Genomic DNA, 134,492 nt, shown 5'->3' with positions numbered 1-134,492 from the left:
AAGAGTGAAAGTTAAATGAAATTTTGGAAAGAAAGTATCTCAGAAAGTAAGGTGTCTAGTAGAAAGGACCAATCTGATAAAGTTTGCATGTTTGCAACTTGGATTTATTGTATTTGAAAGACAGAGTAGTTTCATCTAGGTCATACTGCCCCTGGGTAAGCAGACAGAAACAGAGACAGAGAAAGGTATATTTCACTAATTTCACTGTGTAGGCCAATACTGTAACTGACCACCCACAGTTAGGTAGGGGGGAATTACTGTTTCTCCTGTAAAATACAGTTCTACATATATAAAAAGAGAGAGGCAGTCCACTGTGGATTGCATGATTTTTAGCTTTTTTTTTTTTAGTCTGCATTTTATCTGTATAAGGTATTTATTCTTCCGCACAATGATACTCTTAAGGGCTCCTCTGTAAGACCTTGGGGATGCATTAACAGACATTGTGTATAGTATGAGTTTTTTCATTGCTAGTTCCTAGGCTTTGGGTGCTTATCAGTGGGATTGAAATGGTAATTTTCCATAGCTGGCATTACCATATCCTTAAAAATGCAGCATCTTCCAACATCATTGTTTTTTCTGTGCAATTTTGATATATTCGGGGGATGCTGTTAACCACTTTGTTTGAAAATGTACATTCTTAATGTGCATAGTACATGTGAATAGTCTCATTGAAGTTATTTCTGTGTGCAGGATTTGGGCCTGGCTGAACAAATCACATTACTGTTGAATTTAATTTTGGAGGGGGAAACATAATCACAATGTTCTGTTGTTGTTCCAATTGCAGGATTTGGAGGGTGTATTAAAAAAATGGACAAAGCTACGCAGAATAGATCTTACAGGAAACCCCATCTGCCAAAAACCAAAGTACAAGGATAGGATTATAGTACAGTCACTGACTTTAGGTAAAAAATTAAATCGATAGCCCACCCATAACCCCCCGTCTTTTAGGAAACAACTGAAAAAGTAATTGTTCTTGAGTAGCACTCTGCATGTAAACACAGTTACTGCTATAGATAGTTATGTCAAATCATGAGCTTTTAATTTATGTAGAAAGCTAAAATAGCTTATGTAATCAGCTTCACAAGCCATCTTGCTTGGCTTTTGATATTAGTCATAGTAATAATTTGTTTTATAATAGATGATTGGTGAGATTGCTACAAGACAGTTTTTTGTGTTCATATTCCAGATGTTGTGAAATTGATTTTCAAAGATCAGTTATATCTATTCCCCTATCAATTTGTAGTAGTTGCTAAAGTGTTTTTGTTGTACAGTGCCAGTTATGCATATCCCACCTTGCTGTGTTTGAATTTGTCATATAACATTCATCCTTAAACTCATAAGCAGTTCACACTTATGTTGTGAGTATATTTGTTAATCTTAACACTTATGGTGCAGTTTTTATTATTATTTTGCATAAAATCTTAGCATGAAAGGAAGAAACTGATTCTTCTATATCTAAATATTTATACTGTAGAAATAAGTAAAAAAAATCGGCTATTTTTTCCCTTTTTTTGGATAAAGATGGCAATTACTTTTAAAGTTATACTGACAGAACTTGGTTTTTCTCAGAGCACAAAATATTGGCCATTAAGAAAAAGAAAAAGCCTATCTGTACAATGAAAATAATAGTGCTTTAGGACAGTTCTAATGCAACCTAAATTTGTGGCCACATGAGGTATTTCATTTGGGCTGACTCAAACGTGCAGATGCAACAAATGAATCATAGAGCATAAGGTTTATGGCACCTGAGTGAGCAAAGTTAACCTTAGAGAGGCAAATCTGTGTGACTGTCTCCATGATCAGTAGAATTCCTTGATTGCTAAGATATGCAGTTTCCCTTTCCACCTGGATTTCTGCATCTATCTATACCCTGTGTAAGAGCTTAACTTTCCTGTAGAATATTATAGAAAGTCTTGCATTTTTACAAAATGTGAAATATGTATATTTCCCTTGAAATTTATAAAACTGTAGATTTTTTTTTTTGTAATTAAGACATGTTAACTCTCTCTTGCAGCTTGAATACGAATATCAGTCTTTATTGGATATTCTTTTCTTTACCAAAATACTAGAAAAAGGAAAAAAGACTTGAAGAGAATTAATATAGAGCCAATACACATTACCTACAACTTTGTATAATACTTTAGTTCACTTTGTATCACAGAAAATGTTCTCTTGCAGAATCCCTGGATGGGAAAGAAATTCAAGAAATGGAAAGACGTTTCTTAATGAATTGGAAAGCCTCCAGAGCTGCCAGAAAAAAAAGCAATGAAAGAAAGACTGATGAACAGGCAGCCAATGTAGAATTTTGTAAGCAAACTAATCAATTACTTCATGCTTATTTAAAACTTACAGAAATCATAAAATTACAGCTAAAAATAAATATACTAAGAATTGTTTATAAGACACTTCTACCAGTGATGAGTCCAAAAGACTTGAGTAGAAATGGGGCTTTTAAATATAAAATTTAATTTTAGCCCTAGTTCATATATAGTTTTTTTTTCCTCACATCCCAATCACCCAGAATTATGGAAAGGGGTAGCTAGTGCATTTTGATTGTGTAAATATTCACATTTACATCCATATTTTTAAAATGTTGGGCATTCTAGAATGCATGAAACGCATAAAATATATCAGACTTTTAAAATCTATTTGCTTATACTTATGGGATTTCTGTATATTGTCAGTCCTTTAAAGGCCTTTGCAAGATACATGTCTAGCAAAAGTCCAAGTTTTTAACTTTGAAAGAAAAAAAAATGTCTGGGAGGTAAAAAAGCCTTAAACCCTTTTTGAGGTTTAAAGCAACCTGTTCTTCAAGTGGGAAAACAAATTAGTTTTGAAACTCAAGCAAAACCTGAAATAAACTTGGAGTTTTTTTAAGAAGAGTGGGAAGGTGGTGGTTGTTACAGTTGGTTGCAGGTTAAAACATAAATGACTTAATAGCATGTCTTGCTGTCTTGGATACAGATATTAAACTTGAAATTATTCGAAATTGTTTAAATTACCACATTTATAAAATAAAACTGGGGACATTTACACTGTTGCTTTCAGAAAATAATATGTTATTTTTGAAGACATGAAGGCTGATGCTCTGCATGCCAGCACCAGCCCTAAAATAGTTGGAGTCTGCTCATTGTTTGGAAGCCATATGTAAAAGGCAATGGTTCTGAAATTGTCTTTTGAATAACTACTGATATAAGGAGGTGCTATGCAATTGAATTTACTTCCTTTCAAATAACTACCTGAATAGGAATACCTGTTTTAACATTCACCTTCATCAGTGTTTGCAGCACCTTCTATAACTCCATTCAAAGTTTTCTGTTTTCAGTTATCAAATTTGAGGTATTATACCTTAAGGTTCATTGCATTGTTTTCTATAACGAGATGTATTGGAACCTGTGATCAATCACACTGAATATATATCATTTGAGTTGGGATATTGAATTGATCCTTTTTTTTTGTTTGTTTTCTGCAGCTGTCTTTGAAGCACCTTATTTCACAATTCCTCTTCGCCCCAGTCCCTCTGTGAAAGAAAAAAAAGAAAAACTAGATTTTTTAGATTTGGCTCACAAGCAGAAAGGTGAAAGAAAACCTCTGCCAAGAATCCGTGAAAGAAGAAGTCAGATGAAAACTCAGGTGCGTTTCTCAAACAACTTCCTTTTAGTTATGTTGGTTATTGCTTGTCTGAAATAATTTTTTTAACCATGTTATATTTATTGTCTTTATTTCTTTGAAAGACAGGATAAGAGATTTCAGTTTCTGGTTACAAATCAGTGGACTAGCTAATAGCAGTAACTCTAATGTTACTAGTTTCTGTCATATGCATTTAATTGTAATAATTTTCCACAAGGGTAAAATAATGTTGAAGTTAATTCTCAGAAGTAAGTTGAGGTGTGAGAACCATTGGTGAAGGGTGATGCTGTGGGCAGAATTATCTGGAGAAGGAGAAACAATCAATTTTCATCATTACAGCTTACTTCTAACAGCCATGCTCCAGTTTCACCTGTGGCAATAGTATAGTTAATAGTATTTGGGACCTAATATCACTCCTTCCAGATTTTCAATGCTATTTTTAACCTAACAGTTTTATTACTTATCAGCTGAACTAGCCAACAAAAAAACCCCACATCATTTATACAATGCTGTTGATAAAATAAATAAATGCATGCAACTACATAGGCATTTTTTTGTAATTAAATTAGTAAATGTAGTATTCTATTTTACATTCAAGTTAGAATTTATTTGTATGTTTGACAATTTAACTGAGCAATGTTTAATGCTATTTTATTTTTGACACCTTACCACTTTCCATTCCATGAGTTTTGTTTATTCTGATTATTTGGTCTGATTAAAAATAGCTGCCTTTCTGTTGAGAAGGGAAGAAGAATTGCAAATCACAAAGCTCCTCTCTTTCAAATAATAATTTTTATTCATCACAGGCAATGGATATATTCTGGCCTAAAGGAGAAATTGAATTTGTCAAATATGTACCCGTTATTGAACTTTTTTTCTTTCTCAGAAAGCACAAAGCAGTGGAGCAGTTAAAAACAAGAAGTGCAGAAACAATGTACTCATTATTATAAAAAATAATATTGTTAGTACTTCTATAGTAGTGCACTATTATTTTCTAGTGAATAGTACAGGCTTCTGAATTTTGGAGGATACAGACTAATACTCATGCCATATAAATGTTGGGATTTTTTAAATTCTATTGTAAGATGGGTTTGTCCACATGCTCAGTGTTGTGTCAGCTTGCATGTCATCTCTATTAGCATCCTGTCTTTTGGGCCAGGCTGAGTAAAACTGTGCTTTGCATTTACCATTCCCCTTAGTCTTAAAAAAGAATGGAACATGTGTGTACAATATCTTTTCTCCTGTAAGACCTTCTGCTATTCCCTTTGAGACAAAGCATTCTGATTCTGCTTCACAATGGCAAAAAGCTGAGCTTTGCTTGGCAAATATTTTCCCAGTATTAAAAATCTGGAATACAATCACAGCTCTGTTGAAATCCCTTTTGACCCTAGAAAGGCAAAGAGAGCACCTTCCATACTTGATTGAAATAAAATGTCTATATTTTTATTAATTAACATTTGTAAATTAAACAATTTAAGTGATTTTTTACTGGTAATCTAGAAGATTTTAGCCTGATTTCACAGAAAGGTTAGAAGAAACTGCAGTCACAGGACATGCATTCAATATTTTCTAAAAACTTCACAATGGGACTTTTATCTTAGATGCTGAAGGTTACTGTGCCTCACAATTTCACATGTAATCACTGATCCTGAGATGTATTCTAATCTTGTTAGTAGAGGAATTCCATAGAAACAAAAGTTTTAAAGTTTTGTGAATTCTTAGAACAAATATTGGGGAAAAACCCCAAAACCTCAAAAAATAGAAATATTCGTTCTCAGAGCTTATGCAGATATGAAAAAATGACAAATCATAGTATTCCCTTGTCAGATCCACTAATTAGGGATATACATGAATGTGCTCACAAGTAAAGGAAGGAATTTTTTTCAAACTGAACAAATACCTGTATTGTTTAATTGAAATTTAGTATCAGACCAAAGAAATTAGTGGGTCTTAATCCTAACCTCTGTGTTAGTCAAATAAATTATTCCAACAGATGTTTCCTCTTTCCCTATACATACTAGGTGATGTTTGACCTTGGCAACTGAAAAATAGCCATCAAATACCTTTCTAACGTACATCTAAGTTCCACTGAGGATTGCATGTAGCTTGAACAATGAAAAAGCCACTTAGATTACTAAAATATGTCATTAATCTTTCCTTTTTGATGATATAAAAACAATAGCAATTTTATATTGAATTTTAAGTTAGTTTTGAACAGTCAGAGAAAATTATGGATATTGGCAGGAAGTAATTAAAAGAAACCAAATCACTTAACTATTTTAAAGATACCTAATACCTTCCAATGGGATACACCATTATTAATGTTCCCTGAGTAGAGAAGTTGTTGACATTTTGATGTTGTAAACTTAATCTGTAACCAGCAGTTTCTGCCCACATTGCCTTACTCATGGAATTAAATATTGTGGTAGGTATTTGTAGCAATTCAGAATGTGGTGGGAAAGTCACCTTTTGTCCCTCCATTGCATGTAATGGGATTAGCAATGCGGAAATATCTTTAAATTATACAGTCAGCGTGTAATAAATACGGTGGATTGTGCCAATTAATTATAAACCACTCTGCTGCCACCATGCACATCATGAATATTTCAAGTTCTAGTCCAAAAGGAAGGAACTTGCAGTGAACAGTGTTAGTTGTCCCTCTTCTTAGGCAGATGCTTGTATGAACATTGTATTTAATTAATTAAATATTTATCAATGCCCTGAGTTGCAGTGATGTGTGTGGTCTGAAATCTACACAGGATAGTGTATATTTGATAACAGGTAGGAATGTGCATGTTCTGCATGTATACTGGGCTTTTGCTTATATGCATCTAACTAACATTATAATAAATAGAATTATTACAGCCTATTTTATGACAGGTTTTTGGGGTGAAATGATACTGAGACTATAATGATGTACACCCAAAACATAAGCTTTGCAATCATACACTTTGCATTACAGAATGGAGCTCTCCTATTTGAGAGGAGGGTGGGGAACTACGTTACCTCTGAGCGACATAATTCTTGTTTGCTTACTGAATATCAATTTCAGCAAACATCTGAAAATTCAAAAATAAAAAAATATCCTCAGTCTTAGCTGCAGGAGAAGGAGAAATACAGATTTAAGATATAAACCAGGGCAGTTTTAGCTGTGCACCCTCGAGTTGGTTTTAGCAGCAAAGAGCTTACAAGCGCTCCAAATGTATTCAGAATTAGGTGCATTAAATACTTAGAGATAACAGCTGGAGCACTTTGCCAGTGCTGAGAGCATGCAGGGAGTGCATAGAACAGACAGGGAGTGCCTTTTCTCTCTGCCCTCTCACTGCCTTTCCTTGGTGATGGTGTTGAAGGAAAAATGTAAACATCTTCTTAGTGAGGTCTACAAAGTACCAATCAGCATTTAGTGCTGAGGGCTGTGGAGGAGAAATGTAAGGAATTTACTTGTCGTTGAATTATTCAGCCATGACATAGGACGTGAAAGGAGTCACCACAATGCTAGATAAAGTGTAAGGATAATGAGATAAAGTGATGTTCTGAAATTAAATAGGATTGCTGAAGCAGAGACATTTGAATGAAGGTCAGGTATTAGAAGTTTCTGGTTACTGTGGCCCGTGTAAGGTCTCAGCAGGCGATTCAGCCAGTTTTAGTGGTTGGTTCCCCCTTTTTTTTTTTTTTTTTTTTTTTTTTTTTTTTTTTTTTTTTTTTTGTGGAGAATATGCACTACCTGTAGAAGTGAGTGTAAATACTTTTGCAGAGACATAATTGGTATTACAGTAATCTACAGCCTAGTGGTATTTTTGCTATCCATATTTACAGCCTTGCTGAATATGGTGCTGGATGATTCTCCCCATGATCATTCATACTCTGTTCAGAAGCAAAAATATAACTGTCTTCACAAACATACAAGACACAAACAATGGCATTATCTTCTGTCTAAACTTCTTTCAGTAGTGATAATTTTAAAAAACCAACAAAAAGTAGGTCTACTATATGCTACAATTGTAGTACTTAACACTGCCATGTCATCCAGTGTCCTAAAGGCAGTGATAAAAGGCATCCCTTTTTGTTGTGCCCTGCCTCCCCACTCCAGTTGTCTGTGCTGTGCCTGTGCCCAAAGCTGAGGAGGAGTAAGGATCTAAACTGTGCTGGCAGAACACGTGCACAGACCCCCTGTGCCCTTGAGAAGAGTACATTCTTTCAAGCAGACTGAGAGCACATTTGCTGGTGAGCAGATTGCCAGCTAGACTGTGCATACTCCTACATGTCTGGCTGACCAGATAGAGCATAGACATGTCCTTGCTGGGCAATCTGGCAGCAGCACATTTGCTAGCAATAGTCTGCTCCCTCTGCCAGGAGATAGGGGCCGTTTCCTGGATGTTTAGAAGACCAAATGGCACATGTGACTTGTCAGCAGCTTTCCAGGGCACATCTGGGGCTGCAGGCTGTCAGATGCTCTCAAGAACATTGAAACCCAGACTGTCTGAAGCCTTCTACATAAACTACATGAATATTTAGAATGCTTTAGGTTGGAAGATCATTGAGTCCAACCATAAGTCAGTAACACTTTAAACAGAATGCAGAATAAGAGGGGACTACTTAGTGATGTTACTGTGAGTTGTGTCTTGTAACTGGGTCCATCAAGACTGTATCAGGAATTAAATACTATTCTAGGATGGTAAACAAAAAGCAAACTCAGATCTTTGCCTATCTATTTTTCAGGTGTTACATGCTCACCCTAATAGTTCCTAGATAAATGAAACATTCAGTATGCAGTATTTATTTTTTTCCTGTCCTTAGATCTTTGTTGTCAGTACTTTTAGAGTACTGTTAAGACCTCAAAACTTCATAAAATTTTTGGTCTGCTGTATTAGCATTGCTCATTTTTTATTGTGTAACTGACAAAATTATAAATATCACTTTAATAACAAAAATATGAATCTAATTAGAAAACTGTTAAAGAAGTAATGCTGTGTTTTTAGGTTTTTAAAATACTGCAAGGGAGTTTGAAAAAGTAATTTGAGGTTAAAATAAAGACTGCTGCTTGAATAGGAATACACAAATAAATTCTGTCATTTCAGTATAATTCTGTTGAAGTCAGTTCCAATAATCTAATTTACTGCAATAATATAAACACTCTTTCAGTATTTGCCTTCCTGTATCCTGTCACACATTATGTAGGCACAATCCCCTCTCTGAAAAGTTGAAAGCAGCCGCTTTAACAAAGCTGAGGTGAAAACACAGTCACTGTGCCCTCATCTAGCAAGATGAGCTGCTACATTTTGGAGGACAGCACTGCAACCAGTAATTCCTTAGTAGCAGCTATACCTCCTCAAATTCACTTCCAGCACCTTGGGATGTATCCCATCCAGTGGCAAAGACTTGGATATGTCAGATTTACCTTATTGGTTCCTAAATCAGTCATCATCTACTGTTGGTAGAATTTCCCCCACCAGAAACTGTTCCTAGAACCTAAGAGGTGTGAGACCAGGCCTTACCAGTAAAGATTCTGATGCTTTTAGAGCTTCCACAGTACCATTGGTGTGTTAGAAGTACCAAAAGGAAAAAAATTAGACATCACTGCCCAAATACCTTCCCCCTTGATAATGCTGTTACCATAATCAGAATATATGTAAACACACAGTGCTTGAGTTACTGATCTAAAGCTCATATTTGAACTTCTAACCCATAGCCAATGAAAAAATCCTCTTTTTTCTAATGCTGTATTATTTGTTTCTATATGCAGGTATAAAGCAGTACACAGCACTGCCTGTGATACAGTTTAAAAGCCATACAGTTCCAAAGTCCTGAGATAGACAGGGGAAAAAATAGCCAGAAAGCAGTCAGTGTTCAAGATGTGCCCATTGATTTTTCAGGATGAGGATTCAGACATGATCTATTAATATGGGATAGTTATGTGATTGTATGCAGAGTGTAATTGGTAAAAGTTAAGTGCAGCTGAAAGGCTCTCCTCCCTGTTTTTATTATTTTTTATCTCAGTGTGGTGTGCAAAGTAGCTATCCTGACTAACAGAGCTCTGAGGCAAAATGATTAATTATGTGAACCTGATTATTTACAGTCACAAAATTATAAATGCTATATATTGTAACTGGAAGCAATACTTTTTACTTTGCTAGGGGAAAAAAACCAGTGATTTTTTTAAAGTCACTTGGCCTTGAAGAATTCTAGGAATTCACTGCTAAAAAAGTTGTATTTAAGCCTTACCTCTTCAATCAAACTACACTGTAACCAGACACTACAGAAATGACTGACTACATCTTTCTGTTCTCTTAATTCTGAGCAGAATTAATTGCTGCATCAAAACCAAGATAAATCCAAGCCAGCTGTGAAATGATCCATGTAATAGACTACAACTTTAAATCAAAAAGAGTTTTTAATCAATAAGCTCTTCCTTTCTTGGAGTGTTATGATGTTATACTGCTATAGTAAACACTGATTACATGTCCAGTAAAGTTGGGTATAATCAGTTACACATAGTTTGTAGGAAAATGTTTTGGAATAAAAGACTGACTCTTATCTGATTTTATTTATATGATAAATTGCTTTGATTATTAATAAGATTTTTTTTTCTTATAAGACTTGGAAATTAAAAGTATTTGATACACATCTGTGTAGGGAAAAATGTTAATACCCTTTTTGTCCATGGAAAAAGTCATTTTTGTAATAAAGGGATGTACAATACCCCAAATAGGCAGATTCTGTCAATTCAGAATATTCTGGTTTCAGGTTTGACATTGGGAAGAAAAACAAAAGGGCTTTCACTGCAGCAGCCAATAATCTTACAATAGTTAAAGATCTCTTTTTCTAATCAGCAGCATTTGATAACATTGCTTATCATTTTTATAGAAATGTTGAGTGCTCCCAGGAAGTGTTAATGACAACGGGAGCAATAGGTGCTTTCATTGGATTGTGACATGAAGATCTCACCTGTCTCCTCTGATCTCTCTGATGTAGGTTGAGGAGGAATCTGAAGCAACAACATAATTGTTTGAATTTTAAAAGCCAGAAGTTACAGGATGTGAAGATTTGGCCATTATTGATTTTCTTTTTCCTTTTTCTCCCTCAAAGCTTACAAAGAAAGATACTGGTGTCCCTTTGGATATGTTGCCTGTGTCTTTTTAATCTCAAAACCAGACAAAATTAAGTATGTTGAACTTAATATTGCTTTCTAAGAACATTGGGAAAAATAAGGGGACTGCCTATTTATTTAGAAGCAATGCTTTGTCTCAAAAACATACAAAAACATCAGCACATGCTAGGTTAAACTGGTTGCCTAATTCTTAAGCTTCCTCAAGAGATGAACTGGTTTTAGCCAGTCTTACCTGGCAGATGCTTCTTTCCCTACATGGTACTCAGCAGTTGTGCAGAGACGTGTTCACAGCAGAGTCATGGAGTCATTAAGGTTGAAAAAGACCTCTAAGATCATGCAGTCCAACTGTAAACCTAAAACTGCCATATTCACCACTAAACCATGGTGTGGTGAACACCAAACCACACATCTACACCTTTTTTAACATTTCCAGGGATGGTAATTCCACCATTTCCCTGGACAGCCTGCTCCAATGCTTGACCACCCTTCCAAAAAGAATTTTTTCTCAACAGCCCTAAACCCTCCCTGGTGCAACTTCAGGCCATTTCCTCTTGTCCTGTTACTTGTTACTTCAGAGAAAAAAACAGCCCCCACCTGTCTACAACCTCCTTTCAAGCAGAAAAAAAAGCTATTAGCACATGATTTTTGAGAAGATCTGTAATCCTAAAAACTAATTTACATCATTTGGATTTTTCCAAGTTCTTGTGAATATTTTGGAGCACTTAGCAGAGGAGGCACGAGAAGATTAATGATGTCTGTGCTGAATACTGATTTGGAGTATCGTTCATTAATTTAACTTCAAATTCTGCTTGTTTGGCTGCTTTGCACTAGTTTGAATAATTAAATAAATGCTTGAGACTTCTGATACAGGAAAATTCCAATCCTACAGGTAAGGAAAGGAAAGCCCAGATTACAAGTTGCCTCTGGGAAAAGACCTTTCCTAATGCAGTTTCTCTGTGGGAATGGCAGCTCTTGTGCTTACAGCCCTCTCTGAAATAAGAAAGGAATTTATCCTGAATAAGGAAATCAGGATCTGTCTTTTTGCATGGAATGTTTTGAGTATTTTGTGAACATTTATAAAGATAATTTGGTAGAGATTATTAAAATATGCATGCATTCTCCCCTTGAATAACAAGATCTTCATTATAAAGAAAAAGATTTCCAAAGCTAAGACAGTAAATGAGTAGTACTGTAACTCTGAGGTGCCAGTGTTTCTGTTAAAGTGTCGTGGTTTAACCCCAGCCAGCAGCCAAGCCCCACACAGCCACTCACTCACTCCCCCATTGGGATTGGGAAAAGAATAGGAAGGGTAGAACCTGAAAAACTCATGGGTTGATATAAGGACAGTTTAATAGGGAAAGCAAAAGCCACACATGTAAGCAGAGCAAACCAAGGAATTTAGTCACCACTTCCCATGGGCAGGCAGGTGTTCAGCCATTGCCAGGAAACCAGGGACTCATCACATGCTATACTTGGGAAGGCAAACACCAAACATCCAAACATCCCCCTGCTTCCTGTTCTTCCCCTAGTTCAGATACTGAACATGATGCCATATGGAATGGAATATTCCTTTGGTCAGTTGGGGTCACCTGTCCCAACTGCCACATTGTCAGTTCCCATGTCCCCAGTCTCTTCACCAGCATGGCAGTATGAAAAGCAGAAAAGGCCTCATCTCTGTGTTAGCCCTGCTCAGCAATAACAAAAACATCTCTAGATTATCAACCCTCTGTTCAGTACTAATCCAAAATACAGCCCCATACCAGCCACTGTGAAGAAAATTAACTCTACTCCAGCCCAAAGCAGCATATAAGGCTGGTGAGTCATTTGCCTACAAAATTAGAACATTCCAAACACAAAATAAAGCTCAGATGTGTAGCTGTTAGTCCCTTACTGAAATCAGTACTAACCAAGCATGATACTTCTTGTTCTAGCTGTGATATTCAGGTTGAGAAGGACAGAAAAGCATACATTAAAAAAGTTGATTCTTTAAGCAATTTCCAAAGAAGAATGTCAATAGTGTTGATGAGCACGTTCACAGTGTCAGCTACTGATTGCTGACTCAAAGCAGCACATGAGGAAGTCACTGCCTGATCTCTATATCATGGTGTTACCTTTGCATCTTACACTTCCCTCTGCCTTAAACACACCCATTTAAAACTATTTAATGGTTTGTGACTATTTGTTAATGTGGGTTATGCTGTGTAAGCCACCTGGAGCATTGCATACTTTTCATAGGTTCTGAGTATTTCTGGATTAAAGATTTTAACTTCTTGTATGATAAATAAAACATTGAAGACCTGAATTAATTACTCCCAATGCAACATGTGCCATGGGGTTTCACAGAGAGAATCCCACAGCCAAGCAACTCAAGTCAAAATACACATAGCAAAGCCCTAAGAAAGTCTCAATACCCTGGTCTAACACTTAAGTACACACACACACACACACACCAATGGACCCCTTCTGATACTACATATTTTAAATATATTTTTAAAGTAATTACTATTGAGAAAATGCTATAAGAAGTGTATTGACACACTGTAATATGGCATATTTAACAGAACTGTGGAATATGCTATGGTTCTACAGTACATTATCAACATGGCATTTGAAACAAGGCGGGGGAAGTATTTAATTGGAAATCTTCAAAATATTTGTTTGGATTTGGAATCCATTAAGCTGAGATTTCCCCAAGAAGTCAAAGTTGTGAACTGCAACTTATTTTTATTCTCCTGTGGCTGTGTCCTGCCTTTGATTTGCTCCCAGGCTACAGCTGGAATCTGTGGGACCTGACCAGATACAACCTGTGTGTGGCTTCCTGCCGGAGCTGTTTTACTCAGACAAGCAATGCTTCTCTTAGTTTCTGTCAGAAGCACCAATAGCTGCTGCACCATACCAGCAGGCAAGCACACTTGAGAAATCCTTATACAGAAATGGGAATGGGAGAAAATTAACAAATTGGAAGGAAATACCCTGAATGTTTGTGCTGAATTGTAGCCATAAAACCAGAAACTAATTTGACATAAAGGGAGCAGAGTGTACCTGGAAAAACATCGTTCTGTCTGTGGTAGAACTTCTTACCTAAATCACACTGGAAATCTGTGACTCTGGCAGTTTCAGATTTGAGATATGCTGTGGAAGGTAAGGCAGGAGAAGTAATTCTCTGTCATTTGTCTGGGAAAGAAGAAGAAGAAACAGCTGCAGCCATTTGTTACAGCTTTAGATTTAAAGAGTGGGTTGATACAAGAAAATAATCACTGGATGTCTTTGTGCTTATAACAGAGGAGGTGTCATCTGATGGGAGAAAGTCATGGAGCAAAGAACAACTATTTCTACATTTCTATCTCTTTGGGTTTTTAAAATGTTTTTAAAGCACCCCTTTTTTGGTAACAAGGCTAGCAGCCAGAGTGGTGTCTTCAAGCACTGCTCAATGTCTTACTTGCAATCTCCCTAATAACACTCCGCACTAAGGTGGATTTGGTGCTGTCTAAAGATGGTAATGAGTGTTCCACCACCACTTCTCTTCCAATGCCTTCCAGTGGATTTCCTGCACTGAGGCAGAACTCTGTGTACAGTGGGAAACTCAAAAAAATACTGTGTCATTAATCCAATCAGAGCAGAGAAGAGCACAGCACTCACAATCTGCTAATTTAGGGTGGCTGGGATGTCTCAGGGTGTTGGGACACCTGCTGTTAAGTTCTCTGTCAGTGACATAATTGAGCATCCCATGGCCTAGTGAGAAGAAGTCCCCCTTGAGTAGGCATTTCTTAGGTGGGCAGCAGACCTAGAAACCTCCTTGGGGTGTGGGAGAGCTGATCCCCAGAGTAGTGTGCTGGTCTCAGTCAGTGCGTGCCTGGCACTTACAAGATGACAAAGGAGCCCCAGTGGAACTGAGGCTGGAAGGCAAATCTCCCTGCTCCCCAGGAAGTCTGGGATCAGTTCTTCCACATCACACCACAGAGTCAGAGTGTTTTCAGTGCAAGCTTAAGGATACGTTCAAGAACTGCTTGTTTGACCCCCAGAGGCTGATTGAGCAGAGGGATGTCTGTCGAGTGCATTTTTTAAGAGGTTTTGACTGCAGAAAGGATTCAGCAATGCTCACTTGGGCTGGAGGCAGCCCTGGAAACCTTGGGGCCAAAAAACCCCATGGCTTATCAGGGCTGCTTGGAGGCTCCTCCACTGTCCTCCGGAGAAGCAATGTCTTCATTCCTTTGCATCCTGGAGGCCAAAGGATGATCTGTGGTGCCAGTGAAGTCCATCATCGTGCCCCTGTACATACTGACAAGAGTAGCTTTTGTCAGACTAGCTCCTCATATCTGAAGGGAAATCCCCACCGAGGCTGCCAGCACCAGGCAAAGGTAAACGTTGAGGCACAGTTTCAGTACTTAGATTTACAGATGAATTTAAGTACTTCACTTAGAATTTAGTGCTTAAATTCAGAACCGACCGCATTCCTTGCCATCCAGCCCTCTCCGACCAGCGGAGGCAGCTCCTCAGGGCTATGGATGTCAGCCAGCGGGCAGAAATCGCGGCGGGGCCGGGCGGGGCAGGGTCCCGCCCGCGGGCAGCCCCCGCCCGTTCCCCCAGCGCGGCGCTGGTGGAATTCTCGGGCCGGGGAGTTTGGCTGGGACGCGCGGGCGGCTGCGGCGGGAGCTGTGCGGGGGCTGCCGGGCCGGGCCGGGCCGGGCCGGGGCTGAAGGCAGGTGTCCGGCTCCCTCTGCGCCGCTCCCGCCCCGCCGGGTCCTCACTGGGCTCCTACCTTCCCGGGACTTCCAGTTATCGCTAAACTTTAAGCCCTTAATTTTCTTGGCTGCAAACCCGGTAACGAATCGCTCAGACTTTGTTTTTCCACTGCTCCCGAGGCTTGATTTATTGTGTCTCTCTTATCGCACAATCGGACTTCGTTCAAAATGTTATTCTGGGCTAATTCCATACCCCGGTATTTATTTTGACTGTCCCTTCTCATTAGCGTTACTGATTTTTAATCGCTCCCCATTCCCGGTTAAATCCACTCTCTCTGCCCGCCCGGGCTCGCCTCCTCCATCCCGTTCGTGTTTCCATCCCGTGTGGGTCGGTGCCCGGAGCGGTCCCCGGGCAGCCACGACCCGCTGCCCCCGCGGCTGCGGACGGAGCCTCGCCCGGGGGAACCCGCTCCGCCCGGGAACATCCGCGAGCCGGAGATGCGGCGGCGGAGCGAAGAGAAAGGGCTCGCTTTTAACAGGGCATCGCCTGAGCTCCCAGCCCAGCGATTAAATTTCTCTCCTCCAGCAAAACCGTTACTTTATCCTAAGAAAAACAGCGCGAGCGGGGCGAGCGGCGGCGCGGGGCGGCAGGACCCGCACGGAGCCGGGGCCGGGCGCGGTGGAGGGCGAGGGTCGAGGGGAGCGGGAGGCGATGCCGCCCCGACAGCTCCGTGATTGATGACCCACCCGCCCGGGAAGGGGCGGTCGCTGTCGCCCAGGCTGGAGGGGGGAGCCCGGAGACCAGGTGCGACACAGCCCCGCCGCACCCACCGGTCGCGACGGCTTAAAAACACCGCGGCCGGACGGGACGGGACGGGACGAAGGCGCCGGAACCTCGGCAGCGGGTGGGAGCGGTAAGTTCATCCCCAGGCGGGCACCGCGGGGTCCTGCCGGGCAGCCGGGATGCGGGACCGGGACGCAGCAGCCGGCGGGGCCGTGAGCGCCGGTGCTGCCCCCGCACAGCGACAGGCAAGTTCCTATTTCTCTGCTCCGGAGAAAGGGCTTTCGGTACTCTTTCCCGGAGTTACACGCAGGGCAAGACCTTTTTAAAAGCGATGCAAAATAATTCAGATTCACCGTGTTTTGCACCCTAAGGAGCAACGGAAAAGTTTATCTAAGGTTTCCACCTGTTTGTTTTCAGTTTGTGCGCTCTGCTCTGGCGTTTTCCATCTTTTCCTTGTCTGTGTGGGCAGGTTGCCTTCATCACCATTTCATTCACACAGAATATAAGACTAAAATAAATGTTGTGCTGGGGTTTTTTTGGTAAAAGATGTCAAACCAATCATGTCTTTGTGGTGTCATGTAAAAACATAAATGCATCTGCATGCATTAGAAATACTGCACTAGAAGTGCTTTAGAAGCAACATAAATACTTTAACTTACTTTCATAGCCTTGTCCTCAACTCTCTCAGCATACCAGGTGGCAAGTGGGTGCTTGCAAAAATTACTGCGATTATTTTAAAACCAAACTTTTTCTTGTAAAATTTAAAAGGGAAAATGACTGTTGCCCAGAGGCTTTTCATTTACTTTAATTTTTAGCGGCATTTTTTGGACCATGAGGTTTTGGCAATGCCTGAGTTTGAAGCACCTGGAATGGATGTCCTGATTACTCCGGGGAGAAGAGTGATGCTGCTCAGTCCCAGTGTGCATCAGAAGTGATCCTGGCTGTGGATCCAGGAACCACCATGATTTGGCTACACATATGTACATACCTACAGCAGATCCTTTGTTTGGTGTAACAGATTTTCCCAGGCCATTTGCTGTTTGTGTTTGATGGGAAGTCTGACAGCAGAGGAATTTAATTCAGAGTGAAATCTCTCATTTCCACAGCTGAAAGTTTGTACTTTTTTTCCACAGGCCCAGGATTTTATTTCATATAGATGTGAAGCTCCTAAACCAGAAACTCCTATTTCTAAGGGCACCCAAGGAGATGAGGTTTTTAGGTACGTGCATTACTATGTACTGTATGTCACTCAAAGTAATTTCAGTTCTAAATGTGGTTATACACCAGCACAGCAAAATCAAAGTGTGTGTAAACCAGCCCTAGCCCTGTATTTCAGTAGAGGTGCAGGTATTTTTGCTAACCCAGTCTGTCCCTCTCCTCCTGTTAAACCTAAATTGTTAGATTCTTTTTCTTAGTGCCAGTGAAGATCACTGTAATTATCTTAAATGAATGTCTTGATGTCCATTTCCACAATGATGATTTTTTTTAAACTAAAATGCATCCAGATCTGACTATGCCTTAACACAAACACCAACGAAAAAGCATATAATGACTTTTTTTTAAAGTTAGAAACAATAGCCAATGTAAAAAAGACCATTTTTCAGCCCTCACTCAAGATGAGCTCATGGAGGCTTAAAGTAAGATTTATTTTATACTGATCATAAATGCCACAATAAAAAGAATATTGAGGTTTTTTTCCCTTTGGTTTAGAGTTATAATGTGCATAGAATATTGCACAAATAATTTCAGTCTAAACTGTACTGCTACTGAAGAGATCATTACATGATAATACTCTGTGAGTCACATCAATAGCAAATTAATCACAATTAATTACCCAAAGTAATAACAATAAAAAAATCATATTCTAAATACCATCAAATTATAGCATTGCAAAAATATTTATTTAGAAACCTTTCCTTGTCTTTCATAGAAATCTTTGACCTCAGTGTGTGCTTGAAATGCTCTACAAAATCAAGAGCTAATTCTTGTAAATGTATATATTCAGTCATTTATATGCATCGATGTTATTTAAACTTTTAATTACACGGTATTTGGATGAAATTAAAAGGTTTAATAACCTGTTTCTGCCCTTGTCTAGCCAGGCTGTCACAGGAACAGATACTCCTAACACGTGAAAACCAGGATCTGGGACACCCACGAGGGCTGCTTGGCTGAGGACAACAGGATCAGGTATTATTCCAGCTAAGAAGTGCTGCACTTTGGGGAATATTGATTGAATTGCATTTTTCTGTGGAACTGAATGAATTAAAGGACTGTGAGTTGTATTGCAGGCAGAGCTGACTGACCAGCCTCACAAAAAACTGAGAAAACACTTTAAGGTCACTGTTTTCAGCTTTTCTTCACATAATTTTTTTTATGTTTTCAAAAGGTTATTTTGCCCCCCCCAATGGCCAAAATACATCTTACAAAATTCTTTTGAAGTTTGAAAATGTAGATAAGAAAGGATAAGCATGCAATTTCTTTAGTAAGGTTAGGGGTGGGAGGACAGGAGAAGTCAGTTCCTGATCCTTTAAAATTATGGGCCAAATTTTGCCTTTCAAAAACTGAGTCCATGCTCTGTCTTCACTTACTGATGCATTTGAAAATTATATTTTTCTTTCCATAGTCCATGGAGCACTGATCACCTATAAGACTGTTCATAAAACTATTGCACTGAAAATAGAAAATATACTAACAATTCCACATCCCAAATCATAGAGTTTTAAAAATTGCCTCTAGCCTGACTTTTAATTCATTATAAATGGAAACCACTGTGGCAGTGCCTCTGGGTGGTGCCTGTTGGGTTTTCTCAGAAGTCATCTCTGGGCTATGAGTGACTCAAAAAAGTTTTTCTGTGTAATACTGCCAAAAAAATCAAATACTGATCGTTGTGAGGATTTCAACTTCTGTTCTGTACCCCTGTGTGATGCTGAATTCGCAAGCAGCGTGTAGAAAAGCGGCTCACAGAGCTGCATTCCAGCTTTTCCTAGCACAGGCAGTGCCTGCCTTTCTGACCATCCTTATTTTCAGAACGTGCTGGCTCCAGCTCACCGCAGCATCTTACTTTGGAGATGCTCTTGTTGCTTGCAGGACCCTCCCTGCCGGGGATGGACTGTGGACACTTAGCAGAGAGCAGCGAGGAGATCTCCAGCCCGGGGGCAGAGCCCGATTCCTCTGCCGGCAGCAGCACTTGCTGCCCGCCGCTGGCGGCCGGGCCGCGGGCCGGGCCCGCTCCCGCCCCGGGCCGCCCCGCCGCCGCCAACGCGGCCCGGGAGCGCAGCCGGGTGCAGACCCTGCGGCACGCCTTCCTCCAGCTGCAGAAAACCCTGCCCTCAGTGCCGCCCGACACCAAGCTCTCCAAGCTGGATGTGCTCCTCCTGGCCACCACCTACATCGCGCACCTCACCCGCAGCCTGCAGGATGAGGAGGAGACACCGGGAGAGGGCCCGGGCACCCTGCGCGGGAATGGGTACCTGCACCCTGTCAAGGTAGGGAGCTGAGGGGCAGCCACCACCTTGTGTCAGTGAGTGAGTACACTGGCCACAGACACATCATTGAAATGACGTATTACATGGAAATACATCCATGGTGTTACGTGGAAGTTCTGCCTGGACTAACTGCTGTGTCCAGGTCTTTGGGGTTTGATGGAAATATCTTGGAGCTCTGTTCCTCCAGCTTCAGGAACTTTGCACCAAAATATCAAATCTCGTGTAGATCCAAACCTGGTTTTTGGAAGTGAAGGTCATCACCACTGGAGTCCTTGCATCTTCCTGGTCCCTGTGTGAAAACCTTGGCGATCCTGACGGACCCAGTGGATCCTGCTGTGAGGGGTGTATGTGGTGAGGTGACATTGTCCCAACACTGTCCCACAGCTGTGAGGGGTGTATGAGGTGAGGTGACACTGTCCCACAGTGGTGACCCAGCCATGGCTGGGCCTGCCTTGGTTCTGCTGCCCCAGCAGCACAGTGCCGACAGCAGCGTTAATTACCAGCCACGTGTTAATTACTCCATGAAAGTGCTCTACTGAAGCATTTCTCTGGTTGGTATATGCTCTTCCCTTTGTCAGAAAAAAATCACAGCGATGCAGAAGGGATGGGAAAGGGGAACTGCTCTTGGAGAGGAGCGGGCTGGAAACTGTTTCCAAATGCAGCACTCACTGGCTGATGGGGCTCAGACACTGCTGCAGGGTGTTTTCTTTGGCTCTGCTCACAGGGAGTGAGTTAGAGCACTGGGGTGTTTGCTTTTCTTTTTAAGCGTCTGAATTCAGAATGATTTAATTAAGATTAATTTGTGAAGTAATCTCTAATTTCTAAAAAGTGCCTAATTCACAGAGAGTTCCTTGTTCACAATGTTGGTTGCTATATTTTACAGTATGATGTGAACGTAGGCTTCTGAGGCCATTTAAATGATTAGCAGACTCATAAAGAAAGCAAAACCTCTATATCAATTTGAAGATGGCTATAATTTAAGTAAAAAAATACATGTATTTCAAAATAAGTTCAAAACAGCTTCTGTTAGTTTCCTCAGTCAGAGTGAAAGGACGCAGGTCTCTCATGGTACTTTTTATCCAGCTGCCAATTACTACTGGCAGAAAAATACTTTTGAATAGTTATTACAGCAGTTAAATGATCCAGATGCCTATTTCCCAGGCTACTGGAAGAGAGTAATACTGGATTCACTAAAGCAATTATTTTTTTATGAATATATTTGATGAATGTGTCACAGTCAAATGCTAGTATGTGCTTCAAAAACCCCAAAACGCAGGATATGAGACAACCTTTAAAGTCTTTAACTAAGCTGATAGATTAAGCATAGTAAATGCAAATAGTGAGGAAAGTTAAATATTCAAGTACAGTTGTGTGTACACTGAATGAAAAAATGTGGTTAGTAACTTTGAACTTGGATGGTTTATTGGTGACAAACTCTTAACATCACACTTGAAATGAAATTGCTGAATGAGATCACACAGTCTTTCTAAGTCAGAATATGCCGCTGCTTTAGGTCTTTGAACAGAAGAGCTGAGATTTATCTGCAGTATTAAGTGCCCTTTACCCACAGGAAAGATGCCAGTCTGTACCCAAAAGAGTCTTTAAAAAACTGCATTCTTTTGGAACAACGCGCTGGCTGCATTTTAGGTATTTTTGCATCCAAGTTGTCTCTTCAAGCATCCACCTCTGATAAGAACAAGATGCTGAGAGTGCTGAAGACTGCCAAGGTGCAATTACATTAAATTTCCTTAGGCTTACAGCCTTCAGCAGCAGCCCCTGTGGTGTTCTCGGGCCCAGCCAGCAGGGATGGGTGTGCACATGGGGCTGCAATCTCTGCAGGTGCAGGTGGATCCCTGTAGCATCCCTGATGCCTTGAGAAGGAATTCTTTGTTTTATTCTACTAACAGAACATCTATGACACAAACTGAGCTTGGCTGACTGGCAAGGCAGGGTTGGGAGTTGTGCCTCACAATTAATTACCAAAGCAAATACCCAGGCTGAGCTCCAAACAAGCTCCAAACATTTTTCCATCGAATGACAAAACAGGAACTGTTTGGTGATAGCAAGAGTTTCCTATTTCCTTGTACTGTGATTCCATCAAATCTCCGCTGAGAACTGCAGTTGGAGTGCAGAGATCCCGGGTGTCTCAGTGCTGTGCTTGTCTCCTCTCTTGCAGAAGTGGCCCATGCGTTCCAGGCTGTACATTGGAGCCACGGGACAGTTTCTGACTCACTCGGCACAAGGAGACAGCGCAAACCATGGGGAAACATCAACATCTTCACAGATCTAACCTCCCTTGAAAAAAATGGTTATTTATTACACCTTATATAAATATATATTTAAGTTAAAAAAACTGTATCTACAGACAAACTGTAATTCCTGAAATGCTGTTTGTAGAGGAGAAGGAATTGATTCTTAAATGTAATTAATACCTCATTAAGTTGACGTGACACATCATTGGTTTCTGTCACTGCTGGATTTGAATGAGGGGGAGCCGGTGGTGACTCCAGCAGCACCAATCCGAGCAGCAGCAGCAAAGAGCTGCCAGCAGAGTCAAGTATCCTTGTCCTCTCTAGGACAAGCGCTGTGAGAAAAGAGAGGAGGAGTTACGTGCTAATGGCCAAGTACAGGGCAAAACAGGCTCGGGTGAAAAGAGAAGGGCAAGGCTAAAAATAGCAACTGTAATCCCACACAGACTTTCTCCACTGCTTAAAGCCGATGGCAGAAATCCCCTGACGGCAGCTGTCAGGTCAGGGCTCCAGCCATCGGAGAGTCCTACACGTTTGTAGCTATTGCTGGGAGTATGGATGCATGTTCATGGAGTAAAAATGTGCTGAGAGACCTGTCCCTCCTGCTCAGAGTGCTGCAATTTGGGCACTGCTTGTACCCACCCCAGGACTGTGCTGCATGTTACACAGGGCTCAGGCTGTGCTTGCTCCCCCGGCACAGCCACCTGCCTGCTCACCACACCACGGCTCATTTCTTTTAAGGGGTTCACATGTTGGAGCAGGTGAACCCAAAGTGTTGGCTTGTTCACTTAAACATCGGTATTTAGGCAAGAAAAAAGGTGAAAGTACATGCACAAATGTCATCTGTTATATCTGTTCTGTAAAACACTGTACTTCTCATATGGTTTGTTATTGCTGAGGTAAATGTTCTATTAAATATTATTCAGTGAATATTATATACTTTGAGTTGCAAAATCTGTTATCAGTTTCTCATTGTACATGATAATATTCTAAATTTATAGATGCTGTCTTCTTTCTGAAAGCTTCATGGTTTAAATTTAAAAATTGTATTTAGAAAAACAAAATTATTAGCCAGAACAACTTTCATAAAAACAGTATGGTAAAATCTGAAGCTCTCAACTGCCCCTGCAGCATTCTGAGCTTTTAACAAGATAATATACCTGGAAAGGACAGTATTCAAGAACAGGAAAAAAAATTTAAAAGATTCCTCAGTGTTTTTAAAAGGCTTATTCCTTTAAATGGCATTGAAAGATTCTGACTGTGTAACCAAGAAGCAGGGGGTCAGCTGGACATCAGGAAGAATTTCTTCAAAGAAAGGGCTGCTAAGCATTGGAATGGGCTGCCCAGGGAGGTGGTGGAGTCACCATTCCTGGAGCTGCTCAAGGAAAGTCAGGAAATGCCACTTAGTATGTTTATCAAATTGACAAGGTGGTGATCATTCAAAGGAAGTCAGTAGTCTTTTCCAACCTAGTCGAATTTGTAAAAATGAAAAATGCTTTAGCAATAAGAGTTAAAAACATGGAAAGTTATGAATGGATGGCACAGAGAATACATCTCAGACTCAAGCAAGCTGCAAGACCTGTATCAGTTTCTCATTGTACATGATAATATTGTGAATTTATAGATATTGTCTCCTTTCTGAAGACTTTAAACTTTAAAATTACATTTAGGAAAAAGGGAAAACAAAAATAGTACCAAGAACAACTTTTGTTTAAAAAGTATGGTAAAATCTGGAGCTCTACACAAGCCCTGCAGTATTTACAACTAAATATTGACAATGCTCTGCAGGCAGCTAGAGAATCAGAGCAGCAAGCATTTTAGCTACTTACTGTAGCTGTATCCCCAAGACTTTTTCAGCATTTTATGGAATTATTACAGGCCTGTAAGAACATGCAAAATTACAACAGCAGTTTTTCAGTTAAGAAGTGTGGTTGTGTTCGCAGGGGTCCCAGGACGAGGGAAGAGACAAGAATCTTGACTCTGTGTTTCAGAAGGCTGATTTATTATTTTATTATATATATTATGTTAAAATTATAACTATACTAAAGAATAGAAGAAAGGATTTCATCAGAAGGCTAGCAAGGAAAGGAATGGAATAATAATAAAATCTTGTGACTGACCAGAGTCCGAGACAGCTGGACTGTGATTGGCCACTAATTAAAAACAACCACACGAGACCAATCAAAGATGCACCTGTTGCATTCCACAGCAGCAGATAATTATCGTTAACATTTCGTTTCTGAGGCCTCTCAGCTTCTCAGGAGAAAAGATCCTAGCAAAAGGATTCTTCATAAAATATGTCTGTGATAAAGAAGTTACCCATATTTATGAATGAGGATTTTTTTTCCTTGAGATAGCTTATTCTGCCTCAGAATTATGCCTTTCCTTCCAGAAGACACCAGCTTAGGCAACACGCTCCCTTCAACCAGGGCAAGAGCTTTTTATCTTCTAGAAACTTACACAGCAGGATAACAACAGATCCTCTGAACCTGCTTGCTTCAAACCTGATGTTTGGGTCCAGTGCTACATTTCCTAGGAGCAGTTCATATCCTCATGTGCTGAAACACAAGAGTTTGGCATTTAACACGAGGAATATGCACGTGCTGTAAAATGTTTATACACTGCTATCAAAAGTTGGCATTCTTCGTGGAGGAAGCTAAAAGATCTCGGCAAACTTAGGTCATTCTCATAACAGTTTTTCCCTCTGAGGGATGGGACAGGTGAATTTCCCGCGGCCACAGCAGAGGCAGGAACCAGCAGATGCAGGGACCTCCCCTCCGGGCGGCTCGCAGCCGGAACTCCAGCAGCGCCGGCACACTCGCATCGTTTTGTTTTGTATTGTTTGTATTGTGTTGTGTTGTGTTGTTTTCTTTTCCCTTCCCATGCCAACCCCGCCCCCCGAGCTCTCCCCGTGTCCCTCTGCGCGCGCAGCCGGAAGGCGCCGTGCCCGCCCCGCCCCGGCGCGCTGCGTATTTAGCGGGATCCCGGCGGGAATCGGCCTTTCCCTTTCCGAGGGAGCCGGAGCTGGATCGGCCGCGCCTGCCCGCCTCCAGCCGGGGTGCGTGCCTCGGTAGGTGCGTGGATGGATGTGGCGGGGCCCGGCCGTGTCTGCGGGGCTCCCTTTGGCGGAGGAGCCCCAGGCGGTGGCTGGGAAGGGGAATGCCCGGGCGTGGGACGTGCCCGTGCTGATCCGTGGCTTGGGAGCCGTCCCGCCGTGCCCCGGCCTCGGGCGTGGGAGCGGCCGCCGAGTCTGATGAGTACAAATTGAAAGACGGGAAATTTGGGTTGGGTATTGGAGGAAATTCCTTACTGTGAGGGTGGTGAGGCCTCTGGAACAGGAAGGTTGTGAGTGCCCCAAGCCATGGTGGCGTGTAGAGCCGGGCTGGATAAGGCCTTGAGCAGTCCGGTCTAGTGGGCGGTGTCCCTGCCCGTGGCGGGAAAGGGTTGGGACTGGATGATCGCTGAGGTCCGTTCCACACCTTTAACGTTCTGTGGTTCTGTGATCCCGCCGTGTGGATCCGCAGCGATCCGTGTGATTCCTCAGCCGCTCGACCCCCGCCGTGCTCCTTGGAGCAAGTTCTGCTCGGCACTCCAGACATGTGCTCGTCTGAACAGTCGAGTGATTTCTGCCCTTCTCAGAGGAATTAGAATTGCTCCCGGGTGGTTAATGTGAGAAATCGGGATTTTTTGACATGGCAGGTCAAAGCAATGGCTGTAATCTCAGGAACTGCGGGGATGGTTTCAGGTGCTATTTTAAACAGCCAAAGCTGTCGCTTGAAAGAGGAGTGATCGTCACGCTGCTGTGGCTGTGCCTGTGTTCCCCTGGGCACTGGGGTGGCGCGGTTCAGGCTGACACTCCAGCCACAGGATGCCCAGGAGAGCCGGTGTCGTGGGAAACCAAGATGGACCTAATTACTGAGTGCCACGTGGTGGTTACTTGGAGCTGTCTCTTGGCTCATCAAGTCTTCAAAGGAATGACAGATTGGACATTCAGAGACACTTGGTTTTGCTGACAGATCGTTTTCATCAGCAAATGCCTGTCATAATTCAAAAGATAAATTACCTTTTTTTATCCTTTAGGGAATTGGGCAAGGGCTGTGAGGTGACCCAGACTATGCCCTTGTTTAGGTTATAGGCACGGATCCAGACTGGTGGGGTCTGGCAGGGACAGGGCCCCAGGAGTATCAGCAGCCTCTGGGATAATGTTCTGCTGCATTACAGACTGTGGTGTGAGTGCTGACCTCAGTTCAACTGGTGGTAAAACATCAGCGAGTTCCCCAGCATGGCTGGTCATTAGGAGCACTGTACTTGTCCTGCAATTAGTCATTCCTCACACTGGAGCTTTTTAGGAAAATGGTCATGCCTCTGCTTAACCTTGATCTCAGCTTATGCTCTGTCCCAGGTAATTACAAGGAGAGCATGGGGTTCCTGTTTTTTGGACTGGCTTACTCTTCTCAAAGAAGTGTTAATGCTTTCTGCTGCTGGCTCAGCAGTGGAGCTCTGAATCAAACATCTTTTCATTGTTTTAGGCAGAAAGTGAAGCTCAAGATGAGTTTGTTGCTGGCTTTGGGAATCCTCAGTCTGGACTCTGCCATGCCTTGCAAGCAGAAAGATGCCACGTGAATTCTGGAGCTACAGAAGTAAGTATTTCTAACTGTACTTAAAGATGTTGAGGGAAGCATAATGAAATCCAGATCAAGAGTTCTGAAGCTGCTTAATGGCTTGCAAAGTCCCTTACAGATGGAAAAAAGAGAAATTTGATTGTATGTAGGGTTAAGAGATTGAAACCTTAACAAAAGGTATTATGGCAGCTATAAAATCTCCTAAGACTTGCTCCCCAGAACAAAGCAGGTGCAATCCCAGAATCCCAGAGGAGTCAAAAGGGAGAGGCTTGTATCACAGAAGCTAGTTTTTAACTGGGGAAACATGACTTCTGATTAGAAGAATTCATGGGTGTTAGCTGATACAGAGAGAATTAAGCGAACAACCGTATGTTCAGATCACAATCCATGCTGGCACTTCAACTGTGTCAATCTTGGATTATATTCCAAAGGGAAAGGTGGTTGTGGTAGTGAGATTTACCTGTAGAAAGATACTTGGCATCTGGGGCTTGAATGTAAGGAAAGGGGCCTGCATTTTGTGCCCAAACAGAGCTGTTTTTCTCTTGGTTGTACTCAATCTGTTCTGTTCTTAGCAGTTAAAATCAAGGCTCTGCTTCAGTTTATGGAAGTATAACTCTTGAGACAAACTTAACCAATTCCCTTGTAGTTAGTACCTGGAAAAAGCAGCCTTACATAGGCAGGAAACTGCTGGCATAGTGATGATGACCCTTTGCCGTTTACCCAACTGAATGTTGTGATGAGCAGTGTTGTATATCTGATGTGCCAGCTAATCAGTAGGGTTTTCCACTTTGATTTGCTCCTGTCATTTCTGATTTTATATCTTTTTTTCCAAGGTTCTGTGACATCAGATGACCACCACCACCTCCCAGCCTTGTGTGTCCACATAGGGCCAACAGGAGAGTCCACTACCCACTTGTGGAAGTGTGGGTGTTTAAGGAGGTCAGTTGTTTTTTTACAGTCACAGTGCTTGGCTCCTGCAGGCTGTACTGCCATCCAGGGAAAGCCTGTACTGGCCATGTTGGCTACCACCCTTTCCTTGTACTGCTACAAATCTACTAATTTTCAAGAGCTCATGGGAGAAACTGGGGAGAAGCAAGGATAAAATGTTGTGCTCTTTCTGCAGAAAACCCCTTAACATTGCTTCTCAAAAATGGTGATTTATAAAGGAATTCTATTTCAGTCTACCCTTAAAGAGTAATTTTTCTGGCATAATGATGAGACTTTTGCCGTTTACCCATCTGAATGTTTTTTGATGTGTATCTTGAGATCTGAAATGCCAGTGAGTGTAATACCTTTGTGTAAGATTAATTAAGGGTACAGGAAACTAACTCATTTTTGTTATTGTTCTTAGCTTGAAAACAGCAGCCTGGAATGTGGAATTCTAATGCACTTGGAAATGCTTCCATTGTCCTTCCTGCTTGTCAGAAATCCTGCTTGGTTCCATAGTGCAGCAGGGAGTAGCTGTTCACTGAAAATGAATAATCCTGGAATGAAATGCAGGGTAGAATGTCTCTCTAGAAAGAGAAGCAGCCTGCTGGGCAGTCTGAGATCTTAGTATCAATTTTGAGTGTATCAAATAAATGGATCAAAAGTGAATAAGGCAAAGACTAAAATGTGAGAAAACTTGTGTTGTCTAAATGAGCGTTTACAGTGTCAATAGTGGGTATGAATAAAATCTTGGATTTCTGTTTTCAGTAGCTTATTTTTTTGTTGAGGCTGTGGGAGCAATAGCACTCTGATCCTGCTGGATGGTATCCTGGGTATGAGTAACACAAGCCTTAATTATTCAGCTTGTCCAGATTTGACAGAAGTCTGGACAATTTTACTGCAGCTTTTTGTTTACGGTGTATCTCTTGGATGCAAGGCTTGCTGAGGATTATGCCTAGTGCTATATCCTTACTAGGAAGATGAAACACAGGAAAGCCCGTAGCTGGGGAAACATAGGATGCTCCAAACACCACCTGCTACCACGCATTCTTTATTTGTTTTTACAGTGAGGTAGAGCTGAACTCATTGAGCTACCTGCCTACCAGGTTGTCTAATATTCTTTTACCTAACTGTACCACTACTATCCCCTGCAGTCTATAAAATAATATAGAAACATTGGGTTTTGCAGATTGGGGTGGTTTGTTTTTGGTTTTTTTGTAGGCTTTTGTTTTGTTTGGGTTTTGCTGCAGGAGCATCTGGCATCCTTGTCTAATCTCATGTTGCTGTAGTCTGAAAAAAGACACGGAACATGAAGCAGTATGATAATACTTTTATATATTTTAAAATCTATACACCATGAATAAGTAAAGACTGACTTAAGGAGTTTTAAGAACATTAAAAATCTTCTTTTCATAGTTTAACCATGTGGGTGATACATTTGAAAGGAAGCAACAAGAAAAACTGCAGAATTCAGGTGGCTGAAATGAAACACTAAAATCTGAACTGGTGGTTTAATTTATAGTTGTAGTCTTATTAAAAATCCTGAATCCTAAACTACTCCTTGCTTAGCTGTAAATGGAGAGTGGTAGCTAGGAAAAGAAGTTCTGGTTGGGACTGTATTCTGAAGCCATGGCTTTCCAGGATGAAGACATCCCTCCTGCCTTCAAATAACTCACAAAACTTTTAATTCAAGTCCTGTCTGCTATGCTTTATTCCTTCGTAAAACATCACTGAACTATCTTCTAAGTTTTTAGTAATTTTGGATTTCTAACTGCAGCCTCTCAAAAAACCAAAGCCTCAGGCTTTACTTAGAGTGGAGTTTTTACTCTTCATTAGTGTTAATGTGAATTCCTGGGCTATAGGCAGAAATAAACTTCAGCAGTTGATGGTGGCACTGCATGAGGTAAATATCTCTCTGTTGCAGGGAGTTTTCATCGCTGAGATCAAATGGAAATACAGGATTTGGTGCCACACATAGTGGAGATGTGCCTAGGCAAAGAAGAAATTAAGCTGTAAGACTTGGTATTTGCCAGTACTTTGGGGGAAAAAAGAGCTGTGATGCAAATTACATAGCAATGCAATCCTAGATCATAATTCTTACCTTGCTTCCAAATCTGTGTGTGAAAAATAATGACTGATGCTTAATACAACAATGTTTTTGCTTTCCCCAGGGAGGGAAATCTGTCCTTAGTTTAACCTGAGCCAGTGTTAGAAGAGCAATGCCTTAAATAAACCAGTATGAAGGACAGACTTGGTGCTGGCCTGTGGCCTCGTTATGTACAGCACTGAGACAAACTGACAGACTTCTCCAGTACCAGTCCTCAGCAGTGGAAGTTCTGGGTTTTGATTTGAAATTACCTGCTATTGCAGTCAATGGATGTAGAATTTGTTCAGACTGACAAATGTGACAGTGATGCACCCAAGCCTAAGGAACTGTTGTGCATTATTTACCATGTTTTAGGGTCAGCGATGACTCCAGTAACAAGATGGCAATCACTGCATCTTCCTCAAGTACTCTCTGCCTTAAACTGAGCTTGGCATGAGCCTTAGCCAGGGAAATCCTAAGAGATCAATACAGGCGTGTCAGAAATAAAAAAGTAACTGCAAGCATGAATGCAATGTGTACTGCCCTGTATCAAGCACTTGTATAAATTAAAAGTTAACACTGGGGTGGTTTTTTTCATACTTCAGCTGTGCAGTTACACTTACCACTGACAAAATACATATGCATGAACTTCTTGTGCTAAAAAGTGAAACTTGGCATGTTATCCATGAATACTATTTTTTTGCTCCCATAATAAAGCTCTACATATTTAAATTTTTTTTTTCCTAGATAGCTTCAATAATGATACATGTTTTGTAAATAGCTGGTTTTTGTTTTTTGGTTTTTTGTTTTGCATGGCAAAGTTGTTTGAACTTGGGTTTCTTTTAACAGTGTCAATATATAAAATAAATTGTATTCATAAATAGGAAGATTTATGCTTGAACTTTTCAAAACATGAATCGTTTGCAGCTTTTTATTAAACAAGCTCCTGAGCAGATTAGCACAATTTCCCTTTGAAAATGGAAAGTAGGACATACAGAATTTTTAGAGCAGAGGCTGATAATGTTGATCCATGAATGGAATCTGTTCTCACCCTGCGACTTGCAAGATAATAGCCCTGAATGAGACTTTCTGCTTCTGAACTCAGTTCAACTTGAAGATTCCTAGCAAACAAAATAAACTAGAGAGAGGGCATGAACTTTAAATATTTAACAGGAAAATAAGGAATTGACCTTTTTTTCCCACTTTTTAATATACCACTGGCATAGTAATACAGGCTGGACAATATTCTACAAATAGCTTTACTAGTAAAGACAGTTGTCACCATTTGGCTATACTGAATAAGAAAAACATGAAGGATAATAATGACACATCTTGGACAGTAAACAAAATTATAGAATGGTTTGGGTCGGAAGGGACCTTAAAGGTTGTCCCATTCCAACTTTACTCCAATGGACTCCCATACTCTGTTGGAACCCTCCAACTTTACTTTCCACTAGACCAGGTGGCTCAGAGCCCCATTCAGCCTAGCCTTGAACACTTCCATAGGGGAATCATCTGTTAGTTATGCTGCAGATATTGACAATTTAATTAGAATGGAATATTAACTTCTACGACTGCTTGTAAACTTTTTGGTCAAAAACAGATACTGGAGATCTGTTGTCATATGAATGTTAACTTAGTATGTTTTCCAGAAACAAGCTCAAACTGTATTATACTGACCCTTTTCAAGATCTGAAGCTGCTTTTGTCAATGATCCTAAGAGTGCTAGTGTAAATATGGTGGGGGAAAGGGCAGAAAGTGAGTATTAAAAGTAAGCAGACAGCAGAGAGAACTTTCTGATGCCAAACCCAGTATGATATTCACAAATATAATGCAATTCTAAATTATTGTGTATAATTTGTTACCTCCTCGTAGTCCTGTGTTCTGAACTGCTGTGAAACTTTGTACAGCATAGCTTCAGGATTAATGGCTTTTTTCAAGGTGTGATGTACAACAGGAGAAGACAGGCGACAGGAAGGAAACTCATTGTAGATCAAGAGCCCAAAACCATCTACAAGGTTAACTGGAATCAAACTCACATCCTAAAGAAAAGATCCACAGAAAGAAAACATCTACATCTTTATTTTGGGCTTTTGACTTGTAGAAGCATCACAATGTTTTATATCTGAAATATCCTACATCCACTTATACTGCAAGATTATCTAATGAATTACCTGTACTATTTGGTAAAATGTTGTTTGAATGACGCCTACTTTTTTGGGAAAGCTATCTCATTTTAGAAGATACTTGATTTAAAGTTACTTAAATTGTGACTTTCTGGGAATTACTAACAAGTTTTAATGCTTTCATTATTTTATTGGTGGAGATAAACACCAGTGACAGCTATAGCACAGTTCCTCTCAGAACAAGGCATGTGCTTTACCATCTGTCCTATTAGAAAGTTCTCCTTTTGTATATGTTTCTTTGAGGAAGAGTCCACATCTACAAAGGACCAAAAGTTGGTCTGAACTGAAACAGTGACTTGTTGGTCAGCCTCTTCTCCATACTTCTTCCCAGGAATAAATACTGTTGTTGTTCTGCTCTCTAGCACTAGGATAAGACAAAATTCATCAGTTACGTGATGGATTTAGCTTAGCTATAAATTCTAGTCCCACACACATCTGAAATCAGTCATGATTATGATTTTGCTGAATTATGATTAATGAATGTCTGTAGTGTAGCAGATTTAAGTTTACAGGACCTTGGCTTTTTTGTCCTTGTGTCCTACACAGACCCATTAAAAACAGTGTACAGATTTTTGCAGCATTTGACGGCCATAAGCTGGGGAACAAACCTAGCCTTAAATCTAAATCTGCATATTGTTTAGTTCTGTCCCCTCATTTGTTAGGAGTGGGAGATTACCAGACTGTAGAAGTTCAAGTTTATCCTTTTTATATGAACTTAAGTCTCCGATGTAACAGATGCCACCCTTGGCCAGCACAGTGCTGCAGGCTTGAATACTGGCACTTCCAGTTCCATATTTATCTTTGGACACAGAAGGGAAAATGTCACTGGAAGGTGGGTGTCGTATGCCACGGGGCAGAAGACATAAGCTGTAATTCAGAAGCCTGGAGGATTAAATAATTGTGTCAGTCATAAATTGTTAAATTATTAACTTCTAAAAAAACTTGATAAGCATTAAGACTCACTTAGAAGCAACAACAACAACAAAAAATCCTTAACATGAAACCAGCATCAAAAACTAACTGTTTAACTTTAAATACAAAAGGTTCATGCCTGTTTTCTAACAGCTGTCATCAAGACGCTGTTTCTTATGGATTAAACATAAGGCAAATCATGGGTTCCAGAAGTAAATCCTAGGAAATCAAAGACGTCTTGTAATTTAACCCCACATTGTTAACTTCCCTTTCTATTCTACAGAAACTTTTCCAGTGATTTAAAATTTTAGAGGATTAGTAATTCTGGCCATCTGGGAAAAATGAAAAGGCTGGAACCTGTAAGCTCTGCCTTTCTGAGTTACACGCTCCCCTCCAATTCTTTTGGAGGAAGAGGGTATGAAAAACCTTTTTCATCCCCTGTACTATGTTCTTTGGCACAGAGAAGTTGCAAATTGTCTGTCTGGTTCCACAATCAAAGCTTCTTAATGATTTTAAGATGTCAGAGCATGGTTTGCCCCACTATAATGACCTGAGAGAAAATTAGTAAGTAAAATTAATAAGAATTAGTAACTAGGGTATTGCAGCAATGGAAATATGTAGGAAATGCCTACTTTGACAGGCTGCTGATAGTGAATACTGTGCATATGCAGGATAGTACAAATTACAATACTGATCATGATTTACAGTGTGCAACTGTTTTAATATTAACCAGATGTTTTGATTCTCAAAACACAGAGCTGCTGTTTGTCTTAAGAAATCTTAATCTTAACCTGTGAAAAAAAGAAATCTTGCAGTTCATGTTTTAAAAAATTTGAACTAATTCCTACAACTAAATTTTTAAAAGGTCAAAGTTTTGGGATTTTTTTCACAACAAAATATATTAGTGAATTGGTTGAATAAATTCCAAATGAAAATAAAATTCATGCCCCTGTCAGAGATCTTGAGTCAGAGATCTTGACAGGAGAAAGTGATTTTGGTTAAATTAATGTAAATCTGAGCATATTGTACTTTTCTGCAGTGTATGTAAAATTGTGTTAACAGTTTATTGTGCATGAGTAGGTAAATACATAAAATGCATAGTGAAAAATATTTAAAGGCAACAACAAGCAGATTTATGATTATATGTAAAGATGCATGTGAGTTCTGATACCTTACTTGAATGGTTTTTATGAAAAAGAGATAAAAACATAAGTATCTATTTATACACTGGTTATTTATTCAAAAGGCCAATAGCTGGGAATCAGTGATGAGAGAGCTTATAGTGACACAAGGTTTGAAAAGTTGAGCCCTTTTTTTTTGTTACCAGCTTCTGGGACAGCCTTCACTTTTGATTTCAGAGGAATGAGCTTTTATTTGAACTCTGCAAAACAGTGCTGGTGTTAAATTTTTACTGTAATCTTACAAGAGTTTTAGGAGGTTTTATAATTAATGAAGTTCTGATCTAGTTACGATGTGAAAGAAAAATGTCCAAGGAATAAAAATTGAGTATTTAACTAGGTTGGAGCCTTGTTTATTCTTTTAAAATAAAGTCTGTAGCTTTTCATGTCAGACCAATCCTATTATCTTTAAAAAGACTAGACTTTAAATTCTAATTTCTGTGGAAAAAAAGGAATCTCTTTACCTGTCAATTACTAGTGGGTCACTTGTCATAATCAAGAGATCCAGATAATCTGTATTTTCTTTTTCACATGTCTGTACTAGACTCAGCAATATTGCAAGTTTAAGAGTATTGTAAGTGCCTGGTGGAACAACTTGAGAAGCAAAGATGTTGGCCAGGACAGCAGTAAACCTCCAGCATGAATTTGAAGTCAGTGAGAGCAGATACTTAAAATTCTCACTGACAAAAGAAGGACCTAATGGAAACAAAGTACAGGTGAACAAACACATTAAAGAGGCCTATGCAGGTAAGTTAGAACAAATCACCATTGGAGTCTTGATACAAAAACTTACCAAGAACAAATATACCTTTATAGTAAGCACAAATTCAGAATGTAAGCATCTGACACTGTTAATTTTACTTCTAAAAAGGTGGCAGACATGATCTGTAAGAATTGATGCAGTAAGAAAGGAAAAACAAACTGAAATATCAGGTTCATTTTATATGATTACAAAGTACTTGCCAATGGATAGGAGAAGGTGGAAAGAGAAGTTGAAGAACTACTACATAATTAGGGAATTTCTCAATGCATGGAAATCAGGCAAAAGCAGATACTCTCAAATAACAGCAACTACACATTTCAGGCTGTAAGAGGAAAGTCCCTGAGTGGTTTTGTACTCTGGACCTCTAGATAATAAAAAACTACCAATTAGCAAGATTTTTTTTCTAGGAGGTTTTCCACTGTTATAGTCAATTTTAAATGGAACTTTCTTACCATTTGGTTTATAGAGCTGTACACTATTGACTTCTATACATGCAGTCATTTGTAGGCCATTTTGTACACAAGCTGGAATTCCTATAATCCTGTAGTGGTTTCCTATTGTCATTTTATTGACCAGTTCATCTGCAAATAATAAAAAACTAACTGCAGGGGGGCAAAGCTACAGATGTATTAGGGCATAGAAACAGTTTTAAAGACATAGTCAGAAAACTTCTACACATTCTGAATATTTAATTTTATGATTTAACATTGGCACAAAACAGCTGGAGGCCAGATTGATAATGGACTGGAATAAAATGAAACATACAATTTTAATTATTTAGTGCAAAAGATAAGGAAGGCACACCAGGTTAGGGAAAATAGATTTCATGATAAAGAAGATGGACAATGCATTTAGTCCTGCATTGAAGAGAAAATGAATAGTGTTTTGCAAGTATATTTCCTATTCTGAAGTTTGTGGCATCACCATTATGAGTCACTGTCCTATAAAATGTCAGAGAAAAAACCCAACACAATAAAAAGGAGATACAAACTGCACAGATTTCAAAAAGAGCCACAAATAGCTTTGTGAACCTTTATATTTTTGTGCACCTTAGGAAACCAAATCCCATTTATTTTTTGAAAATGAGAATTAGATCGAACCAGATCTCAATTTCAGCCTGAGAAACACTGTAACCACACTGAGCACTAGAGCCAGCAGAAATTTACTGCATGCAACCCTCAGTATCTTGATCATAGATTGTTCTATAATTTTTTATTATAATTTTAGTACTACTAGTCCTTTCTATTTAGTTTTCAATAAATGAACCATATAATTCCCTAGGCTTTTGGAATGGATGAGGATTTTTGGTTGTTTGTCTCTGTGTTTGTTTGGGGTATTTTTAAGAATTAATGGAAGTAGGTTGCTGAGTTGTGATTTTAGTTGCATATTAACATTAGAAATCACTTAATGTTTGTGGTGGATGGTAGTGGTAGTAGAAGCCAAAAATCCTGATGGAATGTGGAAAATAGCTAGATTGAGTAAGGATGTTAAATATACATGAAGTTAGTACAGAACATCATGACCAAAGGAAGTAGAAAGGAAGAAAAAACAAGCAACAGTTATAATAAGACACTGCTGAGCTGGGCATGGGATTTTAACTAAATGGAGGTGTAAAAGTGACACAAGAATTTTGCTATGTACACTCTGCAATCACCTGTGCACACTGCTTTGTCACCTAGCTAATTTTATAAAATTAAGGGGGGGAGTACAGAAAGAACTGCAATATGAATTATTACTTTCACAATTTTAGCAAAAAAAAAAAAATCGAGCTACAATTGCAAGGGATTATTATAGATCAATTCTAAAATATTTTTGACAGAACTCCAAACTTCAGCTTACCTCTCAAGAACAATGTAAATGCCTGAATCCTAAAATGTGATTTATCAATGGAATATCCTTTCAAAGCATTCAGAATTTTAGCATCAATCATTTCAACTACTTGTTTATCTTTCAAAACAAAGGCAAAGAAAAAGGTTAATTCTCTTGAAAACATCTCTTTTTAAAAGACTGGTGTATTTTAAGTGGACTTTTTCCACTTAAATATTTTGTTTACTTATTATATAACAGAAGTAGGAAACTACCAGATCTAAAAGTAAGATTACATAGATCCTACCACCAAGTACTCTAAATTTCATGTCTTCCTGCAATGGTGAAGAACACAAGCTACACACAAAATCAGTCCTCACTGTAGCAGACTCTGTAGCTCCAGGACAATGCACTCTGATGCACCTAAACCCTAAAAAAAGGGTAATAATTTAATAATTTACCAACCATTTAAAAGGAGGGCATTAAATTAAAATACTGGACAGTGAAATTCTAAATTTATTATGTGCTTCTTCAGATGAGCCTCCCTTACATATGGCACTAAAATAATCCATGTGATTTATTGTGTTTGGCCACGAGATGGCAGTTTCCCACTGCACATTCCCAAGATGAACAGCCTGGCCAGGCTTTCTTGAGGACTGAGCCACTGCGGCTTCTGCCTGCCGTGGGAACGACATGGGATATGGATAGTCACTATTAGAGGTACGTGTCCTCTTTAAGATATCTGGGTGACTTAAACTGCAGTCTCCAAACTCTGGATTTTGCATCTCTTTTATAACTGTGTGGTCTCTTACAGAAGCAGCAAAAAACCAGCATTGAAAGTACTTAGGGCCTTTCTGCAATGTTGCAAGCAGTTCAGTGATACTACCCAAAGCAGTAGTTCCACACAAGTCAACTACTCATCAAAGCATCACTTGTTCTATGCTAGAAGCTTTTGCCAGCCACTTAAGCATATTGTTCTGTGGTGTTTTTTATAGACAAACAGTTTCCAAGGAAAATGGTATGTTACTAGTTTAGCTTATTTACTTTTGAGATATTTTACTGTTATTTAAGTATTAAGCTGTTTAAGATATTAAATATATTCAAGTTATACAGGTGACTTATGTTTTCTCCTATAAACTATCTTCAGCATTAGGAAAAGGGATTGCTGGCATAGCTGCTCTTTCAAAACATTTAATAATGCTGAGCAAGTCCACTCCTTTCAATTAACAAAAATCCTCCTGTGTTCATTACAAAAATCTATGCATATGCAATAAAACTATATAGGAAAATAATTCTGTTAGGCTAGGTTTTTAATGTCTTATTACCAAATTCATTTAAAAGCTTTTGAAATAGTACTGATTAATTTTTATATTTTTTACTACCTTCAGAGAATGGACAGGTTTCCTCAGTACAAAGAAATCTTGCTCCTTGTGTGTATTTTGTTACAGTTCCCATTGCAATCACTATCCCTTCAGACATATAAAATCTTTGAGATGTGTAATTAAAGGGATATGCAGAAAGACTCAGAACATAACTCGGTAAAGGTGGCAAATGTGTTGGTTTCAGCAATATACTGATCTAGCAAGAGACACAATAACATTAATATAAAAACATATTTTTATTTACAACTGCTTTACTTTTTATGGACAAACACACAATGTGATACATAACTTAAAAAATTTCAGAAACACATTAAGAGTAACTAGGTTTCATATTAATTAACCTCACAATTGCAATGTGGTAGGGTGAGACTTCCAGCTATTTTTAATTATTAATAATTCAAATAATACTACAACCAAAGGAAAAATGAAAATTTAATACAATGATATTTGTTAATATTTCACTATATTTAGAAGATTCAAGATCTAAATGGAGAAAACCAATGCAGACTCACCTGGGCTTCTGTCTGCAATTGTTCAATTAATGACAGTGTCTTAATAGCTACGAAGCATACCTGTGATGGAAAAATAACTTCATTTAAGAAAGGAAAATCTTGTTAAAATGCAGATGATGCACTTTTGCCTATTCATCTGTTATACACTTACTGACTGAAAAATCTGTGCAGCTTGTAGGGGATTATGAAGAATATAGTTTCCAAGAGTTGCATCCAATTCAGCAATGTCAGATGGATTAATTGAAATAATGAAACGATAAACAGCATAACTTTGTTTTGAGTCTGTAAGAACAAAAAGTATTTTAAAGTAATGGATTTGTTAACATAACCTTATGTATCAATTCAACAGACTATGTATTGAGTAATACCATTATATTTTTTACAATCATGCACAAATTTCTGAAGGCCACCACTTCTGTCAAGGTAGACAAGGACAACTTCCCTCATTTTCTGTATTTCAGGATCCATCTTCCAAGATCTGTACACTTGATCCAGCTGTGGGAATAAATCATGAAGAAATTATGATAGCAATGGCCATGCTATAACAGTAACAATAAAGGAACATACTAACAAAGCCACACAAAATTAAAATAGTCTCTTTTTCAAGCTAGGCAATTCTTGAAGGATTTTTAAAATTCAGTTCAAAGCTCTTTCCAATGACTGACACATACTGTATTTCTAGAGTAAATTTCGGAAGAATGCTCTAGTGTTTTCATTTCCTTGGTGAATTATTTCACTCTCCTCATTCCCTAAACCATGAAATTAAAGTGTCTGTTTAATTTAACCCCCCCTGCAGATTTTATAATCAGTCTATCAAAAGTAAGACTTCAAATTTTATCTCTTTTATTTGAGAAGCTGGTCATAGCTGTTAAAAGTTTAAAACTGGGCAACATCCCTTTTCTTAAAATCTGACTTTCCTACCCTGCTGTGATCTCCTGCAGCACCTACTTAAGGTGCTGATCTTGCACTTACTTCCATGCATGTACACAGACATTCAATTCTGATTCCCACTGGCAAAGCTTTTACAACTACAGTTTTGGTTTGGAGGATGACCTTGCTCTTTTGCGAGGTTTTCATTGTGTATTACCCACATCTCTTTCTATTTTTTTTAAGACTACAGTTTTGTACCATGAAGCACTACTTTGCAGAATTTGGAAGGAGAATTACTAAGGCCAAAATATGGTATTTTGTATATATGCATCTGTTTCAATGTCGTTCATATTTTCTTCTGCAAAATGTCCTTAGTTCTCTCTGTAGACAACCAATATGAAACAACACTAGACTCTTCAAAAATATGACTTAGCTACCTGGTAAAGGATAGGACATGGAATTACTGAGGTGATGAGGGATCAAAGCTCACAGCATGTGAGAGATTCCCTGTAGGAGTTTACAGAAATTACTTTGGGAGGACAAACAGATCAACATCCAAGAGGAGTAACCAGATTCCAGCACAACTTCAGTGTGGCAGCAGCGTAAACCCTGTGGCCTGAAACCTGTACACTGTGGGCTGAAATGTGTTTAATGCCTGAAGTAACAAATAAAAGGCACCAGTTAAAAGACAATTTGTAATAGGGATTCCCCCCCAGTATCTCTGGGATTACTCCTGCACAAGAACTATTCCATCCCTTTAGCAAGAAGGGCCTAAAGAAATGTACACACATAGATCCACTATCTCCCTGGATCCTGTGTTACCCTGGCTGGACACCACATATGATAGGAAGGACTGAGCTATGGCCCCGCTCATTGTGCACTGAGCAGCCAGCACCTAAGCTTCGGAAAATAAAGCCTGACCAGGGTGATGGTCTTCACCAGTGTCCCCACAGCCAGCTAACCCCACTTCAGGTGTGACTCGGCCCATCAGCAACTCCTGCCTGGCTTCAGTTTCCATGCCACCGGCACCCCTGCCTCACAGACCTCCCCACCAGCTGTTCACCAGGCTTCCCGCGCCCCGTCCTCCCCCGGCGCTGCCGGGTCTGCAGCAGCGGGCACCGCGGGGCCCGGGCCGCCCTCAGGCCCCGGGGCCGCTCCCTGTGCCCGCGGCGGAGGCAAGGCCGCCCTGTACGGCCTGGCAAGCGAGGGCCCGGCAGCGGCGGGACGGCCCTCCCGGCGCCGCTCCCTCAGCCCCTCAGCCGGCGGCGCGGGGAGAGCCACGGCCCGCAGGGCTCGGCCACGCAGGGGCAGCGCCCGTGCTCAGCGCAAGTCCTCAGGGAAGGCAATTCCCAGCCCACGCCACACCCACAGCTGCCCCAGCCCCGCGGCCACCGCCGGGACTGACGCCTCAGCCCCACACAGCTCCTGCCTTCACCCTCGGGCAGGGCACTGGGCACGGGACACGGCTCTGTCAGCGTGCAAAGCACTGCGGCAACTTACAGAACCATTGTCTCTCATCAAGACACATTGCATATTTAACTGTTGCCTTTAGCATGGCAGGCACTCCCAAACTTAGCTCTCCGGGAGAGCTCCTCTGAACTCTTATTTGTGTCGTATTTGAGTTCACATTTTTACAACCATCGTGCTTTTCAGTCAGTCCATTTTTCCTATGGTCTCTCGTTCCCCCCCTCAGGCCCAGAGATCGGAGACCACAGCAGCAGCAGCACGGCTCCCGGCCCCCACAGCACCGGGGAAAGGCCTGCTCCTCATGGGGTACTTGGGCTCCTCTCTGCAAGGGGAGCAACAATCAATCCCCTTCTGCTACAGACAGGCAGAACAAACCCCCTGCACTAGTCACAAAAAGGCAAATTTTGCCTCCCTCTATTACCAAACCAGGAAAGGAGTAGCACAGGCGGTTCCTGTGCAGGTTGGCTCTCCTCTCTAGGCTTTACCACCTGTTTCAGGTGTCACTTTTCAGAGATCAGCCCTGGGTGAGGCAGCTACAACACTCCAAACACACGAATTACTTGGAAACCATCCTCATGGGATGCACAGAGATGTGGAACAAGAGCACTGGGTACAGAAGTACTGTGAGGCTTTATTGCCTGATGTTAAACAGTCTGTTAACCTTTAGTTCAAAGAACTTAAGTACTTCATTCACCCTTTGCCAAAAAGGCAGACTCCACCAAAGGAAAAAGCTTAATAAGCAATTATGAAGCTGCTCTCCCAGAAATAACTTCAACTGCCACACTATTTTTTTAAGAACTGCTGAATTCTGACCAAAAAACAACAACAAACCCTTCATCCAGTCAGGCAGCTAGGTATGAACATCTTGGAATTCAAGGCAAAAATTAGAAAGGGTGCTAGTTCCCACAACAATTTCTGAAGTATTCCCCTCTCCTTCCCATCCCTCTACAGCACTGTACCTCCTTGCCATAAAGAGAAGGTAGTTACAGTAGCCACATAATTACACAATAATTTCAGGAGCATACAGACTAAAAATTCAGTATGAGAATGGATACTTCCTTTCATACCACCAATTTGTTTCCCAGTCCATTAGCAAGGCATGTTAAAAAAAACCCAAAACCAAAACACAAAAACCAAACAAAAGATCAACCAACCAACTAAACCAATACACAAAAACTCAAAAAACTCAAAACCCAAAACAACTGACAACTGCCTCCCCCCACCCCCAACCAAAAACCCCAGGGCTTTTACGTCCAAATTATATTAATGCCAAAGAAACTATTCACATAGTTGTTGGTTGACCTGAACAGCTTTTTTTCAACCCTTGCAGAAGAGAACTATGGAAAATAAGTGCCAAGCCACCATTCTGCTCCCACAAATGATACAGTTCCTTCCTTCCTCCCCTGCCAATGTAAATTCTTACTTTTTACCCAATCACTCCTTCCAAAACCTCATGTAGCAACTGCTAAGCATCACTTAACCACTATGTAGGAGATTGTGCTCTAGGAGATACTCCTTGAGGTAAGCAAGGAATCCTGTTTTACTTTCCACTTTTCTAATGTATTGATGCAACATTTATTTGAAAATAATTATGATTTCATACACTCTCTCCCCCTAGGTTCTCAATTCTTATCAGATCTTGACACAGTATATTCATTTTAGCTGCTTATTTTGCCAAAACCAAGGTGACTTAGATACTGAAATTTATGTAATATTCATTCAGTTTATATATCATTATGATGTATCAATATCTAACCAGACTTCTCTCAAATAAAGGCATTTAACTTAATCTATTTGTGAACAAAAAACGCTGAACATTTTTGGAGTAACAGACAAAAATAAGTTGTTATTTACAAGTAATATATATAATAAAACTACTACAATTATATGCCTTTTATACACTGTAACTGCAGTCAATTTTTGCATTGTTTGAAAAAAATTTCCTTAAACAGAAATTGTTCAGAATCATGTTTGTCCATACACGTGTATGTTATGAGAAATACAATAGCTTTTCACATTTTTAAAATTATCAGTGTAATTTACATTTTTCCCCCAATATCAAGTGAAGATTTTAAAATGGTGCAAACTGAAACACAAAGACAAGTAGCTATGAGCACTGAAATACAAAAAATTTGGAACATAAGAGTGTTTTAAACTACCAATCTGTGAGAAAAATCCCTAGTATTTGGCAAGATCAGCTCACCACCCACCCCCAAAATGCCAAAGCTAATTGACTTACTTTTAAAGTAACCATGATTATTGCATATTAGATCTTTGGAGAAGCAGAGCTTTAACCAAAAATATTTTTAATGTAGTTGAAATAGACATACTTAGCTCAGGGAAGAAAGAAAAGTAGAACACGTAATAAGTAACGTTATCAAATCAATCCAGTTAATTTTTTCTGTCCTTGCTTTGAGTAATCCCCCATATCTCAGATAATCCAGTTGAGTCAATGGATACTCCAGCAAGTACAAGAGCAACAATCCAGTTTTATGTGACCAAGTTTTCATTCTGCAGAAGTTCTTTAAGAATCTTGGTCCTTAACATGTATCATTTAAGTGCTGACAGGTAAATTAACACATATTCCAAACTGGTAACAGGGAAAACATTTACCTTTTTTTAAACCAGGATATACAAAAGACAATTTGCATAGTTACAATTCAAGCACAAAGTCACTGTAAATAAGTACAAAAGCATTTATAAATTTACTAAATTTGCTGCTGTTTGTGCCAGCCAAATTAGATAGGTATGAATGTAAACTCGAAGGGATTGAGGAGAACAGTCAGTGTTTTTGCTTAAAAAATACATAGACAATGCTTTTTAAAGGTTTTAAAAAATATTTTCTGCAGCAGGAACAAATAGTTCAAACCCCAAAGGAAGCCATCCAAAATGCCCAAATTCTTCCTATACAGCAGAGAAAGTTTGTTCATAGGTTTCAAACCTACATACAAGACGAGGCACTATTTACGCTATTTTGGAATGTGTCCATACCCTAACATTTCAGTCCAAGCCAAGACTTCCAAACCACTCTTTGCTTCTCAGTCCCTAGGAAAACCCATCTTCAGAAGGTGGTGCGTAAGAAAATCCAACAAATGCATCATCTGCCTCTAGGACACTGGCATTAACAATGCTGTAGTCAGAAGAAACACAAACGGAGTATGGGACCATTTCTTCTGTGAACACAGCATCAAAATTCCCAATATCGTCTGGTCCAACCTAGAGAACAGAAGGATCTGTCAGTCATCAAATTAATACAGTGTTTTAAACTTGAGCTTGTCCTTGAGATTCCAAATTTAACTCTCAAAGCTATGTATTTTGTTGTTATATTCTATTTAAGTAAATAAATTTAAGGAAGCACATCACTCTGTCTCTGAAAATAGGTATAAAAGGGCTGGGTTTTTTTCATTGAGGTTGGAGTTTTGACCAAACCCTATATTCTTAATGATCCGATAAACCTAAAAAAATATGGAAAAAGTCTCTCTTAGGGAGATTAGCTCAGTTGGTTAGAGCATGGTGCTAGGAGCACCAAGTTTATGGGTTCAGTTCCCATATGGGGCATTCACTTAAGAGCTGGACTTGATGATCCTTGTGGGTCCCTTTCAACTCAAAATATTCTGTGATGTGTGATCTGAAATGCAAACATTACCACCATCACCACTCCCCAGGCACCTACCACATTAGGATTAAATGGTGGCGGAATCTTCTTCTGAAGAAGATCAGTCCAGCTGAGAGATTCGAAGAACGGGTGCTTTTGAATTTCAAGCTGTAGCAAACAATAAAGATTTTAGATATTTCATAACTCCATCCTGTGCATCGTAGTAAACATTACTTCATACTACATGTACACAGGGAAGTTCTTATGTGCACGCCCTTATCAGTTTGTTTATTCACAATTTACTTTGCAATAAAAGTTGTATTCTGTAAAAGCAGCAATTAAAATTTGTGAGACTGCCCCTATAAACGGTTTTCCTTCTAAAATCATGCTTTCTGCTTTTAAGCCCTAAAATCAACAACCCTGAAGTCTACTCCAGAACAAGAATGTCTTCTGTTGATATCTGTTCCTGCCTTAAAGTTTTGTTAGTTTTTGTAAAGCATATCACTGTCTGAGAAGCAGCTGCTTCAACAGCTCTGCAATACACTTACTATTTAAGAAGCAGCAAACAGCTATGCTAAATCCTTGCATCTTGCTCAGTTACAAGGTCCACAGACTAACATAAGGACTGCAAACCAAAGGCTACAAAGATCCCACCCCTAATGGATGGAGGACATCCTCTAGATCATTCCTCATCGCACAGTTCTGAAGACACGTGTAACTTTCTCACATCAACTTTTTGCGAACAAAGGTTTTGTTGCTACAGTGGGAAATGTCTGCCGTGATTTTAAGGCTAAAAAAAGCTGCTGTTTGCATGGAACTAGTGTTCCTCTTTACCTGAAGATTGGTTTTCAAATCATTAGTATTATCACAGGACAGCCTTTTCTTTTGATTATTTCCCAGTTTCACTATGAACAGTGAAACCTACTTCTGTGCACCTTAGTGACTGCTACACCAGCAAGTGTTTTTCCTTTGCTGGCAGGTACAGCAGCAACCAAGCTCAAAATACCCCACAACAATCATTGCTCTCTTATCCCCAGCAACTTCCAGGGATAGACCCCACTGGTGTCTTTACTGAAGAAATAAAAAAGAGGAAAACAGAGACAGATGCAGCAATGCAGTTTCTATCTCCAACTATGAATCCTGTGCTGTGCACATTAATTTGGTGAGTCCCTTTAAATGAAATAAGGCTTGATAAATTAGGACGTTACTTACAAAGTCTTCCTTTGCTCCAAGTCTGCTTTGCCGATCTTTCTCCAAAAGTTCCTCCAGGATAGACCAGGCTGTAAGACTGATTCCTGGGCGCAAAACCAGGGGCTTATGAAGAATATTATCGTACATCTCAGCAACATCACGGCAGTAAAAAGGAGGCTAAAAAAATACAAGTTCTATGTGAATTTGAAGCCACATGCAACACTGTCACATATATTATGTATGATCAGTAAGTGATTCTCTAAGACATGCAAGACTGCTAGCAGTGAAGCAGAAATCTCCTTTTTATGCACTGCTAATTTCTAATTCAGTCATCACCACTGCCAGAACTTTACACTTGATAACTTCCCACCACCCTCCTCCTCTACTCCTATTAGTGTTCTCACACTAATAAGTAGCCATAGATGCCATCCAGCTTCAAAGCTCCCACTGAACTTCCCTGAAAAGAGCCTGAGAATGGGAAAACAAATCCATCTCCCTATTTAAGGTCACATGGGAAGAGACAGAACTCAAGAGAACTAGAAGAACAGATTCTTACTGGAGTAATTACAAAGGACAATCTGTTAATCCGCTTAAATGGAATATTCCAATATTATGAAAAAGTTAACATCTTTAACAACACTCAAAGGTTACTTCAAATGAAAGGGGAGAGGGGAGGAAAACAACCTTTACATATCAGGTACATACCAGCCCATAAAGCATTTCATAAAGAACTGCACCGAGGCACCACCAGTCTACTGTGTTGTCATAGGGCTGCTTTTTAATGACTTCTGGTGCAAGATACTGAAATGAATAAAAAAAAGTTCTTTAGAGAATTAGGCTAGCATGGATAAAACCTAGGGTTTAGTCACCTCACAGTAAAAGCTTTCAAGAAAAGTTGCTTCATAATAATCAAATGTTTCAGCTAAATACTACACCTCACTCATCTTTCACTGTATTCAAAGGTCTTTCCTGTAATTTAAAGTATGTTTATCAAGTTACCAAAGTTTCTAATCCTCTGTTTGGTGAATCCCTCATGCATGTTCAAACCTTTCACATACTAAGTTTTCCAGTGCAGTTTTCCCAGTAAAAAGACAACAGAGTTCAATAACTCAGTCAGGAAGTTCAAAGTTTTGTGCATATGCAATAATCTGATTGAGGCACAGATATTAATTCCCTATAAACTTACTAAGAATCAATGACAGGATATGGTAAGTAGATTCATACTGACAAATCTGTAGCAGCTGTTAGACAAGCTAATGGTCTTGTGTCTACCCAGCAGTTAGGAGACATGGGAGAAAACAGTATTTCAAAAGGGCTGGAAAAACAGAGGAAGGAAGAGATGAGTTATGGCCATGTGGGTAGCAAGCAGCAGACACTGCATATTAGTAAGAAGAACAACGAATAGATGTGTAGGGAGCTTGTCTTTGGGTTGGTTTCATCTTGTTCAAAGAATGCAGATCTCCCAGCAGTACAAAACACAGTATCTGACCTTCCAGCTACACAAATATTAATAGTGGTCAACAGTCATTAATTGCTCATAAAAAACCTATGAAAGCTGTCAACATACTTCTGGGGTCCCACAGAAAGTTGCAGTGGTATCAGAAGTTGCAATCCCTTCTTTACAAAGTCCAAAGTCTGTCAAGACAACATGACCCTGTTTAAGAAAGAGTGATAAGTTAAAAAGAGAACATGCTCAACATGTGAATACACAGAAGTGTTAATTTTGTGAGAGAACATGGAAAACATCTTGCATACTTACTAGTGAATCTAGGAGAATGTTTTCTGGTTTTAAATCCCTATTAAAAAAAAGAAAAGGTAGTAAATCAAAACAGCAGTCACAAGTGCTTCAGAGGCAAGGGGGTTTTATTATTCTTCAGCTGAAAGCTTCAAGTTTTGAAGAAAGTGTTATGTTCAGGTTTTCTGTAAGATGATTTCTTGTAGAGTTTTTTATTTGATAATTTGTCCTATTTTGAATTTCTGCAGGACAAGGATACCTCTCAGAAACTTACCTGTAGACTATATTTATGGAGTGTAAGTAGCCCAGTGCACTGGCTATTTCAGCAGCATAAAATCTGGCTCTGTGCTCAGGAAAGGAACGTTCTCTTTGTAAGTGAAAGAACAGCTGTAAATATGCAAATAGGAAGTAAGAACATTACACAGACAAAACAAGTCAGGTTAATAAAACGTAATTTTACAGTGAAGAGTAATTTATTTTGCTGTCCACTTTTTTTGGTTTTTTTAAGCACAATGAAATAGAATTGGTTTTTCTGCATGACGTAGTCATTACTTCACTCTCTTCCCTGCTTCTCTTTTGTGGCTTAGATGGATAGCTAACTCAAACACATTCCCTTAAAACCAGTACTAGTCAAAAGGAGCTAGAGTAAATCACTAAGCTGTGAATAGAAGCTGGTAAGACTAAATTCATGCAAGATTGCCTCCAAGCAGAATATATAACCTGGTGTCAAGTAAGTCATCTTTCATTTCTGAAAATGTGTGTATTCAAAGATTTGCATAATTATTTATAGAATTGTATTCTGAAATAACCCTGATGTAGATCACTGTGTGAGATGTATATTCCAAGCTGATCCACCAGTTCTCTCTACTACAGAGAATTGTCTGGCTGCAAATAATTTGAGCAGATACAGAGTCTAGACAAAGATTAAATCATAAACATACAGATTCAACTATAGGACACACTCAACTCTTAAAGATTTTAAGAAAAATGAAGTTTTCTGGTTTCTGCCTACTAAGTTCAGGAAAAATAAAAAGCCACCCCAGCTTTCCAAGCTTTCCATTCCAATTTGAAAGCTGCTTTGAAGTGTATTTTAGTTTCCCCGAAACAATACAAAACTAAGTTCTCATCACAATTCAGAGCAAACCAGGATTTTCATAATACAGTCTAAGTAAGGTACATTAGACAAGAGAAATGCCCATCTTGTTCCCACTCTGACACAATATAATAAATTCAGCTGTCAGTTTCCTTTCTTCCCCTTTTGAAATATCAGCATCTCAGTTAATGCACATGCAAGAGGAAGCCAGTGTTACATGGTGGAAAATGTAAACATAAGATTAATTTGTAATTAATTTTATGTAACTGTAAAATACAGTATTTGTATCTGACAAGCATGGATAAATTTGGATTGAAATTGTCAATAAGAACAGGAAGAGGGTCCAAATAGCTACAGAAGTCAGTAGCAACAGCAGATAATAACAGAATTTTCAAAACTGGGAGAATGTGGACCACAGCCCATTGTAAAGGATCACTTCACTCTTCCCACCTAGAATTAGCAAAATAGAAAGACTACAATGCAAACAAAACCACCACATACCTCTCCTCCATTAACAAAATCCAGGACAAAGTAAAGCTTTTCTGTTGTTTGGAATGAGTAATGTAGTCCAACCAAAAATGGATGTTTCACGTTTTTCAAAAGCACATTACGTTCAGCCATAATATGTTTTTGCTGCAAGAAGTAAGAGATCAGTAAGTAAACAGGAATGATTTTGTAATTAAGGGAAAAAACAAGGGAGGTGGCTGGTAAAAAGACTATTTCTCTTAACCTCTTTCCTATTGAGAACAATTTTTTTCTGCAACACTTTGACAGCATAGTATTTCCCATCCAGTTTTCGTTTTGCAAGAAGAACCTGTGAAATTCAAAAGAAAAGGAAAATTTTTGATTGTTGCAGTTCCCATACTGGGAACTGGGTAATATTTTATCATTTTGGCCTAACTGGAAGAGGTTCATGCTATTTTTTCACAATACAGTTTCTTTGCTTTTAATATAGTCAGTCAGCAATGTAATTGCCAATAGAGTGAGTTTACAGTTCAGTAAAAACTGATCACAACAGTGGTATCATGAAAGACTGAATTATAACATTTGTTTTCCATGACCTGCTAAATCTCTATCAAGATTAATTCCAGCTTTTTGGGGATAAATTGCAAAGATAATTGAATGAAAAACAACAACATGAAAAATAATTTGGAAATGGAGATGTCAAAAGGGATTTTCCTTCGCATCTTTGTAAAATATCAATACGTCACTTTTCAATGTGCTGCTGCTCACATTGCTCCATAGTATCAGAGGTTTCACAAACAGTCCCTGACAACAAGAGGAAAAGCACAATTTGTATTCCAGCTGCTGCATAAGCATAGGGGTACCTCCCTTCCTCCCTAGGGGAAACAGAGGATCCCAACTGCCCGTAATGAGAAAGGGAAGATCTCCCTTTTGTGAGTCCCAACAAGTGGCTGAGGCAGCAGGGAAAAAATGGCAGGGCCACAAATCAGCAGCAATGAGGATCCAACAGAACAGTTTATGGGCCACCCTAGAGCAACACCACTTCTGGAACCTCTGGCCAAGTCACTGAACACAAGAAACCAGAGAGCATCCTTGCACCGCCATAAGACACAGGAATAAAAGCTCACCTTGCCGAAGCTGCCTTTCCCAATAACTTTCAGGAAATCAAAGTCTGTTGGTTTAGCACTAAAAGATATTTAGGAAGGAGACAGGTCATCTGGGTAGAAATGACAAGCCTTATAGCTGTACAGCAGTGTAGTGTAGCACCCTCCTTTGCTTTGTTCCACTCAGCACTGCTTCTGCAGACCTGTCCTCAGACACAACTCTTCTTCATTTTGCAATTCCATTTTCCTCTAGGGGAAGTGTTCAAGTTGCATCCCCTGAGTTTATTTTATTTACTAAGTTTAACCTTATGATGTGAAGGAGAGGCAAGACCATTTTTTCATTCTCCATGGTCTAGTTTTTTGTAATTTTTAAGTCTCCATTTCCCCATGACATCTCCTGGAGCTTATTTTCAGCAGTCCAAATGGATTCTAAAGTTTACATGAGGAACGGAAGGACCAAGTTTGTTATCTATTCCCTCTTACTTGTTCCATTCCTCCCTCCATCCAACCCTCCCTCATTTTAAATTTCAGTAAGAGGAGGGAGGTCCTAACACCTGCCTCTTCTTGCTGTTGGTATGAATTCACTCTCAGTTTTTCCATTTCCCACATCACCACTCCTTTCAGTTTTTCCCAGGATTCCCTTACTCTTTCCTGAATACAATTCTGTCAGCAAAACTATTATCTGTGTTTTCAAATTGCAAAACAAGTTACATCACCATACACCTCTCTATTTATTGCCCCCGAAGGGAAGGACTCTTGTATTTCATTTCTTACTGCAATCTATTAACCACTTCCTCCTGCTAGCCCAGAACAAATCTGTGAGGAAAGCAAAACCAAAATAGCAGTCATCTCCTAGAGGAGAAAAGCAGATTCACACAGAACTGAGAACAGAAACTCTGCAGAAAACACCAAACAGAGACATGAGTTACCACTGCAGTAACTGGGTCATAGCACCAACAAGGCAAGCTGCCCCTTTGCATGCAATAAACCAAGCTTGTTTTCAGAAGCTGTGGAACCACTCCCAAGGTCAGTCTAACTTTTCAGGTTTTCAAATTAATTTTAATCCCATTTAATTAAGTTTTAAATTTACATTAAATGGAGTTACATTAAATTCAATTGAATTGAAACCTACTGAGGATTTCCAGATGGTCCCAGGTTGATATTCTGTGAGGTAGAGTTTAACTGTTGGGAGAAACAAAGAAGTTTACTTGTAATACTTTTTCTTCTCTCTTACCTTTCAACCAATCCTAATTTCAAAATACTCTACTGATCTGCTCAATCCATACCTTTACACTTGTTACATTAGAATTTTAAAGAGATCTAACATCTAGAGTGGGAACTGAAACACCTGGCCATCATCACCTTGTCACAAATTCTTTCTACACACATCCTGTTCCAAGATGAAGGTAATAAAATATCTGTGTTCATTCAGAGAGGAAAAGATCAGAAATAAAAATTGAAGAGTATTTCAATAAACAACTTGTTCTTCATTCAGAATTTAACCCTTTCTGTACTTGCTTCATGAACATATTCCCTACCTTTTATTCCAAAATCTTCAAGATTTTACTAATACAATAATTTTAAGCCCACACTGTTTATATAAGAGTAATTAATGAAAGACACAGTGCTTTTAAAAACATGGAAATGAACATTCTTTCAACCCCAAGAAAAACATTACCAACCTTTTCTATCCTGACATTAAAGGTTAAATAACTCAATTCCTGGAATTCCATGAATCTTACTGGTACACACCCAGGCAGAATTTGTAAATTATGGGGAGCAGAGGAAGCCACTGTCATTTAGGTGATTTTATCAATTTTGTTTTTGATTTAGAAAAGTGGTATTTGTACTCTCATTGTGATTCTGGAATTTATTAGAGAAGAATAAACTGCACTCAAATACAAGTTACCTGGGGCAGGTGCCAGCCAGCATAAACCAGTACTCCAGAAGTGGAAAATGGTCTGACAGCAGCACTGGATGCCACTACTCACTGAAATGAGCCAGTGGTGCTGGACAGTTTTGAAAGAAGAACTACTGTAAAAACCACTTTTTTTTTTGAAGGCTATTTTTTTGTTTCTTGTTGTTTGGCTTCATCATTTACAGTAACCATAAGGGGAATTTTCCACCAAAAATATGGGGTCCAGGCCATTATGCAGTAGCTCTCTTTTTGGAATTTGTTGTGGCATGACACATCATTAATTTTCCAGAGATGGTTTATATCATTCCACATTACTTAAAATACCTTTCATAGGATGAGGAAACCTCTATCTTAAACTAGTGACTTTAAAATGAAACTTTCAGAACATACTAAATCTCCCATGGATCACACACAAACTGAAACAAATCTTACATCTTTAACAGGGGCTGAGTAAGAAAAGAAGTACTAATATCACATCTTTATGCCAAGCAGTAAGTAATAGAGAGGACAAGCTTAAATATGGCACTTCTGCCTTCCTAGAAATACTCCTTTTTTCAAACAGCACTGTTTCTGGAGGCTGCAAACTAATTTTCAGAGAATACATCCAGCTATATAGTGGCTTTCTTGACAAAAGAAACAAAAAAGACCTCACACAATGTTATACGTGAAATGAAATTAAATCCATCCTTCCTCCTAAGTGAATTTTAGAAAGATTGCATTTTTTCCCCTGAGAGAATTCTATTTCTCCCCATCTTTAAAAAAGAAGAACGCACAAGCAAACAAAAAGACAATTAAACATTCAATCTCCCCTGCTCCTTGCCAGATGTTCTTAGCAAGAGCTTTTGAACAGACTGCAAAAACTCTGACAGCTAAGCTATGACTAAAGTCGTGTTTCTTTAACCCCTATAGCAAGGGGGGAATAAGCAAGACAAAGCCAGCAATCACTTTTACTCCTCTCTGCAGTTCACACCTGACAGAAAAATAGCTTACAGCCCACAGTGGAACTGAGTGTTTAAAAGAACAGGGATGAGATTCATTGCAAAATACACCAGTAGTTTTCAGTAAATAATATACCTAAGATGATTGCCCTCAAGTAGCTAAAATTTAGAAGACTGTTCTACTTCTGTTTTATTACCTTCCGACTGCTCCTTTCATCTTCATCTTCAGATGGATCTGACTGGTGTTTTGGGTTATCCATCTGAAGAAATGCTCTGACATCTGGGCTAGAAACACAGTTAACTTCATTAGCACACCAATAATCTGCAAGATTTTCAGCCATAAACACGGAGCATAGGACTGAACAGCAGCATACAGAGGAGTTACTCATCACTAAGTTTTATATTTAAGTTCTGGTAATTAAGAACTGTGTACAAGCAATACTTTCTTTTACAACAATATAATTCAACTGTCAAGTGTGTTATAGAGCACAAACCTTTTCACTTGCAAAACCTGACATGTTAAAGTATACGTATATGAAGACTTCAGAAGGATACCCTGCAGAACTGCATTTAAAGATAATTATCAGAAGAAAGCATGAGTTCTAACTGGCTAGTAGCCACCAAGAAACCAACTTTCTTCCCAAAAACTGAAGAGTTTAAATTTTTGTTTTCTAAAATGAACTGAATTGTCCAATACAATAGAGAATGAAATACATCATCTGTATCCCAAGGAAGACGTGTTCCAAGAGATACACAGCAGTAACATTCCTCTCCCCATTCACTTTAAAGCAGAAGATGGTGATCCTGTGTTCAGAATTCCTTCTGGCTGGACACTGTAAAAACAGTGTTCAGAAATCCTTTCAGTCAGCTGCAGGACACAAATGCTTCAGGAATTAGCAACAGGCCTCCCACAGTACCTAAGGAGATGCATTTTATCTTCAGCACCGGTTTCAAGTTCTGTCTTGGTGGGGCTGGGAGACAAGGACAGAGAAAGATGGGAAAGCAAGAGAATTCCAAGAATTTCTTCTTCCAGGAAGAAAGGCTTGTCCAACAGATCAAAAGAATGAAACATCTTTCTGAACCACAGCACAGTGCAAGTAAAGAATAATGCAATACAACTGAGGAAAAATCAATTCCTAAAAAGATGGGTATTGTGTATAGCCTGTATAAACCACTTCAAGAGACTATTTGAATCTTTCAAGTTCCTTCAGTTCACTAAAAGGCAACCTTCTTATCAAGGAAGAAATCTTTCCTGCATTTCAGAGACGAAGTTGTTTGAGAAGGACTCAGGACAGTCACTGATAGGAAACTCCACACAAGCCATGCAGTACAAGAAAGGCACTAGCTTACTATGGAGCTGCTCTTTTAATCTGTTCCTAGAATATATAAAATAGGGTAATTTTAAGAAAGAAACAAATGCACTCCCTATTTTCAATCCATTTACCCTCCACATCTCTGATCAGTGAGGATCAGAAGTAAGAGATGAGCTGTTTCTGACACTTCTCCAGCTCCTGTAATTTCCTGTCAGCACTACTGAACCTACCTCGTATCCCAGGCTATCTGAGGCTCCCAGTTTTCATCACCTACATTCTGTATTCCTAAGTCCTATTTGAAATATGTCTCAGTTACCTTCAGCCTTTCAGTTTTAAAGCACAGCAACAAGACTATTCACATAATTTCCCACCATTATTTCAGTTTAATACTTCCCATTTTATATGAATTCCAAATTCTAATCTATTTCAGCATCTGTCTTATATCCTGAGGCCAGGAAGACAAAAATCACAGTGGTTTGAACACTGTAGTAATACTGGGTCATGATGCAACAATTTAAGTTTCAGAACATTTGGATATCATAAAATCAAGAATAAAAAGTTATGGTTAATGCTTTTCACTAGACAGAAAAACAGAAACAGACCTTTATTACCTTTCAGTATTAATTATTCTGAACAACTGGCTGATTAAATAGAGCATGTTGTCATACATCCAAATAGTTACTGAAGTTACTTTGTTCACTACTGAATTCACAGCAGGAAAAACATAAAAATATCAATTCACAGGAAAAGGCTGCTGTACAGTTGCAGGGTATCCCACAACTCCACAACAGCCGGCATTGTAACTGATGTTACAGTGTTCACATTTGCAATTCTAAAAGCACTGCAAAGAACTACTGATTAAAAAAAAAAAAATTATGTACAAATTTCTTAGGCAAGATTGCAGCATGTTATGCAAAATGCTATACAGATTGATATGACTTTTATGCTATTAACTCACACAGATTAAGTCAATATATTAAGAATACATGGAAACTATTCCTAAAATAACCTCACCTATGGAATCAAAAGGGTTGAGAAAACCACTTCAAAAGGGATACTCAGTATACATTGTACATATACTACCAGCAAAAGTTGGTTTTGTCTGGATTTTTATGACTGACTGAATAAATTTATTTTGTGGATTATCTCTGAAACACACAAAAGAATGTCAAGCTCTGCTTAATACCATTGCTTATGTAACAGTCATTCTGCATTAGTTTTCCTGCAAAAACAGTATAATACCACACAAAAATTTTGGATGCACACAGAAATATGAACAAACCCAAAAGGTCACACAAATTTTGAAGCAAAACGGTAAAATTAATAGCCACTGACAGAAACTTAACATTTAAGACACATTTTATTTAAGTAACAGTGTCCAACTCCTCCCTCCTCTTACCACATTTTCTTAAAAAGTAAACCACTTTTATCTTTCTTTCAGAAAGCAAGGTTCAAAAAGCCCTAATGCAATAAAGCACAGTAACACTTTAAAAGAGGACAATAATATAGTGCAAGGTGTTCTTTCCCCAGCACAGACTGCAAGATTCTACAATTCAGGGGTTTCACATTTACTTTTATATTCATCAGATTTTGAAATCAGAGAAAAACTGTGACTGATTCTCTTCTAAGGAACACATTCAGACCCTGCTTCTCACTTACAGAACTGATAACTTGTTTCCCCACAGGTTGCAGAGTATTGTCATCCTTGAGTTCTTCAAGTGTTATGCAAATGTTCTCATTCTCATTAAGGAGCTACTTTGGACTATTTAAAAATAACTGCATTACATCTTTAATGCATCCTCTATTATACAGTTTTTCAAACAGGTTTTCTTTGGACATGTTCTGATAGACAGCAATTAAATGCATTAATACTTCAGTGAAGGCCTACATTTGAGGGGGTGAGCAGCCCACTTGCAGGAGCTGTGCAGTGTTTTAGGGAGGCTCCCAGTGCTCACTAGGAACAAACTCCCAGCTCCTATTAAGGACAGCAGTCAGCAAGGGAGACACATTGTCAGACCTCTATCCTTTCTGCCCTTTCTATCCCTACCTTTTCTTGGAACACCTGCATTCCATCTGTGAGAACAAGCTGTCTATCACAGTAAGTCTGAGGAAATGCAGCTTGAAGCTCATCCACGTAATTCCCAATTTGGACCAAGCCAGTGATCCCACCCTGTATTCCACCTGGCAGGGACTGCAGGAAAAACTGTCACAGGGTCTCTCTCTAAGCACTCCAATACACCTTAGGCTTTTTTTGGATTTTTTTATTGAGCAAAAAGGTCTGGCTTTGATACAATATTCAAGAAATGTGCCAGACCCAAGAAAAAAATCCACTGATGGAAAATAAGAACACAGTGCTGCGTGTTTCAAAGAATAATGTAAATATTACCACCTTGGACACATTGAATCTGACATTTGTGCTTTTCACTTCAGATGTTCAGGTGCCTTCCCATCCAGAAATGAGAACACCTTGAAACATCCTTAAGCTTTTAGTGAAACAATTCTCCTAATCAGGACTGAAAATATATGACATGCTGATATTGGTTTTAATGCTTAGAAGATGCCGTGGAAGGTGGATTTCCTAATGGTTTTGTGAGAATGCACAACCCACTAAGTCTTGCTTGCACATCACTAACTTTACATAAGATTTTGACCTTGTTTCAAATTTAATTAGCACATTAAAGCAAAAATAAGAATGCAAGGATGGACTATCTGTGAGGACTCAGTCACCACCTACCCCTTGAGTAGCTTAAATCAGATTTTATAAAAAATTCCAAGCACCAAGATCAAATATTTGGTATTTCTTCTATAACAACATTCACTGGCACAACAGAAAAGGTGAAAGATTACATAATTATTAATATGATTTTTTACAGTGCAATACTGCAAAAAGTAAAAGCTAACTTCAGAAAAACAATCATCTTGCAGTTATTAAAAGAGAAACAACACAGAAATTACAAAATTAAATGCTTTTGCACTAAACTGTGGATTAAAAGCTGTGGACAGCTTTTTCTCCTGCTTAATTCAGTATTTCTTTAAGGGTGGGGTAGAGGAGAATAGTAAAAAACAAACTTTGGTCTCTATTTGTTTTATTGTAGCAATCTGTTTAATAAGCTTATCATTGAACACATTTTCATCAGCACCAAACACTATCAGGCCTATGTCTTAACCCTGGTTTAAGTCATTTTAATGGATCAGGTAAGCTAAGTGCCATATTAAAGAACATTGGTTCTTCATAGTTACATTCCAGCATAAAACAATTTTAAAAGCTCACAAAAATTTAGGTAGGGAGGTGGATTTGAGGTTTGATGACTTTTTTTTTTAAGCACACCACTTTATGCTGTCCATAACAAAACAAAACAAAAAAAAGCACCATTTTACCTCTGGAGAACAAATATTTTATGTTTTGAAACAAAAATATTTGGTAATTGGATATACTGAGAACCAGAGGAGGAGACTGGCCTAAATAAACCAGTATCCTTTCCCAATGAAACAAAGTAGATTGGTTTCCAGTAATTTGTTGTATTAAAGTGCTTTTTATTATTTCCCAAAGAATAGTACCATGAACACAAACCTCATAGTGCTTGTTCTGGTAGAAAGGTATCCTTCCTATCTATCCAAATTAGACTTTGTTACTAATTTTTTTTTTCACTCATCAAAAGAAGTATATATAAAATGCTCCTATTTTTATTTTTCTAGAAAGGAAAGGAAGTACATATTTCAGGTTGATAGGACATTAAATAGTTCATTTGTTGTGAAAAAAGAAAATCTGACTGCATGCTGCGAACTGCAGTGATATTCTGTTAGAGTTACTTTTTTCCTGTGGGAAATGGGCAATTTCTCAGGCTGTAAAAATAGGCTAATTAAACAAAGCATATTTATTAAAGACATTTCCTCAACACTAAAGCTAAGCATAGAGCTTTACCATTTTACCAGTTCAAGCAACCTAGAAAGCAGCATGGATTTAGTTGAAACTGATTACAGCTTCGGACTGAAAGAAGGCGCCTGTTTGCCCTGCAATGAGTTCATCCACAAAGTGGGGCTCTCCAGATTTAACTGGAGCTGACTCTGTCCTAGCACCATCTCCCATTCACCACTGGTAGTGATGAACACACCTGCAGTTCCTCTGCTGGGAACAGTTTAGGTACAAGCTTATCCTGCTGGGAAGAGTTTAGGTACAAGCTTATCCATCATTTCCTTTAGGCAGCTCAGCTTGGTTGTCCCAAACCATCTCAGGAAGCCAATTAAGCCCCTTGGTTACCGTGCTTTAAACAGGTTCTGGAGCACACATGAACTGCTCTTAACAGAAAAAGGATGCAGGCAGTGAGTGACTGCCAGCAACACAGCAGCAAGGGACAGCAGGGCCCTCAAACAGTACAGCCACTGGCAAAGCAAACACCTGCCCAGCACAGCAGCAGTTTACAGTGGAATCTGCACCCCTGGAATTCAGATCTGTTAATTGCCTGCAAATTGATTTATAGGTTGGTTTTCAGAAAACAAAAACACTTTTATACTCTTCAGTCTGTAGATTTTTCCTGAATGGATGGCCACATAAAGTTGGTGTTTTTTATACTGAAGAGCTCTGAACAGGTAAAATACATTTTCTGGTTAAATACCTAATTTGCAATCTTGTATTTAACATATGTTTTCATCTCGTGTCTTTTCAACAGCCCTTATAAAACAGAAATGAAACTACTTACTGGTTGCATAGCTCTGGCTGTCTAACTAAATTTTGAATGAATTCATTCAGTCCTGCTCTTCTCTGTTTAATAAAATCTGAAAAAAACAGATTTATTAGAATCATCAGTCAGCTTATTAGAATCATCAGTCAGCTTATTTTCTTATTCAGGTTTTTCAGGATTTAAAACAGCAGTTAAAAGGAGACTGGCCCATGACTAATTTGGAACAGGATTGGTTCTACATATGAAAACTGCAAGCTTTAAACATTGAACTGAGCTGAGAGAATAAATTTCACTGTCTCTGTAACGCTACTTAAAAATGTTAAAAGCCAGGTGGATTAGAAGTGGCACCCTGTGCTTCAAGAACAATGTGTAACTGCAGTGAAGGCTGCAGGGGTGAGCCCTTCAGCACCTGATTCCACAGAAACAAAAACCCCAAGAAGCCACAGGCAAAACCTGCCATCAGTTGCACAAGTCAAGTTTTTACATGAACAGTCCCACCAAGCAGCATATTTCCATAATATATGTATGGCAGGGGGAAAATTGCACAATTCATCCTGCCAGCAGGCACTCAGATAAAGCCATCGAAGATAACAAAATAAAATACTTTCCTTTAGATTTTGGACATCATCTCCAACATTAAAAAAAGATAATCCACAGAATCCCTTCCCTTGTCTAAAGCTTAAGACATGTAACTATTCTGTAGTAACATGGAAAGACACACAAAGGATTTAGAATAGAATTAGAGTTCTAACATAAAATAAAGCGTAAAATGGAATAATCCTATCTTTCATTACTCATATCAACAGAAATTTGTATGGAAAAAAGAATATTTAACTCCAGCACTAACTTTTAAGGCATTTCAATGACTGTCATATCCAGATTACTGACAATTATTAAAATTTTAAATTAAAATTAAGTTTTAATTAACAGCTGTACTTAAAACATTAAGAAAAATGTCCATGTTGTTTAGGGATATAATCCCTGAACCCTTCCTAGGGTATTTAATAATCCCAAATAACTGACATCTAACAGAAAGGTAAATTTGCATACAGATATTATGGGAGTGAACAACATCAGCAGTTTCAGTGTGGCAGATGTACAGCGTCAACAGTCAATCTAAGCCTACAGGGCTATCCATGCTGGTGAAGATAAAACATCTGTAACATCTGAAATTTTCAGGTTCTATATTCTGACTGGTTTCTGTTCCATTTTTGTCAAGTTAAAACAAAATTAATTTTAAAACAACTTAAGTGCCAATAAAACTGGAGCATTTAAATGACAATTTAGATGACAGTATTTTTGGTACTTTCGGGTAAAAGGATGTAAAGGTCTCACTCTGCTGCATTTCAATGCAATAGTACAATGTTGCATACCCATGGATGGATTACAGAAGTAAAATACCTTTCCAGTATTTGTAAAATATGTAGCTTGTTTCAGGAGCCAGCAGAAACATTACATCAAAGCTTCAATAAATCAGTGTTAAGAAAAAGAATTATTTACATAAGCATCATGGCTCCATCTCCACCCTGCCTCCCAGCAAGAAACATCTTGAGAACTATTTGGTTTCTCATGCTTCAAGGATTTCAGCGTAGTTCACGGAAATTTAAAACAAGTTTGAGGACTTTGTTTTACATATATAATTTTAATAAAGTTTTAGTTGAGGTTTTTTCCCCCTTTAAAACTTCAGTTTCCTAAATTTGGCTCCAAGAAATCCACCTGCATATTTGCCTGTACAGCAAACCAGACTACATGGCATTCTCTGGTCTTCAGCCAGCTCTGAGAATCCCAAGGTCAGAGAAAAGGAACCAGAACTAAACAAAAAGTCCCTGTAGACAAAATACATGTAGAACTTTTGGCAATCATTTACATCTTTATCAGAAGAGAACATCAGAGCTTGGATACTTGTATTTGATTATTCTAATAAAAAATAGAAGAGTATTTACATCAGGATCCAGATGATTAACTGCCAAAAACTAGGTTTGTTTGTCAGAACTTTCAAAAACCCAAACATCCACATCCTAAGAGTTCAACAACTTTGGATCAATTTGTTCCTCAGCAAAGGAGAAAATGAACAATTGAAATAAATGCAGGAGGAGATGAAACTACAGTCTGACCACATCAGCAAGCAGGGGAGGGCAGGAGGGGTCCAAAGAGCTGCAGGAAAAGCCTGAAGTGAAAATGGCTTGAATGAATAGTACAAACACACTGAGCAATGGTCTGGCCTTCCCACTTGCCTTTTTATTAATTCATCTGTGGTGCCACCCAGGTTACTTCAAGGGAATTTTCAAGTGACATTCATTAGTATTTCACTGTGTACAGAGCAAGCTAAATGGCCACCTATCACTGGTATCTTGAGCACAAAACATTCATATCAGACAAGCTTCCTGTTGTTGTTCCACTTACAGAAGTTCGTTTTCACCTGAACTGTACAAGGAAGCACATTCAGATACAGAGAGGTCAAAAGTCTCAAAGATAAATCCTTGAGTTATTTCATTTTTCAGAGATGGCTGTGAGGCATGTAACACAAAGAAAGTTTAAAATGGACTACGGATAACGCTAAGGAAGAGTTTGGGGTTTGGCTTTTGTTTTTATAGGAGAGAGGTCACATGTGACAGTTCAGAATGAGAATCCTGAATATGGGAGGGCTGGGAGGAGCTATAGCCTTCAGTGCAAGAGAGGCACTGGGCGACCAAGCAATGCTTCGTTCACTATCACAAGGTAAAACACCTACCCACGCTAGTTCCTGCTCTTGACTGAAGCATGACTAAACTTTGCTTTAGTCACTGTTTTGAGGACTGCTGCAAAACTCATATAAGACAGCTTCTTGTAGGCTGGAATAGATCAATTTTCATATAAAGAAACTGACAAAATGAATAACAAGATGATGACATACCAGGATCAAAATTATCTCCAAATATTCTTTTAGCTGGAATCTTCAGGTTCATGGTGGGAAATTGCTTCTTTAGCTGAAAACAAAACACATAAAATTGGATTGTGCTTAGACGTTAAAGTACCTAGAAATAATTGCATTTTGTTTGTTTTCTGATGAACAGTTTGAACACCTGATTATTAGTAATTCTGCTCCGCTATGCCATTTCCTCTGCTTGTACACAAGGGGGAAAAAAACATACCCAGAACAATCTGTACTCAGTTTGTTTGCAATAGACATACCCTTTTAAATTCAAAGGCCATCTCATCTTCATTTTACAGACTACTAGAGCAACAGTGCAAAATTATTTGCCCCAGGTTATAAAACCAAATTTCAGTCTTCTTTTTCCTTTTCTTTTTCTTCCTTCCTCCATCAATTCTTTATCTCTTTTGGGTTTGTTTTTCTCTTATTTGCTTGCTTGCACAGGGCTGTATGAGGGAGCTTTACAGTGGGATACAGGGGATACAGGCATCTCGGTTTTACATTCTTTAAGCTTTAGAAATCACAGGTGGTCTACCCCTACATCAAAATTACAAGCAGATGAACAGTCTATTTTAGGATCCTGCACTTGATAATTCAATTATTACACTTGATAAACTGACCAGAAGATTGTACACAACAACAGTGAATTGAATATTAAAAAAACCCCAAACCTGGCACTAATCAATCCTCAACTACATTTACTTCACCTTCAAGTATTCCAGAAGAGCAATCTTACTCTCATCCTTTTTAACGGAGTAGTTTTCTAATACAGTAGCTGGCAGTTCTTCCCTTAGCAACACTAGTATTTCTTTCAGTTAGCAGCACAAGTTCTTTTTGGTGTATATACACACAAATTTCTGAACAGAAACTGGAAATGTCCTCCTGGTTATGCTTCCCCAGGACCTCACCTCTGCCCATGTCAGAGAGACCAGGGCTGAACAAACTTCAGCAGACCAAGGACAATTCTAATGCCAAGAGAACATGGCAAAGGAACAGGATCACCAACACTCCCTCTGAAAGGAGGATTTTCTGTTTTCACATCCCTTACAGGTTTATCCCTGCTACATGCAGGCAAAGCCCAGCACAGGGAATCCGGGGGCATTTCAGCTCAAACATTTCCAAGTTCACAACCTGTGTTTGAAGACCACTACCACATGCAAATCCATGCACAGGGAGGCAGAAGAGAAAGGCCTGACTACTTCCCAAAGAGACAGTGGAAGGGAAGGCACAAATAAGGAGCTGGTAATATTTTAGTATGAGAATCAGAGGGGAATTATTTCCGCTTTTGTTAAAGCAAAAATTATGGTCTCTAAACGTGAAGAACTGGAGGAAAGTATAGACACAGCACACATAACTCATACTCACAGCTAAACAAGTATTTACCCCACTTGCCCACTACACAAAAACCCTCTTCTAGCAACAAACAAAGAAATCCATACTTAGTTGCTGAAGGGGGCTATTTTTTTGGGAATACTGATCACATTTTTTTGTGCAAAAAACCATACTGGCTCTGAAACTGCAGGTATGAACTGCCATCAATGACTGACTACAAAATTTCTATTAAGAAACAAGGATTTGTTCATTGCTTTCAGTACTTCAAAGAAAAACGCTTAGGAGGAATGTATCTATCTAGATGTTTTGCAGGGTTTTTTATCATGAACAAAAGCACATTTTATATGTTTTGACAACAACCAAGCTGGAAGTTTCATTAAGCTATGATGCCAAGGAACTATAAAAAATGTGACAAATAAGTGGATTTTGAGTCTAAAATTCAAACAAACTTGAAGTTTAAAAAAACCCACTCCATCATCTTCTTTAATTAGACTCCTATGGTTATTAAATGTTGACTCAAATTCCTCAAGAGAGGATTAACTCAAACCATAACGCTGCAAGTGTTACTCTGCTATTCTGGCATGATTTCATAGCTTGCTTTTTGCTTACCGTGTTGTAGAGTTTATCAAACTCTGCATACCGTCGAAAGACAAACCACTCATTTCTGCCAACAGAGACCAACACTTTGTAAACCTGTAGGAACAAGGACAGTGTTATTGCCCACAAAGCTTGGTAAAACTTCTCAGGTTTAATCTCGTGGTGAAAGTTAAGGGCAGGTTGTTAAATTTATTGTGTAAATGCACTTATCAAACCATGTATTTCTTACAGCTAAGTCACACAGACATCAACAAAAATGACTAAAAGAACAACTAAAAGAATCTGGTACTTTGCAGAAATTTTTTAAACACCAGGTAAGCGAAAACAAACACCAAAATTGATTTAGTGGAGTTTCATTAATCAGTTAATATCCAAAAAGAGCATCTGACCATCAGATAGTAGTCTATTAAAATTTAATATGAAATTTGTTAACAACTCAATAATTCATAATAAAGACGAATACTAAGAAGCAAAGCATTTAAAAATACTGAAGACTGCCTTCACCAAAACCTAAAGAGAAAGTACATATGGAAGGTATGAAGATAACTGTTCATTTGAACACCCTGAATACAGAAGAATCCTGGCAGATGGCACAACTGTTCAGGGAGGAAGAAATGGTGCTGTGGCAGAAATACAGCCTATTTAACATAATACACAGCACTGGGATGAAGGGAGGTATAGCTGGAACCCACTGCACACTTCAGGCATTTCAAAGGCCATGTCACAGAGGACTTCAGTAACTAGACAGATTGTCAGTCGCTGGATTCATGAACCTGGCTGGCAGCTGTGTGTCCAACAGGCTTCTCCTCTCTCAGGCAACAGCTGTCTTCACTTCTCTACTTTCTTGTACCTCCAGAAGGAGCTAAGCTATTCCTTCAGGGAAGAGGATGGGCTCAGCAAGGAAATGAGTGCAGAGCACTGCTAATTCCCAAAGCAGACTACTGGACCAATGCCCCAGTCTCCCTCCTGCCCTGCAGCAGCACCTTGGCTCTGTCTCTAACTCCCACAGTGGAAGTGGCAGCCACCACCATCGGTTCCTCAGCCTGAGGGCTGCAGTCAGGCTGTGCTAACTGCTCACATAAGCTGTTCTCAGTTCCTGGCCCTGGGGGACACAGGAAGCTGAATGGAAGCATCCAGCAGAATGCTGATGAGACTTTCTAAGAAAACCCACTTTGCCTCATACTGCTAAACAAGTGTTAGCATAAAACCTACCCACTCCCCTTCTAGAGCCTCCCTACGCTGTAGGCAGCGAAAGCTTCAGCTGCAAAACTTAAGCTCTGTCCTCGTGAACTGGGTCTTACACAGCAGTCAAATCCTGCAAGCAGTGTTCAAACACAAAACACCTTTGCTCCCCACGACTGCACAGCACATCAATGCCAACACACTTGAGCAGAGGGCCAAGGTAGCTGGGCAGAAGCACAGAGAGCAGAGTGCACAGGCAAGCATAACTCAGGATACGAGATGATATCCACCTCCTTGGCAACCGCTAAATTTAAACAGTTTTGTTCTCAGAGTAGCTGCAGAACAATGACACAATCAACATTTTTTACACAAGAGAGCATAGAAAAACCTGTATGAGGTCATCCAGTTCACACAACAAAGCTCTTGCACACCCCAACCAAGGAACAGTTTCAAGTCCAACAGTTATGGGCACACTGAGTGGTAAGAAAACACAAAATACCCACTAAGAATCTGATAAAAACTAAAACCATGACATGTCAGGGCTGTCTTACTACTCTCAGCTACGGTGTAATGATTAGAGAGATGTGCAATGCTTATTTCTAGAAAGGTAGGGGGGAGGAATGTAGACTTACTTAGATAATAAGCTTTTCAAGTCTAATTATTCCTAATCCAAATTTGGTCTTAGAAAACTCCTTAAGCATAGATATGATGCATCACAACTCATAGTATGTGGGTAAAAACCACAAAGCTTTGAGAAAAATAAAAAGGAAGAAAAACAACAGAATTCCTGAAAACCATAAAATGTCTTCCTAGATACAGACAGGACAGGATCCAGCTATTTCTGGATGCAGCAGAATTTCTTCACAAAAGAAGTCACTGAAATTAAAAGCCTTCAACTCTGTTTGTAGTAGCTCATCCTCCTGGATTAAATGCTTGATTTTTATTAAACAAAGAAAAAATAAAAAGGTAGGCTGTTTTCCAATTTTGACAGAGCAATCATTGAGAAAGTAAGGAAACTATTTATTGTCAACAAATAAAAACAAAAAAAACCCCAACTCCCAATTTCCACAGGGCTGGGGATTAACATTATACATCACAGGTCTGAGACAAAGTTTTCAGATTTAATCAGACAAACAGCATTCTTGAAAGAGATTTTTTAATAAGCCTGTATATGATCAGGGTGTAAAGGGAGATGAGAACAGGTCAGAAGAGAAAATTAAGCCTCAGACATCAAACAGCATAGGGATAAAAGTGAGAAACCCAAAACAAAGCTATTTGTCAAAACAGGCAAAAGAATGACCTAATATGCAGCAAGGACAGAGAGCAATTAATATAGGCTAGATATGGTCCAAAACAAGGAAATACTTTATTCCTTTTATGGAGAAAGTGAATGCTGAATCTTCTGAAAAATGAGAGACAGCGAACTAGTGTGGATTTACAGAGGCTGGTTGCCATGCATTAAATGGGAGCAAAAAAGGTTCCCTGCCAGAACCCAAAAGATGCAAACATGTAGTCATTTGAAAAAAGACAAAAAAAAGTAGTAGTAAATATATCAAAAGTATGCTGTATTTAACAAAACCAAATCCAATATTCAATAAAAGATCATGAAAATGCTCAGGAGGTATGAGAAGTTCACTTCCAGAGACAAGACTGAAAAGCTCATTTAATTATCAGAATGATGCCTGCTCAGAGACATTATTGTTTTTAAAAATGCTTTATCAGAGAGTGAGGGCAAAAAGCAGAGCTAGCAAAAGCTAAGTTGCACATACTTGTGTTGTTTCCATGCCAGCATTAAGTGAGCCATTGAAAAGTTTGAGCTGAAAATCAGTTCCTGTTCAGACCACTAAGATTCTAGAAGAGTCTCAGAAGCAGCAGTGAAACACCCTCTGAGCAATGGTAAGGTGAAGACTACACAGTCACCTGAAATCTTTCCTAGCCTTTATCACTCTGACCTTTCTTCTCACCCCAAGTGAAAACCTCTCTTACTGCTCTTTACAGAAATGGCAATAGTGTGGCCATCAAAAGAGACAATTATACCTACCACAAATTTGCTAAGAGCTGCTTCCCCCTGTACCCCTTTCTCACTCCCTGTCAAAGTACTGATGGGATTCTGTCATTACACACAGCTACAGCACAGGGGACACAGTAACAGCACTGACACATGCTGGAATTCACAGTTTCCACCATGAAGTTTAGTATGACCCTCACTTCTGTTACCAAATCCTAAAATATATGTGATAATATTCGAAAGCTTGGTTGTGAAAGCACTTCTTGTCAAGTTGCTAATTACTCCCTGGCACAGAAAGCAGAAGGCAGCAGGACAAAGTGTACCTCTGCACAGTGTAATCTAGGCTGGATTCCTTCCCCTCTCCTCTCTCTGCCCCCCATTTCTGATGTTTCACGCTGCTTTCTCAAGGGCACGCCCAAAGAAAGTGCCTTTACACTGCCCAGGCTGTCTCACAGACCTTCAGGTAAAATGACCTGGACACCACAACATTAGTACATGCTCAATGTACCACACTGGCATATTTTAACTGCAGAACTGCCAGCACTGAGGCAACAAAACAGAACTGTTCTGCTCAAGTTTAGACTTTCACAAAGGTTTTTCTGCTCATCTGAGTTTCACATGAATGCAGAGGTTTAAGGAATTAGTAAAGTTCTCTTTTGTTTAAAGTTCCCTTTACTGGCACACTCCTTCCCCAAGCTACATCTTGACACACTTGTAGAATCAAAGAGCACTGTTCTCCAAAAAAGGGAGGTGAAGAGGAGAAGGAGACAACATAACTCCTAGTAAAATGTTGTTTTGTGGTATTCTTCAGACAGCAACTCCGTATTGTTTCCACAGTGTTTGCATTCCTCATCTGAAGAGTGACTAACTCACTCAATGAAAAAAAATCTTAGAGGAAGTTGCACAAGAGCAACGAAACAGTTTGAGCCTTCTAAAGGAAGTATTTTGATCTTGTCATTTAGGGTTATATAGAAGGCAAAAATCCATTCCACACTACTTTATTTTTCACTATGCAATGCAAAGAATTTCCCACACAATAGGAAGACTTCACAACCAGAAAGTCAAACTAGAAGGTAAAGAAAGGAAGAGGGAGAGAAATGACAAGGAAATGGGAACAGGATAGGAAAAAACTCATAAGCATTAGAATCAGAAACAGGAAGGAAGACAGAAAAAGTTTTGAAAAAATTTGATGGTTTATATTTTTTTTTCATTTTACACCAAAAAAATTACAATAGTATAATAGGATATCTCGGAAAGAATGGATGTTCAAACAAACAAACAAACCCCACAAAGAACCAAATTCACACTTTATCCTTTTACAAAATAAATGTCTTCATAAAAATCGTGTAGAATGCCAAAAATGGTACCAGAATATTTTCCCTGTACTTGGATATTTAAATATTTTATACAAGCAAATGCAGCTATTTTGGGATAAAATCAGCAGAAATTTGTAAAGGCAAGTTCTTTATGCAGAAAGCAACACAGGTAAACACTGTAAGACATTCACAACCTTTCACACTGGACTATGGCCAGTGCTCACAAGAGCAAGGAAACTGATTTCCACAAACCTATTGAAAATAATATGAAGCTCAGCAGCAGAAGAGAAGAAAGCAGCACTGCTAGGCACCAATAGTCTATGCCTTTGCCCGCAGACTTACTCTCCTACATACTTACAGTAAATCTCTTTTTCTTCTCTCTGTGTTCATCAGAGCTGGGAATGCTAACGCTTGGGCAGCTCTCTTTGAGATCCATTGTGTGTTTCTTATGACAAATTCGTTCCAGGACCCTGCTCTGGGTGTTGCAGTCAGGAGGTCTTGTCAACGGTACTGGTCCAAGATCCGCAGCTTTTCTTGAGAAAATCTGAATTCCATCATGTTATCTTAAAGTGAACACAGAAGGAAAATTTAAGTACAGGAGTTCTTAACTCACATTGCTGAAAACTTGTGTGACAAGAACTTTTGCTGACAGGAAATGCACATTAATATGTACATATAAAGCCACAATCATGGCTATTTTGTAAACTTTCCTGCTTGTAGTTCTTTGTTGTTTCACTGAAATCACTCACATTCTCCAACGACATAAGTGCATCCAAAAGCTCATTGAGCTGTGTAGACATACTGGAAACAGATTTGGGCCCACTACAGAGAATATTTTGTAGGAACAAAGGGCATGAAGAAATAATTGAAGATGACAACCTGGTATCAGACATCTGAGAAATGCCACCAACTTGTACATTCAGAACAATTTATTTCAATACCAAAGGTTTTCAACTGCATGAATCTCTACCAGAGGGCACTTCAGATTTGTCAGAACATGCTGAGTGCATTTAAATGTCACATCAGAGATGAAAGACGACATGAGGAAAACGAATTTTTCATGTGAATTTTAGAGAGGGACACAGGCAGCATCATGTGTATGTCTGAATATTTACCTTCTCTGCCCCTCCTTCCCCTTACCAGGCATACTTTGTGTTTGGCAGAACACAAGGTGTAAGGTCATCCTCTCCCTTCAGTGGAACAGTTAAGCTTCCTTGCAGAATGTGAGAAGGGCACAACACAAGAGACTGAGAATAAAACCATCAAAAAGGCAGAAAGCTTAGTGTCAACTCGATGTCTCTTTACTCACAGAAGGACAGCATTTTCCACACCTGCCCTGAGAACTAGCACATTATTTACCGGACCCCACGGATAACAACAGGAGCTTCAGCAGGGCTTAGGAGCAGCCAAAATTAATGCTGCATAGCTACACACCTCTGTTTGGGCCAGCACAGCACAGCCATCTGAACTGCTTCACTGAATGCAGCACAGCTCTAGAGCAAGATGTGTCTGATCAACTCACAAACATGAGAGAAGTGGCTTAGAAAGAGGGAGACCTCAGTTCTCGTCAAAATAGCCAGAGGAAAAAGGAGTGCCCAGTTCAACACTGACTCCCTATTTTCTTAAAACAGGGAAGAATAAAAGTAAACTCTATATTTCATATCATAAATTTCCAAAAAGCACAAACTAATCCCATGCAATTCTGCTATTAGAGAGACACCCATATTTATGTTGGCACGAAGGCCAAAGCTCCTGGAATCCAGTGAAAAGATTTGTTCTCAATACTCAACTAGTCTCAGTCAGTCAACTCACTATTTTTCTTGCTCTCAAAAGCCAGATCATCAAACTTCATGTTGTTATTTCTCTTTTTGCCATTTAAAATTAAGTTAATTTTCAAAGACCTATGTGACGACTTGAACAAAAAGGAATGTTTACAACCACTAAAATCACAGCTAAGTGATAGATCATCCCATACCTCAAGATATTCAGAAAATTGTTTTCAGCTACAACTGCATTTACTTTAAGTTGATTGTTCCCTACTTCACCAATTAGGTAATTACAGAGTTGAGCAGGGTTAAGCTTCTCCCCACCTTTATTTGACTAGAACGCAGTTCATTCAACACAGTTACACAGACCATGGGTTTCAAATTGGTTTCTCTTTTCCTTCGGAAAGCTACTGTTAAAAGCTTTGTTACAAGGCACACCTTCCACAATTTTATACCTGCATGAGATTAAGAGTGTTTTCCCATTGCCACACACTAAAACTGAGACGTAAAGGTTAACTGAGCTCTTCCCCATCATAAGAGGTCTACTAAAACAGTCAACAGGCACCACTTCCAGTAAGTGTTTCACTAAGCTTAGACTTTACTAAGCACTTGTGTCAACCTTTATCTACTTCAGGTCTAGTATCAGGAACTGAGCATAAGCCCCTGCATTTTATCTGTCTTACTGCTCATCACAGAAAAACAAGTAAAGCTTTAAAATGGATTAGGTGTTCCCTGATTAATATCACTCACTGTCCTTCTCCTCTTGTAAACCAACGTTTGTTACAAAGGTTTCCAAGATGCCTGTACTCATTTTCACAATACAGACTGTATTTCTCTCATCCCTTCAGTTTCTTATTTTTAGTGTCAGAGTTTTAAATGCCAGTACAGGAGCCATATGGATTAAAAGCTGTAGTCTTGGAAGACTAAACTTTATTTCATATCTGAAGCTGAAAGACCTCTGAAAAACAAAAGGAGGAAGTGTCAACCAGATTAATTCAGGAAGAATTTATTCATTTTACTGGGGAGATGAAGAATAAATCATCTGAGAAACCAAAACTGTAATGTTCACATTTTGTTCTTTAAGCTGCCTGGAAGATCACTGGCTGTGATTATTTTCTTTCCCTGAGGCATCTCCTCTGAGCCGTGCCTGGGTCACCAACACTAAGCTGAACTGACAAACTTGGAAGAACTGCATTTTCACTCTGCCACTAAGCTCCAGCGGATCAGAGCTTTCCTTCAATTTCTATTTGCCTTGAGCATATCAGCTCTTGAGAGCTTCTTACATCTGAACTGTAGGTCTGACTACAGAAATAGGGACACATTTGCCTTAATCTTTACCATGCTGCAGTTAGGAACATAGCTGTAGTTGAAACAGCAGGTAAAATCACAAATGCTGTGATAACTACATGAAGTAATTAATACTGGAGAGAAAACAGTAGAGACATTTTTATCCACAGCTTCTAAAGTGGAAATTGCAGAATTTTAAAGGATGCCAGGTATGAGTGAGTAACAGACACAGTCAGCAGAGAATCTCTACCTCTGGTTACAGCATTTCCTGGAACTAAAACCAAGCAGCCCCTCAGCTCAACTTTGATAACAGACCAAAGGGGAAGGGAACTTCAGAAAAACCACATATCAAAGTAAGTCCCCTCAAATCAAACTTGGCCACCAGTGAAAGATGTAGGTAATGTAGAGAACCTGCAAGACAGGTTAATGCTGAGACCAGCGCTGTCCAGAAACAGCTAAAACTTAAACAGGCTTATGGAGGCCTGGAACAGGAGAAAGCACAGAAAAAGTTAAAGTAGATCAGAAGTCACCAGTCCTCCTGGCACAGTTTCAAGCCTATCAACAGCTATACTGTCCATTCTCTCCATGGATTTATACAAGCCAGCAGCATTTTCACTGTTTCCTGCAGGAAGCCACAACAACATCAATTTTCAGGCTGACCCTTGCCTGCAGTAAAGCAAGAGCATGGCAATAGCAGAACCCTGACACCATGAGAGCATACACAAATCTACTACACCCACAAATGAATGCCTGACTATAAAATATTCAGTGCAGCTTCCTCATAGCTGCATGCAACAGGCAAATACAACATAGTTTAGCAGTCTGTGGCATCCTCCTTTTACTCTCTTCTACATAAGCAAACTGTATTAGAAAAGGTTTCTGAAGTTTAATCAGACTATTTTATTCTGGACTAGAACATTTTCTCTTATTTTTAAAATGTTAATGGCCTAAAGATGGTATCACTATAATCAAAAGATCCTTTTTCTGGGTGCTTATGCTTCAACCTCTGCCTAGAATGTCCAAGGCTAGATCAGGTAGCTGTGTACTCATCTGGTGCCTCTCCAACTGCTGCGACATTGCCTTAAATACCTCTAATGCCAGGGCAAATCACACTCACTCTTTGAGTAAGACAAGAGAAGCAGGGACAAGAACAGACAAAACCCCCCAGAGATTCTCCCTGCAAGCACATTTGGAGGCATCACCAGGATCCATATCCATTGCAACAGAGCACTGGAACAGTGTATAGGCACTTCCCTATACACCAATCATCTGCCCTGAAGGACTTAGTTTGGGACTGAGCTATCATTAAACCAGCTGCTGAAAATCTCACCTGTGATTCCAATTACAGAAGCAGCTTGCATATAAAGAAACTGAAAGCAAGGCACAGGAGGCACTCCTATTATTCACTATTAACACTACCCTATTTCTTCTGACTTTCAAGAAAGTATCAACTTTGGCATGCTTTTCATCACTTCCTCAGTCTTCTCCACAAATACACTGATAATGGCTCAACATATCACTGGGCCTTACACAATCTTGTAGAAAACCCAGAAAGTCAACTTTTTCTCAACTTCTCTGTGGAGAAATAGTGTCCCATTCTTGTTACCAGACAGCAGCTGACACACAGGAAATGGGAGACAAGATATTCAGAATCCATCGCAACAGAAATACAGGATGAGGCACTGTATGTGAAGTCAAGTGGTTCATAAAAAGTCAAAGGCAAAACACAGATTGCTAATCTCTAAAGAGAAAGGGATGGCCAGAAGCTGTTCAATAACAAGGTTCTGGAGAAAACAGGTTTCATTCACAAAACACATCCTTTTAAATATCACATTACATACAATTTTTAATACAGTAACACTAGACACCATGGTAGACCTCTAGCACGACTTCACCTGAATTAAAAAACAGAGCACTAACCAAAATACTCTAGTCAATCCCTGGCTTAACTCCACAATCCTTTCTAGAGTATAATTTGAGAGAGTTGAGAACTGAGCCACTACTATAAAGGAAAAGTTCCCTGTTTACACATCCACCCACTACCTAACAGTTTTAAAAATTTCTAGTAGCACCACTCCTCTGCAGCAACATGGGCAAAGTCCAATTCAACTGAATCTTTCTAGTTACAGGAAAAGACTGCAAATAAAGTGAAAATGCAACCAAAGGGATGAAATAAGTAATTACCCTCTTTTGTCTCTATCAAATTTACTTTGGATAAGTCAGGCAAACATTACCTTCCCATGACTGTACTGCACCCAAGAACATCCCTTCTGCCCCACCTCCCAAAAGAAGCTCCAGTAAATTACTCTTAACTGGCCTATAACGAGATTCATGGCTTGGATTAGACCTATTTGCATTCATATTTATTACATGACAGAACACAGGTTTTCTGCTGTGGTAAGCAAACCCTGAGTAATAAAACAGGTCTTAAGAACAAATACTGCCAGTAAGAGGCAGTTGTCTTTTAATCCTGAACACATCTCCATAGTAATTCCATTCTCCAGTAACTCCATTTAGCCTGTGTTCATAGTACCCACAAGGATCACTGTGTCTCAGATGGTACAACTTACACAAATAACAGAATACATTTAAAAAATCCACACTTGCTACCAGCACATTTCTTGGTGTGCTTTCTCAGTCTGCCTATACACCAGGTCCAATTAAATTTTAAATGTAGATGCCTAAGAATAGCACAGCTCAGGAGTTGCAGCAACAGCACCATAAACTACTTTGAAGAGCTCTTAGACAGCTGACAGCAGCCACCTGCAACATAGTCAGCTCTACGTAAGAGGGCAGTCAGACTTCAGTAAACACCAGGCAAACAATGCAGCCTCATTTTACCCCTCTGGATGAAAATGAAACAAGATAACACCACACTTCAATTCCAGATATACTGGACACGTTCTTAAACGACCTTTAACAGAAGTCACCAATGGCTCTCCGTCGGTTTCACTACTTAAATACAGAATTTCAATCTGTTTAAGAGGGATGTTACGACTAACACATGGAACATGGAGAGAGTTCCAGGGTTTTATGTACTGTAATCAGCAAAAGGTAAAATCCATATAGCAGAATATAGCTGGATAATTACATAATGGATATGTAAATCCAAGTTACGGGCCACAATCCAGAAATCACACTTTTGAAGTCTGGGCTTTACAGAATTGATGGCTGCCTAGAACCATAAAGCTGTTGGATAATGAAAAGGGAACAAATTAAATACTGGGATATAAAAAGCAAGCAGGAGAAAGACCCTTTAGCAATATACAAACTGCCCCTCCAGTTCACCACCATTTGATTCATTGTGTTACATCAGTGCAGCCACAGCAAGTATTCTACATCCATTCTTCAGGACAGTTTACAGACTCCCACAGGTGAGAGCATACACTGAACTCTCACATATTTCTGTGCTGCACAGAGAATGAGAAGGTTCAGTTCATAAGGATTCACAGATTAGTGGCTTATGTACAGAAAACAGAATTTGGTGCAATAGCATCAGATGTGGTGAGGCTGTAATTTACATCACAGGTGGGAATTCAAGGCTGGAAAGCAATTTTAACACATTATGTTGTTATTATTATTATGTTACATTATCATGTAATCACTAGTGCCTACTTCTTCAGCTTTGCCAAGGTTTTTAAAACAACCAGTACTTCTCACTGACATGGGCAAGTCAATTGCGCTGCACTTCTGATCTAAACAAGAATCTCAAAGTATCTTTTAAGAAACAGGTCAGTTTTCTAGCTTTATATTACAAGAAATACCATGCATGGAGACTACCTTAACAACACTGAACTTTCCAAAATGCTTTCCAAAAGCTACTAACAATTTTTCCTGAAATCTAAAGTATCATAAAGCCTTCAGAAAAATACTCCTCCATATGCAGCTTCTGTTTTTACCATTAGTTCATATTACAGTCATTGAAGAGACTGATGTGCAGGTGAAGGAAAAAAAAAAGGTCAGAACTATATTTAGACACTGAGACTGAAACAACACTAATGTTAGAAGACTCCAAAATAGAGTAACATCAAGCCTTAAAAATACAGTCACATTCTATGTGTGTCTATAAAACCACTTGGAATGTCTGAAAGAAGTTATAAACAAACCTTAGCTACAAGGACACTGCAGCAAGTGATATTCACAGAATTCTTCAGCGCAAGAAGAACCGTAAGGGCATTCAGGTGACACTGCTGTGCTGTGATGAAATGCACTACCCGCATGACAACGTATCCTAAGTGTAATGGGGAATAAGAAAGGCGCATTCCATCCTGCAAAACTACTGCACGTTCAGAAGCAGCAGTTACACCTTTGTGAGCTGCTAGAGGAGGAAAACACACATAAACACACACACACAAAAAAAAAAAAAAAAAAGGACGAGCTGTGAAAAGAGCTTTAGCCATAATACATTACAACAGCCTTTTAATTAACCTCCACAAAACTGAATTCCTCAAGGGTACCTGAATTTCGACAAAGCAGCGTTGCCTAAGACGCTTCAGCGCTGCTCTTCCGAAACAGCAGCACGTCCTGGCTGCGAACCACCCGGAGAAGGAGGAGAACGACCGCGCCGAGGCCGCCCCGGCTCCCCTCCCTGGGTACCACGGACCCGCACCTACCTCCTCTACCTCCTCCTGCTGCTCTTCCTCCCCCTGCTCCTCCTCACCGGCGCAGCCACCGGCTCCACCGCACCGCGGGGACCTCGGGAACGAAACCCAGCTTCTCTCGCCTTCACCCCAGCAACTATTTCTGGGCTCCTCTTCTAGGACTTCGAGGAAGTTCAGGCGCTGTTCCTCCGGCTCCCGGCCCAGCGCCCGCCGCCGCTGCCCCGCGCGGCCATCGCCCGCCCCCGCAGGGTAACGCGCTCGGGGCTCGGCGGCGGCGAAAGGGAAAGGGAAAGGCGGCTCCGCCTGGGCGCCGAGGCTGCGGCCGCCCTCCCTCCCTCTCCCTCTCCTCCCTCCCTCCCTCCCTCCTTCTCTCTCTCCCTCCCTCTCTCTCCCTCCCTCCCTCTTCCCTCCCTGCCTCTTTCCCTCCCTGCCTCTCTCGTTGCCTGCCTCCCGCCCCTCCCCGCCCGCGGCGCCAGGCTGCCCGCCCGCCCGCGCAGCCCTCCGCGGAGCGCGGAGCCCGCTTGCCCCGGGCTGTGGGACGGGGCCGGGAGGTGAGATCCTCTCCCCCTCCCGCCCTATGTATATCTACAGAGCCACACTAAAATAAAAAACTTTTAAAACCATGTTTTGTTTTAGGGGCAAATTTTCACTTCCCCTAATCCCAAGGCTTCAGTCCCCTCTCCCCTTCCCAGCCCCTAGGGGGATGCTCCTGCTTCTGCTGGGCGGCTCCCCACAGAAACTCAGGAAAAACAGCAACGCTCTGGTAAAAATAACTTTAAAACACCCCTGCGCACAGGAGGGGTGTCACTTTAACTCTTCAGTGTGCCCAGGGGTGCCCACAATCCACCGGCAAGGCCGTCATTAAGCCAACCAGCCGCTGTAATGACAGCTCTCCTTCTGTATGGGCAGGAGCAGTAACACAGGGGAAATGAGATAGGTTTGTATGATATCTAGCACTGTTTAGGGAACTATTTCTGCAACCTCTGAAATTTCAGGGGTAAGTTTCAACACCCCCACTAAAATTCAACCAGACGTCTTAAAATTATGTGTAACTTGCCAAGTTTTCCTGAGCAAATTGAGGCCATAAAACAGTTATAAAAATATAAATTATAGGGGGGGGGGAAATAAGGTCCTTTAATGACAGTATCACTCCTCACTTTATTTTGTTAACGAGATCTAAAAGTGTGAGACAGACAGGAGTTAGCATGGATTCTGTTTAACAGAAAAGACCACCACACCCATTAAGTTAAAGCCTCATGTTTACTGAGGATCTGCTATGCTTTCAAACATTCAGAGAAGGCTTAAGAGGCAGGGAATATCTAATGCAAATGGTAACACTCAGGATGAGTTAACAGCCTATGCCATTTTAGTTTCCTCCCTATAAATACCTGAAATGTTTCTTGGGATTTCAAAGGCCATGGAGAGAATGAACACAAGTGTGAAAATACTGCAGCCCACTCCAGTGTATTACCAATGTAACACAAGGGTGTCCCCAAAACCCCACAAGCTGTCATGAGGAACTGTTCTATTGATTAGGGAGAAGCCCCACGTTCTACAGGCCTGCCTTCACAAGACTTGTGTTTGGGCCTGACAGGACATGACGGTGCTCATTTCAACAGCCACAGGTATTGGCAAGTATCTGGCAAGCAGCAATTCAGGAGATCCTGTTTCTGAACAGTGCTGCTGCAGAAGTATTCCTGCATAATACTACACTCATGTGTCAGGCACTGACAGTCATCCAAGCATTCTCCAAAAACAAATCAGAGAAGCAGTCTGGCAGTTTTTAAAATACGTCAGTGTTTGGGTTGGTGTGTTGTAACTGTGTCCACACAAGCTACAAGTCAACTGGATCACAAGCTTCCATTTCAGTAGAGTCCACACAGGAAGAAATGAGGAATTTTACCATCCTAACCTGCCCTTTCGTGATTTTGGAGTTTTGTGGTTTTGCATAGGTACTGCTAGATATTGAGACTTGGCATTGTAGCAACAGCCTTCTCTTGCTCCTTTGGATCTGCCAAGGTATTTACCTCTGCATTCACAGAGAGGATTTAAAGAGGCTTTGTTAGGACTTCTCATGGCCCCAGACCAAAATGCTTCTGAACTTCAGTCAGTTAGAATAAGTAATTGGCAAATAATTTAGTCAGGTAATCTGTATTCGAGAGCTATTTTACTTTGCAGTTGTTCTGCTTCTGTCTGCTGGATAGTTTTCAGTTAATCATTCATTTGTCAGCAGATCAGTTAAATGGAGCTACTGGACTGATTTACAGTACAGCCTCAACCCAGGAAAGGTGAGAAGATGACCCTGGCTTGAAGATAATTTAACTCTGTCCCCCTGTCCACACAGTCTAAGCCCTAAACTTCTGACTAAAGAGTGTCTATTTGCCCTTCCTCACACTGAACATCCCTCTGAAGACTGGGCTGTCGAGCCATTTATTTTATGCAGTTCCTCTCCCTATTCTGGAGTAGGTAATTAGAGATAAGCAACACGGTACATATCCTTAAATTGTAATTTGCCTGAATGAATTCCACAGTACATTCATCTGTCTAGTGCATCATGCTATGCAAAACACTGTTAAGGTCCTAAAATTTAAATAAATTGTAATTTACAGATTTGCTTGATGAGCTTTTAAAGGCTAATATTCTAATGTCAAGGTGGATACCTGGTGGTTAACTGCATAGCACACAGAGAAATGCATGGAACTCAGCTTGCCTTTTAGTGAAGTTAAAGGTCAGCATTCACTCTGACATTTTTGTCCCCAGGAACTCCCCTGCATTCCCCATTTATGTTTTCTGGGCAGTAATACACACAAAGAACCTCATTTCCACCGCTTTCCAGTACTTTGCTTCTAAGGAATGTTACAAATCCATGTAGTGTGCTGCCATCCCAACTATTTTAAGCCTTTGCTCAAGGAATATAAGTGATTAGGTGGTGGGGGTGGAAAATATGAGAAAACAGAAGAAAAATTAAGGACCCATCTCAACCCACTGCAAATGTGAGAGGTCACAGAAATGCAGAGTACCTTTAACATGTTACTCCAAGCCCAGGAAGAGCAGGAAGCAACAATATGAACTATTCAGTTCTGGTTTTACTGAAAATGTCCTTAAATTAGTATGAAAACCTTGTCTCTGAGCAAAGATCAAGTCTCATAACATCAAGAGAACTATACAGAAAAAAACAGAGCACAAAAAAACATTGTAAGACAAAGACAAGCATGAATACAGATGACTTGTTTAATGCAGCCAGGAGTTTTGCTAGTGAATATTGTTCCATATTGAATATACCGTGAAACTTTTGTATACATTCAAATATTCACACAAAAAGCACAGCCCAAACCACTTGACAAGCGTAGTCCAAGAATTTTAGTTACTTCTGAAACACAGCAGGCCACTTGAGCAACAAAATCATTACTTCACTATCAGCTTCAAACATTAACACCACAGCTCTCCATTTCAGTTCTTGCATCTTCAAAGGAATATCTTAGCCTATCTCGGTTAACACCAAGCTTTGTATCCTCACACAAAGGAAAACACAACCTCCTTGCCCCAGAACAGACTGTTAATAGTCAAGAGGTTTGGACACTAAGATGAGATGGTGTTTGGAATTAAAGCTACTTCTGTGGCAGTATCTTGCCAACTGTTAACTCCAGTTAAACCAAATGTGTCTGTTCAAAACCCTCCAAACATGATACAGTAATAGATATGAAGCAATCTTTTAAATAATTATTGTTGGCCTTTAGCCCATCAAGCTCTGGACTTAGACTTCATCCAGGAAACAACTCATGGCCGCTGTAGTTAACATCACATGTGCCAACTGTTTTAATCAAAGAGCCCAAGTCCCAGCAGGCTGTACCCATCTGCACAGCACTGAGCAGTCTGAGGACATCACCCTTTGGAAAAGCCTCGGGCTGCAATGGATTCACCTCAGAAAGACACAGGCACAGCAACTCTGGGCAAACACTGTCTAACACCAGGGATTCTGGAGGCCACGAAGACCCCATAAATGTATGAAGACAGATAGGCACCTGCCCTGTTCTGTGGGTTGCTCTCACACTGCTCTCCAGCCTCTTGTTTGGCAGCTAATTAGGCCATGCTCATACCCCGCTGCCTGATTAGGAACAGAAGAGGTTTGGGCATGGGCCAGTGGGGACCAGGCACTCAGTCCTGCAAAGCATGGCACCTGAGAGCTGTGTACTGGAGGAAACAGTGTCTGGTTAGACTCCCTGGGTCATGAGATTACCAGAAAACACAGGCTACCAAGGACAACATCAAGTAAGAGAAGACACTGGGTGGGAAAGTGAACCAGACGAAGGCCTGAGAGTTAAAACTGTGGAAGAAATGCCAGCTGGGCAAGATTTAAAGCTCACAATGCAGGTGCAAGCAACAGTATCACCAGGTAACTGTTCTTTACTCAAGCTGGTTTTGTAACACTTAATGAATGTATGCATATTAATAGATTTCATTTAACTCACTTTCATAGTTGCACATGCATGTGCTTATTAGAGGAGTCTGAGTAATGGTTCAGATTTACATGAGCTGAGCAGAGGAAATGATTTTTTCCCTACTTTCTTTTTGTATGCTAGATCAGCTACAGAATGTCTTCACATGACAGTCTTTCAATTTGAAGGAATGAAATGAATACTTAAAAGACTGATTCATTGCAAACATATACTTCAACCCCTTCTCCCAAGCAAACTAACCAACCCACCAGAAACCACCCCAAGCCTCCTAAACACGGCTGAGAGCTTTAGTATTATCTTTTGACAAAGCACAAGAATTTGGCAAGTAAAAGGATGCTTCATTCATAGTGACATAGTGAACTGCCAGTTTTCCAGCACTCCAGAACAAAGACGATGATCCATGAGTATTACAAGAAGAATGTCCTGGAGCACAGAGGTTAATGAACATCCAAACCACGGTCTGCAACAACACTACATGGACTCTCCCTCAGCATAGCAAACACCACAAATCAAAATGATGGAAAACTATAGAAAAACCGTAATAAACTGCATCATTTCGTGAACATCATAGAGTGTGTATAACATGAACCAGAAAAATGACAGCAGCACCACATCAAAGAAATTCTTCACAGAAGCTCAAAAGAAAACTGGTTTAAATCAACTGAAGCATATTAAAGGAACACTAGTACACAAGCAAGTATTCTGCCAATAACAAAAATGAATGATGAAATTTCAAAGTAAAAATGCAATCTCGGGCAGTGAAATACCATCTCTGCAATTTCAATACACATATCTCTGTTTTCCTGATTTCATCCTCCTCAAGTACTTCCCTCATGCACACACCAAAATGCACTATTGTTACTCTATATGGAGTACTTTTTCTCAGGTTATTTTCACTGTTTTCAATGATTAGTTTCTAAAAATTACTTAACATGTTAAGGCATTTAAAGTGAATGGTGAATTCTGTGCACATGAACTGTCCCTGCTGAAACCGAAACCCTGCTGTTTACATCCTGTTCACTTATCACTCCAGGAGCTGGCAGGGTTCCACCAGGAGACATCACCCAACCATAGCTGTGTCCTCAGGAGAAGCAGAACTATCCCACGGCACATGGCCCCTATATCTCCTTTTGCCCTGCAGCTGCCCTCACTCACTGCAAGCGTGCCCAAGTGAAACGTCCACGAACCAGTTCAGCTGCCAGAAGAACAGTGTGAATGCTGAACCCCTGATAGCCTAGTTTACCTTAGTTATCAGTTATCTCAGAGCCCACAGTGTGGATGCTGCCTCAAGCCACCTCCACTTGCTCACATGGAAGCACAAAAGATTTACATGGGTTCCAAGAACACAAGGAAAAAGAGAAGCACATTGGACCTGGCTCACCACCAAGTCCTGCAAGGGTGAATATACAGATAACAAAAGGGAATATATAGATAAAAAAAGGACAAAGATACCCAGCTGCTTTATAGGCATACAGCAACACATGTGCTTGACATGTCACATATACAGCTTATTGGTACATGCTGACATGTTCTGGGACTAGTTTCAGCAGACATGCATAAAACACAGTAATAAATTACTGCACTGGTAAACACTGTGAAGCTGAAGTTATCAAACACAGCCCATAAAATATAAATTGTCAAAAACCCCTCCCAACTGACAGCACTGTATGACCTGCATTTTGCTCTCAACAAAGACTCTTTGGAATTCCATTTATAAATACAGTTCTATAAAATAGGTCAAGTCTCTGAGTTTCCAGGAGATCTGAGCGATTTGTGCAGGAAGGTATACCAAAGCTAAGTATAAAAGAAAAAAATCTCTCTAAGTGGTAATTCTGTATGGATGTTTCTTATTTCAGCCTCCTGAATCCCAGCTACAGCACGTTCTGCTAGAATTGCAAATACAGGCTGGGGTGAACAAACATGCTTTGGTAAACAAGTTCTCTGGCACACAATGTTATGTAGGTGGGGTCTACCCAGAATGTCAAGAGTTCTTCCTCAAACTGTAGAGATGAGCAAGAACACAAGGACCCCGTTTGCATTTTCAAGCTATTTACTGGTGTTCTAGTCAAAAGAAACTGAACAAGGGCTTTGGTTTGGGGTGCGTATGTCCCCTCACAAAAGGCTCACAGGCTTTTTCCAAAATAAAAGCATTTTAAAGGCAGCCTAGGATCTACAGAATCGGCCAGATTTGTTTTTGCTATTCTATTAATATTTCCAACAAACTGTTTATGGCAAAAGACGTATCAATTCCACTAAAGCATTGTTATGCACCAACTCAGAGTAGAAAAAAGGTAGCAACAATGAAAAAAACCCCAACCTACCAAAGCAGGAAGACATATCTTAAAATCCAAAAAGGACACATATTTAAGACAAATGTTTCAGGAGTTTATTATTTGCTGACCTTACTTTGCTTACTTGCTTATCTAGTAATTTCCCAGGTTTGCCAGATCTCCAATGCTATTCTTGACCCACAGAAAAGATGTACATTCATCTACTAGCCAGAGAGTCTGATTTTTGTTCTCCAAGAACATTTTCATTTGCACATTTTCTGTCCTGGGAACAATGGGTCAGTGTCTGAAGGTACATGTGACTCTGAACTTTTAAATGAGTTTCAGAAAGGATTTATATAAAGACACATCAGCAATATTTTACTTCAAAATGCATATGGTCCTCTTATACCAGGTAAAACCAATACAACAAGCAGCAGGTACAGATGATCATCTTTTGGACTCCAGTAAACTAATTTTTAAACTTCCCTTTCTTTTTATAATATGGCAATCTAGCAGAAGCCAGATAATGGAATATTGTAAATCTAAGTATGGAGCATAAGCAACAATTAAATAAATCCATCTAATCTTAATACTAATTCAAGACCACTGTTCCATTTTGCAGCTTTAAAAAGGAACATTGGCAGTATTTAATATTTGAGGTCAACAATTTTTTGATGTTAAGTGTTGTGGTGTTGCAGGGTAGGGACCACACAGAACAAGGCAAGATATTGTATATTACAGCATGGAACTTGACTACTCCTACTAGGTAGCAGAAATTACCACAAAATTGTATCTATTGACATTTAGCTTTGATGTACATACAGCCATTTAAAAAGAGACAGTAAGAACCAGATTATTTAAAAAACATGGTACTTTCTTTAAGTCATTGTTCAAATTACTCAAATGTTTCATATGAAAATGTCCCTGCACACAATCCAAGCTACTCTTGGATGTATCAAGAGCAAGACTTATTCCAACTAGTTTTCTCCAACAATGCTGTACAAATTAAAGTAGATTTTGTAGATGACAGCACAATTCTAAGTTTGCACAAGAACACAAAAGAGCAGAATGTCAGAGTTTTCTAATTACATGGCAATCTTTGTGTCAACCTGGTTCATTAAATGTTTTTATAAATCTTTGAACTGAAGAAAAAATCTTTTTCTAGAAAGAAGATAAAAGATTTTGTAAAGCCATGAGAACTCAAGACATACATCTTCTGCACTGAAGCTCTGGATAAATACATTGTTATTGCATTGGTATTACAATATGGGATATGTATGGAATCTGTATAACATTCAAGAAGCTACCAACAATCAGTCTCTGTTTGGATGCAATTGCAGCGGCAAGGAGGATCTCCTAACTGGAATGTGCACCATGCTAATAATAACAGGATAATAACAGGAGCAGTGTTGGAGGAGGGTACTAATATCTCTCACTCTTGGATGGTCTGAAACACATCCCATGCAAGCTCTCGAAAATTCACAGCAGCTCTGTTTCCCCTCAGGTCTGGGATGAGTCAGTAGCAGTTTGCTACACCAAATTGCTTCCGATTCAAATGTAACTTGCATTTATTTAAAAAGCGTTGTGGTAACAGCCCTTCAAAATACCCACTTGAGAAATAATGTTTCATTGTTCACCTTTATGTAACTGTGGTTCTCCCAGGCCTACGCTGCTCTTTTTTTTTTTATTTGTTTGTCACCAACTTACGCCTTCCTGAAAGCAGCTGTTGCCACACCAGAACCTCAGGGAACCTCAGAACCTGCCTGTGCTGCGGTCACCTCCCCTGGGGAGCGGGGAAATGTCCAGCCAAGGGGTCCTCACCACACACCTCTGTTAAAATAAAGTTGGGATAATTGTGGACATTTTCATCCTTCTCCCATCTACCTTCCCTGACTGATGTAGAAGCGAGTCCAAAGTCCGAAAATACAACCACTGTTTATTTCTCACTCTTACAGGAATGATGACTAATTTTGAGAAGAGAAATGCAGAAGTAATCAGGATTTTTTTAAAAGTCACAGTAAGGAGGTTGGCTGTTTCTACTGCTGACTCCTATTTCCAGCTTTCCTATACACATAATTGCTAAACAAAGTTTTTCATATACACTTTATTGCATACATTGTGAACTGTCCTGGTTTCAACTGGGAGAGAGTTCATTTTCTTTCTATTAGTTGGTACAGCGCTGTGTTTTGGATGCAGTATGAGAACAGTGTTGACAACACATTGATGTTTTAGTTGCTGCTAAGCAGTGTTTACCCTAAGTCAAGGGCTTTTCATGCTCCCATCCTCTTCCACTGAGCAGGTGCACAGAATCTCGGAGGGATCACAGCTGAGACAGCTGACCTGAACTGGCCATTCCATACCTTAGGACATCATACTCAGCATACAAACTGGGGGAGTTGGCCAGGAGCAACAATCCCTGATCAGGGATGGGCTGGGCATCAGGGTATGGTGAGCAATTGTATTGTCCATCACTTCTTTCTCTTGGGTTTTATTCCGCTCTTTCAATTTTCTCCACTACTACTACTACTACTACTACTACTACTATTATTATTATTATTATTATTATTATTATTATTATTATTATTATTATTATACTTTACTTAAATTCTTAAACTTTTCTCACCTGAACCCATGGGCTGTACCTTTTTCCAATTCTCCTCTGCATCCCACCAGGACAGGGGGAGTGAGCGAGGGGCTGATTGCCTCCTGGGGTTAAACCATAACATGAACCTGCACAGTTAAACTTGTACCACATTTTCAAATCTGTTTTGTTGAAAGGCTGTCACACAAGTCAGAGCAATTTATGGGATTAACAAGAGGCAGTAGAACTTCTATCAACTAACAAAAGGACCAGTGGTTGAGTGACACAAAAAGTGAACAAATAAAACATCAAACAAACACCAAAGAAAAAGACATTTTGGACATTTCACATAAAAGAAAATTTGAAAGCATTAATATGCCTACCATGGTGGACAGATAGAGCCAAATTATACTTGTATGGCGTTAGAATTGTGGAAGCATGAAAACAAGAGGTTGGGATTACTTATTTATTTATTTATACCATTTATTTAATTTACATGGGATTATGCTCAGTTTTGTTTTATTGTGTGTCCAGGAAAGTTGAGAGGGGAGACCATGACTTCCTGTAGTGTCTGGAGGGAGAGAGGAAAACATGCAGAACTCACACTCCTTTACTTTATAACTAAAATAATAATTACTATTTTGAGGTTTTCTTTTGCAAAGAAAGAAACCACCCAACAAAAAGCCCCAAACACATATGAGGGGAGGGCAACAGGGACAAATTTACTACAAAAGTAAGTAAAACAGATACTAACGAAAGGTTATTCCAGAGAATAACTGTTACTATCTTCCGAACACATAAATTGTGGAATTTGTCTTACATTTTAACCAGATCCTTTTCTTTTCCAAGTGTGGCAGCACATGTCACAGTGTTAATTCAGAGAAGTGACAAACTGATGGGCTTCCCACAGCAGGGTGGGTGCCTTTGCCACCCACCCTGGATGTGAAACAAGTCAATGGTAATCCTTTAGCATCACTGCTGTCACCAAGGGTGAACATCCAATAGTTCAGCTGTCTCTTGGGAGTGGAATGCAGCACAGCATTCCCCATTCAAAACAGCAAGGGGAGGCATTTCAGTTCATTGCTGAGGTCACCCACGTCAAGCTGCTCATTCTGATGGAGGGGTTCAGTTAAAATGTTCTACTGTCATTGCTGTAATGAGCCATGGAGAGAAATCCATGGTTGGAAGAGTCTGGATTCAGCATCTGACCTTTGTACAGTGTCAACAACTTGTGAAACAAAATCTGGACCATCCCATGAATGGGCTGAGGTTACAGACCAGAAATGAAGACCAGATGATCTTTAAGGTCCCTTCCAATCCAAACCACTCTGTTATTCTGTAAATCTGAAAGGATACACTCTCCTTAGGTTTTAAATTGATGTTTCCCACTATGGTAGATGCATTGTCACAGCACAATGGCAGACAACAAGCACAATGACAGCTGGCAGAATCTGAAGGCTTGCAAAAACAAGCCATTTGCACTGACAGGGCTAATCAGTTTAAACAACAACAAAGCCATTAAAAACCACCTACAGCACCAGAGTTATTTGTTTGATATCTCAAATCTACACATCAAACAGCTAGCAACTTGGAAGCAACACCAAAGAGCCTGAAAGGGGAATCTGCTACCATGTGGTATCTCAACAGTCACATGGCATAAGGAGCAAAGGCCTGTGAATTGACAGCACTTTAGTTTAGTTCAGACTTAAACTTCTTTTATTCAAAATCAGATTTTTTTATTTTTACATTTAAAAAAGGCAGTGGATCCTTTAGATTTGTTTCTAGACAAATGGAAAGCAACCAGTTCAGAAGAAAAGTTGACTAAATGTCATTAAATGGAAGGTGGTGGAGCCCAATGTAGCAAAGAGAACGTGAACACAAGAGACACTAAGAGGGGAGATAAGAAAGAAGCAGCAATTCCTTACAAAACAATACAACGTGATAATCTGTGCTTGTGCCCTGTGAAAATAAACAAAAGCAGCACAAGATTTATTTGTCAAGACAGGCACAGAATGTGAAAACATAGTCAAATTGCTAGCAATAAATACAAAATCTGCAGAAGTACTAGTTATGAGAATCAGCATGGTTAAGGTAGAATTATAATGCAAAAAAAAAGACTAGCAACAAATTGAAATCCTTATTATCAATATGTTTATAGCTTAAGAGCAAGAAAAACCTTCTGGCCCTACAGAGAGAAAAGCTGATGAGAGATGACACCCAGAAGACCATCATGTCTAGGACATCAGTCTTCACCAAAGGGGTCAAATGCAAGCAGTGATTGGCATAAATAATAGTAATGACAGGTAAGATTCCCGGAGGAACAGGAGAGAGACAGAGAATGTGAATGGAAGTGTGTGCACGCCTGCACAATGGAAAAAAACCCAAGTAAACAAACCAAAGCAACAAAAAGCAGGTAAGAATATTAAAGACCCAGTGAGTCAGTTTAACTTCAAATTCCTGGGGAAAACAATCCAAAACAGATCAATTAGCAGCACCTGGAAGATAATCCTAAGTAATAGACAAAAGAGATTTGTTAAATCAGATGGCTAACTTCCTCTGACAGCCTTTCAGAGAGGTAGGAGAGAAATCACAGATGTCACACCTTCCCTTTAGAAAAGCTTTGAAACTGCCTTGAGATATTTTAACAACCAGGTTACAGAAGCAGGAAGAATAAATATTAGTTCTAGATGTGAGAAACAGAGGTTAAATATATCATCATCAGGACAGGGTAGTGATCTGGAAGAATGGAGTGAAATGTAGCAGGTTATATGCAAAATATTGCCCACAGGCATGAAATGTCTAATATGGAAATACAGGATGGGAAACAAGGCCTCAGACTACAGCAGGTCACAAAGACCAAATGTCATGCTGTTCTAAGACAAATATTGCTGTGAGATATAAAATAAGAGTGGAAAGCCTGAGCATAATCTGCTGAACCCAGGAAAGTCCTTCTACTTCACTCTGTTTTTGTCTGAATACCAAGGGCATGGTGGACCTACCTGTGCGGGTCTGGGAAACAGAAATAAGAATGAAAACTGGTCTGGAAAATGTGACTTATGGGGAAGTGGGATGGACAAGTAGTGTGGGGTGGGGGGAACCCACTTGAGGGGTAGCTGTTATCTTGGAAGACTACTTCAAAGAGAAGGGAATTGTCTCTTCAGGACAAGTCCTAATGAGCTTAAAATGAGCACAGAAAAGCTTCAGGTTAATAAGCACTGGAGGAGGAGAGACAAGAACATGAAAAAACTATTGGAAGGGTAGTGAAGCAATGGAAGAGATTTCACCAGGAAAGAAGTCTAAAAACAGCTGAAGTGAACACTTCTTCATAAACACAGATTGCGTCTTTGGGGCAGAGACCACTTGAGACTGAGACCTTATGGCTGGGAGCAATGGTCGAGGAATGCCATGGGGGCAAACCAGAAGTGAGGGGAGGAAAAAGTGGTTTAGAAACACAGAGAGAAGCAGTGAGGGAAGTCAGGTGACAGGAAGGAAGCTGGGAAAAACAAAGATTAAAAACGAGACTGCCACTTGCAGGGAAAGTCATTTCAGAGGTGTGTTACGCTTTTATGAGCAATGGCTTACAAGGATGCACCTGAAGTCAAGAGAAAATACAGGCTCCGGGTGTCTGCATCTACTCTTGCTGCAGTTTTTGTTTCAATGTCTACCTCAGCAAATAGTGCAGTGCAAGAAAAGCATATCCACAGAGAGGAAGAGTTGATGCTGAAGATGCAGCACCCACGTGACCCATGTTGGCATGGCAGGCTGTGTGTTTTGCTTCAACCCAGCTTTAGCCTGGTCCTGTGCCTGGTTCAGTGCTAAGAGCACACTGGAAGAACATCTTCCAATCTTATTTCATCTGAAAGGAATCCAGCTCATGTTCCCCAGGATCCCCCAGCAGAGTGAACCACAAGGGATGTACTCCAAAAGCACGCTCCTGAACTGAGCTAATAATGTAAGAGAGACTCATCTGAAGCCAAGCCAGAGGAATCCAGGGACCAACTGTGACATCCAGGTGGCAGAGACCAAAGCAGGTCACACCAGCCATAGCAGTGCAGAACAACAGTGCTTTCCTCCACTGGTACATTGATCTAAATGCTTTGCAGCAACAAACATGACTGGAGTGACAGCGTTCACTCTCTAGACACCAGGCACTGACTGATTTGAGACAACATATTGACGATTTTAACTGACATCTGATGTGACATATGGACATCTTTGGTAGATCTGTAAATACACTGCAACAACGCAACAACTATCACAATATTTTAACTTAGCAACTGCATTTGCTTTAAAATAACATTGCTAATAATCTGTCTTATTTTTCTTTCTTTCTTTTCTTTAAATGAGGACCTATATCTAGGGAATTTCTGACTCATAAATTAAAACAGCAAGACCAAAACAAAGGGCCAAGCACCCAAGTCATCAATCTTTTCCAGCTGCCGAGCCATAGAGCAGTAACCAAGACAAAGAATGTTCTAGTTTCTCCTTGCCACTTCCTAATATCAACATATTTTCATTTCATAAACTTTCTTTTCCTAAAGAAGTGTCAAATTGTGCACATGTCTGTGTGTGTCCCCTGTCCCTGTTTAGATTCTGAGCTTCAAGGCTGTCCTCTGCTCCTCATGCTCTGTAGCTTCTGAAATATTCAGCCCCTTCAGAGTCCTTCTCAAGGACTGTTTTGTTTCTTACTCTGTGCACATCACAAATCCAACATGGTTCCCTGAATAATTATCCAGGATTTGACTGGGTGGTTGATGATAAAATTTCTTTCAGGTCATTTCAAGTGATGCGCCTATGTAAAACAGTAAACTGATTTGTGCATGCATTGACAAGTCTGCAGTTTAATTTTTGAGTAAAACCCTGTACGGGTTATGAGATTCCTCCTCTATTTCCATTCTTTATAAATAAACCCACATTTTAAAAACCCCACAAACAATCTCAGCTAACATCAACAAATACAATTAAAGCATTTGCAGAGAAATTCAAGATACCTTTTAATACATGAGAGAAGCTACAGAAATCTGGTTTTATTCCCAGATAATTAAACAAGGGGATAAATGGCTGAGGGCATAAAACATAAGAGTATCTTAACTGAGGATCTGAGCCAGCTTGTGTTGCAGAGCTGTGTTTGCGAGACAGGCATTATTTACACATTCTGGTGAAGTACTCCACAGATTTAGCATTTTAAGGCAGTTTATGAATTTCTAATGTCAATTCACATAAAATGTGCTTAAACACCCAGATGCTATGACCAAAACTAAATGAGTCATAAATCTGAAGTTCATCTGAACTGCTGAGGTTAAGTCAAGCTTCTAGTTTAAATTTATACTGCCTTGGATGTGTAAATTAACATCCAAGCAGCAAAATTTACTTTTAATTGGCTTGGACCGTAGATGAACTCTTTCCTTTTTAGTCTGCCTTCTGATTTTAATTGGGTAAAAAGCTACTGTAAATATTTTCTTCTTTCTCACCCCTTCTTCCCAAGGTTTTTCATAAACAAGTGAGGTATTGTTTAGCTGCTGTGCTTTAGACCCCACACACCCCAAAGCAAAACAGAGAAAAAGTATGTGTTCAGACTGCTACCAAGGAGGATTTTATACATTTTTTGATCACATACCAGCAAACAACTTGCCTTCCTCCAAATAAACTGATCAATGCAACTTATAATGTCTTTTTAGCTTTGCTTCTCATCATCTGTAAGGAGAGAAGAGTAGGCTTGGAAACTCGGGCAAAGGAACCTAAACAGATTTGCTCAGCAGTCTCCAAGTCTCTGGTCAACAGCTCTGTGCTGTTCAAAGCCCAAGTACAAGTGCATCACTGTTCTCTCATTTAAATGTAGAATAATTCTAGGATTCATGGCAATGCCAGCTTAAACTTAGCTCTAAAGAAACCCTTTGTTTTCAAATAAATCAGTGCCTGGTTTTAGATAATTCTATAAAGAATCCTATTCATCCACCACATAACCTATTAGTTAACATGAAAAGAGCACTAAAGAGGCAGCCAACCTCCAAAAAATTCTGAAGAAAAGTGAAGTTAAACCAATCTATCTGGCATATGCCTTTGGAGATACATATAATGTGTGTGGACACACACACAAGATGTAAAACCTCATTGCAAACAGCACTGTTCATTCTTGATACAAACACTTCACACCAAGACAGCTGAAAATTTTGTAGCACACATTCTGTCACCAGAGCAGAGTAATTGTCTGGCTTTCTGTCACTGCTCAAAGTGTCACATTATTTTCAAGGGACACTGCTAAAGGACGGTTTTGGGGTTCCCTGACAGAGAAACTCCATCTGTTTATTATCAGGGCTCTGAAAACAGAAGGATGGCAGGAAAGAATTGTTAGTCCCAAAAACTTCAAAGACAACAGATATTCTCTTACCAAAGGCTGATTTGGGAGGGTGAAATTTAGAAATAAAAATAATAAAATGCAGCTTTTTCACTACTCTGAAAAATCTGTGACCCCTGTCAAAGAGCAATTGATGAAAACAAGTTAATTATTTACAAGATATTTACCATGAGTACTGGGAGATTAAATTAACAGCATTACATTTATTGCTTAAATGAAACAGGAGGGTCTAGTAGTTGAAAAAAAAAAAAAAATCAGGAGGCTAATTGGATAATTGGATTCTAAGCTATCAGGATCCACTATGACTCCAAATAACCCCTTTCTGTTTCACTTCTTACCTCTCATAAAGCATTGCTATATAGTCCTTAATGCGACATGCTCTTTTTACTTATCTTTTTATGAAAACACAGCTTTTTTCTTTCCTTCCCTCACCCCGTTCCCCCTTCAACATATTCAAGATGCACCACTGCTATGGCAGCAAGGAAGCAGAAGTCTCCTAGTTCTTTGATGCACTTGTCTTCAAGGCATTTGACAGTCTGGGTACTTTTGCCAGGTAGTTTTTATTTCTGAATTGTCCTAAGTTTTCTCTGTTTTGTAGTTTTTGGCAGCATTCCCAACTTGTAGACTTAATGCATCTTTCTTTTGCAAAGTATGTTTGAGTCCCATCCAAAGGGAGTACAGGAGTTATTTTCTTCTTTAATTACCTCCTGTCCCTCTTCTATGCTCTTTCCAGCATTAAAGCAAAACACAGACCATAAACTGGAAATTCTACCATGGTTGACTAAAAGCATTCATTTTCTGAATGCTCAGTCCTTACTTATTTACTAAATTTAGTATAAAACAAATGTAGGGTTTGATAGTGATCCCAGTTCATAAATACCTAGCACTAGGAATTCACAAACAAACAAAAATCTAAACCTAAACTATTATAATATAAACACACAGTAGTTCAGTGTCATGCAGACCAAGTACACTTGCATTCTAATGCATCCAACATTCCTTCACTTAAGCAGGAACTACACAGGGTATGGAAGAGGCCAAAACACAGACAGTCATGGGCTGCAGCACATTCTCTACGTGAGGTGGACGCAACTGGACTTGTTTTGTGAGCCTTGAGAAGAAGCTTGAGGCGCACCTGACAGCAGCCTCCCAATGTCTTGGAGAGGATTTCTAAGTGCATTGCAAGAGAAGGAAAATCTCCACAAGGAGAACTGACCACCAGGACAGGGTGTCCAGGGGGGTTGTGGAGCCTCTGTCTTCGGAGGCTTTCAAAACCCAGGCAAACACAGCCCTGAGCAGCCCTGTCTGAACACTCAGGGTGAGGAGTTAACTCAAGCTGGTGAGGTAACTCACCACCTTCCAAGGTTCCTTCTAAATAGAGTAACAGCATGATTTAAGATGTTTAGCCATGAGCAGCTCTTACCCCTCCAGCTTATCTTCCTAGCTGAATCCAGAACTATCACTGTAATGCAATACTATGTACAATACCATGGGACAATAATCTTCACAGGTGCCCATTTTCTCACTAAAATACCAATTTGAGCACAAATTAATTATGCAAAGCTCTAAAATAGCTATCAAGATAGTTACTAAAAAATAGAGCTGTGTTTCCAACTCGTGCCTTGTTTTAACAGCAAAGTTACAAGGTCTCAATAATTGGCATAAGTTTGCATATATTCAGATATCACATTTTGCATCCTATATTCTATTGATATATATTGATATTTTTTATATATATATATATATATATATATATATATATATATATATATATATATATATATATATATATATAAATAGTTGGGATTGACTTCAGTTGCATGGCTCTTCAAAAAACTCTCAGATAGGGGGTATAACTCTGTGGGGCACCTGCTGCATTAGCAACATTGAGTCCAGGATGGGAGGCAAAGCTTTCCTTGGTCCACTATCTGTTCCAAAATACTTTGCAACTAACAATATAGTGAAGATGTTTTCAATAGTTTTGTTTCCTCGGTTATTTCACAACAGTGAGCAGGAGATGGAGAAGTACCATTGTAGGAAAACAAATCCCAAGGGCTGGAAGGGACTGCAGCAGCAAAGCAGCATGATGGTTCCTCATAAGGTAATGGAAACATGTTTGTCCTGCTTCTCTTCAGAGGCAAAGGATCAGAAGTTGGTACCTCTTTGGTTTACTCCCAGAGAAACATAACAGTCTGTAAAGCTAAGCAACTTCTGCACTGGCAGTATTTTGCAATTGTATTTGGCAAGACACTCAAAATTAGCAGCTTGCCAGTTGCCCTCACTGTTTCAAACAAGACTGCCAAGAAGCAAGATGTGACATCTCTTTGAATAAAGGAGCTGTGAAATAAATTTAGACATCAATCTTGCTTACCCACACTCCCCCAACCCCCAGGTGCTTTCCTGCCCTAAGCCACAGAAAAACTGTAGTTGCAAAGCAAAGCATTTCAAATATGAGGGAATAAGGAAGTTCCCTCTCCTCCTCAGGTGATGTTCAGAGGGTGTCTGAGAAACTGGAGTGAAAAGATCACATGAAGATACAACCTTACTTCTTCCTTTGCTAAAGAGCAGGGAGAAAGAATCCTAACACAGAACTGGGCAAGGGAATGGAGTTACAGGTCAGGACACCAACACACAAATCTGTGGCACAGAACATGTAAAACACCACCTAAAAACCTGCAAAATATAAAACTGGCAGGGCAACACCTATTGCCACACAGATACACTGTGTGAAAGTGGTGCGTCAGGATGGAGATGTCTGCACTGGAAATGGGGCTTTCTGGAAGGAAACACTGGACACTTTCCCCACTTCAGCTTGCAGGTTTGAACTGGGACTACAACCAGCTGTCACCACCCACTCCAGATCTCTGAGCCTGTTCTCCTGGGCCCAGTTCTCTCATAGAGAAATTAGTTAAATGGTGATCCTCTCTTCAAACACAGAGGATGTCATGGAAATGCTCACCTCTGATAATCATCACCAGCAAGTGACCACCAGAATCCAGCCCTCCTCCCAGTAGGACACACTGCTGTGACAGAATCACAGCTCTGCTGCTCCCTTCTGCCAGCCTTGGGCAACCTGCTGCATCTTCCAGCAGATGGCCCAGGCTGAACACAAGGAGCCAAGTCTGCCTGCCCTTCTGCTCGCCTCCTTCAGCCTCTCCAACAGCTGCAGAGGCGACAGAAGATGTGGATTTGAACCCCTCAGGCACAGGACCAGGAGCCCAGGTTTCACCTACCAGAACACAGCCTGCTGCTCAGACAAATCCCAGCAGCAGCAGCTCCCAGGGAAGGCTGAGCACTGGCTCCTCTCTGGGCAGTGCTCCCAAGAGGAAACACACAGCTGCATTTTGAGACACGGCCGATCCATCAGCGCGTGTGTTTACGATGCGCCTGCCAGGTGCCCTACTTTCTTCATCTCCTCAGGGCTTTGATGCTCAACTACAGCAGCTCTAGATAAGGTGCTTAAGAACTTTCTGCTCAAAGAGGGAGATCCAATATGTTTAAGATACTTTCAGAGTCGGGCAGACACAGTGTTAGGTGGCTTGGAAGACTTTGGGGGAATAAATTCTGTTTGAGAATTAGGAATGCAAGCAGGAACCTGATTAACATATTTTAAAATGTTCTCACAGCACGTGGAAGCCCTGCAGTTCTACTTTGGAAAGTGTGTTTTCTTTGTAGGACATTTTAGCATATGGATACTACTTAAACTAAAACAAAATGAATCCTTCAATACAAACACTCAAAGAGCTAACTTCACATAAAAACAACATATTGCTTTACTATGGCTCAGTCTATATAAGTACATACATTGTTTACAGTAGTTTCTAGTTCCTTGGTCTACAGAAAAAAAAAAATCATAGCAGAATAGCTCTTCAATGACTTAGGGATGTCCAAAAATGAAGTCACAAAACCAACCACCACTGACTTTCCTTTTGGGAAGCGCACATTCCTTCAAAATAACATTCTTCTTAATGACAACTTAGACAACCAAAACAAAAACATAATTTGGAACTGCAAATATGTGTAATCTGAGCTCTATTTCCATGCAGAAATGCAGGGTATTTGTGTATGAAATGACTTGTGGCCATGGGACAAAAAAGCCCTAGTTACTTGCATGCAAATTATAAAACTGAAACCATCTGGAGAATGATCTGGGATATAGGGAGGACAACCCAGGAGAGAACTGATGTGTGGATGTGGCTGAAGGATCACAGCTTATTAGCAGCTTATCCTGTATGGATAGGAAGGAAAATAGGATTTGACATACCCTCTTATACAGTGATGATTAACATGAACCTGCAATTAGCATGCATGGCATTTCAGACTGACAGATGATTTCCATCATAAACCCTAGATCCCAAGAGAAACAAGAGATGCTTTGCATCTAGTTTTATTTGCTAATACCTGGGTAATTTTATTTAATATACTTTATTTTTGGCCCTCAGCATACCCTACTGAAATATTTTGTTGCTGGGTCAAGTCAGCTTTGGAGGCTTGCAGCTACTCCAGCTTGGTAGGCTGAAGCAACTCTGCATATTAAAAACCACCGATCACTATTTTAAACACATGCCATTACAGTCAAATTATCCACCTACTCGTGGATTGACTTTAAACAAGTCAAAAAATGAACAGAGTAGTGATTTTAAAGTGCTCACACCTTAAAACTTGAACTATTTGCTCCCTGCAATACATTATTTTATAAGCAGAGTGGACTAGGAACCACCCAACTACTGTACCCCCATAAGTCTTTTGAAGACTTCCGTTCAATGAGACTTGAACATCCAGCTTTGTCAGGCTTCTTAGAAAGATACCTGTCCCTAGAGAATGAGAATGTACATACTGATCATAAAAAGTAACAACTCCTATGGGTTGTTGATTATCAGGATGAAGATCCCCTCAGAACAACACAACCAATGAATTACACATCTTGCAGCACTCTGGGTGCAGCCCATGTATTCACCAGTCCGCATAACTTTCCCTCAGGAAATGTTTAATCCTCTCTGAAGATTACAATAGATACTGAATTTATTAGATTAGCATGAAAGAAATTAAATGCAAGGGCTGTCAACATCTATTTTGAGTGTCCAGTATAAATGTCAGTGCTATTTCAATGCTTAGAGCACATAATAAAGAGGCTGCAGCACTTACTGGAGAGAAATACAGAGATCACTAACTGGTTTTTGCTGCCAACTAGTGCATAGTTGAAAGCTCTTCTGCTCTTCATGCAATCTCAAAAATTAAGGGAAAGAGCCTGACAGAATTCAGACCAAAAAAAAAAAACAAAAACAGGAGCATGTAAGTTTCAGCGAGGGGAAGCCAAGGAGCTCGGACCAATACTCACAAAAGCACTGAGGCAGACATCCTGAAAGTTACAGTCATGCAAGCGAATATTACTGGATACTCCTTCAAGCTCGATCACTTCTCTCCTTAATTCAAATCCCTCAAGTCTGAGTCAGAATTTTACCTTCCCATAAAACATCTGTGCAGGGAGAACTAATACTGTGCAACTTCTTCTGCACAGGAGGAAGAAGAATTATTTTAATTCTCTCCCTGCCTCCAACCTTCTCTCATGCTGAAGGTGTTTAAACGAGAAAGAGACAATTCCAGCCCTTGCCTCTCTGGCACAGAGACCACAAGACAGAGGGACTGCAGACCCAACTCGCGTTCACTGCTCTGCCTCTGCAAGGCACAGAGCAAAACTAACCAGGGTTTCCTCATCCTGCTGGGGCAAAGGCAAAGGACTCTGGAAAAGGGCTCTTTCACCTGCTCTAAATGTAAATGCCCAGCCATTCTTCTTCTCTTAAATGTCTGATTCCAGCATAGCTTTACTGTCCTTACGGAGTTAAGAAGTGGAACTGAAATGGAATTTGATGGTGCCCGTAGTTGCAAACCAGAAAGCAAACCCTCCCCCACCGAGCCAGCCATGCAAAATAAAGCATAGTGTGTAAAACTACATATACACGCACTAAAAACATTAGGGTAAGAGTACTAGCAGGAGCCAGTAATACTGCTGCAGAAGGCTGGGAATTTAAAAAAAAAAAAGAGAGAGGAGAATGTGAAACACTAAATGACTTTAAAACGTCTTTGCAAATACAATATCTCAAATTATAGCGGCGGGGGTTAGGGGGGCAGAAGTTTCTCCATGTTTGTTTGTTTGCTCGCCTGCGAGCACTTTGCCCCCTGTCCGTGAGCGGATCCCAGCCGCTGGCTGGAGCCGCCCGCCCACGCGGAGCGGCGCTTTCCTGCGGGAACGCTCGCAGCCCCGGCCCCTCCGCAGGACCCGGCCAGGGCCGCGCCGAACGCTGCTCGGGACCGCCGGCCCTGTGGGGCGGTTCGGGTGCAAGAAAAGGGAAGCGAAACGTCCCCGAGTCCCGTGTCCCTGGCTGAGTCCCGTGTCCCCGAGTGAGTCCCGTGTCCCCGAGTGAGTCCCGCGTCCCCGCGGCCGCAGAACCTCCGCGGCTCCGGACGGGCTCCCTCTGCCCCGGCCGTGGAGGGGGCATGGAGCCCCGGACGGCGGCACCCTGCGTACCTGCCTCCCTCCGACCCTCCGTCCCTCCGCCGGCCGGGGCGGGCCGGGGATGTCCGTCCGTACGTCCGTCCGTCCGCTCGTCCGCCCGCTGGAGTTGCCGCTTCCCCCTCCCTGCCGCGTCAGCCGCGCTCCTCCCGCCGCGGCCGCGGGATGACGGGCTCCCCTCACGGGGCTGCGCCCACCCCGGGGCGGCCACGGGCCACCACCGCTCCCCGCCGGCGCAGGCGGGGCCGCTGTCGCTGCCGCTGTCGGTGTCGCTGTCGGTGCCGCCCCCGCCGCCGGCCCGCCCCGAGCAGCGCCCCCCGGGCGGCGGCGGCGGCTGCCGGGGTCAGGCGGGGACGCGCAGCCGGCCCCGCTCCCGCCCGGGGCCCCGCGGCTGCCGCTGCCCGAGGGACCGCAGAGCCTGCGGCTGCCGGCGAGCGCGGGATGTGCGATCCAGGCACGGATTACCGCGATCCTCTCCTTAAATCGGGAGCTAATCCAGGGCGACGCCGTCCTCCCTACAGGCGGCACCCAGCGGGCTCCGGGAGCCGACGCTGCTGCCAAGGCCGCCGGCAGGGACTGTGCCCATCGGGACATGCACGGAGCCTGCCCAGAGCCGGACCGCTCCGTCCGCTGCAGAGCTCTCACACCCTAGCACAGGAAGCGACGATGGTTTTAGATGCCGATATTTTATCCATCTGGGCAGTAAAAGTAGATCAATCGGACTGGATGGAGGACAGGGACACAGAAGACATCAGCTAGGGTACAGAAGCATCCTCCCACTCTGTCCTGTAGGCATTATTTTGCCTTTTTTCTCAATAATCACCTTGTGCTCATTTCTTAGAGCAGGATGTGGTAAAAGTAGTTATCAGTTTGTCTCAAGCAACATTTGTTATCTCTCTTTTGGCTGCTTTTCTATGCTTCCTGGCACACTTTCTTCTCCACAAGTTACCACAGGATGCAGCACAGCAAAACTCACCTCACCCTTATTTTGTGCAATGCAGCCTCAAAACACTTCTATCAGATTCATGGTTCTGGGTATGGCCAACTGAGGTCCCCACCTGGCACACTTTAGGACATGGCACCAGCTCAGATATTTCACAAAATGATGAGAATTTCCAGGAAGGCCACAGTGAGAGGATGTGAGATGAGGGAGATTTTTCCAAGCACAACCAGGCCACAGGTGAATTTTTTTTGAGTGGTAGTAAGAGGAAAGGAAGAGACTGCTGAGGACAGCAACAGCTCTTGCATCCTGAGATGCTGGAAAGAAGACAGATAGTATAGTATGGGCAAAAGTGAATCCCAGAGAATGAGCTCAATGTGATGGTCTGGTATAGTTAATCCGTTGTCATAGTACATCTTTAAAAGAATGATCCCTAAATTACAATGTCCCTTCAATACAGCTTGGATAGTTCCTTCCTTCCCAGCTTTCAGTGAAACAAAGGAGTGAGATGAAAAAGTACACCTAAAAGCCACATCTTTGAGAAAATGTAGGTATAAGCAGTTCTTGCCAAGATGGTCATGTTTTCATGCAAATTTCCTCTCTTCATCCAGGGATTTTGCTACCATGTTTTAGTGGGAATACTGTTTTACCCATATTGTGCCCAATCACCTGACTGCACCTAAAATTCATTGCATCCCAAGGGTAGTGGTCAATGGCTCAACCTCCAGCTGAAGATCAGTGGCAAATGATGTCCCTCAGGGATCCATACTGGGACCAATGCTCTTCAGTGTCCTCACCAATGGCATGGACAAAGGGATCGAGTGCACTCTCAGCAAATTTGCAGATGACACCCAGCCAAGTGGTGCTGTGGACAGGCCTGAAGGACAGGATGCCATCCAGATGGACCTGGACATGATCCAGAAGTGGCCTATGAGAATCTCATGAGCAAATGCAAGACACTATAGCTGGGGCAATCCCTGGTATCAGAACAAGTGGGGGATGAATGGATGGAGAGCAGACCTGTGGAGAAGGACTTGGAGTGGATGAAAAGCTGGATGTGAACCAGCAATATGTGCTCGTGGTTCAGAAAGCTGACTGTATCCTGGGCTGCATCAAAAGCATCAGGGCCAACAGATTGAGGGAGGGGATTCTGCCCACTTTGCTGTGATGAGATCCCACCTGCAGTGCTGCACCCAGCTCTGGGATCCCCAATACAGGAAAGGCATGGACCTGTTGCAACAAGTCTTTGTCCAGATAAAGGAGGTCCTTAAAGATGCTCAGAGGGCTGGAGCACCTTTCCTATGAAGACAGGCTGAGAGTTGGGGTTGTTATAGGAAGGTTGACCTTATAGCACCTTCCACTCCCTAAATGGGAGCTACAAGGGAGCTGAAAAGAATACTTTTTACAAGGGCAGGAAGTGATAGGACAGGGGATAATGGCTTTAAACTGACAGAGGGTGGGTTTACATTAGATATAAGGAAGAGAAATTTTACAAAGCAGTGGTGAAACACTGGAACAGGCTGCCTGTCTGTGAGTGGTAGATTCCCCATCAGTAGAAACATTCAAATTCAATTTGGATGGGGCTTTAAGCAATCCATTTGAGCTGAACATGTCCCTGCTCATTGCAGGCAGTTTGGACTAGATGGCCTTTAGAGGTCCCTTTGAACCTGAATTATTCCATGATTCTGTGTTTCTGTGATCATCCCAACCTTATGTTTCTCATAAGGCTTGCACACATTTAATGTTAGCCCACGTGGGTGTCCTTGATCCATCTTGCATGTGTAATTATTTAGAATACAGTCACACAGAAAACTATTTTCAGGACAACTTCCAAAAGGCAAATCTCCAGACAATAAGATTATGCAGTTTGACCCATTCAAGAGACCCACCCCTGTTATGCAGAAGTAATGCTAAAAATGATGAGTGATTCCACCTATATTATTGCTTGGGAGAAGGGGTTTGATTAACAAAACTAAACATTTCCTGTGAGGCCTAGATTTTCAGGAATTAATCTGTCAGTATCAGAACCCTATTTCTGCATTGGATTAAATTAGCAGAGACAGGACTGAATAATAGATGTAACCATTCCCTCCTTCCCCTTGACTCCTGAAGAATCTGAATGAGGAAAAAGTCTTGAAAGATCTTCTTCTATATCAGGACAAAACTAAGAACAAAAAATGTTCTTTCCCCTTCCTAAGAAGGAAAAATCTATTCCACCCCAAAGTAGCCTACAACCTGATGTATAATCTCAACATATTTGAGCTTCTTAAACACTTTATAAAATGCCTACAGAATTCCTATTTCCAAAGGTCTAACTGGGCACACTTGTATTGTTTATTCCTTACCAGGAATTAAAAATTTTCAAAACCATCCATCTTGAGTGAAATCCACTTCAGTTAACTAACAATAACAAGAAACTATTTCTAGAGTTTTCCTGGCAGTTAAAAGAACACAGAGATGGCACAGAGGAACACAAAAGGTCAGCTGTAAATAGAATATTTTATCAGTTGAGGAGTCTGAAGTGCTGGAAGTCTCTTCTAGTCCTTTTTGTGTGCATGTGTGTGTAAAAATACTACAAATCCTTCTTTGGCCTGATATAATTCACATACTTTGGCACAAACTAGGCACCTGGGGAAAGACATGGTCCTCTTGCAGGTCATTGGTTGCCATGCTGACAGCCTGGGGAAAAGTTTCCAGTCTAGACCACAATGAGCAGATGCAGCCAGGGTGGTGGAGTTCCTGAGCAACTGCAAGTTCATGCTCTTTCCAAATTTATTTCTCTCCACCAGACACTTTCCTGTCACTAGTTAGGCTATTACACTCCTGCACAGACACAGCAGAAAACTTAAATATCAAAGAGAATCTTAACCATCTCCATTTCAATGTAAACAGAGTTCACATACAGTAAAAGCCTCTTAAAAAAAAAGGAAACAAAGGAAAAAGTGACTTGCCACTACAGCCAGCCTTTTCTTCAGTCTTAGTTTTCCTATAAGAATGGCTTTTTCCTCCTACTCTGGTATTCCACTGTGAGGACACGAGTACACCCTCAAGGTCCCTAATGCCATGTCCTCTATACTAGGAAGCACTAAACTTAGAAAATCTTTAAAAGATCAGTCTCAGGCCAGCTGCTGAGCAAACAAAGCTAATAGATGTGCCTCATTTGTTTCCTCATGTCTGCTCCATTGTTTGTTTTCTTCTCTTATGCATATCCTTCCAGACAGGTTCATTTGTTTAACTACACTCAGGTCAATGTCTGAACAGCACACCTAAGAGCACCACCAATACAGAAAGAGAAAACAGTGGAAAAACAGATTATGATGATGACATTCTGCTTTTAAAGCATAACAAAACTCCTGTCAATATCAACAGTCTGGTGCACAGATTGAGGTCAGAATAAACCCTTTGAATAAACTCAGTAGTTGTGGATATGATGCATTGTCATCTTATTATGAGAGGCCAAACAAAGGGGAGAAACATCTTTTGTGAGGTCACCAGGACTTCTGCCTTCTTGCTATACTTTCTTTAATTTTCCTTCTTACTTCAGCTATTTGCATGTCTCCACCTTTCATCCCTTTGCACTTCTTTCCCTGTAGCAACTCTGACTTCATACATCCTACTGCTGCCTCCTCCCACATGAAGAAGCCACATAATAGCACGGGCTGAACTTCAGAGGGGAATTGCAAAGACAAATGGTTGTTAGCTGATGTAGACTTGTAGCAAGCTGTCTAGCACTATGGGGCTATGAGCCAAAATAGGGATGAAAGAAATGGAGATTGACTAAGGACAAGTGGAATAAAAGAAGTTTAAAAGTTTTGAAGTAGAGAGCAGAGTTAAATAAGGTGACCTTTTACCTTGGCTTTCTGTTCAGCAGACCTGACAGGACATGCTCAGGCTGGGTAGATCCCCCACAACCACATACTAACCAGGCAATAAATCAATGATTACGTATCATGAGAAGGGCTTGTTGTGACATGGATTCATCTGCCACTGAATCCATGCTCATGAACAGGCTCTTATCTTCAGGCATGTAAATTCCCATCTTTTCAGAGCAAGTTCCTGAAGGAATTATAAAGTTCATCTTCGGGAGGCTAGTTAACAGTTCATATTTCTAATTAGCTTAGAGATTTACAAGGTATAGTACTGAAAATGATTTCCTCCAAGAAGGTAGTATAACACATTTTATTGAACATTTGAAACATGGACAACAGCAATTAAGATGAAAGTTTAACACAAATGTCAAATAAAAAGAGACTTAAATGCTTTATTGAGTCCCAAGAACTTAGTTACCAAATCACATCTGGGGATCCCTATCTGTCATTGTGCCTTCAAGGAAAAATCATCTTCTCCAAAATCATCTTCTCCAAAGCACTGCCATTAGGCTTTTACATCAACACCCAAGTCACAACAGGTACAGAGGAGTAAAGTCACTCTTCTCATAGCCACCGCTTTAGGTTGGTTATGTTTCCTCCACCGTGGCATGCTTTGAGTTTCATACTTTAGTTTGTACTTGTCAGTGTCATGACTAAATCTAGATTGGATTTTTGCAGAATTTGAGTTCATGGACAGACATTCAGATGAGTGTAAACAGAGACATTTCCTAGTCTTAGTTGTTCTTAAATAATGGTCATTTGCTGTTTGATCTGAGACATGATGAACATTGGTGCAAGATGTTGCCAAGTTTGTGTGTGAAATTTCAGGACATGCAAGCACTGTTGCTTTTCCCCTAACTAGGGGCAGCTTTCAAGTGAGTAAGTGCAGTTCTTTCCCTGGAATGGTGAGAGGTGTGCAATTAAGCGTCATATCCTCTGTCTAGGTAGGTAGCAATCACACTTTATTTTCTTTCCCTTCTTCCAAAACCAAAATTTGTTATTCCTCAATCATATCCTCTTACTCAACTGTTGTGACATATTGCGTTGCTATTTCATACTTTAGTGTGTTCTCTGTAAAGTTCAAATTTAGTTAGACCAGAAGTTCAGCTGCCCTTCAGCTTTTGTTGCTGGATGCACTGAAACACCCATCCCATGCACACCACAATCCTGTTAAATTTTTGCATACAGAGCAGAGCATGTTTTTTGCATTCAGGATTCCTGCTGCTGTGAACTATTTATCATATGAAACATCAGTGATGTTGGCTACAGCATCTAAGAGTCAACCTCTGCAAGCACAATTAGCTAAAATAATGGAAGACAGTATATTTTTCAAGTCTGTGAAAAGCTCTTTAAAATTATTTTAAAATTTAAAATAGTTTTTAAATTTGAAACTATTTATTTTAAATATATTAAATAACAATTCTTAAACATCCAGACAAGAATTATAAGCTATTTCTCTACAAAAAGATACAAGAAAAAAGGACAGTATGGTATGCATTGCAAAGGTGAAACATAATTGTTATATCAAGATCCCTCCAAATAGAAATCCAAATAATACAGCAAACAAAATATGAGAGGACACATAATCATCTTATCCAATAAAAAATGTAAAAATTAAGCAGATGATTAATTAGAGACCCTAAGTCTACTTTTGCTTCTTAACACAGTTGTATGAAAGGGAATTGGGATTAAATCTTAGTGGTATAGGGGGGAAACAACTGTCATGTGACAAAACAATGTAAGTTTTCAAGAAGATGAAATTGAATTAACTTAACAAAGTTTCAGTTCAAGAAAATATCCCGCTTAGAAAACAAATTCATTTAATGAAATGGTTTTTTTGTTTCTTCTCCTTTTTGCTTTCTGTCCTAGCTGTGGTTGCCATCTTGGGGAACATGGAAACCCCTGCCTCATGTGTTTCCCATGAGTTATCAGGAAGTAGCAACAATGAGTCAATAGCTTTCACAGATACAAAATCTCAAAACCTACCACAAATTCATGGAGGCGTTCCTATCTGTATTAATATAGGAGTTAGGGTCTAAAACCTTTAAAATAAGAGAATAAGCCCTTTGAGTGGGCAAGATTACAAGACTGTAAGGGAGTTGTAATCCATCTCCAAGTGAAGTGGAAGGGTTACTAAAGTTTCTATATGTGAATTCTTTTATATATGTGTCAACTGGAAGTGTTGTTACTTAATGCTTACTCATCATTAACAGGCAGTCTTTCCAGCTCTGCTGATAACAAGAGTACAACTTAAAAATGAAATAAAATATTTGTTTTCCTTCGGTTTTGTTGTTCTGCTTTCTTATCTTTACTGTCTTCTGTTCTATGAGCTTTTCTGCCCTGTAATGCGATTCAGATGCAACCAGACTAAGGAAATGAATGACATCTCTACCGTAAGGCAAAATAGGAAAGAACTGAAGTAACTAATTTATTTTTTTTTTTAATCTTGCACAAAGACATAAGCATAGTGAAATTTCGTGGGCATACGACGAAAGGGTAGTTGAACTGTGCAAGTGAGTAAAAAATATCTACTATGCCCTGGGGTCTTCAGTGGGCTGTAACTCTAGTCTAAAAGCATCCATTTTGTAATCAACTCTTGCAGAGCTCCAGCAGGAAAGACCCAGCAAGTGTCCCAGGTGTTCTTACCAACAGTCCATGGATCTGCTGTCAGTAGAGCCTATTTCAAACACCAGTAGCTTTCTGCATCTAAGGTAGCTTGTTTGTTGGTGGGAACTGCTGGAAGTTTATGAGAAATGCTTTGGTATACAATAGGAGATGGCTGCTTACAAAAAGTCTGTTTGGAAAGAGTCTGGAGTCTAGGGAGTCACCGAGGCACAATAATTAAAGTAGGGATTAGATAAACCTAAATCAATATTAAACCAGTGGTAAAATTGGTTCTCCACTTCAGAGAATTTTCAGATCCTATCTGTTCCTAAAGATCTATGTGTTTCCTACACCTAGACTTGAAAGACAATGTTTTGGGTGCAGTTACACAATCCTCTACTTTCTTCTCTGTGTTATTCTGGCAACTGTAGTAGGTTTACCTGTGGAAGGCCTTCTTTGACGGGTCTGGTATTGTGCAACAAGGAAGAGGGATTGTTGGGATTCCCTTTCTGAGGAGCTGGTGTTTTCCCACTCTGCCAGACCGCTTAGGTGCCCCCTGTATCAGAGGTTCCGCATCCATTTCTTTCTCCTTACACTACAGAGAGCCAGTGAAGTGCTTTGGAAGAGCTGAGTTGGGAATAATGATTTTATTAGGGGTGACAGCTTCAGTCAAATATTCTGTAGGTTACTATAGCACTATATAGCACTAGCTAAATCTTTCAGCTCTGCTGACCCACATATCAGAAGGTAATCTCTCAGTCTCTTTTTCTCAAACTATCATTTTGCTTTTTTTCTACTTTTCGGTGTAGCATGTTTTTGTTTGTCTTTGTCAAGGGCACTCCCCCAGATTTCACCTTGAGTGCTGGGCTGGCTGCTCCTGGTGTAAACAGGAGGTGAACAAAGCTTAGCCATCAGAGGAGTGGATTTATCAATCATATTCACAAATAGAAAGCTAGGAAAGGGCTGTGAGTAGAGCAGACTATTTTTCATGAAGCCATACTATCTCTAGCATATTTTTCTGATTTTCACTATGTCTGTATCATGATTCTTTACTGAGATCTTGACTCACAGTTTGTGCTACCTGCCTCAGTTACCTTGCTCTTGCGTGCTTACATGACAACATCTATTCTTTCTCTCAACCTATTTTTTCTAGATCATGAGTATTTTATTGTTGATTTAGCTTAGACCTTTCTCTGTTGGTTCTTGTGTTTCTTGAAATGAGGTACTAACACACACTGTGCTTTCTGCAAGTTGCCATGTTGATCCTTTTGTATCCCTGTGACACTCATTCACTGAATCCTTTAAAAAGCTTTGCTTTTTCATAACAATATGACGTGGCTGATTCACAATCAGTTTGTGATTCACTGCATGCCCTGATCCTTTCTGGAAAATGTTTCCAATAAATGTACTCCTTTATCCTGTGATTATAAGTGAGAATAAAATATTATAGATGCTGATTTCCAATCTTATTTATTTCACTAGCTTATCAAGAGAATTTTAAACTATACATTTCTCCCTCAAATTGCTTGCAACTCTTTCCAGTTGTTGTTTCCCACAGGTTTGATAAGTATAATCTTGCATGTAATTAATGAACAGACTGAGGACAGATGCCTGCATAACCTCATTTTGATATGGTTTTACAATTTGGTAGTGACCAGCTGCTCTGCATATGCTGTGGTTACGTAAGTTTGCTATAATCATGGCTTTTCTATCTAGCACAGCAGTATCGGATCAGTACATTTTCTGCCAGCTTGGTTGTAAAGGGCAATGTGAGAGGATACCAAAACTCACGAATGTGAAAATCAGACAGCTATCACTTCTTCTCCTGTATGTGCTCTGCCCTCAATGAGAGAAAATAGGTGACCTATTGGGCTGGCATTGTCAAACATTCCCAACAGAAATAATGCACTTGCAGTGTTCTCCTTATATCCCCTTTATTACATCTCTCTGCTTTGGCGTGATTGGATTTTTTCCCCCATCCTGCTTTCTATTTGGTAATTCGATTTAATGGACATTTTTGCCATGTGGGTTTTTTTGAGTTTTGGAGTCAAAGTCATTGTTTAACTGAAGTGATTTTTCCTCACTTTACTGTTCCTTGGATTGAGATGGCTTGGGCATATGTAACCTCAGATTTTTTTCTGAATGATTTTTGATTTTTACTTCCTTCACATTCAATGTTATCTAGAAATGTGGAGAGTTCCAAAGATGCTGTATCGAAGTTGTCTTTCTTTCACTCTCTTGTCATTTCATCAAGTTGTGCAGCTTGTTTGACACTTTATTTTACTCATCTAGATTTGCTCTGATTTAAATGTAGGAAGCCTTCCCCATAGGATGCCTGACATACTCTATATCGACAGAATCTCTCTCAAACTTTCTACCTGTGAATGAGCTTTCTCCTGCTCTTAATCTGAGTAGTGAGCTTGCCCTTAGTACGATTTTATTTGAAAAACCTCTCCTTAAAATTTTATCCCCTGAATCATCCTTATGCAGTGCTCTACAGTAAAGTCATACCATAGGGAGGATCTTTCCTCTGCAGTTACTTGATCCACTCGCCTGAAGAGTTCCGGACCTCAGAACAGGCACTGACGTTCTCCTTCAATGTGCAAATCACAGTGTGCTGTCATTCTCCAGCACAAAATGTTCTTCGAGACCAGCATCTGTCTTGTGAACCACCACGTTTGCTATGCAAATGAATTATCAGTGCGTAAGCAAAGCCCCACTTGCTTGTTTGCTGCGGTGTACAAGCACGTAGGATGCTCAGCAGCCGGACCCGCTGCTTTTCGTTATTTGGCTGGTCAGAAAAAAGGCAGCAGAGTGACAAAGCAGCGGTGCCTTACAGCACTGATGTCTGATCCGTGCAGCGCGGCACTTGCCGGGATGATGGGAAGGTTCCCTCGGTGAGCTTCTGCTGACACCTACTGCCAGCGCCGAACCAGCACAACAGCGCCGGGGAAGGCACCGTCCCTACAGCGAGCGGGATTCCGGGCGTGGAGCTTTGGCTTCTGACTACCAGTGTTGAATGGAAAGAGGTAAACACCATCCATGGTTTTATGGAAATAAGTTATATAGACCAGAAATGGCAAAGTCCCCAAGGGCAATTTGGTGGGATTTTTTGTTTTGGTTTGGGGTTTTTGTTTGGTTGGTTTGGTTTTTGTTTTGGTTTGGTTGTCTTTTGTTCATTTTTTGTTTTGTTTTGTTTTTTGTTTGGTTTTTTTCTGATAAAATTAGTGAAGGACAAGAGTTAATTGAAAGTCACTTTATGCATTTTCCACTATAGAAGCCAATGAGCTCATAACGGGAAAATACTTCTCAAAGATAAAAAAATCCCCCTTTTTAAACTTTTTTTTTAATAGATGGTACATCTTCATTGTTACTGTCAGTGGTTTTACATCAGATGCAAGAAAAAGCTGTTCTTCGAAGAAATTCCTGCCCAGTAGTAGGCACTTGTTTCTTTAGTTTTACAAACCTCCTTTTTACTTATTTCAATACTTAGAAATCAAGAGAAGGAAATGTAGTAGAGGATGCCACTTACCGGAAGGTTATTAGTGAACTGCAATGAATTAATGAACACGAGAGCTGTAGTTTAGACCTTTATAGGTATATAAAGGACCAAGAACCTCCTGAGCTATCAGAAAACTGGAAACTATTAGAATATTTGGCTACTGGTGGTAAGACTGTGCATGTTGGAAGGTGGGGTATTATGCTCAGCTCAGTTGCCAAAGAACAGGGCAGAAAACCAATTGGAAGGGTTCATCTGGTTTCAATTTGAAGTGTTATAATATCTAGTTTAAAAACCCTCAGGAGAAAATTTAAGGATAGAGTGGACTTGTTTTTCTTTTTTTTTTTCAGCTCGTTGATCCACTCCCACCATTTTGCCATTTTGTATTTGTGTATCAGGTTCTCTCTTCTGTCGTGAACTCAGAAAAACACAGGCTTTCAACCTGTTAAATACTTCCAAACTTGAAGCAAGCCAGGTGTCACTGCTATGTGCTCTCTGTAAGAAGCATTTATGTCTTTGTCCTCCATTTATATCCTTGACTTGGCAATTCTTCTGTACTGGAAATGCTGCTCATTCTTTAAACTGAGTATTTGCAGAGAGAATCTCACTTAGAACCACACAGTTAATCGGGATGCTTAAATACATGGGATTGTTATACAGATTTAAGTAAACGTTTAACAGCTGATGAGGTCAGTGACCGCATACACTGTGAACATACAAATCAATAGGGCAGTGAGTGTGTTAGATGCTCAACCTATTTTATTTTGAGGCATTTATCTTTTAGTGTAATGGGATTGTACCATTTGTTCAATTTGTATTTGACAGAGCACTATGGAAAGCAGATAAACATTCACAGTAATTGCCATGGAGGCTTCCATATAATCAGGTTACACATCTAAGCTAATAACACTTACATTCTCCTTTTTTATAATGGTCTACTGCCCTAAAGATTGATTTTCTATTGACAGTTCCTGAACACTGACAGTCCTGATGAATCCGTGTTTTTTTTTGCCAGTTGTGCTGACATCAATTTGCAAAGCAATATTCAGAGTAAAAAAATGTGGGGCCTTAACTTTGCAGAGGAGTTTGCATGTGAAATCAATTTGAAATGTTTTCAAGATAGGGCCTCAGAACTGGATTTTGCGCCAAGAAATAAAAGGGATGCATAGGTAAACAAACCCAAACCAGTGTTGAACAGCTTGTCTTGGATGCTGAGATTGATCCAGCATGAGAGTCAGCTGTAGAGCTGTCCTCACTGGACTAGGCTGTACCTGAGCCATCACTGGGAACACTGATTTTGCTGCAGCAAAAACTTTGAGCAGGTTATTTGGATGGTTGTAATTAGTACTGGAAGCTCTGCCCAGTATTTCACTTTTAATATTGTTTTCCTAACACATTCATGTTTTGCTAACACACATTCCACACTTTGGGCAGCTTAAATTTGGTCTCATGTAGGAATGACATTAGTGTGAACAGAGAACATCTAATAGTGTTGTGAGTTGCTGAATCTGGTTCAATGGCAGCAGTTCAAGCTCTGACTCTGTGAAAGCACTGAAGGTAAACATTTTTTAATCCTGGAGGTCATTGGAAGGCAGTAGAAGAGGGATATGGAAGTTATTCAGTTGGATGTATCCAGGACACGAGCTACCAGCCCAGGCCCCCAGGACAAGTCAGGTGCTGTTTTCTGACTGCCATTGACTAACTATTAATTAACCCAAAGGTTCATGAAAGCCAAAGCTGCTCAGTGGTCATTCCTGTCCTTCCAGAACACTGCTGGGCTGCACGCTGCCTCTGAGGACCAGGAGATGAGGAGGCCTGTGACCAACACCCCTCTGGAATTCTGCAGGTAGCATGGTGGTGAGCGCTTGGGCTTTTAACAGCTCCTGCTTGGGTGATGGGCAAAATAAGATACAGAGTTCAGCAGCAGTCAGGAACTGAGTGCCAAATTGGCTAAACGGGAGCAAGAAGTAAAGAGCCCACACAACACTCGAAGCTGCTCTGTGCAGTGGAGCACATGCTGTTGTTGTCTCCTTGTAGCTGGTACTACTAATAGTACTTACGATATCACAAGTACTATCCAGTTCTGGATCTACACATGCTTTTTGGATGCTAAGTTGTCACATCTAAATTAAAAAATGTTGCATTCACTGTGGGGTATGATGATATTGCCATCTTCCCTCTAGCTCACACTTGTTTTCTCTCTCCTTTTTTCTTGAGTGTACATGTAGAGAGCTTTCAGAGCCAGGTTAGGCTAAACTGCTAGTCTTGCAGGCTGGGCAGGATCAGCTCTGCTAGGGTTTCAATGACGAAAACATCAGATTTTAGCTATCCTTTCTGAAGAGCATGTTGAGGTGTAGCTGAAGGCTGGTAATAACATTCACTTCTTGACAACACAGACCATCTTCCAGTTTATCATGATCTGTTCTTTGGCATGCTTCACAAGCCTTTTGTTTCTGTTTAGCTGGAAACTTCTGTCATTGCTCTTCCAAAGAAACAAGTGCCTCTGAAAAATAATTGCTTTGACCTGGGAATGACCCATTTCCTGAGGGTAAATGACAAAGAAGAGACAGAATAGCACTGGGTGAAAATCAGACTGAAATTTTTACATCTTCCATCCTGGGCCTGAAATGAACGCCTGGTACTTTGACTGTCAGTGCTTGGTTCTCATCAACAAAGTGGCACAAGTTCAGGTATGCCCTGTTGCTGACAATTAATCACTCTTCTGACCCATTACAAATAGACTTAACTTTGTAATCAGTGTGATCTTCAATCCTCCTTTCTTGACTGTGATGTTGTTGTTTGCCTGTGAAAATAGCATGGCTCTTGCCATGATTTCTAGTAAGACTCATTGCTACACTCTGCAGGGTACTTACTAACCAGGCAGACACTGTATTTCCTGAATTTTCCTTTAAGACTGCTTAAAGATTTAGTTACTTGTGTAATCTGTATTCAGTGTTACAACACAGAACTTCCTTATCCTGTTTGCCAGATACAGTGTATAAAGCTTGTAAATAAAGATGCATTTAATTTCCATAAATTATTAGTTTCCCAGAGAATTGTGATTTTTATCAAAGATTCTGTAATGAAAGTTTATTGTTGCAGAAATTGCTTGGGCAATCAATCATGATCATAAGTCTGCATATAGTTGGAAAACTTATAAATGTCATTCATCAAAAACATCCATGTTAATTAGGGTCAAGCCACCATAAAAGAGAGATTCCTCTACTGAATATAATTTATCAGTGAAATTTATGTAAGGAATAGAAAGGAGAAATGATTTTGACTTTACAGTCAGAGTGCTTTCATAAAAACATCTGGTTGGGGAAGTAAACAAAGCATCATAAGTTCCATTGGCTTTGACAGTACAAGAGAATTATTTCATCAGAGTGCTCTCTATTATTGACTACAAAGTACTATTAAATGGTAACAGAAGTGTTTATTTCCCATATGTGAAAAACTGGATTGCTCCAGAGGCCAGGGAAAAATTCTTCTGACATTTCTTCAAAATGCAGGCCGGGTTAGCACAGGATTGTCACCGGCCGATGCCCTGAATGGTGCCCATTCTCAGCCATTGCCACACAGTTTCACAGAGCACAGAGCCTTCCCTATTTGCATTTTTACTGCGTTCCTGCTGCTTATGAAGGGGAGACCAAGGAATGAATGGGCACAGACTGCTGATTTATCCCCAAGTACAAGGCACATTGGCAGGATTGTGGAGCTGGTGATGCTGCTACCTTACTGTCATAGACATTAAAAAATATTAGTAGCAGGCAAGAATGAAAATCTGCCTCATAAATTTGATCTTTTCTTCTTCAAACCTGCCCCATATTTTAAAAGATCAGATAAAAAAGTACACTGTGGAATGCATACACTTGCACACACATACACACATCTTTTCTGTGCTTGACAAATTACTGAAACTGAAAGGGAATGAGCATGCACAGCTCAGCTGCTGTCACTGGAAGGTGGCAGTGCTAAGTCTGTCACAGGGCCAGGCCCGGAGCCATTTTTTTCCTTAAGCCTGTGATAAAGCACAGAAACAGATTTTTTCTGTATGTATTAATCATCTGAATCTTTATAATTTAAATGCCAGATGCATAAATTATTTTTAATGGATTAATGAAAATGAAAATTTTCAATCCCTTTGTATTGGAAAGTACAAGCACAATACTATCTCTCTGATACAACCTCTGATTTTTATTCTAATTTTAGATCACTTGAATGACTGTAGAATAGGTGAGGCCTTGGGATGTAAATTCCAGGTGTTTGTTTGGTAGAACAAGGGTGATGGAGGAGGGAGGAAGTGGTCTTTTTTTTTTTTTTTTTTTTTGCCCTTGTGAACAGGAATAGGTCACCAGTACTTGGAAACATCCTGTGAGGTTTCACCTTGTCCTCCGACATTCAGCTTTTGTTTTCCTTAATTTAAGCATAAATCTTTATCTGGAATAGCCTTCAGAGAGCTTAACTCCTGTTTGCTGACAGTATCCCTCCTTGAGTTCTCCACAGGAATACGCTGCCAGCCCTGCAATTAGGTTGGAAGTTGTGAACATTATTCCATTTCATTTTGGCAAAAGTATCGTTTCAGACGGCCACTGGAGATAACGTAAGCGCCAGCTCCGTTCCCTCATTATCTCCTTACGTAGCACCAGCTGGAGGGATCACTCGCGTTAACAGCTTGCTCTCGCGTCTCCGTGAGCCTTGTTTTGTCGCTATCAGCAGCCGGCAGCCGGGGAACACCTCCGCTCAGATAGCTCTCCCCCCGGACCAGCAGCCCGGCGCGGCTTCTCGGGAATCGAAACCCCGGCGAGGGAGTGCTGGGCTCCAGGCTCCCCGAGGGCAGGCACAGCGCGGCCGCCGCCGCCCGGGCCTGCCTGCCGAGGCTCTCGGGCAGCGGCTGGAGCAGAGCCCGTGTGCCCGCGGCTGCAGGCAATGCTGCCTGGCAGGGCACTCTGCCCGGCAGGACACTCTGCCTGCTGTGCTTTTGGAAACCTCCGTGCCCGAGGAGCCCTCGGGGGCCCTCGGACTCCCCCTCAGCGGCACTGCTGAGGGGAAGCCTGGGGCCACCCCCCGCCCTGTCCCTTCCTGTCAGCCCCTTGCCGGCAGCAGCCTGTCGGAGCTGAGCAGCCTTCCGCCCCCCGAGCCTGTCCAGGGGCACAGGTGACACGGGAGGGAGCCTCGCCCGGTGCTCCTGCGGGGCGTGAGGCGGCAGAGGAGGGATGTACACGCTGGGTGTCACCTCGGAGCCGCCCCCGAGGGGGGCAGAGGAGGCATATACGTAGTGTCGCTTCAAACCAGCACCCGAGGGGGACAGAGGGAGAATATACACGTGGGGTGTCACCTCAGACCAACATCCGAGCGAGACAGAGCAGGAATGTACATGTGGGGTGTTACCTCACACCCTACTGCCACCCCCAACGCTCCCGCAGGAAGCGCAACAAGCGCCGCCAAACGCCCTACCCGTTCCTCCCGGCCCACCCGCCCGCGGACTACGCTTCCCAGCAACCCTGCCGGGGCTCGCCCCTCCCCCGCCCTCCCACTCTCCGCCGCGTGGCATCACGGTCTCTGTAGTCTCCCCATAGCACGTAGATCCCTTCCCTACATCGGGCCTTGGCGGCGAACGAAACTATTGCTCCCATCCGCCCCTGCAGCTCCGCGCGTGCGCCGCCGTCGTGGAAGTGCGCGAGGCCGCGGCGCTGCGGGCACTGAGGCGGCCGAGGGGCGGTGAGAGCGGCGACGGCTTCCGCGTCGGGCGGGGGGCGGCGGGCGGCGCTCGGTACCTCACGGGCAGCACCGGCACCGGCGGCGTCTGAGAGGCGGCGGTCGTTGTCCGGCGCGCAGGGAATGCGCCTGTGAGGGCGGCGGAGGAGCGGGTGCGGGTGAAGCCCGGGCGGAGAGGAGCGGAGCGATGTCCCAGCCCCAGCAGCCGCCGCCGCCGTCCCCTCAGCAGCAGCCGCAGCCGCCGCCTCCGTCCGCCTCCAAGAAGCGAGACCGGCGCATCTTCTCGGGCACCTGCCCCGATCCCAAATGCCAGGCGCGGCTGTTCTTCCCGGCGCACGGGCCGCAGGGCAGCGGCAGCATCGAGTGCACGGACTGCGGGCGGCGCCACGAGCAGCGGCAGCTGCTGGCCGTGGAAGAGGTGACGGACCCCGACCTGGTGCTACACAACCTGCTGCGGAATGCGCTGCTGGGCGTCAGCGGCGCCGGCCCGCCCCGCAGGAACACCGAGCTCGTCAAAGTCCATGGCCTCTCCAACTACCACTGCAAGCTCCTGGCCCCCATCCTGGCCCGCTATGGGATGGACAAGCAGACTGGCAAAGCCAAGCTCCTCACGGAGATGAACCAGGGAGACATCTTTGACTGCTCCCTGCTGGGCGACCGCGCCTTCCTGATCGAGCCAGAGCACGTTGAAACCATGGGTTATGGGAAGGACCGCTCCGGCAGTCTCATCTACCTGCACGACACCCTGGAGGACATCAAGAAGGCCAACAACAGTCAAGAGTGCCTCATTCCTGTCCACGTGGATGGAGATGGCCACTGCCTTGTCCATGCAGTCTCACGAGCGCTTGTTGGCAGGGAGCTGTTCTGGCATGCTCTCCGAGAGAATCTAAAGAAGCATTTTGAGGAGAATCTGAGCCACTACAAGGCACTTTTCCATGACTTCATTGATGCTGCAGAGTGGGAGGATATTATCAATGAATGTGACCCTTTGTTTGTTCCTCCAGAAGGTGTGCCAATGGGCCTTAGGAATATTCACATTTTTGGTCTGGCCAACGTGCTTCACCGGCCTATCATCCTGTTAGACTCCTTGAGTGGAATGCGAAGCTCTGGAGATTATTCAGCAACATTCCTCCCTGGCCTGATACCTCTGGAAAAATGCATGGGGAAAGATGGCATGTTGAACAAGCCAATCTGTATTGCATGGAGTAGCTCAGGACGTAACCATTATATTCCTCTGGTTGGAATAAAAGGTGCTGCTTTACCTAAGCTGCCTAGGAAGCTGCTTCCTAAAGCCTGGGGAGTTCCTCAAGACCTCATCAAAAAGTACATCATGTTAGAGGAGGATGGTGGTTGTATTATTGGAGGAGACAGAAGTTTGCAGGATAAGTACTTGATGAGGCTTGTTGCTGCAATGGAGGAGGTTTTCATGAGTAAACATGGTATCCACCCCAGTCTTGTAGCTGATGTGCATCAATATTTCTACAGAAGAACTGGTGTAATAGGGGTCCAGCCTGAAGAGGTCACTGCAGCTGCCAAAAAAGCAGTGATGGACAACCGCCTTCACAGGTGCCTCATCTGTGGGGCTCTTTCAGAGCATCACGTTCCCCCAGAGTGGCTGGCTCCTGGGGGGAAGCTGTATAACCTGGCAAAAAGTACTCACGGCCAGCTAAGGCCTGACAAAAATTACAGTTTTCCTCTGAACAGTTTGGTGTGTTCTTACAACCCTGTGAAGGATGTGCTGGTACCAGACTATGGCCTGAGTAATTTGACTGTCTGTAACTGGTGCCACGGTAACTTAATGCGTCGCGTCAGAGAAGATGGGTCTGTTTTGTATATTGATGGAGACAGAACTAATACTAGGTCTTCAGGTGGCAAGTGTGGCTGTGGATTCAAGCATTACTGGGAAGGTAAAGAATATGACAATCTGCCTGAAGCTTTTCCTATAACTCTAGAGTGGGGTGGAAGAGTGGTGAGAGAGACTGTCTACTGGTTCCAGTATGAAAGTGACACCTCTTTGAACAGCAATGTGTACGATGTCGCCATGAAACTTGTTACCAAGCACTTCCCTGGTGAATTTGGTAGCGAGATTCTGGTGCAGAAAGTTGTCAACACAATACTGCACCAAACTGCCAAAAAGAACCCTGATGATTATACCCCTGTAAATATCGATGGTGCTCACGCCCAAAGAGCTGATGATGTACAGCAAGGACAAGAGTTAGAGTCACAACTTCCAACCAAAATCATTTTGACTGGACAGAAGACTAAAACTTTGCACAAGGAGGAGTTGAATATGAGCAAGGCTGAAAGAACTATTCAGCAGAACATTACGGACCAGGCTTCCGTAATGCAGAAACGGAAGAGTGAAAAATTGAAACAAGAGCATAAAGCGCAGCCCAGGACTGCTTCTCCCGGGGCTGTTCGCGAGGGGCCCTCGTCTGCACCCGCTACACCAACCAAAACCCCGTATTCTCCAACATCTGCAAAGGAAAAGAAAATTCGAATAACCACCAATGATGGGAGGCAGTCAATGCTTACCTTGAAGTGCACTACCACCTTCTTGGAGCTCCAGGAAGGCATAGCAAGAGAATTTAATATTCCCCCATATTTGCAATGTATTCGCTACGGCTTTCCTCCAAAAGAGCTTCTGCCTCCCAAAGAAGGCATGGAAAACGAGCCTGTTCCTTTGCAGCACGGTGACAGGATTGCCATAGAGATTCTGAAGGGCAAGGAGGAAGGCAGGCAGGCTGCCTCAGCTCACTCAGCCCATGCTGTGAAGCACGAAGATGTTGCTGTGACTAGTAAGATCTCATCGAAGGATCTGCAAGAGCAAGTTGACAAGGAGATGTATTCACTCTGTCTTCTGGCAACGCTCATGGGTAAGGCTAACTTCGTGTTATTCTTCAAAATTGTGTTTTTAAGTAGAAGATAACATGTTCCAAACTGTAGTTACATACACATTTCCCTTTTTCTTAAATCATGCTTAATCTTGTAGCTGAAAAAAATTCCCTTATTCTTTATTAGAAGTACATTTAATATGCTGTCAGTGACTTTTAGAAATGTATATATGAGGTATATGAGATACTTGTTCTTCTTTTGCTACAAAGTCCTCTTTCAAAAATTGCAGTTTAGAGGTGATTGCATTGCCTCTGCTGTCCTGTCTGTTTTTCCTGCCTCTCGTTAGGCACACATTGGAAGTGTATGTGTGAAAGTTACAGACTTTTTTTTCCTACATCTCCCTCGGGTTTCAGGAAATAAATTCAGAGCAGGGGTGAGAAGGGGATACTGAGTGTCTGCTCATTGGAAGTTTGAGGAACAAATTTTCACCTTTGTAGTAGGAGGAAATCCTGACATTTGGCCCCACAGGGAGTTGTCTTGGTTTAAGCATATCAACTTGGCATTTTCTCCTTAGATAATCCATTAGTTTTAAATGAAGATGTGGTCTTTTTAAAGATTTAAGAAAAGTACTATTTCAGAATGTAAACAGAGGAGAAGCTGAAAGAATCTAAACATGGATCTGAATTCCAAAGGTTGGACATAAGGTTGCAAAGCTATACTTAGAAATTATCAGTCATGTAAATCTGTGAATAATTCAAGACAAAAGGACTTTTCTCAGGTGCCTGTGTTTTTGTTTTCCTTTTTGAACTCGGGAGACTTGGACCCCTGTTTGTGTGTTTTGTTCATCAGGTTTCACAGTTCTTGCTGCTTTCTGGCAGGAAGTAGAGCTGCAATTATCATACATTCAGCTCTATGAACCAGTTGAATAGTCATGTTTACAGGTTTTTTTGTGGGAGCCTTCTCTTTTGCTGGAGGGATTTGGTGTGGCCTAAAGCATGTGATGTTTCAGAAACGAAACAATTACGTAATCACAGAGTGCTATGTCAGAAGTTCATGAAGCAGAACTTTGATTCTTTTCCAAGTGTGATTGTTTACTGCTGTGTCTTTTACAAGACAGTGTGCTGAATCACTACTCCTCTCCTCACACTAACATTTACACCCCAGTTCCAAAGTGCAGGGAAAGGTTAGGTTTAAAAGTTGTCTTAACTTTTAGATGAAGCTTAAAAGAGTGCTTTCCTGTCTGCAGGAAATACTGCTGGAAGTAGTTACTGACTTCAAAAAACTTTGGCATGCTTTAAAAATATCTTAAGCATTAAGGTGTGTTATTATTTCACAGGTGCTTATCCATAAACTGTGAGCTGATCTTGTATGCATGAATGGCTTTTTGTCTTTGCCATCACTACTGTTAGATTCTGCTTTAAGAGCACCAGTTAGAATAGAATTTATCACACACTTCTCTGGCTGCATCCGTAGTGCATTACTAATAGAAGTAAAAGCAGCAGGAAGTGATAAACCAACCAGTTTTAAAGCCTTATGCAACTAGTGAATAAGATGCTGTTATTAGATCATAATTTTTCTCATTGGGTCTTCATTTTCCTTTAAAAATTCTTGTGAGAGTCTAGTTACTAGACTGTTCACAATTGTGATTTTTCAACAGATTAACAAACTTCCTGAGTCCTTGCACTTTCTTAAGGATGGCAGTTCCTCAAGGTGGCATATTCAGCCTTTTTGGGACAAGAAGCCTTAGTTTTTCTCAACAGCATTTCTGTAGTGCTAAAAACTGCTGCAAAGGTCTGAGACCTAGCTTTGTAACTTGGTTCTGCTAAAAACATTCCTGTAATACAGTGAGATTAGAATGTCTAGAGGGGAGATGCTGTTGAGATAGATTATAGCTCATTGGGCTGGACACACTTTTCCCCAGTGTCCATAGTGGAAGTCTGTCTTCAAACATCCATAATTATTCATTCTGTGTGCTTAAAACATTTTCTTTCATACAGAGTCTCCTGTAGACTGAAGAATTTGTCTTATTTCAGCTACTAGAATTTTTCTTTTCTGGTCTCAGCTACTTATTAGAATTTTAGATCACGTTCTTAAGTTTTTCTGTATATAATTTTAAAAAAGGCCCTGGGAAATTAAATACTGGGATTTCTGGACCAATTAACATATTATGCATGATTTTTTGTAAAGCTTTCTCTTCTTGCTTTTTTTTTTAGGTCAAAATGCAGAATTCTGTGGGGAAATTACTAAAGGAATTGAAATTTTGCATTAACATATTTAAAACATTATATTTTAAACCAGATTTATTTACATCCCTGCAGAAGCACTCTGTATATGTGCAAGCCAGATATGAATTTATTTTGATTGGTTTGTTTTTCACTGATGAATTCATCCATACACAAGGAATCAAAATAGCCAGGTTTAAATTTAATGTATTATGTGGTACCAGGATTTTCATGGAATTAAACAGCTTGCTTTGAAGCCAGCTGAACTTCCCTATAGCATATGTTTATCAATTGAGTTTCCTATTTGTGTTGCACTTTGTGTGTTCTCTCTGCTGTCTGAAGTGACAGTCCTGGGCTTGCAGCAGCTGCAGGCTAACTTATGTCAGTGAAAAAGGCCTGTTTGTGGGTAGGACAGTCTTGATTTGTTCCCATACCTTAATGTTCTGGGACTGGGGTCTGGTCTGAGGAAGTGTGTACTGGAGTAGGAACAGTATAATCTCTTTTGATAAATGTAGTGTCTTGAGGGAGTTTTTAATCTAACTAAATGATCATCCAAATTAACTTTTGACCTATAAACATCTTGCTACCATGGCAAACAAATCCAAAACAAATGGTAAAACTCAGCTAGCAACAAAAATGTGCAAACCTCAAATGTAGTTTAGTTGAGTCACACACACTAGTTCCTCTGATCTGGGAAAGTCCAGTTGTAACTTTGGACTTTTTGGTCTTCCAGTGGAGCTGTCTATCAAAACAGTGTTGTTAGTTTGTATTTCTTTCAGTGGCTGATGCTTTTGTATTGTGAGCCCTGCTGTCCATGCTTTCCTGCATGTAGTACTTGTTAGTATTGCATAAAAGGCTGTCTAAACAGTGATGCCTCCCTTGTGCAAGGCTTGAAATATCATGCCCACAGCAAATAGGGAATCTTTCCTTTGAAAAATGTCAGTAATTCTAAGACTGGGCTTCTTCTTTAAGTCCAGTGGTTGTCTTGTGGAATGAAAGGGAGTTCTTCAAATAGTAATGGATTGCTCAATGCAGCAGTAAAGGAGTCCTTAGTATGGAGTCCTGCTGGCTGTGGCCTCTTCAGGCTTCAGTGGACTGAAGCTTTATGCTGATAGTTCTCAGTGCAGTGCTTATTTTGATTCCTGTGGGCACTGTTTAAACCATGAGGGAGACTTGGAAGGGGCACAGCAGCGATGCTCTGGAGACACTGTGTATAGGGAGGTGCATTTCAAATTGCCAGTGAGAGTAAGGACACAGGTGGCAGTGACAGAAGACTTCCTTCAGTAGATCATGGAAAATAAGAAAGAAGAGCAGTTGGTTTATTACTTCAATGTTCATCTTGGAAGCAAAGGCTGAATTTGTGAGCTTGATGAGCAAATGAATGCAATGAACCTGAGCATATATAGTTTGAAGGGATGTTTTCAAAATTAATCAGATTATATCAGTCTCCTGTCTTTAAAACAGCCAAAGTCAGAATGTGGTGAGTGTGCATTGTGCTTTTGTAAAGTGAATGGGGGCTTGAGTAATGCCTGCAGTGGAGAGGTGAGTGACAGCTGTGGGGGAACAGACGAGCAGGGAGTCCTGCGCCTCCTGTGCTCTTTTATTTTATTTTCCCTATAACAGCAAGCAAAGACATATTGGTGGTCATATTTTACAGCCTCACACATTCCAGCTTTCTCTACCCAAGTAGTACAACCAGTTAACTATAGCTGAAGATTTACATTTTGCAATCTTAATAGAAATTTGAGAGATGTTGTTATTGATATTTCAATCCCTACAGAAGGGGGCAATTTCTGTCTAAAATGTATCGATATGTTCCTTGTATATTTGACAGAAAGTGGGAAAAACAATTTTTTTTCTGAAAATGTGTATGCACAGTAGTGGTTCCTGCATCAGGAGAATAGAGTTTATTAGAACTTTCTGTTTGTACTGCTTAGGCAGCTACAGCACATGTCACTTCTCTGAAGCAGGTAAGTGGTTAGCAAAATAAGGAAAAGGGTGTAGGCAAAATGCAGATCTGAAGGTATGTTTATTTATTCATACTGTAACCCATTTTTTTTTTTATTCTTTTTTGTAGTTAGGTTGTTTTTTTTTCTTTTCTTTTTTTTTTTTTTCTCTCCATGGAATTTAAAGTTGTCACATTTCAATGCCATTTTTGGCGTTGTTGAGAAACGCTGGTTATACAGGACTGCCAGGGCCTCATGGTTGGTGTTTTGTTTCTAACTCTCAAGACAAGCAAGGTACAGACACAGCTTCTATGCAGCTGCCTGGGTGGACGTTTGTGTCTCAGCTGCAGTGTTAAGTCTACTGTGTGGCAGCTGTGAAATTGAGCTCTGATTTTTGAGAAGGTGTAGGGATATAGAATTCAAATTTTAATGAGCAAGGATATGTGCTTGAATTTTGGAAGCGTGTTAGTAATTTCCTGGTTTAATGTTGACAGTAGAGGTAGGAGGGGAATGGAGACTTGTGTTTAGGGCTTGGCAAAGAACCAGGAGCTGCACCTTGGATCAAATAAAATTTGGGAACATTTGTTCTACGACATGTAGGATATTTGACTGCAGACAGTGGTATGTTTTTCTAAAAGTCTTTCAATGTCCCAGGCTCATGTTCTGTGCATTTGCAATAAAAATTCAAATTCTTAATTGCATAGAAGAGAGTGAGGACTCCACTTTTGATTTAAGGAGTTACATTTTCAGCCATTGTCTATAATATGAAAATACAACTGTTTAATTTTAATGTTTGTGTTTGATTTTTATAGGAGAAGATGTTTGGTCTTACGCAAAGGGACTTCCTCAATTGTTTCAGCAGGGTGGAGTCTTCTACAGCATAATGAAGAAAACAACAGGTATTTTTTTTGTTTTATTTTTATTCCTTCCTTCCTCTGTCTCCAAATCCTGAAAACTGTCAATTGGTATTGAGTTGAGCACAAATATATATTCTTTTTATTCTATTACTATGGTAAGTTTTTGTTCTTAAATATTGGAGAAGTCCTAATGCTCCCTCAGACAGACTAAGATAGGGAATCTGCCTAAACCTATTTCATTGAACTTAAACCTGTTACTTCCTGAAATTTTCACTTCCTGAATTGTACAAACAGCTCTTTTCTTTTTTTTTTTTTCTTAGTAACAGTATGACCAAAAAAAAAATCAACTGATTTTTTGTTTTCTTAATCTTTTTCTCCTGTAAAGATCAAACAACAAGAAAATCATAACACCTATTCCTTTACTTTAAGATGCTTACGGGATAAGGAGTTTACCTTTCTTGTGCTTCTTAGTAGATATTTTATACATGTTTTAAATTTAAATGGTTGGTTAAATTTGTTTTTCATGTTCCTAAGATTATTGTTCAAAAGCAAAATTATCAATCCCCTTCTTGAATTGCTGAATGTTGCGTCTTGGGTTATGTGCAGAATAACCAAGCAAGTAGAGTACATTTGATTTTTAGGTGGCTTTAAAAATACTGCCCACAAAAAATAGCAACTGTTTCTTTAGAGAAGAAAGTACTAAGGAGTTATTTTCTCCCAAAGTTTATTTTCTTGATGAAATCTTTGCATTCACAGTTTAGCTGTTGTGATTTCAGCTATTATAATGGTCCCTTTACTGCTTTCTTGCTATTTGATTTTTTTCTTAGGCAGTTTTATCAACCTTAACTTTATCTTACTTATTTCTGGAAATAAATTAAAATGTGTGATATACTCAATGCCCACTACCTCTCACTGAATTATTACCCTGATAATAGAGTTAGCATGCAAGTGTCTTATATGTTTCCTTTTAGTTTTCCTTCTTTTACTATGCTTGTACAGTAACGAGTGCTGCATTGTTTCTGGAAAATGAATCAGCTAAAACAGTGCCTGATGGAAAGGGTATTTTTGACCAATTAATGGCTTGCCAGATTTGAAATCTTGAAATGAATCCAAGGAATTTTAACCCAACTCACAGAAAATGTCTAACTTAAAAGCCATTTTTCCCAGCTTACTGTGTGAGAAATAAGGCTGTAGCAGATCATGGTGTAAAATGCCTACATACAGAGAAGTGCAATAGTTTCAAATACAGACTGTGTTGGTAGGTACAATTGCTATTTCAGCATTAGTACACTTTTACAATTCCAGTATGCAACAATCTGACTTATCTTTCCAGTTTAAGAAGCTACTTACCTATTTGTAATCTTTTAGGTAATGTAATAATGCACCTATTACACTGGACCTTGGGAACAAAGCTGTCTGGGGAGTGTAGGTACTGTTAATCGAATGAAACTTGATTTAATAGATCTTGTTTAAGGTCTTACTTTGAGATTTTGGGATTGCAGTTTCAGAGGCAGTTTTGGTCAATCGTAGGAATTGTTTCAGTTCCCTCTTTTGCAAATGAAAGTTGAGCTGCTAAATTACGTACTTAAAAATGTTCTTCAGGCGAAGTTAGACAGGTAGGTGTTTGAGGTTTAATTCTGTTCTGCATTTTGGCTGTTTGGTTATTGGTTCCCATGGATATGTAAAGAAAGGAGCTACATGTCTGAAGCTCTCAGAATAAAATCTTATTTGTAGGTCCTCTGCAATTGTGCATGTGTGAATCAGAAGCTGTGGAGGATGAGATTAATAAGTAGGTTCATTAGGATGAAAAGAGTTTAATAACTTATCAAATTATTGAATGACCTTTTCCCACCGTTGCCCAGAATACTCATTTTGAAAGCATTATATTTGGTAATACAGAAATAGAATTTGCTTATTGTGTTTCTTCCCTTCTGAATAATTTCTGGTGGTTTTCTTCAAGAATTTTGAGAATGAGAGGAAAAATCCCAACAATTTACCTGTTCCTGGCACCTTTTAAACTGTGTTGTTTTCATTTTAGCTCTCCATGCATAGCTGATGGAACTAAAGTGAAGAGAATGGTTGCAGCCAAGTTTTCATCTGCAGATAGCTTTTAACTCACAGAAAGCCACCATCACTGAAGTGATACCTTACTGCTTTTTACAGCCTGCATGGGACAGAGTTGAAAGAATTATTTTGTGTTTTATGATGATAAACTGGAAAAACTGAATGTTGTCCATTTTTGGCACACAGAAACTTCAGAACTTAAAATTATCTAGTGAACTCACAATTTGACCAATCTGTTAAAATAGAAAGTGGGACAATTAAACAAACAGCAGAGCAATAACATTATGCCTTATGTTTGTTTTGTAAAGGTTAATAGTTATACTATCTGGGACTACTAAATACAGTAAGCTTGAAACAATTCTGTTAATCAAGCCACACTTCCTCTCAGAGAACAAGACAAAATAGCAAAGTTGAAATGCCTCAGGCTTAGCAGCAGTTAGGCAACCAGAAATCCTACTACAGTTCTAACTAGTATGGAAGTAGTCTCAAATAGTATTTCTTCAATAGGTAGTGTTTTGAACTGTTCTCCTTATCAGTTTTTGGGTTTTGATTTTTGATGGTTTGGGTTTGTGTGATTTTGGGGCTATGGGTGGTGGTAGTGATGGGGTTTGGCTTGTTCTACATTACTGCAAGCATAGAACTGCAAGTCGTAGCAGTGTGGTCATTTTATCTTGTAATAGTGCAATCTCTTCATCAGAGTCATCATGGAAGGCAGCAGCATCTTTGCAGCATGCTGTGGTTATTGTATGGCATAAAAACCTAAGTTTTTTCTCCTACAGTAGTAACTTTCAGTGTTTGATTTTACATACTTGATTCAGTAAATTTAAATACAGTAATTACTGTATGTTCAGAGCATGCCTTAAAATATGTTAGCACTTTGAATAACTTTTCCTTTCTTTATAGGTTTGGCTGATGGCAAGCACTGCACTTTTCCACATCTGCCTGGTAAAAACTTTGTGTACAATGCAGCAGAAGACAGACTAGAGCTGTGTGTGGATGCTGCTGGGCACTTCCCAATTGGTCCTGATGTTGAAGAGCTGGTTAAAGAGGCCTTAAGTCAAGTGCGAGCAGAAGCTGCTTCAAGAAGCAGGGAAGCAAGTCCTTCACATGGAATACTGAAGCTGGGTAGTGGTGGAGTGGTGAAAAAGAAATCTGAACAACTACATAACATAACTGCATTTCAAGGAAAGGGTCATTCCCTAGGAACTGCATCTAGTAGTCAACAACACGATCAAAGAGCCAGGGAAACACCACTTTTAAGAAAGCATAGCACAGAAACGGACTTCAGTCCTTCTGCTAAAATTGAGCCTTCTGTATTCACAGCTGCTTCTGGTAACAGTGAGCTTATTCGAATTGCTCCGGGAGTTGTGACAATGAGAGACAGCAGGCAGCTTGACCCCACTTTGATTGAGGCACAGAGAAAAAAGTTGCAGGAAATGGTCTCTTCTATTCAGGCTTCAATGGATAGACATTTGCGGGATCAGAATACAGAGCAGTCAGCATCAGTTGATGTATCTCAAAGAAAAGTAGAGTCAGTGAGTTCAACTGCTAAAACTGGGAGCTTTCAGGCTGCCTTACCTGAATCATTCTCTGCACCAAGTGGTACTGAACACTTGAATACTGAATCAACTGATGGTAACATGGTGAATTCTGTGGGAACAACATTCCCTGCAAGGTCTAAAGCACAAAAGGGAAATTCTGTTGAGGAGCTTGAGGAGATGGATAGTCAAGATGCAGGAATCACTAATGCAACTGAGCCAATGGATCACTCTTGATAGGTTAAAATCTAATAAGGGTAGAAGAAATTACTGTTCAAATGTAATGTTTATTGGCTGGGCCACACAAAGTGATTAGTTATTAAATCTTGTATGTATGTCAAAGATTATATCATCTTATTCAGTGCATGATAAGCATGTGATTGGCAATAGCTTTCAATATTACCATACTGCTGCCCAGGCTGGCTCTGTTACCTGTAAATTAGTTATTAGAAAATGCACTGAGATGAATATCTGCTGTACATGTGGGTTCTTGAAAATTCTTTGTAAGTTTTAATTTCTTAGAAGTCTTAAAATTTAAGCCCATGCAAGGTTCTTACCATGCTAGCTTAAGGTTACTGGAAGGGCTAGAACAGGCAAAACTAGAAACATGGCAAAGTTAATTCTGTCCCAGGTACTTAATTCCAATAAAAAATACCCTATTGTCATAAATTAGACATACATTTCAAAAAGTAACTGAAACTAAACTTCTGCTCAATTTGATAATGCAGCATATACAGTACTTTAATTAAACTTTGCTGGCACTTCTCCAATTTAATAACCTTTTAATTCATATCTTCCTCTCAGAGATCTTGGAATAAGTGGAACTTTAGTAAACTGAAGTCTAAGTTCTCCTATTGTCAGTTAGAAAGCAAGTTATAAAAAAGGCCACATAGCATATGATGAAGATTCATTGAATGTGCTGTGGTTATGCCTGGCTGTCTGAGCCAACACAACCATTTTGGTGCTCTCTTGGTAGCATTTCCTCCCAAATACCAAACTGGTCAGGTGGTTGTGCAACTTTTGAGAAAATTACAGTTGGCAATTGCAAGTTAAGAGTAAATGTTCAATGGCAAATCCATTTCTTTTAGAAGACTTAGATTGCTAGCATTGGTTAGAAATAGCAAAAATGAAATAACAGCTGTCCTCTTAAGAGCAAATTAACAATTTATTGGAAGGAAATGACTCTCTAACACGCATTATCCTAAAGCGTTTGGTGATAATTGAGCTTTTAGAAGCTCACTGTTTACTCTGTGGGAACAAGGGATACAAGCTGTTTCAGTGTCTATAAAGACTACCCACCTCTCTCAGCCTCCCTTCAGTTTGTGATGCAGATTTCCCTGCATCAATGATAATAGAGCTGGTATCCACTTAAGCAGTGTGTTCATCAGACCTGTAGTGCTAGTTTTTAAGAAGCAGCCATTGTGCTTGCTCCCTAAGAATGGAATGTGTTTCTGATACTGCACTTTGCTTCCTATCTTCATAGTCATTTAAATGCACTATTGTTGCTTCTTCTCATGGTAAAATAACATTGAATGGATGAAAAGATCTTAATACAGCTTCAAAGGAATTAAGAGCATTTAAATACTGAAGTCTGTGTTTGTGCACATGTAGATTTTTACCAGTTCACAAATGTGGTTTGTGTTGTATATGTTTGTATTCAGGAAAGTCTCCTCACTTTTTACATTTCTAATCACTTAAACAGTTCTAAGCGTTAGTATGAGAAAATGTCCCATGGGGAAGGATTTATTTTTGTATGTAGAACTGAAATGAAGCAAGTCACTTAAAGAATAGCCCTTCTCTTTAGTCAAAGTAAATTAAAATTACTCTGTTGGTTAACTTTTTATGTAGATGGTACAAATATTTTATGATTTCATACACTACTTAGAGGTAAAATATAAATACCACATTTTCACAAATAAATGTTAATGAAAAATGTTAAGATCTCAAATTGCTATCTGGTAAATTAGCAATTTGGAAACTTGGAATGTATGAAGTAATTGGCTTGCCAGAACTGACCTTGCTGATGCACTGATTAACTGGCAGGGCTTATTCAATGAGAAACAGGATGCACATGCAGCACCTGGAAGCCTGCCATGACTTCTGAAAACATTTAGTCTCCCGTGAATCAGTCTAGCTCGCTGAAGGCTACATCTATATAGAAAATGTTGAGTAGAGGCTTGTGCTTTGTCACAGTGTTAAAAAAGTATAGCAGTGACTTGTTCTGGGAAAGAATGTCAATTGGGAGAGGCTGGGGGGGAGGAATCTGCTGGATCTCTTGCATTTTAGACCAGGTAGCCAATGCTTTGATAATTTTAACCTTTTCTTTAGGGAAAAAAAGTCTTCCTTGGCTGGAAAAATAATGAGCGAGCAGTGTATATGACAGAATTTCAAGTTTGAAATAAATTGAAATATTTATTGCCCATCATTCTTATTTCAAGGTAAAATGCTTCTTTCTTGCCTTTCTGGTAAGCCTGCAGAAGTTTGTGTGCCTTTTACTGTGTAAAGAGGAAGGCTTGGTTTAGTTTTGACACACTTCCCATTTCAGCAGTAATTTGACATTTTCCTTCTTATCTAAATAGGCATAGAAACAGATAATAGCTCTGTTTGACTCACCATTAGTTTCATCTCAGGCCCACTCAAGTAGTGTAGACCAGAGCCCTCCAGTTCCTAAAAGAAGATGGTCTCACAGGACTGGTAAAATGTCAGTCACAAGATCTGCTGGTGTGAATTCTGGAAAGCAGGACTGTGCATATTTCTTTGCAGTGTTCTTATCTCACATAGCTTTTTCATGCATTTAATATCAGTGGTTTTGAGAAAGATAGATAGCTCTTGATACTCTCAAGTGGAGCTAAACTTCATCTGTGTGCCAGTGCGATGTGTGACTGTGCAGGAGAAGTGAAATAAAGAACACTGAAGTGTAAGTTGGAACAGATGTTTCATTTGGTTGCTGGCAGTGGGTGCAAATGTAAGTGGAGACAAATCTGTGTGCCTGTCCAAGAAGCACCAGTGTGGTTGTTAGAATTCCCTGTTAGAATCAGGAAAATGCTGCTGGAGTACAAGGGCAGGGAAGACTTTGGCTCATTGTGGATGAGAAGATGTGTCAGTAGGACTTCTCAAATGTCAAGAACAGTGCCCTTTTATTGAAAAGTAAAGGCAACCAACCCAAATTCTTGCTACCAAATTGCCTGTAGAAAAAGGTTGTGGTTTTGGGTACCCACCGTGATTACTTTCTTGTCTGAAGGCCAAGGGTCTTCTATGCTGTGTCTCATGGCAAAGAAGACGCATTATTAGAAAATCCTAAATGCTACTATGGCTTAGTATGTATAACCCAAAGAAAAGATGATCGCTAAAAATACAGGCCTAGTACAAAAATAAAAAAAGGGAATGAACTAGATTGCTGATGAGCATATGGGAAACCTTGGGAGAACAGATCAGTTTTCCAAAACTTTTACTACTTCAAATGGCTGGCTGCTTAGTTGACTTTTTGATAGTGCTGTTTCTCTCTGAATTGTTTGCATTTCAGTGAGGGAAAATAAATAGCAGATTTTCAAATGAAATCAAATAAATGTATTTGGGATGTCTTCCCTGTTGTAGTCACAAAACAGCTGTGTGCATTGTTGGCTTTGTGAATTCCATGTAGTTTACTAGTCTTGTGCTGGCTGCAAAATACAAGCTGGACATTGCCTCTGCCAGAGTGCTTTAGCAGTGTCACAGAGGCACAGTGCCACAGGGCTGTGTGCTAACAACCCTGCAAGGCCAAAATACTTGATTTACACTCTTTCATGAAGTAGAATCTGTTGTCATTGTCACAGGGTTAGTGGAGTTGCTTGCTACTTTTTCAATGCGCTGAAAATGCCAGGTAACAAAATTCTTGGTATGTTTACAGTTGGGAGAGTGATGCTCGATCTGAGTTGTATGGAAAATGAATGATTTAAGAAGATGCCACTGTTATCTCTACATTTGTTTGGCTCCTATTTTTAAATATCAGAATCTACATGCTTTTGTAAAATAATAATAATATGAATATGAAGTTAATCCTTTTGTTAAAAAAAGCCACAACAGAGAGTGGTTTCTTTGTTTTGCTTGTGGATATCAGTTTAGCTTCATGAAGAAGTTGCTTAAGATCTTTAGAATGCAGGATTCCCTCTGAGCCCTTATGCCTGTGGTTGAGCAATAAAAAGTTGAAACAAGAGTGGTATTGTCAGAGTTATTTTACGTTTGATGAGGATTGTTGCCAAGAAATGAAAGAGTGCACTTTTAGGAGGGAATGCTATTTAAACTGTATAAATAGGAATTAAAATAGTGTATATATTTAGAAAAAAATCTTTTTAAAAAGTAAGTGCTTTACATGTTGAATTAAAAATAAATTAGCATAGAAACTATACCATCTCACAGTACTGGCTGTTATCCAGCAAGGTTTGGTTTGTTCTATTTGTGATTGCTGTACTAATTATATTTGATTTTTTTATCAGTAATGTAACAATAGTGTATTATAACAGTATATAGTGTACTATACTACACTTCACTGTACAGTATTTGGAATTTTCTTTGATTGCTATATTAAAACTATAAGTTGAAACATCTGCTTTGGTTTTATAAGGTGTATTTTTATCTAGCCTTTCACACATTAGCTTGTTTCATTAATGTTGATTTGCCTACAAAACGAGTCAGTTGAAAATGTATTAATTTCTGCATTTTGCATATAAATTGCATTATACTTGCATACATGAATACTAGTACAGAGGTTGAAAAACTGATACAATTCTTAGAAAAGTAAAATCTGATGTTACCCATTTTCCTTTAGAAATGTTTCTTTTTCAAAATAATTTTTTGAGAGAAAAGCTCTTTAAGAAAAAACTTGGGTTTTTTGACCTCATGCCTAAACTAAGTATTTCATTGAACATATAGGACCTTTGAATTTGAGAGATTTCTGAACCATATATTTGAGACCAAAATTCAAGACCTGAATTTTTTTTTTCAAAATTTTCATGAAGAAGATATAGAAAAATGCTGACCAAGTCAGCATTTAAGATACCTTGCAATCTGTGACTTGAAACATTGGTCAAAGTGTATTTCAAAGCACAATTTTAATGTGTGCATGTAATATTCAAGTATGAATAGTATAATTTGGAAGAACTACGCTTTTGAAAATTTGGCAATACTCAAAAATGAACATATTGACAACTATCTAAATTATCTCTACGCTTTTCCCACCAGCTACATGTGGTACTTTGTTTCACAAATTGGCTTTAATCAAGACTTCTGAGCCTAGAAACAAGCCATAAAACCCATCTGCAAAACTGTTGTGTTACTTCTTCCTGTATTTACTGAAAGGCCTTAATTCCAAGTGCGCTAGCATTAAAGTATTCTTTAAAATGATGGGTGTAAATACACTGTTAATTTTGATTGCGTATCATATCATGAAGAATTGAAAATTATCCTTCAGAAGATTTGTATTTCAAAAGCTTAAATGATTAATGCTAAGCTAGAAATTTGCTCATCCTTATTAATACAGTACTTATCATTTTAGCCAAAAACAGTACTGAATGTATGAAGTAACAGAGTTAAGTGTGCTTTCAAAGTGTTTTCATTTTCCTTCTGCTCTTAATTGTACAGTCTTAATATCTGTCTCAATTTTTACTTCGGATTGGAGTTGTTTGGTTTGGGTTGTTATTTGTTGTTTGGTTGGTTGGTCTCATTTTTTTCTTATGCATGTCCACAGCAAATCTGTTGTAACATCACTGTAAAACCCCATCTTCCTGTCACCATAAAACTCCTCAAAATACAATCTTATCCCTAGGGCCAGGGTGAGAGTGAACCTTGGATATTCATCAGGATGTGTAGCAAGTTACGGAAGGTGTTTTTGGTATGACAAAGTCAATTCGAACACCTTATACTGTCTGTAGAAGTTAATTGAAATCATGTTGTTTTGCTTGATGTAGAGGCTTTGATATATGTTGGCTTCTACTGGTTTGTGTAGTTTTGAGTATTTATTACTCAGAAATGGATAAAGAAAAGTAGGTGTTTAGATTCACAGTAGGCTTGATGGCCAAGCTGACATTGCAGAAACCCTGTTGCTGCAGCTGGTTTGAAATGGATTATTTGGATTTGAATTACCTAAATTGATGTATACTGGATTATTCTGAACATCTGTTAACACAGAGGAATTAGGCCTCAGTGTAGGCATGACCTCTCTTGCAGTAACTTGCAGGCACTTTAAGAGGTTTCAGAAAAGACTATTATTCTTTGTTCTGTTACTGAAAAACATTGATTATGAGATAGCTGCACAGACTTGTGTTTGGACTTTATCCACCTCTGTTTTTAAAAGACTGCCTAATTTTGTTTTCTGCTGGAAATACTTCTAGTGGCTTGTCTTGCTGGTAGCAAATCTAATTTCACTTCTAAAGTGATCCTGTAGGTCTGGACTGGGTCTGTGCTGTTTGGAAACTCGTATTCAATAAGTGAAAAATTAAAAGAAAGATGGCAGATGGAAGGAAGTTACTAGAAATTATAAGAAGGTCTAAATGGTGCTATGGTTCTTATTAGCCAACAGTCTGTGGAGTCTGTCTGGATGAAAAGCACAGTCACTTCTAACAAACCCACAAGGCATCCTTCAAGCAACTTCTTTCAGAGTAAGAAAACTTGATTTTGTAGGCCACTTTGTCAAGTCAGTGTATAAGATTTTCTTTAAAATGAAGTTTCTTTTAGATTGTCACATTGTTGTGTAAATGTAGAGCAATACTTGCCAGACTCTACCTCCTGATCTTAAATTCTCCTTTCCCACATGCATTTGTGCCGCCTCTGCAAATCCTCAAGAGGTCTTCTGACACTGGGCTGCCTTTCCTGTTTGCTTTTCATCTGTCTCTTGAGCTTTTATTCTATATCCATTTTACCACGGATATTTTTGCAAGTTTATTGTCCTCTATTTATACTGTGCCTTTTAAAGACAGTAAGAGGCAACAAATGATTGAATTTCACACAAATTAGACTGATGTGTAAGAAAACCTTATTGCAAGCACAGAAACCTTACATGGCACAGAAAGGAACAGAGGGAGATTGCTGGGAGATGGGAGTACTTACATATCCAGAAGGGAAGAAGATGCACGGGGATTTATCAGCGTTTGTAAAAATTCACGTTGTTGTTTGGTAGGCAAACATGTTTTATGTTCTTCCATCTCCATGTGAAACTTTAGAAGCTGCAGTGGCTCACTCCAAATCTGGGGATTTCCCTGAGATCCACCTTTGTTTTCTCCCAGGAACAGAAGCTGCCAAATATATACGTTTCAACCCCATGGGAGAAAAGGGGTGAGACCTTACCACACATTGCCCCATGATAATGTAGCTTTTGTGGCAGTGAGAAAAAAGCCAAAACACACAGAAAATGCAAGAGCCTAACTTAAACATGGGGGAAATGAAATAACTCTTATTTCTATTTGTATGCTCAAATCTGTCCAAGCATTGCTCAGTGCATACCAAATCCTACACCTGATCACTGCACATACAAGACATTCCTTAGAATAAGGCCCTTCCTGGCTTCCTAAGGCAGATGCTGGAAATAGCAATTATTTTTGCAGGCAGCAAAGAGGGATGCAGAAAATAAAGGTCAAGAGTACCTGCTTCTTTTGGCTTTCAAGATAAGAAAAGTCAAGGCACGGTACAATGGAAAAAACAAAATGCCACTATTTATTTCTTTGTTCCCTCTGTTTTTCCGAACTGTCACCACTTCTTTACCCTGCCACATTCACCAACACTTTTTTTGTTTATTTTCTTCCCTGAATTCGACATCAGCTGAGCTGGCCCATTCCCTCCTTAGTCTGATAACTTTGGACTCTCAGGTCTCTATTAAGTCAGCAATCCAAAAATTCCCAGTTATCTATTGCCACTGTGAAAATAACCTTTTATTATTTGACATTTTGTTTCTTTCTAACCCTAACCTGAGGTTCTACATTGTAAACTCTCATAAACTCCCATCTTTTCACAAACTCAGAAAATACATTTACAGTAACTGAAGACCTTTCATTTTACACCTGTTCTGCCTGGAGAAGTGGAGCCAGGATGGAGGTATGCAGTCTTTTGGATCTGTAAGCACCCTCTGATCTGTCTTCTCTCTTCTTGCTGGAATTCTGCAGGGCATGGGAGCAACACTGCCTTGGACAAAGAGGCAAACCACTGTTATGCAAGCAGCAGGGGCCAGCACCTCTGGGAGTGCTGGTTGTGATCCTGGCAGATTTGTCTGTGCGGTTCCCATTTTTGCAATTAGTGTTGGGAGTCTTGTTGCTAGTTTGGAAAGCTGGCAATCAAAACACTGTTCTTTTTATAAAGTAGTTTTGATTTTTGGGTAGAAAGTCAAGCAAGTGCTTTTCATCTATCACCAGGATACTATTGAATTTAGGTTGAATCTAGGCTTGCCTGAATCTAGCTCAGGCAGTTGCCAGGACACTGCTGCTGCTGCCTGCCTGTCAGTGGCTTAGTCTGGCTCTGATAGCTTTAGTCCCTTTCTTTAAGAGTAATTGTTTACTCCTGGAGTTGATAAATGTCTAAGAA

The 134,492-nt window shown here is 40.3% G+C and overlaps 5 protein-coding genes, 1 long non-coding RNA gene and 1 other non-coding gene across 10 annotated transcripts in view; 5 read left to right on the top strand and 2 right to left on the bottom strand.

Moving 5' to 3' along the window:
* PPP1R42 (protein phosphatase 1 regulatory subunit 42) overlaps nt 1–10,721 on the top strand; it is a 19,803-nt gene extending 9,082 nt beyond the window's left edge. Inside the window, exons 5-8 of the mRNA XM_030943247.1 lie at nt 785–902; nt 2,179–2,307; nt 3,473–3,633; nt 10,603–10,721. Of these exons, the coding sequence (XP_030799107.1) occupies nt 785–902; nt 2,179–2,307; nt 3,473–3,633; nt 10,603–10,632 (438 nt within the window). The 3' untranslated portion in view covers nt 10,633–10,721. The remainder of the gene's footprint in view (nt 1–784; nt 903–2,178; nt 2,308–3,472; nt 3,634–10,602) is intronic.
* A 5,481-nt stretch (nt 10,722–16,202) lies between these two features.
* On the top strand, nt 16,203–22,801 carry TCF24 (transcription factor 24). 2 transcript variants are annotated; one of them, XM_030943077.1, is made up of 5 exons: nt 16,203–16,334; nt 17,338–17,423; nt 18,307–18,394; nt 19,295–19,692; nt 21,869–22,801. In XM_030943077.1, exons 4-5 carry the CDS (start codon nt 19,312–19,314, stop codon nt 21,980–21,982), a joined length of 495 nt encoding a protein of 164 aa, XP_030798937.1. In that variant the 5' UTR covers nt 16,203–16,334; nt 17,338–17,423; nt 18,307–18,394; nt 19,295–19,311; the 3' UTR covers nt 21,983–22,801. The 2 variants fall into 2 exon arrangements, with proteins under 2 accessions (XP_030798937.1, XP_030798936.1); XM_030943076.1 differs by having other exon boundaries at nt 18,303–18,394.
* Nucleotides 22,802–24,883: 2,082 nt separating this feature from the next.
* LOC115901143 lies at nt 24,884–28,253 on the top strand. Of its 2 annotated transcripts, none has more exons than XR_004060523.1 (4): nt 24,884–25,011; nt 26,471–26,581; nt 27,397–27,502; nt 27,915–28,253. It is a non-coding gene; the product is annotated as an uncharacterized LOC115901143 (long non-coding RNA). The 2 variants fall into 2 exon arrangements; XR_004060524.1 differs by having other exon boundaries at nt 24,919–24,999.
* On the top strand, nt 27,766–27,844 carry LOC115901504. The gene has a single exon (XR_004060559.1). It is a non-coding gene; the product is annotated as a small nucleolar RNA SNORD87 (small nucleolar RNA).
* A 1,053-nt stretch (nt 28,254–29,306) lies between the features above and the next one.
* Nucleotides 29,307–38,783, bottom strand: MCMDC2 (minichromosome maintenance domain containing 2). The gene is made up of 14 exons (XM_030943522.1): nt 38,684–38,783; nt 38,467–38,597; nt 38,316–38,375; nt 37,804–37,999; nt 36,729–36,851; nt 36,455–36,562; nt 35,068–35,196; nt 34,317–34,548; nt 32,439–32,644; nt 31,960–32,126; nt 31,442–31,618; nt 30,572–30,714; nt 29,942–30,051; nt 29,307–29,479 (listed from the first exon to the last, which is right to left on the bottom strand). The coding sequence occupies exons 1-14, from the start codon at nt 38,781–38,783 to the stop codon at nt 29,313–29,315; spliced, it is 2,049 nt and encodes a 682-aa protein (XP_030799382.1). The 3' UTR covers nt 29,307–29,312.
* Nucleotides 38,784–42,469: 3,686 nt separating this feature from the next.
* On the bottom strand, nt 42,470–98,087 carry LOC115900922 (serine/threonine-protein kinase Sgk3). 2 transcript variants are annotated; one of them, XM_030943133.1, is made up of 17 exons: nt 97,872–98,087; nt 68,387–68,591; nt 63,535–63,618; nt 61,576–61,648; nt 58,701–58,776; nt 52,888–52,975; nt 50,967–51,016; nt 49,859–49,916; nt 48,997–49,080; nt 48,768–48,899; nt 47,448–47,560; nt 47,198–47,234; nt 47,006–47,092; nt 46,144–46,239; nt 45,460–45,615; nt 44,326–44,415; nt 42,470–43,868 (listed from the first exon to the last, which is right to left on the bottom strand). In XM_030943133.1, exons 2-17 carry the CDS (start codon nt 68,462–68,464, stop codon nt 43,698–43,700), a joined length of 1,473 nt encoding a protein of 490 aa, XP_030798993.1. In that variant the 5' UTR covers nt 68,465–68,591; nt 97,872–98,087; the 3' UTR covers nt 42,470–43,697. The 2 variants fall into 2 exon arrangements, with proteins under 2 accessions (XP_030798993.1, XP_030798992.1); XM_030943132.1 differs by lacking the exon at nt 97,872–98,087 and adding an exon at nt 75,695–76,006.
* Nucleotides 98,088–114,457: 16,370 nt separating this feature from the next.
* On the top strand, nt 114,458–130,531 carry VCPIP1 (valosin containing protein interacting protein 1). Its single transcript, XM_030971899.1, has 3 exons — nt 114,458–117,362; nt 122,302–122,388; nt 125,314–130,531. The coding sequence occupies exons 1-3, from the start codon at nt 114,674–114,676 to the stop codon at nt 126,183–126,185; spliced, it is 3,648 nt and encodes a 1,215-aa protein (XP_030827759.1). The 5' UTR covers nt 114,458–114,673; the 3' UTR covers nt 126,186–130,531.
* Nucleotides 130,532–134,492: the final 3,961 nt, after the last annotated feature.

The sequence above is a fragment of the Camarhynchus parvulus genome, chromosome 2 (assembly GCF_901933205.1).
Source record: "Camarhynchus parvulus chromosome 2, STF_HiC, whole genome shotgun sequence".
NCBI lineage: Eukaryota > Metazoa > Chordata > Aves > Passeriformes > Thraupidae > Camarhynchus > Camarhynchus parvulus.
The sequence above is the reverse complement of the archived record's forward strand: the minus strand, read 5'-3'. Positions and strand labels throughout refer to the sequence as shown.

What these genes read in the sequence shown, in the direction of transcription:
- MCMDC2 (XM_030943522.1), bottom strand. Translation starts at nt 38,783, where the DNA reads ATGGATCCTGAAATACAGAAAATGAGGGAAGTTGTCCTTGTCTACCTT. An exon ending in TGATTGTAAAAAATATAATG is followed by an intron (nt 38,598 to 38,683) that starts GTATTACTCAAT and finishes TTGTTCTTACAG; the next exon opens with ACTCAAAACAAAGTTATGCT. An exon ending in ACAGCTCTATAAACCAAATG is followed by an intron (nt 34,549 to 35,067) that starts GTAAGAAAGTTC and finishes TGTTTCCATTAG; the next exon opens with GTCCTTCTTTTGTCAGTGAG.
- TCF24 (XM_030943077.1), top strand. Translation starts at nt 19,312, where the DNA reads ATGGACTGTGGACACTTAGCAGAGAGCAGCGAGGAGATCTCCAGCCCG. An exon ending in GGTACCTGCACCCTGTCAAG is followed by an intron (nt 19,693 to 21,868) that starts GTAGGGAGCTGA and finishes CCTCTCTTGCAG; the next exon opens with AAGTGGCCCATGCGTTCCAG.
- VCPIP1 (XM_030971899.1), top strand. Translation starts at nt 114,674, where the DNA reads ATGTCCCAGCCCCAGCAGCCGCCGCCGCCGTCCCCTCAGCAGCAGCCG. An exon ending in TCTTCTGGCAACGCTCATGG is followed by an intron (nt 117,363 to 122,301) that starts GTAAGGCTAACT and finishes TGATTTTTATAG; the next exon opens with GAGAAGATGTTTGGTCTTAC. An exon ending in CATAATGAAGAAAACAACAG is followed by an intron (nt 122,389 to 125,313) that starts GTATTTTTTTTG and finishes CTTTCTTTATAG; the next exon opens with GTTTGGCTGATGGCAAGCAC.
- LOC115900922 (XM_030943133.1), bottom strand. Translation starts at nt 68,464, where the DNA reads ATGGATCTCAAAGAGAGCTGCCCAAGCGTTAGCATTCCCAGCTCTGAT. An exon ending in TGGAGATAATTTTGATCCTG is followed by an intron (nt 58,777 to 61,575) that starts GTATGTCATCAT and finishes TGTTTTTTTCAG; the next exon opens with ATTTTATTAAACAGAGAAGA. An exon ending in CTTTCTGTGGGACCCCAGAA is followed by an intron (nt 46,240 to 47,005) that starts GTATGTTGACAG and finishes TATTCATTTCAG; the next exon opens with TATCTTGCACCAGAAGTCAT.